The following is a 141,525-nucleotide window of genomic DNA, read 5'->3' as shown; positions in this document are numbered from 1 at the left end:
ATGCATAACTCTCTCTCCAGAGATGTATGAAGACCTTACATAATGAAGCGATAGGTTTTTATTATCTTAGAATGAGCTATTTCTATCAACATTCACAGAGGGACCTCTTACATGGATACGCCATGTTGTTTCTACAGTAGCCCTAAAGGGACAACCTGCTCTACAGAGCATGTTTCGTAAATACGTTATCTGCTTCGGCAAAGAAGCGAAAACATGAAATCTTAGTCCTATTTCAGCCTCCGTAGAACTTCGAAAGGGAGTAGTGAAGGTGGAGTGTGCCGTTGTTTGCAATTAACAACCTCACTGATAGATTCTACTTAATTTTATGCACTAGACCTTTAACACGAAGTGAGTTTACTTTTTCAAGTGTCCAGACATGTATTATCAGTAACTTTGCAACTACATGTCTACTAACCCTAATTTAACAGTCAATGCTCTAATAAGAGACTTATAGTTTGGCATAATTTCAATTAAGCTGAACCAATCACATATATAAGCAGTCTGTATCTATCTGTTTGTGTGTTTAATTAATTTATTGATTATGCATAATTGTATTGCACATAATCATTTCCATAAACATGCCCAAATAGAATCTGCATCCATAGAACTCAGCAGTAAGCTCTGCAGATTCCTGCAGAATTGAAACATCCAGCATGAAGAGTTCCAAATAGCCTGATATTTATTTTTATTTATTCAGAAATTTGGTATATCTTTCACTGGAAATCAACACAGAAAACCAAAACGTTCAAATATTCTTAAAAAGTTTCAGTAACAAAGACAGTGGTCTCAAATGAGCTTGTATGGATAAGTCTGTACATATTACACAAATGTTACACCATGCATTGCAGCATTTACCTAACCGGGAACTTTCAAGGATAATCAAAGCAAATGCATTGGCATGAAAGGTGGGGGTGTATTTATATACTCATGTACAAGCTAAAAATACAGTTACTTGTTCTTATTTTCGAAATAAAGATTTTAATTTAGACCTTTTGATTTTTTTAAATATAATAACGGACAAAGATAACCCAATTGCAGGCAGCGGGGATGAAGGGGTTAACACAAAGACTTTTATTAATAAACAACGAACAAAACAAAAACCCATGATGGACAAGACACAAGACACGGTAACAAGACACGGTAACAGGGAAACATAGGAACATAGACTGACTACACTAGACTAACAAAGACTAAATACAACATTTTAAATTTTAAAGGGGAGACTGACAGGGGATAATTAACAATTGGCAGGTGTTGGTAATGAAACACTGAAGGGAAGCTAACAAGGAAACGAGAGGGGCAGGGCCATAGATGAGACACGAGAATGCACATGGCATGCCAATATATAAACAATGCCATGTCTTTCTCACACTAAAACATGTTAGAACTGCCATGATCCTGCCACTAGATTAGAAAACCATGACCAAGGAGGCATGAGAAATAATCACTCACACTGTACCAGTAACTGTTTTACCCACAGTGTGAAATGAACAGATCTGTAGACGGAGATGTCAACAGAAAATTCTTGTGGTTGAATAATATAACATGTATCACTTTCGTGAATAAATATCATAATACTTTCTTGACCTGATATCAACAAAAACCAGCATCATGGATGAGAGGGATATTTTGCATAGATTCGCCTACTTCCCGACAGTTCTTGTTATTGGAAAGTAAAAAGAGTAAGCAAATAGTGGTACATACTTAGGTTTAACGGTCACTGAAGTGATTGTTGTAAAATCACTGAGTTTTCACATGCACAAATCCAAACATTGTTACTTTTTCTTTCATGTTTGTGTAATAATTGAAATGTTTATGTCATTCGACATTTGCTCCATCAGCATCGCTCCATTTCCATGACTCTTGGTCCTGCCTTGCCCATAACAGTTTACTATATAATTAAATCTATTATATTCTGTAGGTGAAGCATCATTGATTTTATTTATTAACACAGTGAAGTACCACTAACTCCTCCCTTTATTTATTTTTTAAAGGAGACGCATTTCAACAAACGATGTTTTGGGACACTTGTATTTATGAAAATACAGATTATATAAATTACAATTAGCTTCACATTAACTAATACATAAAACAATGTAAAAAAACTATTAGAAATGATGCAAACTTCATCATAGGGTTCATATTTTCTTATGTAAACAGTAGAATGCTGATAGTCTCACAGCAGTGTTAAAAAACAAAGATTAAAACTGGGATAAAAATGCTTGAAAATACTGAAAGGAAGTCTCTGTTTTCTGAAAGATTTAATAGGTAGCCCACTGTTTTGAAACTTTTTCATTCCAATTGACATTGTGAAGCACGTCAACGTTTCACACTAAAAATAAGAGACAGCTGTTTACACATCCAGCGAAACAGCTGAGGACACCAGAAATCACAAAAAATAGTCAATATGATGCTGGGCAAAAAAATGTAACAAGAATCTGTTTGCTATTAAGTTGTTTGTCAGTATAACAGATGTTTTTGCAGTTCTGGTCTGGAGTTAATTAGATCTTTCAAAATATATCCACATCATTACAAACAAACATATGTGAGCCATAAGACTCAGTAAAAATAAATATTTCTTTGATTTAACCCATATGAAAGAGCGAGAATAAGTCAATGCCTTTTACATTACCATTTGACACATTTGTTGGATTGCAGCAAAAAAACAGAAGTGACAGGAAAAATCAATTTATGAGATGTTCCTTTAATATAAACGATGCTATTGTAAAGCATATAAAAATTGTATGATTGGCACACCAAAGCTACAAATATTTAAAAAAAAATTATGGTAATGTTTCACGTTTTATGTGATGTTTTAAGCACACATGCTCTTCATGCTCTTCATCAGAAACGTTGTTGCAGAAACATCACACACTATTTAAAAGTCTATTTTTGTATATATCTTTGGAGCTTTGGAGTGCTGACTTAACATGTATCTTTTAGATACGTTTTTTTTTTTGTTAAGCAAGCACGTAAATTGATGTGTGTGCTTTTGCTTTGTTTTGCTATTGTAAAAAAGGTCTGTCATCGCCTATATTTCTTTGTGCTCAGAATCAGATGCTGTGGGTTTGACAGTCGTTCACTATTTGTTGATTTGGAGTCTAAGATTAAACAGGAGTTAACAGATCATGATTTAATCCTTGTGTGGCTTGAGAGCAGATTCTCAAATGTCTTTGTTTGTGGTCAAGCACTTTATGTGCATTTGGCTCACAAACACTTTCAGATGGCAATCTGATATTTTATTGTTGTCACATAAACTATTCATCGTGGGCATGACAGTTATTGTTTATTTTTCTATGATCTTCAATAAGAAGAACAAATTATACATCAGTTCACAGGTGCCCAGAAAGACTCTATCTCTCATTCAACACTTCTTCTATATGCCAGGAGGATTTTTCCACCATTAGTGTAGTTTGATCGTTTTCAGGCATGACTGTCCATCATGCTTTGAGCAGAGCAGTCAGAGTCCTGCTGGCACTAGTGGCTCATCGCCCTCAGCCACAGCAGAGGATTGATTCTTTATGCATCTCTCACAAATTGCCTACTGCTGAAAGATGTATGACACCTAAAACCAAATACTGTTAACTCACCCAAGTCGACATTAGGCACTTCTTTCCAAAGTGACTTGCAGTGCATTCACAGTGTTTCATCAGCATTGCCTGAGATTAAGCCCATGGCTTTACCATTGCGAGGACCACATGCCACCATTTAAACTCTTTGGACCATTGATTGATAATTAATATAGTTCGTCACGACAGCTGGAATATTAGATCTTGTCATAATTCTGGATTCGCAGACTGCGTTGTAATGTATGGTAATGCTTTGTTAATACCTGGCATCCAGTGACTGCATTCTTAATCATGTTCCCAACACTTTTCAAAATGTCTTATCTTAAAAATAGCTGATGTCCTGCAGTAAACAGTAATCTACTATGGCTAGAAGACATTCACCTGTCTGTAATCAAGGACTACTGGGCAAATGTTACATGATTTTATTAAAATTCATGAGGCAGGCTAACAAGATTAATATAACTCACATAGCCCCAATTCCTGTCGCAGAAGTGAATTAAACATACTCAGTTACATTAGTTAAAGGGGTCATATGGCGCGAATACGTGTTTTTCTGTGTCGCTGTTGTTATAAGTTGCCCATGCATGTATAAGACAAGTAAAATTGCAAAAATTTAAGTGTCGGAAACAAAAGATGCATTCTATCTAATTTGAATGTTCACCCAGACTTGCCTGAAACCTCTCGACTAACCACACCCCCACGAATCTATGTCAATTTGTGGTATGACTTGACTGAGACCGCCCAAATCTATACGCATGTTAGGTAGGCGCACTTGCAAATCTCATTGTATCGTCGCCGCCGCAGCCATGTCATGGAGACGCTGTGTGTTTCGTTGCGAAAAGAAAGCCTCTTTGTTTGCCCTTCCAAAAGATGACACAACTAAAAACTAATGGTTACATTTTATTTACAATACTGTTCCAGAACAGAACAATCCGGATATTCAAGTTTGTGTAGCGCTATTCACAGATGATGGCTTCATGAACCTGGGAGAGATCAAGGCCGGCTGTGCATGAAAGCTTTTGTTAAAAGGTGGGTCAATACAAACAATTACAACTTTGCTAGGACAGTCTGGCGCTTCAGATTCACAGCCTGTAAGTATATTTTCATTCAAAAATACATTTTTACGGACTTACGCGAGTTGAGTTTGTCTTATGATTGGATTGAATTTTGTTTCTTTGTGTGATCTGCAAATGCAGACACCCGCACATCTTCAAAAAGACAACATAAGTCCAAATAATCAGTAATAATGTTCCAACTTGAGGCAACAAATGTCATGTTTATAATGGGGTTTATTGTCTTTGTTGAGTCGCGACGAGACATGGCGTAACACTGGTTGATCACTGACGGCATATTTTTGTAACGTTGTATATAAAAGGTAAAACAGTTTGCTATAGTTTTTAACCATTTAACATAATTTTTTCCATATCAGATTTGGGATAGTATTGATAAGGAAAGTACCAATGAAATTTTATCACCTGTCAGTACAAATGATTTGGAACATGATGTTCCAAACATGGTAAGAGGCGTTACATTTTCGTCATACACTTGCAGTATTCGACCAATCACTACGCACTGGTTCGCTAGCCAATCATAGCACACCTCGCTTGTCACAGCGATGAGCTTTGTTAAAATTAGTTTCTGAGAGGCGGGGCAAAGAGGAGATACAAACATGCACGGTATGTGGAAAATACAACGTTTTTGAACCTTAAATCGTGTGTACACATTGCATTACATCTAAAACAAATGATAATATTAATTTTAGCCCTGTCATTTGACCCCTTTGACATTACTTAGCAAACAAAGATATGCATTACATTATCAAAAATAAACATAAAACGCCCAAACTATATTGCTCATTGTTAGTTAGTTAGCCAATGCATTAATAAATGTTAACAAGTACAACGCATTATGATTTCTAAAGTATCGCAATGTGTATGAAACCAAACTTCTCACAACAGGTGAGCCTCACCTCAAATTAAATAACATGGAAGTTATTATAGGAAGTCTGACACATTCCCAAGCCCAGGAGATATATAGTTTAGTTAATTTAATACTTTTTACACAAACAGTAATGTTTCCATGTAAGCGATGCTAGATGGTGTTACCTGTGTGGTATGTAAACCTCAGCCTATGACTTGATAATGTCGACAAGATAGATTAATTCTGCCACAAATGAGACTATAGAACCCAGCCGCATGCAGCATAACAAAAAGATCTTTAATAAATGCTAAATAAACCAACACAAAACTAGGCATACAAAAATGGCATAAAAGCTTTCAACAGGGCTATTAACAATAACAAAAAATAATCCTAAAGTGGGCAAAAGCAGAGAAAACCAAAACTCAGATAGAAAAACATGTGTGAGGACACAATAAATGCTAAATAAAACACCTCAGAGTAGCAAAATACAGTGTGGAAAAGAACAAACTTGCAAAAAGACAACAGAAAATAATCTGACAGGGAAGAAAATAAGTTAACAAGGGAGAGCAGATCAACTAATAATCAGATACATAGCTAATTAGGAAACAAGGGGCAGTTGAATATAGTACAGGGGTGCATACAGGTGAGCATACAGTGAGAAACTGAGCATACACATTCTTACTGAACACCGTAAATTGTATTCAACAACATATTCAAAACTACATGGCTTAATATAATAAAATTTAAGACACGAAGCATGTGTCCAGATGCTTTCACCAGGAAGAAAAATCTAGACCACAACAGACACAGACGGTATAGATGGTAACAGATCTTTATTACAAATAACAAGACAAAACAGGCAAAACAAAGACCCACGGTGGGGTAAAACAAGACAGGAATAAACTATAAACTTTAACAAGGACACTAACTTACTAAACTACAAAACAAACACTGGGAACAAACACTAAACTAAGACTTACTAGACACAGGGTTGATAAACAGCATACAAGGAACAATGAACAACAGGAACCAGGCAAGACTTCAACAGGAAAAAACACATTCAATGCACGAGCAACGAGACAAAGAAACATGAGGAGTCTTTATAGGGGAGGTAATTAACACTAACTATGAAACAGGAGGGTTGGGCAATGACGCGACTTGAGGAGAGTATGGAAGACCGCAAGGGTCAAAAATATCTCTCCTCACACAAAACCATCAGGCAATGCCATGGCTCCACTTGAGACAAGAATAAAACATGACATGGTAGTGGAACCATGACATAAGCCCCCCCTTTAATGAACACCTCCAGGTGTTCATCAAGGGGTCACTAACAAGACAAGACTAACTTAGACAAGGACAAAAACCAGACAGACAAGCTAAACATAACAAGAGGCATACAAGACATGATTACGAATGGATTGGGATGAGACAATAAAAACAACAAACAAGGGAGGGGGGGTGGGGGCAGACAAGAAAACATGGGAAGTCCAGAAGGGGGAGGGCTGGGTGGGGAAGTTCCAGACCTTGGGGACGCGCCAGGGCGCGGAGCCCCAGGAGGCTTGACAGGAGTAGTCCTGGGGGGAACTGTCCTAGTCCCCTGCAGGACTGTAGGGCTGGACCACGGCTGGAATGCCGGGCTGGACCAGGGTTGGAACGGCGGCTGGGCAGCCGGACTTGACGGCGGCTGGGCAGCCGGACTTGACGGCGGCTGGGCAGCCGGACTTGACGGCGGCTGGGCAGCCGGACTTGACGGCGGCTGGGCAGCCGGACTTGACGGCGGCTGGGCAGCCGGACTTGACGGCGGCTGGGCAGCCGGACTTGACGGCGGCTGGGCAGCCGGACTTGACGGCGGCTGAACAGCCGGACTTGACGGCGGCTGAACAGCCGGACTTGACGGCGGCTGAACAGCCGGACTTGACGGCGGCTGAACAGCCGGACTTGACGGCGGCTGAACAGCCGGACTTGACGGTCTCCGCTGGACCGGGCTTGGTGCCGGTGGCTGGACCGGGCTTGGTGCCGGTGGCTGGACCGGGCTTGGTGCCGGTGGCTGGACCGGGCTTGGTGCCGGTGGCTGGACCGGGCTTGACTCGGGCGGCTGGGCAGCGCTCTCTGACGGCGGCTGGGCAGCGCTCTCTGACGGCGGCTGGGCAGCGCTCTCTGACGGCGGCTGGGCAGCGCTCTCTGACGGCGGCTGGGCAGCGCTCTCTGACGGCGGCTGGGCAGCGCTCTCTGACGGCGGCTGGGCAGCGCTCTCTGACGGCGGCTGGGCACCGCTCTCTGACGGCGGCTGGGCAGCGCTCTCTGACGGCGGCTGGGCAGCGCTCTCTGACGGCGGCTGGGCAGCGCTCTCTGACGGCGGCTGGGCAGCGCTCTCTGACGGCGGCTGGGCAGCGCTCTCTGACGGCGGCTGGGCAGCGCTCTCTGACGGCGGCTGGGCAGCGACCTCTGACGGCGGCTGGGCAGCGACCTCTGACGGCGGCTGGGCAGCGACCTCTGACGGCGGCTGGGCAGCGACCTCTGGCGGCTGGGCAGCGACCTCTGGCGGCTGGGCAGCGACCTCCGGCGGCTGCTGGGCCGGGCTCGGTGCCGGACGGACCGTCACCTTCCCACAGCGCCCCCCCAAAAAATATTTGGGGTTTGACACCACCGGACTCGGGACCACAGGACTCGGGACCACAGGACTCGGGACCACAGGACTCGGGAAGGAGGTCTCCCGCGACGTCGTCCTCGAGTCTCTAGCCACCCACTTATCTCGGACTCCACCAGAAGAACCGGCGGCCATGGAGCTCGAGCCAGAGGGTACTGAGTCCCCCAGGGCAGCGGCGGCCAGGACGAGACCCTCCGCAGCGCTCGACCGTGGGGTGAAAGTCCCATGTGGAACCTCACCCCCGGGATCGCTCCGGTTGGTCACGTACCTGACCATGTCCGCAAACCCTAAGGGAGCCAGCAGCCTCTTCTCCGACGGTGTGAGGCGCCGGGTGAGGCAGCAGTTGAAGATCGTCTTCAACTCCGCCTCACCAAACTCGGTCACCTCTGCCACCGCCGAGAATGCCCTGGCGAACTCCCGGTCACCGTAACTCCCCTGGCGGAATCCAAGCAGCAAGTGGGCTTGGCGAGACCGCAAGGACGACGTCGTACCGTCCATGCTGCCTACTGGGTTCGATTTGGGCTCGTGCATTCTGTCATGAATCTCTCTCTGAGACATGGCTTAAGAACCCAAGTGCAGGCAGACACAGACGGTATAGATGGTAACAGATCTTTATTACAAATAACAAGACAAAACAGGCAAAACAAAGACCCACGGTGGGGTAAAACAAGACAGGAATAAACTATAAACTTTAACAAGGACACTAACTTACTAAACTACAAAACAAACACTGGGAACAAACACTAAACTAAGACTTACTAGACACAGGGTTGATAAACAGCATACAAGGAACAATGAACAACAGGAACCAGGCAAGACTTCAACAGGAAAAAACACATTCAATGCACGAGCAACGAGACAAAGAAACATGAGGAGTCTTTATAGGGGAGGTAATTAACACTAACTATGAAACAGGAGGGTTGGGCAATGACGCGACTTGAGGAGAGTATGGAAGACCGCAAGGGTCAAAAATATCTCTCCTCACACAAAACCATCAGGCAATGCCATGGCTCCACTTGAGACAAGAATAAAACATGACATGGTAGTGGAACCATGACAACAACGAAATCGTCTGGAATAAAAGAACATGCTCTGAGAGAAAAAGTCATGGTCATACAAGGTTATAACAGATGCATTGCATATTACAATTCAAAATAATTTATATACCAAAAGATTAATATTTTCATTTTAATAAGATTGACTTGTTGATAAAAATATTAAACCTTTAATCAAATTTTAGACGTGGGGATTGGTCGATTTTCAAAGAGACCTTACACACAGCTTCGGGGCAAAATGGCATAAACAGGCCCTTTAACATCATAAATGTTGTCATAAATGCAAGGGCATGAGAGGTGGGTCTATATTTATCTTCTTATATAATTTGTTTAAGTGCTTATGTATGACAGGTTCCTCAAAAAACTGGTTTATGAAAAGTTTTCATAAACCAAAGGCTATTCACAGACATTGTGGTTTCAAATGAGTTGGTGAATAGCAGGCAAAATTGTAAACAATGGCCATAAAGTTTTGGGGTACAAATAATACATTTTGGTGTTTGAAATTTTGAGGCTTTACTTTCTCACGTTTGTTTTCATGCTGGGTAATTATATTGCCTGAAGGATGCAGCTGGGTGCTGCCCGAGATTTCTACGCTCAGCTGGGTAGACTGAGGAGGCCCACGGTCTTTTCTGGCTCTTCAAATGAGCAGATAAGCCAAAAGTTCTCTAAACTCCCGTGCACTCTGCCCTCCAAAACTTCTGGGAATAAGATTTCCCAACAAAAATATTCTCAACACATAGCTTTGTGATGTGTAAATGCGGATGATGAATTGATAGTGGAAGATCGATGAAGAGGTTATATACAGGAAGTGAAAGCTAAGTGGCATACAACTTACATGAAATTTCACCTAACAACTATACAAACTGAATTGTTTCCTTCTTGGTTTTATTCCAAATGTTGTTCAAAAGGAATATAATGCAATATCGGTTGAGTAGGAGTTTGGATATAAATCATAAACAACATAGGAGTAGTTTTTAAAGGAATTGGGGAACTACTTTCTTTCGCCACGAATTCCAGCCCAGCATAACAGTTTAACAAACCTACTGATTCCCAACTGTCACTTATTTTAAATGTGCGGTGTTGCAGCTTGAAATAAGTTATTATTGAGAAATGACAAGCAGGACGTGCCTGTGAATTAAAGTAAGAGACCTTTAAAAGGACAACCAACCGAGAATGTGTTTATCCCAATTCTATTTTCTTAAGCGCGTGATCGAGGCTGTAATTTTTTGAAACCATGATCCTGGTGGAATATCGCATTGTTCATCAGATTTGAGAACCAGAAAGAAGTGTTGTATAACTAAAATAAAGTATTGTGCACTTCTTTGGATCCAGATAGAGCCCAATATCTATACAAATTGCACATTTCCTGTGGTACCTAGCTTTATGCTAAAGTCTTCTTTAAACCCACATTAAACATGTAAACATCAAAAACAGGGTTTATTGTTTTTATTTAAGTGACCACCCTAAAAATATAAATAATCTGCCGTACCATAATCTCTGCACATTTAACACTGTTACCGGAAAGCCGCAATGAGGAAAACACAGAAGACTACATGCAAGTAGTCCATTGATTTGCTGCTAGCACAGTAAGATTACATAATGTTATACATAAAGCTGATCTATACAATTGGTTGCCCGCTTTCACATCCACCACTGTTGTTATGGCCCCTGCGTGAGCAGAATCGCAACCATTTATGATATGTTATTGACAAAGTTCGGTGGGAGCATGTACACATAACTTACGCGGCTGGCTAGTTATGACCAATCTCACTATTCAGATGATTAACCCAGCTGGCTGATCTTCTACAAATAGACAAGACGCCTTACCTTCATTTCATTTTCTCTACATTACCGCAGCATCCCTCCTCCACCCCAACTCATCCCCATCAACCATGTTTACCACAACATAAGAGGGGGGAACGACCTGAGTCCAGGCACACACCGGACCCGGGGCTCTCTCCCCGGATAAGGGGCGGGTGCTCCGAGTTCGGAGGAGCCACAGAGCTCGGAGCACTCTCTCCGGGACAGCACGCCAAATACGCACAATATCCGTTATTATATGCAAGGCGAACTGGTGAATCTTCAGGTATGCAATTTACTGCTGATCTACTAGCGCAAAAATGAGTCTGTGTTTGTCATGATCGGTGAGGGAACAAGGACAAAGGGACCCAGGTGCAGACAGCGGGTAAGGGGTTTAACAGAAGACCTTTAATAAAAATACAAACAAAAACCAATTAGGGGGTAACACAACAAAACAGGGGAATATAATAGCATGACAAGACTGGACTAAGACTAACTACACCTAAACAAGACTAAAACTAACTTTTGACATGGACTGCAAATAACTACACAAGACTAGACTGACAAGAACTCACCAAACATATCACAATGAACCAGCAAAGGAAACAAAAAACAGGGGCATTATAAGGGGATCAAATCAAGAGGGGAACAGGTTCAGGGCATGACATAATTAACAAGCAATGATGAGGAAACGAGGGGGCAAGGAAAAAGACAAGACTGGCTAAAAGCGCATAATAAGTCATGACAACAATAATATGCCTCTCTCCACACAAAACACGAGCCTCTGAAATGATCCTGCCACTAGATCAAGTGAAACATGACATGATGGGGCAGAATCATGACAGTGTTTTTGTAATCTTTTTTCAGCATTCATTGTGTCCGAAATATATCAAATGTTATTTTATTAGGGGTTTTTAGTCTATCAATTCTTGTGATTAGTCCGGCCTATAGCATGTGCAAGCCGTGGCCTTCGGCCCCCTGAACCGAACATACTCAATTGTAGTTCAATGAAATTAGAGTTCTTGGAATTGATATGGGCAGTTACAGAATATCTGCGAATATCTCTTTGGGCACAAGTGCATAATGTACACTGTCAATAATCCCTTGAGTTACCTTGCCTCTGCCAAAATGGGAGCAACCGAGCAGCGATGGGTGGCCCAGCTTGCATGCTTTGATTATAAAATCCGATACTGGTCTGCTAGAACTAATAGGAATGCTGATGCTCCATTTCAGGGGTGTCCAAAGTTAGACCTGGAGGGCCGGTGTCCTGCAAAGTTTAGCTTCAACCGTAATCAAACACACCTGAACAGATAATCAAGGTCTCACAAAGCAGACTAGAAACTTCCAAACAGGTGTGTTGAGCCAAGTTGGAGCTAAACTTTGCAGGACTGTGGCCCTCCAGGACCGACATTGGACACCCCTGCTCTATCTCAACAGTACTTACCAGCTATTGCTACCACTCCTGTTCTAAAGTCCTAACAGCAGTCTGTGGCTGCTGTGGCTAGATATGTGTTCTCTGCAGTGGGCGGATCCTGATATTTAAGCTGTTCGGACTCTCATGAGGCAGAAGACACGCCCTGGACTGTTGGTGGGTCAAGCATTATCCACCCCTGCTTTGGCTCTGTTATGTCATCGGGATCGTCTAGTGGAGAGGGAGGGTGTCTTGCATCATCGCACCATGGTCCACCATTCGGCCTAATGGGGGTTGAAGAGGTTTTCCAAGTACTGTAGTTCTACCGGCATAGTTGAAGTGAGATGTTCTCACCCAGTTGCACCAAGACCATGGACTTCAGGGGTAGACCAGACTACCGAATTGGTCCACCAATGCTGCTTTTGGGGATGTCTACTGAAGTGATTCATGGGTGTCAAGAGAACGAGAGGTGTCACATCGCCAAGCATACGAATCCTGCTGTTCCTTGTTTCATGGGACATCTTTTGGCTTCATGACCCAGTGAGATTTCATCTGTAAACTTTATAATTCTGAAGCCTTCACATAATGTCCTGGAAAATGTGCTGGTCATGATAGACATTTTTAGCAAGTTTACGGTAGCTAAACCCAGAATCAAAATTGAGTCCCCTCTGCGCAGCTGTTGTCACCACATTTCTAGGACCTAGCTGTCCCATCAAAAGCTTTACATAACTGTAATTAAAGGCTTGCAACTGTCTTGCTTCTTGTAGTTCAATAATAGTACTAGCACAATATTTACTGCTGGTGATTTGTACAGGCATGCAAGTCTAGTGTGCAGTTCACTATTTGATGCAAGAATAAAAGCAACCATAAAAAATGTGCTGAAGGCTATCTTTTACAGTCTCAATGTATTTTTATTGCAAAATTTGACAAAATGGAAAATTCTCTTAACAAAATTATTATAAATTATTATTATATATTATTATTATAATTAGTTATAAAAGATTAAAAAAAAACTAACTTAAATATATATTAACTTTTCTTTTCAAATAAATTTACATCATCCTCTCAAAACAATGAAAACAGCTGATTTTTTTACCAAGCTGTACATATATGCCCACAAGAAAATAAAGTGGACATGGAAAATGGAATTTCCACATCAGTGTTATTATAGTGCTAAACGTTTCCCTGCACTGATTAAATGGTGATTAAATGTAGGCTAACACTAGTCTGTTGTTAGCTATCTTATTTCACTATGGACATTAAGTCAACAGGTTAATACCACTCACAGACTATAGGCTACCCACCTTTCTTGGTGAAAAACGTGGTTACAGTTTGACACCCTTTCCTTTGTCTTTCCTCTATCTCTCTTTTCTCTCTTTCCTTTTTTGAAAACCTGATTTTTATTTAACGTCACTAGGCAACATCTACTGACTGCAAATAAAACCACCGCGCTAAGGCGAACAAAACCATTTCATGCAGATACAGGGTCGGTCAATATGGATGTTTATTTTTGGTCAATGGGGATTTTTAACTTTTACTGCCAAAAACAAAGAGATCATTAATTGTATTATTATATAAATATATTACTTAATGATGATGGTTTAATAATTTAATATTTGTTTCTACCTATTTTTGGGGCCCCTGTCAGTCATGGGCCCTTGGAATTGTCCTAACTTTTTTCCCCTGTATGGCGCCCATATCTATACCTACTCGGGACCAGCTGGCCTCTACTGCGGCCCAGGTTCTGGTGACGGAGTGGTTTTGCAAGTTTGAAATGCCTGTACTAGGGTCTTAGTTTTGAGAGCAGCCTGATTCAGCAATTATGCCACATGTATGGAGTTACAAGGTCATATACAACACCCTACTATCCCACTGGCAATGGACAATGTAAGCGTTTCTAAAGGATTGTGCCTAATCTGCTATGCACTCTACCTGTTTCAAGAAAGATATTTTTGGCCTCCTGTCTTCCTCAGTTAGTTTTTTGTTGCAACACTTCTACACATTAGTCAACTGGGGTGTCCCCATACTTTCTTATGTTTGGCCAAGATCCCCAGTTAACAGTAGACTTCTTGTTGGGCAGAGTGTGAGAGTCTGAGGCTGACTGTGTTCGAGAGCATGAAGTCCGACTTCAGGTTGCATTTGAGGGTGCTAGAGAGAGATTGAACAGTACTGCCTCACATCCCAAGGACTATCATGACAAGAGGGTGAAGGAGAATCCACTGTATGAGGGTCAGCGAGTGTACTTTGGTAATGTGGAAGGAAAGAGGCATCACGAAATTAAAGATCTTTGGAGCTCTTTTGATTATCAGGTATTGTAGGCACCAAAAGAGAAAGGCGTTGTGTACACGATTGCACCTATGAATGACCTTGGGAAGATTTGACATGTTTATCTTACTATGTTGAAGGCCAAATGATGTTTTATTAACAAAGTTCGGGAGGAGCACGTGCAAATAATTAAGCAGCTGCACGGCATCAGAAATCACGCAGCTGCCCGGCATTAGCAATCACATCAATTGTCCTTCCAAACCAGAACGAGCTCTATAAATCGTGAAACCGCCTTACCTCCTTCACTCATAGATTTTTGCAGCATCCCACCTCCACCCCGACTCCTCACCATAAAAAACTATTTTCTACCCAAAAGGGGGGGAAAGCGCTCGGGGCACGGGCAAACAGAGACCAGAGCCCTCGCCCCGAACAAAGGGGAAGCGCTCCGGGGTCGGGAGAGAATGCCGACCCCGGAGCCATCTCCCCGGACAGCACGCCAAATACGCATATTAAATTCTCAGCGTATCCACGCTGCCCCCCCTTTAATTATTTGCTAAGGTGAACTCGTGAAATTGTAGTCGGTGCCCCAGAGCATTCCCCAGGGTAGTCCATCAGTGACAGTAATGCCAGCCCAGGAAGATGCTAGTGACGATTTGTGGCTTTTAGTAGACAGTCGCTCAATTGGTTCCTGTACAAGTTTGCCCCATGAGATCTTCCTCTTCTTACCTTCTGGCATTAACATAGACTCCATCTTCGTCTACAGCTATTTCAGATGTTCAGGAGTTAAGTCTGTTTTACTGCTCTGCCCAGCCGTCTAGCTCCTAGTCTACATGAGGTGAGGTAGGGCAGCATTCCAATTTATATCACCTTCCCCAGGCAGAGCAGAGGGTTACTAGACTGTTTGTTCTCTTAGGCCTGCGTCTCAGACTATTTCTGGTTTATTTAGCCCCTGGAACTAGGCCTGCATTGTTTTAATAAGTTACATCAATGCTGTCCTTAATTTCCTCACAGGGGTTAGGTTATCGTTGATAAGAAAATATGGGGTAGATTGTAGCAGTATGGGGTGGATTCTCACTTTTATTTGTTTATCCCTTATTATAGGTGGTTGATTAGGATAACAAGGCCTTGTGTATTAACTGTATATCCATGAGCAGGAAGCATTCGAATGTATGTGTTGTCATGTCCGCCCCTCTTCTGGTCTCGAGTGTGACTGTAATTCAGGTAGGTTGCTGACTTCAGGTGCAGTACCACTTGATTTAGTGTTTATAGTCTTGTTTATCTTTTCTTTGAAGTTGTAAAGTGGCCGTTCCTTTCGAGTCTCCTGGGAGTTGCGTCAAGCGCTCGATGAACGCTTGTAGGTAAGATGGCTATCACAATGCTATGTTTGTGAAAAGACGGTTATCCGAATTCTATGTTTGTGGTTTGATTTTGTTTAGTAGAATCATTGTGTTTTATTGTGTTTTTAGTGGAACATTTAGAAAGGCTTTCTAATATCCTGATGTTCATTTATCCGTGGATTTGATTAAGTATGCTTTATTTATTTATTTCATATTTATCGTGGTGAACAGAGGGTCACGCTGCTGTTTTTCAGAGTTCGGTTTATTGTCTTTCTTTGTAATGATATTATGATTGTGTTTTCATTTTGTTATTTTCGCTTTGAAATTTTTGATTGATCAGTTTGCATCGGGCCGTTTAAACTGAGTTGGTAGCTCGTCCTCTATATCCAGAACATTTCCATTACTGTTTAATCTGGGTTTATTGCCTGAGTGAGTCAGGACGCTGTACAACATTATCTACTGATGTTGTCAGTTAGTGTTTGGTTTCCTTTTTTTCTGTTTTTTTCTTATGTTGAAGGTGTGATGAATATTTGCAATGGACCCACTAATTTTTGCTCATTTTGCTCTAGTTTGAGCCTAGGCTGAGTGTGGCTAGGGGGGGGCTAGTCATTTGGGTGGAGCACACGGTTGTGAGCACCTCTTTCTATTGTTCGCTCTGCACACATGTGTGGTTGAACACGTTTTCTTTCAGCTAGTCTGCCAACTCTAAGGTTAGCGTTAGCCTTGTAGTTTTTTTGTAATAAACGTTTTGTGCAAATATATATCTCTCTCTTTGTGAAGTAGGTGATACTTTTCTTGAGTCTTCAACATCGATTGTGACTTGATTGGCCTTTGCATATGGATGTCTGGAGAAATTTTCTTTTAATCCTGTAAATTTGAATATTACTGTTATAATAAACTTGTTAGTGTCTATTTGATGATGATTATGATTCTGTTTTTTTTTTAATAAAACGTTTTTGTTCAAATGAACAACACATATCTGTCTCATCACTGTACCGCTAAACCTGTGTCCTTTTTCTGTTGTAATTCCTTGGGTACAAGTCCCAGGGGGGCCTAGTCATTATTATCTGAATTTAACCAGAAAATCTGCTCTGATCACACTGGTTTTGTTTATTTTGTTGCTTCTGCTAGAGCGCGTCAGGAGGGTTTCTTTCTCATTGTTGCCATGCTATAATTTCCTGTATAGTCTTGTGACTTTGATTGGTGTGGTCTTTCTTTGCACACTCGGTGATGTCGTGCCAGCCTGTTCCTAATGTACAGTATTGGGTGTATCTAGTTACTAAGTAATTAGTGACTGTAATTTAATTACTTTTTCCTTTAAAAATGAAAGTAAGGGATTACTCTTATTTTTTCTGTAATTTCTGTAAAGTATAACTTCAAAAATGCATGCTTTAATGTAACAGTCTCATATGTGTAATACTTAAGTCAGTTGATAGGAGTACTTCATGTAGTTTTATATTATTTTATTTGAACAAATTAAGATTTGTTTTGTTTCAATCCTTGAATCACTTAACCAATCAAGGTTGATATAAGATATAGAAAGTAATAAGTAACAAATAATTAAATACTTTTTGGAGTGATTTGTACAGTAATCTAATTACTCTACAGAATATGTTATTTGAAACTAGTAATAAATGAATTACTCAGAGTAACTTACCCAACACTGCTCATGTAGGACTGATCAGTTCCTTGTTTGATTTATTTACTTTTGTGATTTTGGGTGACTGCATTTTGTTTTCTTTGATTTATGTCCTTAATATATTCCTCTTTGGTTTTAATTGACTTCTTGGCCAAATTATATTGATCTGAATAAAAAAAATGTACAGGAACTCGGGCTTCTTGCCCTGTCCTTTAAAGTGGAACGTACATGCGTGTCCTTACTTGGGTTGTTTTCCCCTTTAGTTTGGGGTGGCGTAGTCACTACTTGTCAGTGTCGTGCTAACATAACACTTGACAAACAGAAGCTGATGTGCATATCCAGAATAATGATTTTATCATGGCAAGTGACTAAGTCAAAATCACCAAGTCACTCAGTCAAAATGACTGCTAATGGGTATTAGTGATTATTGCTATTATAACTGGCTGATCTGATCGAGTACATGAAGATATTCCTTTTTCCTTTCCGAATAAGAGCTGAAATGTGTATCTGCTTCGGCATTAATGTTCTCCCTCTTTAGTTATGTTAGATAAAGTTTCACTCCTGAGGTTATTACCACAGCAACAGGAGATGTTTCAGCTTTACACGTTTTTTAGTCCGTAAATTATGACTCACATTTATCTGGCATTAGTTGTCTGAAGAGGAGAAATAAATGAATGTCGCAGATGATAATGAATGGGACCTTTTATAGGAAGAAACAATCAACTTTTGTGATTGATAGTAAAATTGAGTATTGATTCACTGAAGTTTTTCACCAACCACTATAGAAACCTGACAACTCAAGTAACCTACTTATTAATCGTAAATGGTAAGTGGCCTGTGGCCTAGCAGTTATTGTTCCATGACAATAACCATTATTATAATGATTAATATAATATGAGGTGGTGTGTATGCTTTGCAGCATTTGTGTTGTGAACAATATTTAGATCTTCTTGTTTTCAACAGATATTTTACAATATTTAATATTTACAATTCATGTGTCAGTTTAGATACAATGATTTTATTATTTTATTTTATTTTTATTATTGTAGATTCACTTGTGTTCTTAAAAAAATGTAAAGTCATTTAGAATAAACAAAATACCAGTTAATTGGATAGTGTACTCAAAAACAATATTTACAATAAAAAACAAACCTGGACTCTTTCTATTGAATGTTGTTTGGTTACAAGAATATTACATACATACAAAATTTCCAGCTGTATCTCCAGAAAACTTAACTGTCTTGATTTATATTTTATTTTCTGAGGTTGTTTTGGCCTTCAAATCCGTGACATCAAAAGGAACAAAAGCAAGAGAGAAGATAACTCTTGTCATTATCATCCTAGCTTCAAACTCTGGTCAAATTGACTTTCTTCTCTTACAGTGTTGCAATGCCCATTAAAGTCCTGCCACTTTACTTCAACCAAACATGCCACAAGAAAATATAAAAAAAGAAAAGAGGAAATTCCCGCCTGTATTGAAAATACACACGATTTTGAGGATAACATGTTTTGTGATTTGCTTTCAAAATTAATCATACAGTAACTCATTGTTGTAGGGAAAACACATTTCCAAAAAATATTACATAAAATTTGCAAGTATTTACCCTTATTGTTTCATCAACTACTGTTCAAACCTCAATTTAACAACTTTTTAATTGTTTGTGGCCTGTAACCTATAGCAATTATTGTTCCAATACAATGACCATTATGGTTATAACTTTAAAATGAGGAAGTGTTTACAACACAAATGAATTTCAACTTGACTCAGACAATGGTTTGCTTTTCTTTTCATATTGTTTTGTTCAAAAGAACAGTTTACCCACAGTTATCATATTCTACAGAAAGCATTTGGATGCATCACAAGTCGAGTAAAAAATGTCTTAGTTTTTATCCCCATTCAGTTTTCTTGTAACGGATCATACAAAATAATAATCAATGATATGCCAAAGTAACATATTTTCTTTTTGAATGTGTTTGTTTGACCCATCCAAACCCCAATAGGAAGATATTATTTCAACTTTACTCCTGTATTTTGTCACACACTTGTTATGCACTTGTTGTCCTCTTCAAATCTCTGCATGTCCCTTGTCCTTTTTACAAATTAAAATGTCTATTTAAACTACACTGCACCTTAATCATTGATTATCATTGTGGTTAAGAAGACGTGACGAGAGCCGTGAGGCGGGGCCGGTGGCGTGATTGATAGTTTGAATCAGCTGTGCGCACACCGATATCTCATGGTGGAGATTGAGAGCATAAGAGGACGAGCGACGGGACTGTTGACGGGAGAGGACCGGGCCCGAACATGTTTGTATTTGTATTTATTGCTTTGTTCGCCGGCGGTCGGCCGTGAGGGGCAGCCGGCTGTTATTACTTTATTAAATGTTCAAATGTCTTCCGGTTCCCGTCTCCTTCCTTCCTTTTTATGAACCTCGTTACAATATTCATCTGAAAATCAATTGAAATGATGTTTCAACCCATAGGTCAAGTCAGATTCTTTTTCCATGAAAGACATTTTCCGTTATCATAGTTTACTGTATATTTTGAATCTTCAAGATGTAACTGGATTAGTTCTCCAGTCACTAAACATGTTTCCTATGTGCTTTTCTTTAAATTAAAATCTGTCATGTAATGGTCATGTATGTCTGGTTGGGTTAGGGTTCAATTCAATGGCAGTCATTTATTACTTACTTTAAATCTTGTGCTGACATCACTTTTGCTGTCTAAACAATCTTACAGTTAAATTACTTTAATTAAGGAGGACATTTTCACTATATCCCATCTGATATGTAGATCATTATCAGCAAGCCCACCTTACTTTTGTTGACACTCTTGGATGTTTTTAACAATAAAACAAATGATATTTATACGCTTCTGTCATTGTTGAATTGAATATTCATTAAATGAACCTGTACTATGTTCAGGAACTATATTAAAATTTAAAATATAATTAAATTAGACAAAAGACGGTTTTGATGGAAAAAATGACAGAGACTACATTGCATTCCAAATCCAAATGACAAAAGAATTAAAATATACACACTTCTATGAAACACTATTCATTTTTTTTATTTGGTAGCACCTTTTTTAACAGTGTTTTTACGATGGTGGGTATTTATTTGTTCATTTATTTTAGGATAACTATCCCTTTAAGTCTATATTTTACAAAAGAAGCAAACGTCTTCTCTGAGGACATGTGAAGTGTTTGTTCACACCTTCACTGACAGTATCACAAATGAGAGATGGATAGACTGTCAGGAGGAGTTGACTGCATGTTCACCTCTGACAAGCTCCCTGAGGGAAATGCCAGTGTGATTCTATCAGCTGCTTTCTTTTCATTCATCTCTCCTATCTAAAGGCCAGTAATGATGCTGTGCTCACATGGCAAGTGCCAGTGGGGGATCAGGAACATAACTTGTGCATTACTTAGGGGATGTGATCACACAGGACATGAAAGGGTGACTTTGTCTCATTCACCCCCTGATGCTTGAAAAGACTGAGAGCTTTAGAAGTCCAGCATATACCCAATGTCACTTGGAAAGTGCCAGTTACTTTACTTTGTAAGAATAACATTGCATTTCTAATGCATCCACATGCAGAGAGCTTCCAATAGGTTCTCTCAGGTTTATTACCCTGGTGCGCTTCCATGTCTGCATGACAGCTTTCCAATTTTATGCGAACCATGCATTGTTTTAAACATAACTGCCAGTGTGATGCATCCATCCTGTGCTTTTTCTGTGTTAAATTGTTCTGGGCACCAGGCGCACAAAATCAAGACAAAGGTCACTGCTGAAACAACGGGTTTGCAAAAGGTTTTACTATGTTACGCTTTCACAGAGACTACTAAGCAAATGCTGTGTTACCTATTAAATTAAGTATAATAAATCCTGCCTATTATTGTTTGATTTTGAAAACTGATCTGTTTTATGGAACAAATGTCTGGCAGTGCAAAAGAGAGACACGGATGAGTTTACAGGGTTAGACATAAATCTGGACCTAATTGAGAGATTGTAAAAGCAATAACATTGGGTTTAATAGCTAATCCACTGAGATCTTGCTGTGCACCTCTGCAGTTCACACACACTAGGTTTGCAAGTTTTATAAAGATTTTCAATGACTTTTATAATGTACTGTATTATCTAACACTCGCCCTGCCTCTAAACTTTACTCACACAATCCAATTTGTATGTTGGTAAAAGCATTATTTATATGTTTTTAACCTATCCTCTAACCCATATGACCATATGTTAGTTACTTTCGGAAATATACTGTAATCCAATATCTTACACCTTGATGTTTTGTGGGGTTTAATATGAATGTTGATTTCAAGTTCCTGACCAGTAGCTCAGATAACACAGCCTCGCATTTACAGGGCGAGAACAATTGGTAGGCAAATCGCAATGTCATATAGAAATCCTTTAAAGAATCATAAAGAAACTTTTGGTTTATGTCTACAAAGGATTAAACGGACTTGCCCCCTCCTATTTAGCTAGGGTCCTCCGGGTATATAAGCCACCAAGGTCTCTAAGGTCCTCAGATTTAGGATTACTATGCATTCCAAGGACTAAATATAAGTGAAGGGGGGATCGGGGATTTGCAGTGACAGCGCCCAAGAAATGGAATAGCATACCACTCCATATTAGACATGCTCCTACCCTTTAATCCTTTAAGAGTCGTCTGAAGATGTATCTCCTCTGTACTGCCTCTGCGAATGTAGAGGGTTGAGATCGTGTGTCTGTTTGTTTTTATGTGATATTTTTTGTGTTTTGTGGATTTCTCTCATATTTTATTGCGTAGTGTATTGTATAGCACCTTGGTAAAAAGTTCTGTTATTTAAAGAGTGCTTTATGAACGAATAAAAGTTCATAGTTTAATAAAATAAAAATTATTATTCAATTTAGAAAAAGATCAAATCAATGTTTACTCATAATGGAAACTCAAACACATTTCATTTATCAGCATGTGATGAACTGTGATTATTAATAGATGAAAGATAAAATGTGGCATGTTTGCATCATATGTTTGCCTTGGTTAAAACAATATTTTCCAAAATGTACATGTAAATTACCATATGCCAAATTAAAAAATTGTAATTAAGCAAGCAGTAATCTTAAATATATGGGTGGCATTTCCCTCAGATAAATTTATTTTATGAGACAGATAAAAACCAAAGACATTACGCACGATTTGACTAATAAGTACAAACTTTAACCAAAGTCTGTGTTCCTCTCACTCAACTGTTAAAAATGTTACTGTTAAACCTAAAGACAATATATTTAATGTGCAAAACCAATGCCTAAAGTTCGGGCTACTTAATATTAGATTAGATCACTAAATACAAAGGCAGTTATTGTAAATATAATGATCACAGACAATAGTTGTGATGTACTCTGCCTTACTGAAAGATGGCTTAAACCAATCGATTATTTCGGTCTAAACGAGTCTACTCCACCAAGCTACGGTTATATGCATGAGCCTCATCTGGTTGGTCGAGGTGGTGGCATCGCAACAATCTTTAGAGACTTTCTTACCGTAACTCTGAGAACAGTGCATAAATTTAAATCATTTGAAGTGCTTGCGTTGAACATATTTGTTCCAGCAAAAGTGAAAAAACATTGCTTTCTCTTACATTGGCTACTGTGTATTGACCCCCTGGGCCCTACACTAATTTTCTGAAAGTGTTCGCAGACTTCTCATCGGACCTATTGGTTGTCTGAGATTTTAATGTCCACTTAGATAGTGCTAACGATATGTTAGCAGAGGCGTTTAAATAGCTACTAAATACTTTTGGGTGTATAGAACCCATTATCGACAGGGTAGAACAATCAACTCAACTACTAAAGATAGTTTCGTAAAGAACTTGCCAGATCTGACTCCTCTAATAACCTAAAACACTCTTGTACAATAGGTGGCAGTATGAATCAAAAAGTTGTTTGTAATCTGCCATTAATTAAGAGAAGAAGAAGACTACAAAATATGATTGGACTGGAAGTAACATAAAGGTCCACAATACACAGGGGAAACACATACTGGATCATGACATCAGTATTGTTTTTACTTAATTGAAGAAACTTTAATAGCCTAAATTAACAAAGGCATAGTCCTGTCTTAGGCAAAGCCTTATCTATGAAGCCGGGCTTAATAAACTCATATCATTATTGTACAATGCATAACGTACAACATTGCATTGTTTATCTTGCTGTGTTGAAACTGAATGAAGTTTATTTTTTATGGACTCTGAATGACCTTGTCAAGATCAATTTGATTCAGGTGGAGAAACAAATGAAGGAAGGTTTTGTTATAGACTGAAGGTTAAGGTCCGCTTTAATTGTGAAAGAGCCAGCGCGATGTAACTAGCTAACTGTACAATGCTTGACAACTGTTTTAACACAGAAATGTAAGGTCCATTCACATGGCGCATTTAAAAATATGTGCAAAATGCTTGCGCTGCTTTTTCCCTCTTTCTGGTGGTTGGGTGTTTGCGCTCCCATGGGGTCTGCCATTACTATTGGAGCGCAATTGATCCACATCAACATTTAAATAACAAACCTGAGTAAACAATCGATGTACAGTAATGCGCATCGTGGTCACGAACAGATGGAGGTGGCCCGTTAAAAGTTTTTGCATATAGGCAAATATGGCCATCTCTGTGTAATAAACAAACTACTCAATTTGTTATATTGCTGTACTCTTTTATAAAAATGAGACAAAAAAGAAACGATAATCTGATTATCAGGTCAGGTCAATGAATGAGTCCATCAATGGTTCTCAAATCTCAGGGGGAATGTCAAGCTTGGAAGATGACATAGGTTTGGTTTAATAATTATCATAGTTGACATCGGCTCCATGTCTGTAAGAACTGGGGTCCTGCTGGCTCATGGGTGCATTCTCATCATGATGATGCTGCCGGCCCTGGTCATGTGATCTAGCACGGTCCATCCAATAGGAAAGATCAGTCTCAAGTCTCTGGAAAACATATTGGTGAAGATAAAGTGAACAAAAAATAGAATATTTTTGTGGTAGAATTGGTACAAATCACAGACACATGATAAACTACAAGAAGTAAAACAAACCTAATGAGTGGCACAAGAAGCTCATGTACTATGTAGGCTGTTTTTAAAAGCAGTTAACGTCTGTTTTTAAAAGAGGAGGTAAGATATAAAACCATTTTCGAAATTATTTTACAGTACTGCTCAATTAGAAATCTACATTAGATATCAAAGACAAAAAGACAAGGGCTAACACATGAGCGCACACACGTACATACAGTGTGTAAAATAAAGCAGCTGTGTCAGGCAGGCCACAGATGTCACTACAGTCAATGTTCGACACATCCAAAGTCAGTTGTCAGTTTATAGAAATCACTCTAGTGCAGAGCAGTAACTGCACTATAACTTTCTACAAGAGCCTAGATATCAGTCTCATTCTCTCCTCTTTATTACAGTTCAATTTAACCTTACCCACAATTACTTGAAATTGATTTGCAAATATTAATCAACTGAGCATTAGTAGAATTTTTCTAATTTTACTTATAATTTTCTTTCTTTCTTGAGGCTAGAAAAAATAATGTATAAAACACCCCTGAAAAATAACATAAAAATAATGTTTAATTATTGCAGTATTTTACAATAAAATTACATACATTCTAAGGCAATTTTGAATACAGTCAGATCATAAGATGTTGGCACTTACCTATTAAACATCGTGTTTGTTATAGGAGAGTGAGACTATGGTTTAATATCAGGAACAGTTAAAGATGACAAATTACAAAAGATGACTCCAAAAACTTAAAAAACTTCAAAGTTATTTCACTTTACAATATATTCAATATTTTTCTGCTGGAATATTACTTTTTTTAAGTAAAATAGCAATTTACTTTTACAGTACCAAAGATTATTATAATTCACCTTTCTTTAAAAAAAAGTAAATTAAATATTAATATTAATGTTATTTTACGCAAAACTTCAGAAAAGTTATTATGTAATTTATTATCCCTGACACTGATGATGTAAAACAATAAATCCGTTTACCAAACAAACAGATTTTGTGAAGAAACCTCAGTCAAAATAAATTGACAAACTGTCTTCAAATCTACAACAAGTTATTTTGGAATGAATATATTTGGAGTTTGTGATAACAAACAGCAGTTTAAAGGTGGAATTCAGTTTACTGCATTATTGAGAACTTACACCGTGTCTGCACCGGACGCGACACAACAAAAGACATTAGAAACGAATAAGAACTCATTATAAATACAATATTCTCCACACTGGATGCGTCAGGACGTGACAAACCCATTAAGAACAAGCAGGTTGTCATGTCGCATTAGTCGCGTCCTGTGTAGGTACGGTGTAAGAATATGTCAGCATATGGAAACTAATGTTGTGTATCAAGTCAATCGATCCAAAACAAAAAATCAATTCTCCCCAAACCTTATGCACAGCACAATTCGACGCGACAAGCCTTAAACTTTCAGCTTTTTCCTGAAGATACCCACATTGTAAAAAACGTTTTTAGGGACCCGTACAATAAGTAGATGTACATAGGTATAAATATGTGCAAAATGCCCCCTCTACACTGTGCAGTAGCATTGTAGACCATTTTACTTACAGCCTCATCAAAGCCCATATACATGAACTGTTGGATCCACTGCTGGACGTCAGGACGGCTTCTGTCCCACACGTTTCTCTTAGACCTGTGAAGAACTGACAGAAATTCTTTGGCCTTGGACTGAGACACTGCAATTTGTTCTGTAGTTCTGGCTTTAAGCTCCTTTACTGAAGAAAGACAATAGATAACACAATTAAAGATTATCATATTGGATAAAAGATTAGTTTTATAACTGACTTTATAAATATCTTAGGAAAGGTTAAGAAATCAGGCCCCAGGTCTGTATTAAAGTGTTTTAAGTAAAGGAGGGCAGCGCCTCTGCCCAATTATCTATCGCTGACGATGACGCACAGAGACGCTGACCTAATCTACTGCCCCAAGCTGTTGCACCTCTGTGTTAAAAATACCAATGATGCCTTTGGTTTATAAACAGTTTTACAATCTTCGCTCAGAACATATTAGCCATCTATCTCTGTGAGTCCCGGAGGTCAGAGGCTGATGGGTAGTTCTGGACAAGTGTGAAAAAATTATGGAGGGCATCAGGCTATAATTAAAGACTGTTGGTAAATTTAGCATGAATACTATGGCATGATGGGCATGGTAGGTGATTATTTTTGAGGACTGCAGGCTGGTACAATGTTCCTTTGCTTCTGGGGTAAATAAAACACAGATCGTTAACCAGACTGATCTTTATGAAAAATCACATTGATGTTGATGTTATCTCACCATCTTGTTTCCTGATGATCCTGTGAAGTCTATGCTCAGACAAGCCACCTGAACAACCAAAGAAACTGTTTAACAAGCAATGGCTCATCTTAAAGTCAGATCACTATACTGAATTATCCTTTTAGAGATACTTGATGTGTTGGTTAAAATATTCATGCTAACAACAGCAGAGCTAGTTTAATTCATGTTATTTGGTTTTTTTTTGGTTTATGCTGTTGTTTTGATATAATGTCACTGTTGATTTCAAAAAATTCAAATTGTTTCTGAGTATGCATAGTAAAATATGAATCAATTTTATAATTAAGTATGATGTTAAAAGTAGCCTTAATATAAAGTAATAGTGACCATTAGATATTGTTCAATTGACTAATATTTTTTTAAATCAATGATTGTATCTTCATGTGAGTTGATGTAAAGTTAATTAATCTAAATGTTAGTTCATGTGAATGAATGCATTAACTAATATAACCAAATGTAACCTTAAACCAAGGAACCAAAATAAAAACAATGCTCTGCAATAGATTCACATTCTCTACTTTATTGTGAAGTAAACAATTAATAAAATGAATAAAGGACACTTAAGCAATCAAGATCAATAAAATGATCATTAAGATTTAGATAGTTAAATGGTTAAATAAAATAATATTTAGAGTTAGATTCATTTGGATATCTTTACTTGACGTTTTATGGAGGGGTGAACCAATAGTTTACAAGAGTTATACATTCCCCACCTTCATTCAAAGCAATTTTTGAGATTTGAAAGGGGTAACAGCCTAAACATGGCAGAAAAACTTAAATGACATACCTGATGCCGGTGCGCAGAAACTTAGGATGCTTATGAGAAGGACAGCTTGCACACAGTGGCTAGGGAGTGACATGCTTCTGTTCTCTGGCTAGACTGTGTGTTGAGAAAGATTTGATTTGGACTGAGATGAATGACAAGGTGCTATCCCGGACTAACAAGCAAACATTCCTGCTGGAGACCAGTTGCCGCTTGTGGAGGAATGTCCTGACCCTCCTAAAACCACAGATTGTGTGATGTTTGACTGGTTTTTGCTGGTTTTCTCTCCTGTGTGTTTTGGTTACTTTTATTGGGTCGTTATGTTCAAAGGTGTTGCTTTCATTTACATTTTTTCAATTTTTTATAATCTCAGTGATCACCATTTTAGACTCTCATTAGTAGCCTGTCAAGTCGTGTAAACAACATTATTTTTTAATATCTTTCTAAGAGGAACATCCATCAAAAACAGAATGACTTGTTTCCATACATTCATGCATTTATGAAGGCACTTTTATCCAAAGCGAAACTGCATTTTGTTTTTGAGCATATGCTTTCTTTTAAATGCATGAACTTGGCATGGTTAGAACCGCGCTCCACCAAATGAGCTACAGGAACGGTGAATTATCCATACTGTCATTGCCCAGTCACAGCAAACAGGCTGTTTAAAATGTTTGAGTTTGGTAATCCTGTTTGCGCTCATTTTTATCTTTCCTGTTTTTCTAGAGGGCAAATTTCAAAGCAGAATCCGCAATGCATATTGGGAAGGAGTCTGATGTTTCTCCAAATGCAATAGACATCTTTTTCATTCTAATTCAATTTCCTGACAGCTTTGAAGTGTAGCACGCTGTGGGAAATCAGATTTGTGGCTTTTTCAGAGGGACCCAAGATATGGGTGTGCATTATCTTCCAGATTATGTATATGCTTGTGGGTTTGTAACCCAAAGTCAAACTTTGATATCAATATTAGAATTTCTTATGTTGCACAGTGCACTTATAATATATACAATTATTGGAACACGTGGAATTGCTGCAAGATTTTTTAAGTTACAGGTGCAAAATTATTATACACATATTTTTATAAATCTTCATGCACCATCATATGGTTATATACAGTCTTGTTGAGATTTTGGCCTGCAGTCAAACACAGAGGGTCTGTGTTCCAGCACGCATTTGTCCTAAGGGGGGTGACTTTGAGGTCACCTCTCTGCACCTGGACTGCATTCCCACCTTATAACAGAACACCTTCATGCTAATGGAATAATTTCTTCTGCTTCTTTACAATGCCTGTTCTTTCTTTTACCCGTGTGTAGCACACAAATGCGACACTTTTTTGTTTATTTCCTAAAATACAGAAGTACAATAACAAAGATTTTTTGTGGATAGAAGCTTTTTATTTGATTCTGAACGCTGTTGCATAATACTGTATGTTACACAACCAAAAAACATAAAAGACTCTCATAATGATTCTACCTCTTAGCTCAAATAAGATCTAGTTGAATGATAAAGACTTATTTTGTGGATAAAGCCATGAGGTATAATAAAGAGGTCTTAATAATACAGTGATTCATTTCAGGCAGCAGCCAGGCAAAATTATTCTTCTGGAGCAGGAGGATCATAACCCAGGCGGCTAGCAGAAGGAAAATGAGCCCAGAAGGTCCTAGCCAGCTCCTCAATCTTGTCATAACCACCATGAGAGCGAAGTTCTTCAATCCACCCAAAAAAGTCTGAAGATGTCAGCGCCCAGTTAGGCACTTCTCTTTTTTCTCTTGATTCAGCTGTGAGCAAAGAGAAAGAGGAGAGAAAACACAAACACAAAGAATTTGTAAACGGTATTGGAGTTTTATTCTATTCAATGCTCTGATTTGCTGCTTTTTCATTATATGCTCTAAATCATCCATTTCAAATACATTTTTGTAACACTTTACAATAAGTTTGCATTTGTTAACAATGGTTAAAGCATCACCTGACATGAACTAACAATGAACAATACTTCTACAGCATTTATTCATCTTAATTCATGTTAATTTAAGCATTTCCTAAAAAATGAATTTTGCTATTCGTCGAGTTTACTTAATTTAAACAACTTAGTTCAACAATTCTTATATTTTTTGAGACAACATGAATTTTATGTTCGGTCATCGAACTTATTCCATTCAAGTTTGGACTACATAAATGATTTGTGTTGTGTTAACACAGAATTGTTAAAACTGGCAGATTATTTGCATTTCCTAGCATGCTTTGTGTAAGACTGCATTTGGAGACTTTTTTCATTATTAAATGTTGTATACGTATTTTTCATATAAAAGAAACACTTGTGCACTTTAATGTTCATTTATCTTTGAGATTTAGAAGAGTTTGCAATATTTTTGAGCTTTGGTTACCATTGTTCAGAAGAGTGTAACCTTTGGTTAGGTAGCGGGAGGTTACATATTTAAATTTGAATGTTGGTTAAGCTGTCTTGAACTATTAACTTAATATGTTTGTTATCTTTGTTTAAATGTTAAATTTGATATCAAGTAAGAACATTTAAGTTGAGAACTTTATATTAAAAAAAAACATGTTGTAAGAGATGTGGTTGACCTGACCGAGTTACAAAGAATGTTCCACCAGGAAGGAGTTGTGAAGGAGAATGAGCAGGAAAGCGATGTACTGCCCTTATGAGAAGGCAATACAAGAAGCCGCTCGTTTTATGAACACAGGATTATTGATGGGGTTTAGGAGGGTGTGAAAGTATGCCGATGCAGATCCAGTGATAGTCCTGTAGGCAAGCATTAGAGACTTGAATCTGATACGGGCTTCAACAGGTAGCCAGTGCAGAGAGATGAAAAGGGGTGTCACATGAGCCCTTTTGAGCTGTTGGAAGACGAGGCGTGCTGCTGCGTTCTAAACCAGCTGGAGTGGTTTGATAGCCTTTGCAGTAAGACCAGCAAGGAGAGCATTGCAGAAGTCCAACCTTAAGATTACCAGGGCCTGGATAAGGAGTTGTGCGGCATGCTCAGTGAGATAGGATCTAACCTTTCTTATGTTGAATAAGGCATATTGGCATTACCGCGTTGTCTTTGCAATGTTATCATTGAAGGACAGCTGTTCATCGAATATGGTTCCTGGCTACTTTTGTAGGAGGGATTGTGATATTGCCAAGTTGGATGGTGGGACTGTGTCGCACCATGGGGTGTGCCAGAAAAAAAAAGGAGTAGTTAATTCTTGGCAGGGTTCAGCTGGAGGTGATGCTCTTTCATCCAAGATGAGATGTCTTCAAGGCAGGCTGTAATGCGAGCTGATACAGTGGCATCTTCTGGGTGAAATGTAGATCTGGGTGTCAACAGCATAACAGTGATACGAGAAGCCGTGTGCCTGTATGCTGGGTCCCAAGGATGTAGATGGAAAAAAGCAGCGGCCCAAGCACCAATCCCTGAGGGACCCCAGTGATCATGTGTTGAGCAGTGGACAGCGAGCCCATCAATGACACCCTGAAGGATCTGCCGGAGAGTTAGGCTTTGAACCAGCGGAGGGGGGTGCCTGAGCTTCATAGAGTTGACAGGGTTGCTAGCAGTTTCTGGTGTTTCTTATGTGAAACTGATTTGTAACATGATTATTATAAAAAAAATCATTTAATTAAGTTAGTTGAACAGCTTAAATCAAACTATATGACTGCATTAGTTAATACACCATAAACAAACATAAATAACTGGAATGTTGTCAGCACATATAGGAGCATATCAGTTTATTGATATCTTAAAGGAGAAATAACTTATTTTTTAACCAAAGGAAAAAAACTTCAATTTTGATTTCACTGCGGCTTTTAAAATGACATTGGTCATTGTTAGTTCATGTTAGCTAATGCATTTATTAATTTTAACAAATACAACCTTATTGTAAAGTGTTTTTAAAAAAATAAACTGTTATATATTGGTCAATTGTATAAATATTTTTGGCTATAAATGAATTTAAACTAATTTAAGAAAATAAACATTTAGCATATCAAATCAAATCAAATCAAAAGGTCTTTTTAAATGAGAAAAGAAAACATTTTAGATAAGTAACCCTAAACCTTTGACTTTAGGTAATATATATATTATATGTAGATAAATTGTAAGCAAAATAGTCATGAAACAATTATAGGAAGGATTTTAAGCTCACCCTTGCTTTCCTCTGCATCTGTAAAATAAACAAACACAGGGACATGAAAAATGAGCCCCATAGAGTTACATTTAAAAATCTACTCTTAGGTTGTAGCATCCAAACTCTGACTTTTTTGATAGAGTTAAATGCGCCTCACTATTAATGCATGTCACTTTGAATCCCAAGCAAAGATTGTCTGGTTTGCAATCAAAGCTGTAAATAATCTCAATTTTCTCTGTCTGTCCCATGCATGGGACTTAAAAACAGAAAAAGACAAAAAGCCACTCGACATTTCTTCATAACAGACTCAAAGAGTCTTTCAAAAACAGAAACCATAACATTTATTTGTTTGATTTCATTTGTTTTTTTAAGTTTAGATTTATTTGAGTGATTTCCAACTCATGTATCTAAAAAGACAAACATTTTCCCATTTGAGCTATTAAAACAAAAAAGGGATTTACTCTACAGTATATTACTAAAAGAATATTAATATATATATATATATATATATATATATATATATATATATATATATATATATATATATTAGTATGCAGGGGTGATCATTTAAAATGTATTCACAAGAGAACAATAGCTCACAGCAAACATTGTATTTACAGCAAATCTGTTTGCTCTTGAAGGTTCTTGTATCAATGCCAAGGATATCATATTATTAATTAGCTACCTTTCATCTGTTTTCCTTGCATGCAGCACCTAAATGGCGAAAGGCACACACACTCAGAGAGAAGAATAGATTTCTGCTTCTGGAAGAAATGCCATCTTTCCAGTGAGAAGAACAGTTTAGGTAATGTTTGTTCTCAATGTTCAGACAGGGTTTATTATATCAGTCAGGGATTTCCAGCTATTTTGATAAAGTCCAAATACTTTAGAAGGGAATGTCTCAAACCTGTCTGTTCTAATATTTCCCTTTTTTTTATTCTTGTTTTTGCCACAAAAAATATGTGAAATCTGAGACTTTATATAACTGCTCCAATGTTACTGTTTTTGCACACTTTAAAAAGTTAGAGGGAAATTTGATACAAAGGTCCTTAGTATGATCAAATAATTAATTTAAAATAAAATAAATTAAATTCATTTTACCAGAGTTTTTTTTAACTCACTGATTGCTTGGGTGTCAATATTTGGTTGTTTACACCTATGTAGACGTTTTTAAAGCATTTTTAAATGCTTTTTAACAGTCTACATTCCAAATTATATGGGCACAAAAAAAATGTAAATATAATGATTATTTTATGTTCTATAAAGAGTAATCCTTTCTTCATTAGTTGTGTACTGCTTCTGGTTTGTACATTTTGATTAACAGAAATCCTACAAGTATGCCAGCTTTCAAAAACTGTGCCAGTTTTTTCCCTCCTTTTCATCCATAACTCTTGAAAATATCCCTTATCTTTTAAAATGATGTCTAGACTCTCTCAACAGGGATTTAGGAAAATATAAACATATACATTCTCTGAGACTGTATATTTTAAGTTTTGATAGACCATGTTGAAGTTATCAAACATTTCACTCCATCCATTACAAAAATCTCCAGTATGCTTACCTGTGAGACAGAGGAGTCCAAGCAAAACCACACACAAGAGGAGCGTGAAACACAGTCGAGACATTGTCACCTACTGAAAGCAACAGCAACTCAATATAAAGGCCTTACAAGATTAGCGTTCATCCATTTCAAAAATTGCTCCTTTTGTATATGAAGATTCATATGTGATATTGATGTCAACAGATTGTATTAAACCAGGCACAGATGTTCAAAGAAATGAATTCAGTTTGTCAGGCTGAGATTACCTTTAGCTGCTCGTCTTGAGTCTGTCTTGTGATGTGTGTGTGCATCTGGTGTTAGTCAGCCTTGTTTAACTTTCACATGGACCATTTATGTCATACTTCTCATTCTTTTGGTCTATATACCACATTTCTTATTTGCTGTATGTTTTCACACTTTCTTACTGACCTTTAGCTGAAAGAATCCTTTGTTAAAGCAGCGGCCTTATGGTCTCTGGTAAAATTCCACACAACCTTCTTTTCACCTTTCTCTTTCTTTGAAATGTATGAAACACCACTGCAATACCACCACAGTAAGAATGTTTTTATTTGGTCATATTTGCTGTAATTGATGGTACATTTACATTTATTCATTTAGCAGACACTTTTAGAGAGCATATAATATGTTGTTAACACGCTTAACAGTACCGTTAGTTTACAAGGCCATGATAGGAGGATTAAAGCAAAGTAAGCAAAGGAGAGAATGAACAACAAAAAATATACTTTTTAAACTGACAGACAGTCTCACAGTTATTGGTTAGTCAAATAAATGCGGAACAGGTGTGTATTAACCTGTTTCTTGAAAGTTGTGAAGGATGCTGCAGTTCGGCTGGAGGCTGGTAGTACATTCCACCACATTGAAATCGAATGTACCAGATGTAATTATCTGCGGTACATACATAAAGACTGTGGCATACTTCTTTTTTTTATGTGTACTCGAGAATGCTCGCACAGCCGAATGCACTCTCTAAAACAATCTGTCAAATAGGGAACAATATACTATATTAATATAAATTCGTATTCGTTTTTTACCTGTTTTTTACATTTTGCACTGCATTAAATTACATTTAAACATTTACGGAAATTGGACAGCCTTGCAAAGTGTACTGTTTTTGACTCGGGAATTGCAAATTGCAACATATTATAATACCTCTCCAGCCTTACAGGGGTCAGGTTTTTGTCTACTACCTTGAATCGATGTTACACGGACATTGCGTTGGGCGTACTATTCTGATGACGAAATTTGCATCACGCACACTTGCGCTATCCCTTGCATACGCGTGAAAAAGGGAACTATACTTCAGCCTTAACAGAGCATAGAATTCCTCTGTATATTAAAACGCACAAAGCCAAAAAGTCATATTTTTAAACACATTGAGTTTAATGGGATACTTCACCCAAAACTTATATCATCATTTACTCATGAGTTGTTCCAAATCTTTATTCCAAAAATGTCTTTGTTCTGATGAACACAGATAAATACATTTGGAAGAATGTAGGACTTAAACAGTTCTGGGGCACTTATGACTGTAATTGTGTTTTTTCCAACGGTAGTAAATGGGGTGCAAAATCTGTTTGGTTATAAGCATTCTTCCAAATATCTTTCTCTGTGTTCATCAGAACAAGGACATTTATACAGATTTGGAACAACTCAAAGGTGAGTAAATGATGACAGAAGTTTCATCTTTGGGTGAGGTATCCCTTTAAGGATAAACCATACAAAGTCAATTTAACCTCTATGCCAGAGTGAAATTCAAACCATATGTCACATATTTATGCATCTTTCGCTGGGTGAGAGTCAGAAAAGTCTGACTGTGGAAGGCAAATTTCAGACTTCTCCATATTTCAGTTGTAAATCGGGAATTCCAGTTGCTCATTTCTGTGGCGATAATTATTTTAACACTGGATTTCAGTTGAGCGTTTGCAAGCCTCTTTGGGTCCATTATATATTGAATCTTTAAGCAAAATAATAAATAAAAAATGCACACTTTAAAAAATGATGTATTGACTTTACTTAAAATATATGTGCACCATTTATGCATAATTGTTTTAAAGTAAATTCAACTTAAGGAGATTTTAAGTAAAAATAACAAGAAAATCTTGTTGCTTTTACACAAATATTTGAGTTCACTTGACCTTCTTTACTTTATTACCAAGTGTGCTTGGACACAAAAGTAATTTGTCTTAGTGACAGAAGCTTCCAGTGCACATACAGGTTAAAAAAGTGACAAGGCACAGGTAACAAAACCTAAAAATAAATGAGAGACAATACACATTTGACAAAAACGACAATAGTCAGAACTGTATATTGTTTGTATAGATATGTACAAATTCTACTGTGTTATATACAAGTTGTGTAGGGGTATGAGGATAGCTGAATATCATATCAAAAACTTTTGTAAGGTAAATATAAGTATATGTTGTTGAGAAATTGCACATCTTTTTAATGCACAGTAGAACATTTAACTGTTCATGAGGTAGAGGGCCTGAGGGAAAATACTTTTCCTAAGTCGGGCTGTTTTGGCGTTGCTCAGTGCTCAGTCGTTGGTGTACAGGGAGAAGAGCAGTGGGGAGAGCACACATTCCTGGGGGGCACCAGTGCTGATGGTAAGGCTTCTTAATGGGAATTTACCAATTCTAACTAGCTGTTGCCTGTTTTCCGAAACTAGTGTTCCATTGACGGACAGAGTTATGAACAGAGAGCTGGGTTAGTTTGGTCTGGAGGAATGTTGGGACGATGGTGTTAAAGGCTGAGCTGAAGTCCATGAACAGGATCGTTGAATAATTCCCTGGTCTGTCCAGATGTTTTAGGGTAAAATGTAGTCCCATGTTTACAGCATTATCCACAGACCTGTTTGCTCGGAAAGGAAACTGCAGGGGGTCCAGTAACAGTAAAGGTTCTGTGATGTCTTTCAGGTAAGCCAGCACCAGTGTTTTGAATGACTTCATGGCCACAGATGTTAAGGCAATGGGTCTGTAATCATTAAGTCTTGTGATTTTGGATTTATTTGGGATGGGAAAAATGGTGGAGCGTTTGATGCAGGAATGGATTTTTCACAGCTCCAGTGATATGTTGAAGATCTGTGAAAAGTATTGTGAAGTATATTATTATAACAAATAGTATTGAAATAATTGATGAATGATTTGATATCAGTCATTGAATGATTCTCCACAGAAGCAAACAACATTTCTGATGTGTTAACCACAGAACCACTTGTGTGTGGTTTTTTGTTAAGAAACACAAAGGGTTGAAAAGGGTATGGTTACCAAAGCAAACACGAATGACCTGAATGGTGACTTCATAGAAAATTATAAATGCCAAAAAAGGGCTTATTTAAAAAAGATAAGGCGCAAGGGCTTTTCAGGCAGAAGGGCTTATGGATATTCCTCATAGCATTTTTACTCATAATATTAAGTTAATTGCAGGAAATGGATGTCAGGTTTGCTTAATTCAAACTGTAGTTTGCACAACTAAACTTTTTCCATTCACTTTATGCGTACTTTTCAACTTTTCTTGTAATTTATATTTTTGTGTTGCAAGAACAAAGGATGCTATGCAGACCTTCCGTGAGGAAAAGCCGTTTATTTAGAAAGTAAGAAATGACGTTCAAACGACACGAACAGGCAAATTGGTTTAATCATTTGTAAACATAATATCATACATGTTAATAAAAGACATATTTATAATTCATTTTTGTGTAAAATTAAACTGCCCCTCTCAAAATTATTTGCAGCATCCGGGTTACAGTGTTATTATTAGTTTTGAGCGGTTGTTATTTGAAAACTATATGAAAATAACAACACTTGAAATGTCGCGACCGACCAATCCGAATCAAGCATTCAAAGGAGCTGTGTAATAAGTTTGTTTAACAGCTATGTGGTGCTATTAACATGATGTTAACATTATATGAGTCTCCATTGGATTATTTGATCTTAAAATGTTGACAACCCCAGATGTAAACCTGTAACATGACAGCATGGCTCAGTGGCAGAATACTCCTGTGCCATCTAGTGACAATAACATGCTAGCACAAAAAGTTTTAAGAACATCTGTTTACAGCAGGATGCGTTTAGTATTTTTTCTACACAATACAGGAGGTGTCAAAACTGATCAGGGCTCAGACAAAATCCACATTTCAAATGCTAAAAACTATTCCACAGTATTTCTGCATATGACTTTCTCAATGATAAAATTGCAACTTGATAACAATTTTGTATAATGCAGCTGACTTGATCGTCCATTACAACAGCTACCATAGTAGTAACAACCAAGAATATGCTTTGATTAGTTTTTTAAGTAGATTACAAAGGGGACGCAAATATACTGTTGCTGCAATAGTATATACAGTATTTAACAGATTTTGAGATACGTTTTTAATACATGAATTAAAAATGGATGCACTGGTGACAAAGGAAATTTAAGATAATTATGATAATTACCTCCTTCAAAACTTAATTTGTGTCAGTTTCGTCATGGCAAAATCCAGCATTTTTTATTTGCTTTGATTTTAATTTGACCAATACAGCTATAGTGTGAAGTCTTTAGAAAAAGGACTTGTGTGATAAAATTCATTCCACAACTGTCACGGGTAGACACGGAGGAGGATGAAAGGAGACGCAAAAAGTATAATGAAAATGAGTCCAATACACACACAGGAGCAGCAGAACTGGGTAGACAAAACCAGGTTGACAATACAATAACCGACAAGGAACACACAGGGCTTAAATACATGAGGAAACACTCGGGGAAAGCAGAATCAGGTGCAGGACTAATTAACAATAACGAGTGACAGGTGAAAACAGTTTACCAAGCAAAACACGTGGGTAACACAGGCAGGGGACAGGCTGGAGTGCTACAGTACCCCTCCTCCACACAGGGGAGTTCCACTCTGGTGCCGGTGGCTCGGGAGGCCTGGAGGGTGCTGACCGCATCAGACGCCAGCATGGTGACAACCGTTCGGGAGGCCTGGAGGGTGACGGCCGCACTGGATGCCTTGAGGGTGCCAGCCGTTCGGGAGGCCTTGAGGGACCGGCTCGGGGACCACCGGAGGGCCGGACGGGACCGGACAGAAATTTACTTTCCGTGCTCAAACAGTTTTCCGGAACTAACCGCGGGAAACAATGACGAAATCACGTGATATTCGGCAGCAAGGTCAAAGGTTGCATACTGAACGTGACGTCAAGGCTTGGAATGCAAATGTAGCCAGGGCTCTGAGTAAATCGCTGCTACTTTCGTCCCGCGTTACATTCGTCCCCGCTCTCCCCTAACTTAGGACCTGGAGACATAAGCCATTCTCTCTCTCTCCACACTACTTTGCTACATTCCTTAACTCTAGACCAGTTGTTCTCAACTCTGGCCCGCAAGATCCATTTCCCTGCCAAGTTTTGCCCCAACTCTGATATAAAACACCTGAACAAGATAAACAGCGTCTTAAGGAATATATTGTACTCATTGTAACTGGTGTAAATTGTCCTTTAACGTATTTTCATTTTTGTATTGTTTGTTTGTGTATGTATTGTATTTTTAGTGACCTGTGACTTTCGAGCATTGGAGGCACACATTATTTTTACATCATTTTAATGTCTAGAAATAATATATTTCAATTGTATCGTGCTGTTTATTTATAATCTTTTCTGGTCTAAAAGTGTAACATAATATGTACTTTATATGTCAAACATCTAGCTTTGTTATTCTGTCCTTAGAGTGATAATTATTAATATTATATATATATACTTATACAATCTCTGTAATGATTTATTCACCATCAATTCATTCAAACCATGTTGTGGTTTCTGTAGAACACAAAATAAGATATTTTGAGTGGTTTTGTGGACGTAAAATGGAAGTCAACAAAATCATATTCTTTAAAATATATTGTGTGTTCTGCAGAGGTTACAAAAACGTTATACAGGTATTGATTGAAATGACGGTGTAGACATGAAGAACGGACAAGAATTTTCCTTTTTGAATGAACTGTTCCTTTAAAATGGGTGGTGGAGATGGAGGAGAGCCCATATTTCACAAGGTAAGTGTTTGTGTGGGGATTCAGAGAGTGGCGGGTGATTAGAGTTCAGGGCCCTCACAGCCTGGTGGGAAAAGCTGTTGAGCAGTCTGGCTGAGCGGGCTTTGATGTTCCTGAACCGTCTTCCTGATGGAAGGAGCTGGAAGAGACTGTGGGAGGGGTTGGTGGGGTTACTGTTGGTTTTTCTGGAGATTCGTGCCTGGAAAATGTTTAGGATGGAGGAGAGAGGGGCACCAATGATCCCCGAAGCTCTATTCACTGTTCGCTGAGGGTCTTGCTGTCTGCTGCACTACAGTTCCCATAACAAACAGTGATGCAGCTGGTCAGCGCGCTCTAAATGGTTCCCCTGTACAAAGTAGTGAGGATGGATGGAGGGAGACTTGCACTTTTCAGCTGGCGAAGAAAGTGTAGGGGCTGTTATGCCTTCTTGGAGAGTGACATGGTGTTGGTGGTCCAGGTGAGATCCTCTGTAATGTGCACCCCCAGGAATTAAGTGCTGCTAACTCTCTTCACAGTCGAGCTGTCAATGGTCAGTGGGGAGTGGTCAACAGAGTTTTTCCTTTGTCTTCCCCACATTTAGGTACAGGTTGTTGCTGCCACACCTTGGAGCCGAACTTAGCAGTGCAGTGGTGTTCTGTGTCAGCAGTGTGAAGAGCAGCGGGCTGAGCACACAGCCCTGTGGGCCACCTGTGTTTAGTATAGAGAAAGACAGGATATAAGAAAGTCTAGAATTCAATTACAGAGAGAGTTGTTAAGGCCAAGCAGGTTTAGTTTGTTGATGAGCTGATGTGGGATTACTGTGTTGAATGCTAAGCTGAAGTAAATGAAAAGCATTCTAACATATGAGTCTTTAGTTTCTAGTTCACTGTTAGAAAAAGAGGTACAATACAGGTCCATTTTTGTTCCCTAAGGTACAAACTTTGCATATGTACCCTTAAAGGTAGAAAAATGTATCTTTTAGGTACAATTGTGCACCTTTAAGGTACAATTGTGCACCTTCCATTGTACATTGTGTGCTTTCCGTGGTGTAAGGTACATATTTGTCCCTTACATATTTGTACCTTAATTCTTAAATGTAAAATGGCAGGAATTAGTGGATGCTGAAAATGTCATCTCTCAATATAGAAACACAAGTTTACCTATACTATCAAACTCAATAACTCAATAATTGTTAAACCAAAAGTTTTGAGATATGGGCAAAATAAATCAGAATGTTTTTTTCTTTTGTGTATGTGTGTGTGTGTGTGTGTGTGTGTGTGTGTAGTGTCCCTTTGAATCATTTTTAATCATGTTAATGAGGATTATGTAATTATTTATATTCACAAACAGTATTGAAGAATTTGATTTTCAAACCCTTTACCCTATTTATATTAGAATGAAACAGACAAATAATTGTTCTATTGAAAGGATCTAGCTATAGGCCAGAGCTCGACTCGGCGGAAGCATAAATATAGCAGCGCGGAAGGATACATGAGTGAATCGACAGTGATTCCAACTGTCAGTCTCTGTCAGTGTCGATCAAATTCGGGAGGATGGCGCTGCGACATTTATCCACGGAGGATTTAATCACGGAGCTATTTCATTTTGGGATAGAGGTCACTGAAGAGGAGTGAAGTAAATTCAAAGGTAAAGTATTTGAATTTTTAATCAGTGTTTGTGGTGTTAATTCAAAGTTGGAAGTTAACTTTTACTGTTAATGTTAACGCTGGCCAAGTTCATACTCGGTCAACATTAGCTTGCTAGACTCGACATTGACGATTGCCATTATTAACGTTAACTAGTTAGTTAAAACATTAGCAGTATTATGTCTCATATTGCCATTCCACATAATATTATTATAAGTACTATGTAAGCTACAGTTCACCATCGAGCTAACGTCAACGTTAGCTATAATACGACTGCGTCAGAGTTGGATGTGAAGCGTTTTTGCCGCCGAAAAGTATTTTGTTCTGACTTAACGTTAGCTAGCTGGACTGCGTCAGAGGAGAACGATGGATAAAAAAACGTTTTTGCCGCCCAACAGTTTTGTTCTGAAATTCTTTATTTTCTCGACAAACTGTCTTTAGACCATCTTCGTAAAACCATGTAAGACTAACGTTAAATTACAACATCAGGTTAACTGACAGAACCGACCAACGGTTAACCTCCCTTTCGAGTAGCAATAACGTTAACATTACTCACGTTAGCTTCTGTTATAAAAATAAACCGATTACTATCATTAATGGGTTTAACTTATTTCAATACTTTCCCCGCTGTCCTGGAAAAAATAATAAGATAGGCCTAACGTTACATTATATTAATATTCAGGGCTGTGTGTGAGAGAGAGAGACGCATTTCTATCGTCTCTAATGAGGTAACGTTAGCTACGCCTAAATACTTTCAATGTGTTTTTATTTGGATATTAGGGCTTCTCAAAGTCCGGACCAAACGGCAAGACCATACCTCTAGAAATTAGGGAAAATACCCAATGAATCAAACGATCAAAACTATTTTTCCCCCATTGACTTACATTAACGTTACATTATGACATAATGTGCCTTTTTAAATTGTTGTATGCTGTTACCACTATGGTTGTTAACATTGCTGTTTTTCTTTTCTCTATTGTCTAGATAATGCAGTTGATGGAGAAGCAGTGGACTATGGATTGACTGAGAGAATTGTTTCATACCTCTTTGAAGGATCGTTTAAGAAGCAAGCAAAATTCAACCGATTTGTTCAGCAGTGGAAAGAAACCGTGACACTAACCCTCGAGCCTGTCCCGGTACATTCAGAGAAGGCTACACCGGAATCAATGTTATGTCATTGTTATAACGTTAGGCCTAAGTAGAACCATGGAAAATAACTCTATATATCATAGCAATATAATATAGCTTTAAGGTTACCACTAAATAAGTTTTTCATCTGGATCTGAATTCACCCTACTCTGGTAGTTTAATGTTTAACTACATTTTCCTGATGATACTTGCACACTTTTAATGAAGTAACGTTTACTCTGCAGGACTTTAACTTGTATTGTTACTGTGTGGTTAATTTGCCAACATTTTAAGATGAAATTGTTTTATTTCATCATAGTCATGCAATCCCATCATCAGCCTTCCCAGCAGCTTTCATCATTCCTAAATTTCCCAGAGATGTTCAGACAAAGTTGGACCAAAAACCGCCATGCGAAATGGAGAGATCCGATCACAACAAAATCATAAGAACATTATATGAAACCATGGCCCTGATCAAAATGTAAGTTTTGCAACCTAACTGGATCACGGCATTTTAGTTATTAATACTATGTCTGTTGTTACATTCCTCACCTTCTTTTGCATTGCTGTTTCAGGTTTCTGACCAATGATGACTACGTGAAAGTGTGTAAGGCCCTGATTTTGAAATACCCTTTCTTAAAGGACAAAGAAGGAAATGGTTATTTTATTCCCTGTATCTATTCTCTTATATCGCTGTTTTGTTTTTGGAGTGGCAGTATGAAGTTGTCAGTTGGTCAATGAAATGCTTCTTAAAAATGTATTTAATTTTTTTAAATGTTTTTTTTATATCAGACATGACATCCTAAACATTGTGGCATTTTATTTTGGGATGTTACATTGTATGGTTGTGAGATGAATTATTATTGAATCTGTGAATTAAACTGTTTTCCATATATGGACTAAAATAAATGTCTAAAACTCAGTTAGTTGTTGTTTGCCTACATTTTCTTTCACTCCTTAAGGAATAAAAAGGAACTTTTTTGCCACCTAAAGGTACAAAATGGCTTTGTCACTGGGGCGGTACCTTAATGGGACAAAATTGTACCTTTTTCCAGAGGTACTTTATTGTACCTTTGTCTAGGGTACATTATTGATCCTCAAAGGTACAGTATTGGCCCTTAGAAGGTACAACAAGTAAGGTACAAATTTGCTCCCCTGACTCAAGGTACAATAATGTACCTTTGAGGGTACCACCCCAGTGACAAGCTTTTGTTCCTTAAAGGTACCGTTTTGTACTTTTTTTTCTGAGAGTGTTGGGGAAGAGCCAGGTGGAGGAAATTGCATTATCTGTAGAACGGTTTGGACGGTAAACAAACTTTAGCAGATCGAGTGTGTTGGGGAGGCTGGTTTCGATCTGTGTTATGTGTCACTTTTTTCACCTATCTTTATAGGGAGGCAGGCAGTAGACGCAAAGTGATGAAGTAGCTCAAAATGTGTGTGTTTTGAAGCTTAAAATCTATTTTTATCAGAAGTGCTCGAGTTCTCCCTGTAACCTTTTCAAGTCAATTGAATAAACTTGTGAAGAAAAAACAGACTGTTCTCTTACACTTTGTATCTGTGTCTCTTCTTACATTTATATAAAAAAGGCATGGCAGCATCTTAACATTACAGTAATTGGAAACTATCACTTGGGAGCATAGGAAAAGTTCTTCCCAAATGTTATTTTAAATCTGTATGACTTTTCTTTCTGAAGCAAGTTGGAACTTGTTTTTTTATTGTACAAATCTCAATACAAACATGTATGCCACAGCACAAAACCTCTCTGAAACCTCAGAGACAAACTGAAAACAAATGTAACATTGATAGTGACATGTGTAGGTGTTTTGGCAACTAGATCCAACATACTTCTGCCTTTTGTGGACGCGGTGGAACAGGTCTGGATGGTTGGAAACTTGGCAGATGTGGAAGTGATACCGCAAACAAGCCAGAACAAGACATTTAAATAAAATCTGCAATTGCAGTAAGTGGGTATTAGACTTTTAAACAGTCCATGAAGACTTGAGATGAAGACTTAAGATCATTTGAGGTTCTGTGGTAAACGGTTTAGTGATCCTATAGTCTCTCCTACAGAATGTGAAGCTCACACACTGCTGAAAGCAGCAGCCGAGGACGCAAAGGCTCAAGCTGAGAGCGCCCTCTATTGGACACTTGAGGAAGCTTCAACTGCAGAATGCTTACTGGATAAACTGTGTCCCTCTGCTTATTAAGTTTAGAACTGCATTAAAATTACCTTTAGGGTTACCATTAGCCTGTTAAAGCATTGACGCTGTCGCTAATAACTTTACAGTGACTGTAAAGTGCTGTTAACCATCCTTATTTGTGTAAAATAGATTCATTTTACCTTTCACGCAGCCTCTTTTCTCCACCACAGGTCCACAGCAGACAGGGGTATTTTGTCTTCTCTATAAGATAAATCCATAAAGATAAATCAATAAATAAAAAGACAATTTCAGATGTAAAGATGATTGAAGGCATGCATACACAAAAACTGTAACACATACTTATGTGGACTTCTGTGAATGGGAGGAAGTCGCACTCCAGACAAAATAAGCCTCTTAAAGTAGAATAAAAGTAATAAAATAGATAATATCTCTTATTGTGATCCATTTCTTCGATTAATGGAGGAAATTAAACTCGTCAAATTGTTTTAAAAACTGATCAAGCCTACTAGAGTGAGTGGTAAAGCGACGGTTGTCGTAAGGGCCGTGCCAGGTGTGCGACCCAAACCTGCCTTAATTCAAAATAAATAAATCCAAAACTAAATCCATGAAGAAATGAAAAAAAGCAAAAATAAATGAGTATTTATCCTTTTATTTCCTTATTTATATGTAATTATATTATGTATTTTCTAAAATGTCTTGGCACATCCCATTTCAAAATAACAGATCAGATGGGATGTGCCAAGACATTGTAGAAAATTTCTACCGGATAATGTTTTACGGCTATGTCCCTAATAAAGAATATGTATGCTATGTGTGGTAATCTACATACAGTTAGGGTCATAAATGACTATATGCCTTCTCTATGCAACTTCGCCACCCTCGTTTCATTTGGTCACAAATCAAGGTGTCCCTGTGGCCTCAAAGCTTCAGCACCGCCGCTCTGAGATCGATTGCTAATGTCTGAGGTGAAACACGCCCCCCTCATTAGCATACAGACAAAGAAACACATAAATAAATTAATGTAGAAATAAATGAATGTGAAAATAAATAAATGTCGATTAATTACATATATAAATTATAATTACACATAAATATGAAAATAAAATTATAAATACTTATGTATTCTTGCTTTTTTACATTTCTTCATGGATTTTTTATGTTGTATTTATTTATTTTTAATTAAAGAGCATGTTCCCCGCGATCCCATTTTTCAACCTTAAGTTAGTTTGTAATGTTGCTGTTAGAGCATAAATAATACCTACAAAATGATAAAGCTCAAAGTTCAGTACCAAGCGAGATATTGTCTTTAACAGAATTCGCCTTTCAAGAACTACAGAGAACGGCTGGATCGGACTACAGACCTCTACTCCCCGGGTACATTATGTCACTATTCCGATTGCTATAACCTCGGCCCAAAGGAATACGCCAAAATAGAATTCAGCTACACACATTCTAAGATAATCAACGGTCAAATAACAGCTTCCATGACTTTAACATCGGCTGTGAAAGCTGTTCTGTGTGATACACTGATATTGTGTGTGTGTGTGTGAGAGTGTGTGTGTGAGTGTGTGCATGTGTGTGTGTGTGTGTGTGTGTCTAAAACACTTCTATGAAACGTCCTCTGAAGTCCAGTTGCAGTCTACTTGTCAGTCTGCTTGTTAAATTATCCAACTGTGTTATTAGTGATAACAGGTCTGACCCCATTCGGTCCGTTGTCATTTCCCTCGCCATAGTAGAGAACAAACATGATCTCCGACAAAGATTGACGTTTGCTTATGCACTAGAAAACCTCCGTTACACTGCGATCAGTCTGCATGTTTTTAACTGATGACGTGAAGTTGACGCCCTTGTTACTGTTTATTGCAAAAAAGCCAAAGCGTATGAATTCACGTGCACTGAGAGGGGGACCGACCAATTACAACAGCTGGAGGAGCTGAACTCGGTTATATCGTATGGGTGGGACACCTTCTCGCACACACACACACACGCTAAGCGGGGATCCAATCACGACAGACCTGTTCAGCTTTACCAATCAGAGCGTTTCGGAAGGCCGGACTTTGAAGAAACCGGAAGAAACACAGTCGTTTCGTGAGAAGAGAGACAGCGGTGGACAATAGATTTGAAACATGTTAAATATAAAGTTTTTTTGAGACTAGAAACATGAACATCCATTGTTAAACACCCATAAAACACAATCAAAGCTTCGAAAACAGGAAAAAAATGTTTGGAATTCCATACATTAGGCCTGACCTGAAAAAATAAGTTTTGTATTTTTTATTTCTCACCCAGAAAAATAAAATGTATGTGTCTTCCTCTATTTATAATGTGGTATTTGATGTGTATTACTGGGGCTAGTTTTTAAGGGTTGAAAATCCTGACTGAGTTGAAAAGACACCACTTTCACAGACATTTTTAATAATAACATTAAGAATTTACGTTATGTATTTGGAAGACGCTTTTATCCACATTGCATTATCCTATACATTTATACTTGGGTATCTGCAATCCACTGGGATCGAACACACAACCTTGCTCTTACCCCTGAGCTACAAGTAAGATATAAAGCTGATATCTTAAAACTGGATTACACTATACCATTTTTAAAATCTGAACAGATTTAAAAAAAAAACTCATCACATACTGCAGACAGATTTTCTTTAGATTCAACTCATTTGTAATTGATTTTTGAGACATACAACAGTAAACAGTGATATACTGAGCAATGAGCAGCACACTAGATCTCAGAGTGTATTTATCACTACAAACTAAACATAACCAGAAGCAATAAAAAGACAACACGTAACCATCGCTTATGCAAAATGTTTAATTAAACAAAAGTATATAAACGTTTTGCACACCTACTATGGATGTGGAACTCATTACATTTCAACTTCTTTTCACATTTCAACATCTTTTCTCATTCCATTTAAATAAAACATGGTTTTAAATAACAATGCTCAGTCACATTCAGACATTTCGTACTTAAATAAAAGCTGTAGGTGATCAATGAATTCCTTTGTAAATGGGCAAAACCATTACGCAACTGAAACTGCAACAGTGTGTGAGGTCTATGGAGGTCTGTTGATACATATAGAAGTGAATCTGAAATGAGGTGAATATAGTTATTTTTATATAATAGATGAGCAGTCCTTTGAACGTGAGGGTGGCACATTTGGTTAAGCATTTACAAAACATTCTTATAAAAGACAGACCTCCAATTTCAACCACCAGGGTGCGACAAGTTGCAGTCTGCCGGTCACCAACTCTCTCTTTAGCAGATACTATGTACATACAGTTTCCTGCAACTTCTCAGTGTCTATATTCTTGGTATGAGCCAGCACTTGCTCTGTGAGGACTTGAGGATTGTGGTACTGAAATCGTCTGAACTATCATCTTGATATCAAGTCTAAGATCAACAAAGATGTTTCGGATAAAGATCTTTGTATGACAAATATTTATGAAGGCTGTCTTGCATTTTCAAGGCAATGAGTGAGAGAATGATCACATGGAAAAGGCGATATTCATTTTTCGTGAATGTTTATCGACCCCAGCAAAAAAACACATTACACTATTACTCCTAACACAGCACAGGAATGTTTATCCATAAATGACCTACAATGTTTGGCTTGGTAAGTCACTTCTCAAAGTCTTCTGGTTGCTGGTGCGAAATGCAGAACCATCAAGATGTTGCAGACATCACTTTGGTCGGTGTGAGGTCAAATCAGCTCTGTTCCAGTCAGGTCTGGTCCTAAGGCTCATTTCTGTGTAGAAAGTCACTGGAGGGGTTTGATAAGGTAAAGCTTCTCTCCATGTTCGCTGGTGAAGATGGGAGCTTTCTTGTAGTGCTCTAACAGTTCATCCATAGCATTAAAGCGGCGTTGACCGATACAGTAAACTCCATTCGACGACTGCACCTTGAAGTGCTTGTTCTTCCCGACTGCCTTAAGAGACACAGAGAAATCACTCGGCTAGAAAGAAAGAGAAAGAAATATTTTTAATGAACGGTCACCAACAGATGGAGCTCTAAGCATTGCTCAAAGCACTTAATGTCCCATAGAGTATTTCGGATAGACATAGCAAGTACTGTGTTTAAAGTATGACACACTGTGTTGACATCCAATTAGACCCACAGAGATTTTTAGACCCAATTACGTAAAATGGCTCTATAAATATGTCACAACAATAACTATTCACAGCCAGTGAAAGCAGTTTTAAACTGTGCCCCATTCCATAAGATCCAGATAAATAGCCAACTCACAGAAGATTCGCTGTCTCGCACGAGAAAGTCTCCCTCCACACCCCTCTCGTTCAGCGCACGCTCCCCTTGGTGCCGTGTAACGTTGCCATAGTACCAGTCCTTTCCCGCAAACTTTCCTGTGTGAGAAGGCCCCGTGTGGCTGTTCTGCTGGGAGTAGGAGCCTGCGGCCATCGATAAAGGCCCATCGTTAAGTACAACCACATAGTTTTTTGGAACCAGGCCAACCCGCCCACGACAGTTCTTACATCTCCACCATTCTGGGTCATTCTCCGGCTTCTCGAGCACCTCCATCGTCTCTCCTTTCTCAAAGTTTAGCTCCTCCTCTGAAACGGAGCTGAAAGGATAGAGTGTCTGAACCGTATGAATCACACTTGGGCCCTGACCGTTATTGAGGTCCGGCAGTGAGAGAGAAGAGAAGACTGCAGGGAAGTCTGCAGAAGTCTCCTCGACCTCATCCTCCTGCACGTAGTTGGAAGGGAACCAGCCCACATTGCCGTTATAGCTGCCCTTCCACCAGCCGTCGCTGCACTTCTCGATCACTATCAGCCGTGCGCCCTTCACCAGACTGAGTTCATCGTCCCGCTCTGCGTTGTAGGCAAACTTCACCACTGCGGGTGTATTCAAGTCGTAAATTCTTTCGGTACCTCCACCGTTAGATGAGTACTCGTCTGTGCTGGGCGTGGGAGATGCTTCCCGGGTGCTCGTCTTGCGTTTTGTTTTTCCTAGGCCTGAGGAAGACAGAGATCATAAAATATTACACACAATCATTTGATGCACACTTTTTGTGATTCTTAACGCAAAGGAATCAAACAAAAGATTACAGATATTATACTATAAAGATATTATATAGAGTAGACGGTTTCATCTTAACAACATTAAGTGCATGCGCACTTTTGTGACCCCAACTGAACTTCTAGTACACATTCACAAACAACAGAGTGACTGTAGATTATTTCTGATAACAATCAAAAGAAACCGAGAACAACTGTTACTTGGCTAAACTTGTCTCTCCAATATTTTGAATTGAGACTGTGATACCAAGCTCAACCGCTAGATGTTTCTTTAAAACCGACCGAACTACAGGACCCATTCTACAAATTGTATATTTTATTAAATGAACATACACAAATCGTTTCCATCCATCCATCCATTTTCTACCGCTTATCCGAACAACCTCGGGTCACGGGGAGCCTGCGCCTATCTCAGGAGTCATCGGGCATCAAGGCAGGATACACCCTAGATGGAGTGCCAACCCATCGCAGGGCACACACACTCACTCACTCTTTCACTCACTCACACACTCACATCCTACGGACAATTTTTCCAGAGATGCCAATCAACCTACCATGCATGTCTTTGGACCAGGGGAGGAAACCGGAGTACCCGGAGGAAACCCCCGAGGCACGGGGAGAACAAGCAAACTCCACACACACAAGTCGGAAGCGGGAATCGAACCCCCAACACACAAATCGTTTATCTAATACAATTGTTATACAGTAAAATTATAATACGAATGAATATACACATAAATTAAATATAAATATATTATTAGACACTTGCCAAACACAAACAAGAAGTGAACTGGGGGTCAGGCATCTGCGTGTCCGATCAAACAATCAGTTGTTAAAGACGATTGCCTAGGGGAGGGGTTCTGTAATGAATGTTGTGAACCTTTTCACCTGCTTAGTAGATGACCTAACCTATACTCTTTCCCCGCCATCAACATAATTTTTTGTAATTTATGAGACATAAATTTTTTTTAAAGACATAAACTTTACAGTATCTACAGAAGACCAAAAAACATTTTGCGTAACACCTTCCTTGAAGCATGTATGTATAATGCATCATAAAAGTCGTTTTAAAGAATTGTAATGCACCTTTTAATGCATTGTAATGTCTTATAAATAATTGTTATGACAGTTAATAAATTATAACACTTGGCAATTCATTGTTACACTACACATTTTAAATTGGTTATACTTCTTTCCAACTATACATAATGCATTACAACACACATTATTAAGAATTATAATGCATTTTACCATTTAATAATTCTTTATAATGCATTATACATACATGCTTCAAGGAAAGTGTTATCAAGTTTTGTGGTTTTCTAAAATGTAACTTTTTGTATTCATAAATGTGTGGAATTTATGGTACATTTAATGTCAGGTTTAATTGTTGGTTTGAAATGTTGTTTCATTGTGACCTTGGTCAGCATGTTATTGAACATTTGTTTAAAAGATATCCTAACCAATCATCCACCTAACATGGGCAGCTTCAAGTTCATGACTCAAATGTGTACAGTATAAATATGCACTTGCTTGCATGCACGTGCACATATTCAATAGTACCCAGTAAGCAGTTTCCTTCCTGTGTGCATATGATCCATGCCTTGTATGCACTTCTCTGCACCTGACTGCACACACTCCATTTTGCCACTGCCTTTCTCACCCAGTAAAAACAACATTTACACAAACAAAGCACTCCACATGGCCCATCTATGTGCACACCTGCAGAGCACACTAAATAACAATGACTTTCTTCTGAGGGAATAAATCGAATTGTTTTGTAAGTTTCGGCGACAATTTCACAGGTTGATGCACCTCATTTGTTCAATGTTAATTAAAAATACTTAATAATATATATATATATAAATTCATTAACGGGTTATTTTGTCTCAACCCTTGGCTTTGAGATAGAAGTATCCTTTTGTCCAAACAATGGACAAATTACATTATAAAGCAGGGGTTTCCAACATTCTGAGAAACAAAAGACAGCAAAAGTTGTACAAATCTAATGAACATTATTAAAGTTTCTACAGCCAATATGTTGTCTTTATAATATCACACTATTTGTTTAAACATTTACTTTGAAATACTGCTTTATACAATTATTTTTAGAAAGGGGGTCCCTCGCAAAAGATTAATCATATTTGGGCCCTTAGCATGAAAAAGTTTGAAAACATACATTTTACGCCGCTGTATTTGATACATTTTATAAATACGTGTATTCATTTCTTTAATGCTTAGAAACATAAAAAATCTAGTACTTCTTTACTTTTACTTTAGTATTTCTATTCCAAAAAATAAAGAGAAAAGGTACAGTAGAAATACTGAAGTTTTTCCACCTCTGCTAGTGTCACAGAAATGACACAAAGCCACTTCATACATTTTACAAAAGGGAAGGTAAATTATGTATCTAGCATTTCTTTTGTTAAGCCCTTATGTTTATCAGAGAATTTAAAGATAAAGATCTTATTTCTAGAAACAATCAGAGAAGGAGGAGAAAGTAAAGAGAGGAAGCAGATTTCCAAGAGACAACCACAATCTTATTGATAGAAAGCTCAAACATTTTGTCCCTCAGCCACTATTAAAACAAGAAATGAAGATCTCATGCTTCATTAAGGCAGTAATGGGTTTTATATACTGTGGCATGAGAAAGTGCTGGAACAGAAAAAAAAGAGTGGGAATTCACCAAAGAAAGCAGCTCTGGGAATTTAAGGTCAATGTTTTCCACAGAAACAGATTCTCAAGACAGCAGGATGCAGCTCTCACAGCCGGACTTCTGTCTAAAGTCAGTGCGAAACATTTCAGTGTTTTAACAGACTTGAACAGTGAAACCAAAACTATCGAATACATATTTAGACAAGTTCAGGATTAGAGTAAAAATTAGGCAAATTAAATCTACAATTCTAGTTTCACAGGCATGCAAACGCACCGTCTTATCAAGCACTCCCGGTATCAAAAGTGAGCATCTCCAGTCATTTATGGCTGTTTGGAGAAACTGAGTCATTCTCTTGTTGCTTACATGCAAAATAGCATGGCGTGGCCCAGGCACTTCTGTCATTTCATTGGCTACTGCACATTCAAACTCAACACCCGAAAGAACAACATGTTTTTCCACTTTATGCTCGCGTCACCTTGCAGACATTTTAAATCAGGCGAATGTCTTGTCAAACATAATAACACCATACCAGTTTATTTATTGGTTGCCAATCTGATTTTGAAAAACTCCTCTGACACTCACAGAACTGTTGATATAATTGCAGTGATTGATGGACTTTTAATATGACTTTATAGACCTCAACAGGGTTACACATTTATTGCCAAGTCATCAGGGAGTGTGTGTCATGTACCAGAGGTTAAAGGGTGTTTAGAGGAAGAGAGGCCAACTGTCAATCATGCAAGTCCCAGCAGAGCAAAAACCATGCCGCTTTTTCAACTCATTCTTCTTTCAACAGAAGAACATGGGTGGAAAATTAACCTTCACCTCAGGCTGTTTTCACAACATGTTGAAATTGAGATTTTAACTGTGTTGGTATTAATAAATGTGTTCTGTATTCATGTGCATGAAAACAGAGATTATACTAACCTTAATAAAAAATGAATTCAATGAATTTCCTTATCCTCATGTTTTTCCCAACCGTCTGTTGAACACAATATCCTACGAGTAATGCTGCCATTTCAATTTATTTCTATAGCCCTTTTTATCCCCTTTTATATAGCGCACACAGCTTTGCATTAAATATATATTAATATGGAAAGCAGTGACAAAAAGGAAAAAACAATAAAACAAGAAACTATGAAATATATCAAATATACAGAATACATGGCATTAATGTAAAAGCTTTAGAAAGTCTGGCTGCTCCTTTTTAAATAATACAATTGATGTTTAAATATTAATATATCAAATATTCACCACCCCTGACATCAAAAATTACATTAATGAGCAAATGTGTATTGTTCATAATTTTGTCAAGTTATTTTTGGAGTTTGGCACCACATTTACTGAACTGGTGGGAGCTGGCTAAGTAAACCATGAGGGTGAGAAACAATTTTCTAGGTACCGCAAGCATGTGTGTGTGTCAGAGTACGTAAAGCATGCTGAAATAATGAGAGTCACAGACCTACAGTTTAGGATCAATTGGCAAATAATAGTTACACCCGTAACATCATCAAAACAGCCATTAGTCCAATAGCTGGAGACAGAGTCTGCAGTATCTCACTGGGTTAAGCACAGAGAGGTCTTCAACCGCCACTCCCCCATTTCCTGTCGTTCTTGGAGATGGACTGAGTCCATGTGGAGCCTTGTGTGTCAGTAATTAAGCACCGCTTGTAATGTGTTTCATAAAGAGAGCGAGGGAGGAGAGAAAAGGGAAGCTCTAGAGAGGTCAATGCTACAGGGGGCAGAGAGCTGCGGGCGGCCCACTTATCCTGACAGAGAAAGGATGGTGCAGTGTGTTTGTGGACAACTTGTAAATAGCTGTCAGCTGGAAAGGAGAAAGATGTAGAATTTGCTCCTAATTGCTCTGCATGTCTTAGAAATTGATGATTTTGCACTCACAAAACAACCCTTTCTTTTTCTTTGTAGGGATGTATTGATGTATTCTTTCACCTTTGCATTCTACCTGCATTCCCATGAAAAGCCATACATGATCCTTATGGTATGTGTTTACTGGCATTTAGAAAGACTCTTGATAGCTCTCAAAATGCAATAGGCCTGGCATATTGAGGGTGTGTCAATATCATCAGTTTGATCTATGAATCTTTTCAATACTTTCAATTAAGTCACCGTTCTGCGTATATGGGTCAGTGACAAAACAGGGTTGACAAGATGAGGCAATCAAAAATCCTATAAAACTGCTTTTAAAAGCATGCATCAGATATTTTAAAATGTATATTTAAAAGTGTATTTATGTTTTTTTTATGTAATTACAAATAACATTTGCTCCATTTTTTATAAAAGTTAAGACTGAAGGTAAGTGAAAATGTCAAATGGTGCCAAAAGAATGAAAAGTTGCAAAGAATGTGAAATATTAAATATTTTATCCACCTGAATGGAATGTAAACATACTCATAAAAAGAAATAATTTATTAAAAAATATCACATGAAAATGGATTTTATTTAAATTATCTCAAGATATACATCTTAATGCCTTTCGCAACATTTATTTGGACATATGCTGAAAACACCTTTGTTTTCTAAATAATCTTGGACAAATGATGTAAAGATGGCAAAAATCATTTTAATACACTAAACCAGATACTTCCCTTTTATTATCCATACATTTTACTGTATATAATTATATTTTTATGAAAAACTCCAATTGACACCAACCAGTTACATCACTTGACCGTGTTGCTTCTACAGTCAAAGACCATTGTTTGTTGAATACATTAACACTGAAAATCAAGCATGATGGTCCAAAAGTTAAGCTGAAGTGGTTCTATTTTTCTCAATGCTGAAATAACATCTAATAAGGGTTAGTTCATGGTTAGAATAAAAATGTGGTCATGAATTACTAAGGCGCTATGGCCACTATTATTCGTGTCAGTATTATTATTCCGTTTAACCATGGGTGTCTATGAACCGTACATAGGAAAATGGTGAAAATTGGTACGCTGGTAGAGGTGGTACTCTTTAGTCACGTGAACAAGGATGGGGTCTCTAGCACTTACACTATAGCGCCACCAATATTTCAAACGTCTGCAACTTTTGAAGACAGTGATGTGCAAAAATTGTACTTGGCACACTTCATGTACTTGTCACGCTCATCGCATTCCATGCGTTACACTAAGACTCCGCCCATTACAGTGGCCGCCATCTTGAAAAGTACAGTAGCATGTTTTTTGGTCCTAGAAATTGTGACCGGCTGTCGTTGAAATTGATCAGACTATCTTTGTACTGAGCTGCACAGACATGACTAAAACGAATTGTGATTTTCGCCGTTGATCAAAAGTTCCGACTTCGGAAACTTTTCAAAGTTGACTCAAAAATGTATAGAAGGCTGTAACTCGGCCTATGTTCGATTCATTGATACGACACTTGTTACGTGTCAACTACACCTCAGACGGGGGTCCTTGCCAAAATGGGGAACAGCACTACCTATGGGATGCGAGATTTGAAAAATGTATATTTTTGCCTCTAACTTTTGAAATGTTTGTAAGAAAAACATGATCTCTGTGTCTACGTATTCCTCGAATCGTGCCGGATCGGGTGAGTATGATTATGTCATGATTAAACGATCGGCTCTGTTATTTTGAAATATGTCATAAATCGCAATATATTTTTAACCGTGTGACCTCTAAATTTGACACACATCACCAACTTGTAGTCCCAAGCGTACACTGGAAGTGTCAAGACAGCACCACCTAGCGTTCTTGATATATTGTTTTTTTATTACCCTTGGATGCTGCTCTGCTGAGCAAGCCAACTGAAGGGGGCACCTGATAAATTAAGAATTATTGGGTGCAAGAGGTCGCTGGTTCGAACTTATGTTGCAAATTTATACATTTCAATTTGCAAGTATGTGCACAAATAGTGCAAGTATGTCAACAAACGAAATGTAATGTCATTTTAGTAATGAAATAAATAAAGTGCAATGCATGTAGGGCAACTTAAAGCAGTTTACAATACATGTAAATACATACAAACAGAGTACAAAATGACACTCTGTCTTTTATTGTCAATTCTGACATCTGTTCATGAGATTTTACTCTTATATATTATTTTTTATTTCCCATGAACGCTGCTGTGTCAAGCATGCAAACTGAGTGGCAAACCTGATAAAGGGCACTGGTTCGATCCTTGTGTCGCACATTACAATTTGCAAGTATTTGAAACAAACAAAATCTCATTTTAGTATTGAAATAAAGTGCGGTGTATGTAGTGCAACTTAAAGTGGTTTATAATACAGGTAAATGTATTCAAACAGAAACATGTAGGAACAAAATGACATTATTTCGTTCATAATCACTTCAGACATTTGTTCCTACAATATACTGTATTTTTGCAACTTTTGCTCTTTGCTCTTGATTCAGCCCCTTCGGGATTGGCACATGTCAATGTTTGAACCTCTGAAAGCTCTCCTCAGGATGCATGCACGTCAACTGTGTGGCACACCTGATAAACCGCAAGCCTGGGGTACAAAAGTTTGCGGCTTCGAACCTAGGGTCGTGCATTTACACATTTTGATTTGCAAGTATGTGCACAAATAGTGCATATATGTAAACAAACAAAATGTAATGTGGTGAGTATGCTGGGTAAAGCGGCTCAAAGCCTGGTCTTGGCCTGGTTGTGCTGCTTGCAGCTCTTGTTCAATCTTAGTATTGTTAAGCGGAAAAGGTAAATAAACTTCAAACTTTAAAAAGTTAATAAACTTATTAAAGGTATAGTTCACCCCAAAAAAAATCTGTAACCATTCAGATTGTTCCAAACCTGTATAAATGTCTTTGTTCTGCTTAACACACCAGAAGATATATAAAAGAACATCAGATGTCATCCCCCATTGACTCGCATAATATGTATTTTCCCTACTATGGGAGTAATTGGGGGACGAGATCGGACATTCTTTCAAATTTCTTCCTATGTGTTCAGCAAAACAAAGACATTTCTACAGGTTTGGAACAATCTGAGTCTGAGTAAATGAAGTAAATTTCATTTTTGGGTGAAGTGTCCATTTAAATACTAGCCTAGCCACAAAGAAAACACAGCAAGGTTGTTGTAATTTACTAAAACTATTAAAACATGTCTGTTAATTGAAATAAAATAAAATAAAGGTCTAAATAATTAAAAAACCTTTAAATTAAACTTTGAAATGTTAACTCGGCAATAAATTGAAATAAGTTGAGTTCTAAAATTATCAACTGAACATAAATAAAAAAACTTACTGACTAAATCTAAAATCTTAAACCTGAAATAAAAATGTGTTCAACTTATATTGCAACATAAAATAAAGAACATTTCAAATGACCAAAGCACATGGCTACCAACTGGCTAAATGTTTAACTAAAATGAACATGAAAACAAAAAATATAAAAATCAAGTCCAATACAAATTAATAAATATGGCCAATATGGGTGAACTCATGAGCCCGAAGCGTTCTGCCACAAGGCTATTCCTATAATTGATGAGCAAATTTTAAAGCACTTGACACCCATCGTTACCTACACCTCACCACGGCTGACATTTTTTCCTCTCGTTTGCATAAATTTTACATTTTCCCAATACTTGCTCCAAATGCAATGCAATCCCACATTCCCCTGCACAAGCCTTTCCCTCAACTCTCATACAGAATAAATTAAAATGCCGTTTCAGCACAGCTCTGTACCAGCAGAACGTATCTTAAAACACAAATCAAATCAAGAGTCTCAGCTGCATTTCAATTTACCCATAAAACATTAATAATATTATTATTTCCTTTCATCTGTATATTATCAAAATGCCTTTAGCTTGTAAGCCCAAGCGGTTAAACAGTAATCAAATCTCTACAATAACGAAGCAAATAAAAACAAAACCACAGTGCTCGATGTTGCACCACAAGTGATTTTTGTGCCCTAACAAATAATCAGGCGCCTCTCTGAAGTCAATATGATTTCGCAAATACCAGCATTATTATTTTGTGCTGGCCAACCACAGGATAGTTGAGGCTGAAACCTCTGAACTCACACACATACATTATGCCTCGAGCCTCGCTTAATTGATCTGTTAATTTCTCTCCCATGTGTGATTAACTGCCCTGGAAACTAATTAGGTTTTGCAACAAAAGCCTTTAAATTACTGTCTCCCGCTTGCACCCCTTTAACGTTGAAGGTTCTTTTAATTGTACACCTCTGAAGGTCCTTACTGTACAGATCTCAAGTGGAAAAACATATCATTCAATAAAGGTTTATTTTAAATACGTTGAAATTTTGGAATATTATAACATTTTTGCAGACGGTTTTAGTAGGTCTCTTACCAAGTGTATCTTTGAGATTTTTCACCAGGGAGCCTTTCTTCAGACTGTTCTTGCGCTCGACGTAATTGGAAGGAACGTAGCCCATCCTGTTGGATGCATTTCGTACCCGCCACCATGTTTTGGAGTCGTCCAGGAGCCACAGACGCTCGTTTTTCCTAATGTCAAGTTCCTGGTCCTGTTGCGCCGTGTAGTCCCACTTGGCAATAACAACCGTCTCCTCCGACATCTTTCATGGAGTCTCTCTGCAATTTAAACAAAACAAGAAAAATGTGAAAAGATTTTTAACGGACAAAGTATCGCTCTGGACTCCCGTACGCCTATGTAGATTGTCTCGGATTGACTGTTGTGCTAGCTATCGTGCAGCCAGCAGCTCTTCTCCAAACAGATGTTGTCTCGCAATCCCCAGACACCAAGTAGCAGCCACAGGGCTGAATGACAGGAAGGATCAAGAGCCCTGTAGTCGAGTTTGGAGGTAAGCTTGTTTCTGTACAAACAGCCCTGAACGGCTTTCCCTTTTTGACATATACACACAACATTAAGCCTACATTTACACACTCTGCACTAACAGCATCTTTGGCCCGACACGGCTTTTAAAGCTATTCCCCTTTCCACCTTCCCATCTTAAATGCAGTGAATTATTCAACAGATACATTGAAGCAGAGAGAAAGGAAGAGGGACATTGAAGAAAAGAGCAAGAATTATCCAAGCTGGTATCTGAATGACTATAAAGAAACGAAAATTAATAAAGAAAAAGTCCAATCACTCATTTTAGAGTCGAGAGGCTAAACATGTTACATAAAAAAATAATTCCCTGAAATTATTACACAGTGCTTAAGGAAATTTGATTCTGATTAGTTAGACCCAACATTCAGAGGATTGTTGTCCTCCGATAACATCTAAACCTGATCACAAACAGCTCATCTGGGTACCTTGACTGATACTACTCATATTAAGAAGTCTAAGATCTATTGACAGAAATGTAATTTAATATACATAATATGTCTTGAGATGTGTATACCTTACATAATGAAGCGTTATGCTTTTATTACATTTGAATTAACTGTACATGCCCGGGTCCCCTTGAAATTTGCCATGTCGTTTCTACAGCATCCCTAAACGGACAAACCTCTCTACAGAGCCCTTTTGTAATACGCTAGCAAAGAACACAAAATATGACAACATTTTAGGCCCGTGTCAGCCACCATGGTGCTTTAAAAGAAAGGAGGTGTCAACGGTGGAGTGAGCCGTTGGTTGCAATCCGCAACCTCACTGCTAGATTCTGCAAAATTGATTACACTGGAACCTTAATGCATCTCTCCGCTATCTCTTTTCTAACGGCAGGTCACAAATATGTTTTGTTACAAATGAGCTATAAAAGAATTTCAATCAGTAGGTACTTTTATCCTAGCGTCTCGGAGACATTGCCACAGTTTTCTTGGATTTTTTTTTTCTCATTTCTTTCTTTTTCTTCATGTAATATAATATATGGACTTGATGATGGTGGAACCAGATCTCCATGTGGATGCTGTGACAATCCAAAATATCACTGGATTGTTACAAATAATGGCAAAAGGAATTAAAAAAAATGTTACTGACTAAATGTTACTAATATTACTGACGAATTACAGCAAAAGATGCAAAGAACTGGCTTAAAACCATTTTATTGGGATGAAAATACCAACGTGCCAAAGACTTGCACAGGGTATACACATAACTATTGACAGAAAATGGAAACAGGTTGTAAATGTTGCCAAATGACGGTATCTATATACCAAGCTTTAACAGATAAACACAAATCCTTCATGCACACCACTTCTGTAACTTGTTCTCAGAAAAATAACATAAAGGGTGCGTAATCGAAATGACCATTTTGAGCAACTTACATAATGAGCAAAAAAAAAAGTAAACAGGTTACAAAATTGCTTTATGAAGCAATTGCTAAAATGTCGCATTCAATGGCGCTGTATATGAAAGAGGCTTTACTGGGCCGTGATGGTGCTGTGACAGGGTTGCTTCCTGCCTCAGGGAAACTCAGTGTGTTGCTGTCCAATCACTCTGACAGCTGCCACACAAACACACACACATACTGGCTGAGCGCTAGTAAGCAGGGAACAGCGGATACTTCATGATACCATACACAAACACTCGTCATTTCAATGCTTCATGCCTGCCTTTCCCTTGCATCAGTGTCAGCGGGATCTCATCCATAATGCAGACGCAAAATGACATTCAACCGTTATAGTAGCAGGTTGGCCGTATCTCCGCAAATCTCCACAAATCACTGCTCTAAGGAGGTAGATACAAAACAACAGCTGACAAAAAGCAACGAAAAAGGACGACAGGTACAAACTGCTACTTCGGATCTTTGAGAGCAAACAAACACAGCAGTCCAAGACCCCGTCCAGATCTCCATGTTCCACTTTATTATTTCTCAGTGGAGTGGGAAACCAGTCGACTTGAAGATAAAGCTGTAACATCTGTCAACAACACCAGGCGATGCGATTACAATTTTATACAGGAAAGACTTCTCTATAATAAACAGGGCTCCAGCCTGCAACTAAATGGGCTTTTTGCGACCAGTTTTCTAGACAGTGCGAGCGTTTTTTTATTAGTATTCGCGCATGTGTGACCTGCCAATTTAGATTTTTTTCTAGCTGTTAAATCATATGGGAAAAGACGAGTGGATCACTAGCACACAAGTGGAGGCCAATGTGTGTGAGAAGGGGAGTGTCCGTCGCTTCGGTCACAGCTCAGCTCATCTTTGACAAGTTTACAGACACAACGTGAGCATGTTACTAAGGTTCGCTGTTTGAGGTGACCGATTTTTTTTAGCCTGAGGACGAGCGATATTCACCTATTCTGTTGGTTCAAATCAATTCAGTACTAATTTGGTCTGTTGTGTTTAGAGTTTTAACGGTCTCTTTACATGGCACTTAAAGCGTCTATGTAAGCTCTGCCCCTTTCTGATGAGCAGAACCAAACCACTGTAACCTTCAGGAAAATGCATAGACAGGAAGGATTTTACAACTATTTGAACACATTTATATTTCTGTACAAATGTAAATGCATTTAAAACTGTTCCATAGAATTCTGCAGATTTTTCCAAAATTTAAGCACAGAATTAACAAAAAAGTCTGCAGATTCCGTAGGTCCCTGTTATTGAGTAATGTGCTTGTAATTCAGTGTTATAACAATGTTACTCAACCATGGTGCGAAGCTCAATCATATCCTCTAAAATCATAATCCTGTTATGGAACATGATTATGGATCCCAAATACTCTATTTAAAAGCATAGCCAACGCGGTTAAAAATCAATCTCCATTACCACTTAAAGCACTAGTGACCGGCGAGCACAATGTTATGATAGGAAGTCGAGCCACCTTTATTGATAAAGTGCTTTATGACTTTAAGATTGTTTAAAAGACCCATTGAATGAAAGTCAAATAAAAATCTGTGTTTAAATGCTAAAATGGGATCCCCGGTGTCATGGTCCTGTCTCTTCTTGTCATGATTTTCGATTCTGGTGGCAGGATCATGACATACCCATGTGTTTTATGTGGAGAAAAGGCATGGCATTGTTTTGGTTCTATAATGGCATGCTCTCTCTCCGATGTCGCGTCTTTAATTCTCGCCCCCTCGTTTTAAACATCTCTAATCATTCGTCATGGTCTCTGGACAAATTATTTGAGACGTTTAACATGAAACTAGGGGGGCATTTGAAAAAGCAACACTTGTCCCCGCATGTCCCAATTCGGGGGATGCAACCTTCTAAGGTCGCGGCCTTAAAAACGAGGACTTGTTCTTCAAAGAACACAGCCTCAAACATCCAAGAACCAAACTGAAATGAGACATCCTACCCTGGTACTAGGATAATGGTGGTTGTGGAAGTTCTGGAATTCTGTTCATATTGTTCATTCTAAAATTTGCTTTTAGATTATCAACTCACTGCAACAGAGGCTGGATCATTTCTATCATAACATCTACATGGATGTCTTAAGTTGTAAAACTTGATGCAGAATGTTAATAGTTCATTCTTGTACTTTTAATGTAAACATTTTGTCCTGTGTAGAATTAAGGGGTACAGTTTTGAATCTTTAACAAAAAGATTATTTACAAAAGGCTTCTCAACATTTATCTCATTAATAACAAAGCAAATTTAATAACTTTTTCTTCATGTAAAATCAAAAATTACTTAAAAAAACTTTGGAATATAACCACACGTACATAATGAACTTTACTTATAACGGCAGAAACAACTTAAAAAACCTCACGTTTGACACGTTTAACACTTGCACTTAAAGCACTATAATGTTGGGGAACATTATAGTATAAAAAGATGGGGTTAGGGGTGTGTCTGTTTTGGTGATTTGAACATTAACAACGGCTATGAGAAATCGGACATCCCGCCTTTAATCTGTTAATTGTCACATATATTGTGTATATTTATTCGTATTGCATGTTTTGCATTATATAATGAAAGGAACTTGTTGTGATGGACACTTCAGAGAGTGATATTTGATGTTGGACAAATGCTGCAAAGTGATGCAGAAGAACTGATGAAATACGGTAAATGGATGATTAAATGCTTAAATGCCTAACGTTATACATGGCAGCTCCTGCACCCGCACATGTAATTTATATTTAACGTTAAACTTCTGAATTTTACACAAATGTTGAGGGCTGCGTTTTATTTGTTTACATGCACAAATATTCAAAACATCATCATTATGACAATAAACTGTTTCCATCACCTTAACGCGCATTTGATAGCATAAGATAAAATCCCATCAAATTTCTTTCATAATTCCAAGATTATCATAGCATGTCCGTTTCAATTTCATCTCTTTTATACGCCTTTTCAATACATCTAATAGTCAGATAGAAAAACCCTCCGTTTCTTCTCCCCACCCGACTAATTGCCGGATGTTCCGAGCCCCCTCTTAACGGCATCTCCGAATTTACAAATTAACAACTGAGCATGTGGTATTGGAATAGTGATAAGCTTTGATTCTCTTTCAATATTTCGTAAACATTGGAGTTTGAAAGGTGAGTGGTTATATATTAATATAAAAAATTTGCTAAAATAGTGCTAGATATATTGATACAGCCCAGGTCGGTATTGATGCCCGTTCTTCTTGTAGCTGCTAGATTTAGCCTTAACAGAATGGTGAATTAGATTTTCATTTATAACCATCATATTGAGATTGGCCACACCAAGCTTCGATAACATAAAGAACTAAAGCTATAGAGCTCCCCATATTTGGACAATAGAAGTTGATGGTTCAAGCCTTAAGATTTTACTTCCACAGTTCAAACCTCAGTTCTGAGTGCCACTAGCATGGGATCCTTAAAGGGGTGCTGCAACGATGTGTCATGCATTCTGACAAATGTGCTGTCTTCTCATGCTTAACATGGTCAACTTGTCAAAAACTAGTTTTTTTCGAACATATAAAACTGTTTTGTAACTATTTTTCTTAGTCCCTTATTGGACAATTCTCCCGGGAAAAGCAAGCAGCAGCATGGAGAGCAGGAGAAGGAGCATGCGTAGACGTCACTTTCACTTCTTATGCAGAAAAGAGAGAGAGCATATGTTCGCAAAGTTTTGGTGTTTGTTTATTCACTGCATTTGGGTGATGAATGTTATATAAACGGTGGACATAACACTGGATTTGGATATCGTTTGAAACTGAAATATGGAGCCGTCCCAGCGCTTAAAGATGCCAGACATTAACTGCATGCGGTTGGTGAAACCGATGTCTGTGTTTTGTTGACAATGTGCTTTAGTTCAGCCTACCCCTCCCCCCCCCCGTATAATTTTGGAAGTAACCGTACAGCTGTATCTATCTTTTACAAATGTGATCAAACTTAACTGTCTTCGAAGATAGGACGTATGCAATACTACTCTATAGGTACTCAAGATTTATATGAGATTGTCAGAAACCTTGTGTGGCATTTTGTGGAGATAAAGGACAGTGACTAGTCAAATGAGAAAAGGGAAAGAGGAAGGGATGAAAAGCTGTGTATTTTTGTCAACCATGGTTAATGTGTTTGTGTGTTAATTTTTCAGCATTCAGTGGATGAAGCTAAACTGCACGACTCTCTGCTCTTGTAACCGAGTTGCTGGGAAAACCTTGACCCTGAGGAGAAGAAATGACCAAGAGGGAAGAAAACAGAGGAAGGGGGAGGGGAATGAGGCCACATGGGCCAGCTGTGACACAGAGGAAGTCAGAGATGTGACCTTAAAGGGACACTTCGCAAAAATGAAAAATAATGTCCTAATCTACTCAATCCAGTATGACTAACTTCCTGTTATGGGCTCTATATATATGGTCCATTCTACAGAAATTGTGCAAACTGCTGTCCCACATTTAAACACACTTAAAAAGCATCCAAGTATTCAAATCTAAATTGTTAACAAAGATCCTTATTTTCACTATAGAAACCCACAATAATATTTAAAAAATCATTAAGCCTAATACAGAGCTTGACATAAAGCACTAACCGATGGCCCGGGGCCAGCATGGGAGATCCACAGGCCACTTTCCCGATCGGGCCAGTTCTGTATCGTTAAGGAAAACTATAATTTGAAAATGTTTAAGACTTGCCTATTTATATATTCTCAAGAAGATGCAAAAGGGGACCGGATTCGGTTCTGACGTGCGGTTTCAGATACGCGCATGGCCGGAATGCATAAAAACAGTTAAACAAGTTAGACATGCTACACAACAAAGTATCTAATATGTGCGCTGTTCCCAAACTGCAGGCAAAAGTCTTCGAGTGCAAATAATATGACAGCATTTCTTATGTATACTTTTTGAGGAAGGCTATCGAAGAATGCAAAGGAGCAAGCTCAAGAGATTTTTTTGTTCAAACCATTTTTATTCAATTACTGATATTGAATTTTAAATATTAATTACTGTGGTCACTACTAAAATATTAACCATATTAAACATTACCAACACTGCTGAAAATGTGTCTATCACGATGGAAACATGTGATATTTTGCAGGAGGTCTTAATGCACGGGGGATTTAAGCCCCAGTTTAATACTTCTGCGTTCCCCGATCTACTGGTTCAAACCGTAGATCCCAAATGGTCCAGCTGCAGTCTTTGCTCCAACTGAGAACTAAAGCCTCCTTTCCCATCCTGATTTGAAATGCAGGTGCAGATAGCCCAGCTCAGCCCCACGGCACTCTTGCACCATCAGAAAACAAAAGATGCAATGGGAAGCTAACAAATTTGATTGACACCACTGTACCATGCAGAATGCTCCGAGTGGGAAAGCACAAAGCGCTCTAAATCTGTCATTACCTCATCAACTGCAGCAGACGTGGAAAAATGTATGAATTCAACTATGACACAACTCTGTACTTGGCACTGGAGAAACAAACAGCTGTCAGGATTAAATTTTCTGTTTTTCGCCAGCCTCTTTCTGACAAAACACAACTTTTAAGGCATGTATAGTTGGGCAAAACGATTTGGCAAAAAAAATATCGGGGAATATGGGTTTATTCTAAAGTTTATATACAAAAAAGCAAAAACAAAAAGAATTCATTGAGAACAATTTAAGCAAATATTTTATTATCACTTGTTGATGATATTAATAGTATTGAGCCAAGCATGTCAGTATAAAAGTATGTGTAATTAAGTTCTCTAGTACCAAACATGTATCAAATGCAGTTGCAATAAAAATGAAGCACTGCAAATAGAAAAAATGCTTCTAAAGATAGACCCCCATACTGGGAAAGTTAAAGTTTTACTGATAACTTCTCAGTACCTCAAAAGCACAAAGACATGTAAAAGAGTTTATACATTTTCAATAATACATGAAGACAACAAGGCTTTTCCTGAATAGAAAAAATTGGGGCAACTGCCTTCATCACATTTTGAGCCGCCTCTGACTCTAACCCAAATGACGGGTGTCTTCATAAAAAACATGTGTATTCTGTCAAAAGACTGTCATTTATAACTGCAGTTGCGGCTTTACGCCGCAAAGGAGGCGCTGTTTCGTTATCAGCCCAGTGAGGCGGCAGAGTTTGAGTACAAGAGCTAATAGGAGCTGTATTAGCCGCGTATCACAGCTGTTCAGCTGAATATTGTTTGTTTTGCCTGCAAGTACGTTCAATTTCTTAAAAGGTTTCTTAAATTGACATGGCGTACATCATTGTAATGTTTTAAGCGGTGCAGTTGGCTCGTAGAATCAGTGTTTTCACATTTTGTGACTAAAACCATGCCAAAAGGTAGAGTTGCACCTTTTTCTCTAGTCAGAAGACCCGAGGTCCGTGCACGGCTCTCTGTAAAGTTGAAAGATTTCCATCTCAATGCGGCACCGTTGCATCTGGAAAAAGGTCCCCTCGTCGCTCCCTGTTTGCACGCAGGCGAAATGTGAATCGCTCAGTCCTAAACACAGCAAGTTTGCCGGTATGAATGCACATTGGATTAGAATGACACGCAAACAAATGATTATTTTGAACAGATTTGTTTAAAATGTTGATACTATTCAGTCACTAGCATATATAAAGATAAGTGAATCATTCAAAGCTCAGTGAAACACAAGAGAACGCAGAATGTGAATGAGCCTTGCTCATTTAGTACGACTGGTTAATTAAGTTGGCTTCTAAATATTGTGGGCTTAAAAGTTAGTTGAAAAGGATAAAAAGCTTTATTTGAATGATTTAGAATATTTCTGTTTGGTTGCATAAAAGTACTGTTTTATAACTATATTTTTTTTATTTTTATCTCATTTTTATGTTGGAATAAGTTAAGTGTTTGGTTTAGCTATTTAACGGTATGGTAGGCCTACAAGTGGATGTTTGTACAAGATAAGAATGGCACCACCTATGCCTCAGTTTGAGCCAGGAAAAACCTAGAGACAGACTTCTCCCATTAACTGTAAGGCAAAATGAGTATAAACAGTGGTGCTTAAACAACAAAAACAAGTCTTGACACATTGAAATCTTTACAAACAATCATATATGACGAGTTGAAAAACTGGTTTGTTGAATACTACAAAATGGAATATGAAAATAAACCCATCAACTGATTGTACAGATAGCTCTGTGCGCCTGATGACATTTATTTATAACTTTCCTGTGGCTCAGTGGTTAGACCATGCAGTAACAACACCAAGGTCACGGGTTTGATCCAAAGGGATTGCATATACTTAGAAACAAATGTATAGGATAATGCAATGTAAGTCGCTTCTGATAAAAGCATCTGCCAAATGTAAATTTATTTTGTTTGATTTGCACCTTTTGGAAAGAATCATTGTTTTGTTGTTATCAATCCCCTGTGCTGGAGGGCAATTTTATTATTTATCTGGCAAGTTGATAACACCCTCACTACGCTTCACAAACTTATAACATGCTATCTTTTAACCAGAGGGTTTACTTGCTTTGGTAAGCAATAGAGATGTTAAATTAAAGCATTCGTAATACACAGGGATTCTGCCAATCTCATATTAATCTTGAGTACCTATAGAGTATTATTGCATACGTCATGTCTTCAAAGAAAATTTAGTTTAATCACATTTATAAAAGATAGGTACAGCTGTACGATTACTCTCAAAATCATACGGCGCGCACGGGGGAGAGTGGTAGGCTGAACAAAAGCACATTGTCAACAAAACACAGACATAAGTTTCACTCACCGTATGCGGTTCATGTTTAGCATTTTTTAGCGCTGGGACGGCTCGATATATCAGTTTCAAACGATCTCCAAATCCAGCGTTATATCCACAGTTTATATAACATTCATCACCTACAGGCAATGAACAAACAAACACCTGGGGCCCGTTTCAGAAACCAGGGTAAGTGCAAACTCAGAGTAAGTCAACCCCAGAAAACGGAATACTCAGGGTTTTTGGTTTTCAGATTGCGAGGTAAGTCAAACCCGCTTCAGTCAAGCCCATTTCAGAAATCAAGGTATCTTATACTCCGAGTAAGTAACCAGAGTAACATACTCCGTGAACCTAACCTGGTTGGGAGCAGGTTTTATTCCGCAAACCCAGGGTTTGTTACAATCTCCACCCCTTTTCGAAGCGCGAGCAGTGTTGAAATTGCATACGTCATTTGTTTATTGATTCGTGTTCCTAATCGTGCTCAATTTAGTCACACAGACCTTAAAATGGCATGTCCGTTTATTCAGGAACCCGTAGATGAGGAAGCTGCATTTATTCGCAGAAAGTAACATTTATGTCGGTAGAGAATCATGAGGCACGGTTTGGATGTTTTATCTTAACTTTTAAGGCCAGTTTAAGTAGTATATTTAACATTTCCCAATCAGGCATCTTACTTGAAAGAGCATTTTATTTCTTTAAACTTTCCTGAAGGAATGATGTTATTGTATTTCATATTCAGCTGCTAAATATAATTCCCATTTTTACAGTTTCAACAAAATAAATATAAAAGGGATTGACATAAACTTGCGCATTAACACGTGAAGCAATATTCTCCCATGCCAACTCTCTTTCTTTTGCTGCTGTGTTGCTCGTTTTTCTAAATATGTGCTCATATTCACCGTACACTTGTAACAGTACATCCAATTCGATTGGCGAGAAATAAACAGAGCGCTTTTTGTCACGTGCCGCTGCCATGGTGAATCGTGCTATCTTCACTCAATTGATGATGGCTTTTCATCGCCATGGTGCACATGTGTAACCTAGGGTGAACTTACTCAGAGTGGATTGAACTAACTCAAATCAACTGGTCTGAAACTGAAAACTCAGAGTAGCGATTTTCTGAGTAAATCAACTAAGAGTTCAGATTTAAACTCGGTGTTGGTTGAACTTCCTTATTGAAACAGGCCCCTGAACTTTGCGAACATATGCTCTTTATCTCTCTCCTCCACACAACTGAAAGTGACGTCTGCACATGCTCCTTCTCCTGCCCTCCATCTCCTGATCTTGGCGTTCCGGGAGAATTGTCCAATACGGGACTAAGAAAAGTTGAACAAAACAGTTTTATATGTTTTAAAACTTTCCGAAACCTGTAAGATCGCTGGGGGAGTGTATGGAGCACAGAAATAGTACTTAAAACGCCCAACTTGTTTGTTTTTTGACATGTTAAGCATGAGAAGACAGCATGTTTAACACTGTAAAGAAGTCTGAATGCATGACACATCGTTGCAGCACCTCTTTAAGAGATGAATTCCTTTTCTATTGTTTCCTCTGAGGGTGTTAAACACAGGTTGAGTTTGGCAATGCTGTTGATGGTGTTAGATAAACAGCACTAAAATGTTTTTTTCAAAAAGAGAAAAAAACTGAATGGCACACAAGACTTACAGTTGAAAGAAAAAGTATGTGAACCCTTTGGGCTTACTTGGATTTCTTCATAAATTGGTCATAAAATGTGTTCTGATCTTCATCCAAGTCACAACAATAGAGAAACACAGTCTGCTTAAACTAATACCGCACAAACATTATACGTTTTCATGTTTTTATTGAACACAACATGTAAACATTCATAGTGCAGGGTGGAAAAAGTATGTGAACCTTTGGGTTTAATAACTGGTTGACCCTCCTTTGGCAGCAATAACCTCAACCAAACGTTTCCTATAGTTGCAGATCAGACCTGCACTGGTGTGAATCGCTCTCTTGAGGTCATGCCACAGCATCTCAATCGGGTTGAGGTCAGGACTCTGACTGGGCCACTCCAGAAGGCGTATTTTCTTCTGTTGAAGCCATTCTGTTGTTGATTTACTTCTATGCTTTGGGTCTATGTCCTGTTTCATCGTCCATCCTCTGTTAAGCTTCAGTTGGCGGACAGATGGTCTTAAGTTTTCCTGCAAAATGTCTTGAAACTTTGGAATTCATTTTTCCATCGATGACAGTAATCCGTCCAGGGCCTGAGGCAGCAAAGCAGCCCCAAACCATGATGCCCCCTCCACCTAATTTTACCGTTGGGAAGAGGTTTTGATGTTGGTGTGCTGTGCCTTTTGTTCTCCACACATAGCGTTGTGTGTTCTTTCCAAACAACTCAATTTTGGTTTCATCGGTCCACAGAATGTTTTGCCAGTAGTGCTGTGGAACATCCAGGTGCTCTTTTGCAAACTTCAAACGTGCTGCAATTTTTTTTTTGGACAGCAGTGGCTTCCTCCGTGGTGTCCTCCCATGAAGTCCATTCTTGTTTAATGTTTTCCTTATTGTAGATTTGTCAACAAAAATGTTAGCATGTGCCAGAGATTTCTGTAAGTGTTTAGCTGACACTCTAGGATTCTTCTTCACCTCATTGAGCATTCTGCGTCGTGCTCTTGCAGTCATCTTTACAGGACGACCACGCCTAGGGAGTGTAGCAACAGTGCTGAACTTTCTCCATTTGTAGACAATCTGTCTTACCGTGGACACATGGACATCAAGGCTTTTAGATATACTTTTGTAGCCCTTTCCAGCTTTATGTAAGTCAACAATTCTTGATCGTAGGTCTTCTCAGAGGTCTTTTGTGCGAGGCATGGTTCACATCAGACAACGCTTCTTCAGAACAACAAACTCAAAACTGGTGTGTGTTTTTCATTGGACAGGCCAGCTTTAATCAACACATCCAATCTCATCACATTGATTGGACCCCAGGTTGGATGACTCATGGCTCCAATTAGCTCTTGGAGAAGTCATTAGCCTAGGGTTTCACATACTTTTTCCACCCTGCACTATGAATGTTTACATGTTGTGTTCAATAAAAACATGAAAACGTATAATGTTTGTGCGCTATTAGTTTAAGCAGACTGTGTTTCTCTATTGTTGTGACTTAGATGAAGATCAGAACACATTTTATGACCAATTTATGAAGAAATCCAAGTAAGCCCAAAGGGTTCACATACTTTTTCTTTCAACTGTAAGTGAAAGGACAGAAGAATCCTTTCTATCTTTCCATTCAAGGTACTTGACTCCATACAGATGCAAAGAATAATCCTGAGGGTCTGCCAGAGGACCACTGCAATAATAAGCTTTCCATATCAGCATCTCTGTTTGAAACATAAATTGGCAGGCTGCTGATATGTATTTCCTATGTATCATTATATGGGCTTGACTTATAAATCATTATTATAAGACTATAACAGAGATTTTTGGCAAACTTGCCTAATTATTCATTTGTTGTTTTAAACCAAGAAACATATGGATTGCATCATTAATAAATATACACCATTGACAGACAAACTTACAGTACATTGTGTCTTACATCTTCAAGTCATCAGTCATAATCCAACTAAACCATACCGGCCAACAGTTAACCACTGTTATATACTAGTATAGCAAGCATGCCCTTACAAAAAACATGATTTTACAACAAATAAAGGCCGCAAAAACGTGGTTGATTTGCTATAGTTAACCCATGGACTCCAGAAATGAACTATGATTTGCTCCAGTGGCCATTAACCTACTATATAATATAGTATCGGATACTAGTAGGCAAAAACAGTCATAAATAATATGCTTGAAACAAATTATTCAAAAATAGTGAGTGACAAATACACGGATGCTCTACTGGTCTTGCTGAGATTTGTGAGTGTGCATTGGATGGACACTATTCTATCCATTCCCAAGATCCCATGGGAGCAGTGCAGCCGCGTCAATGTCAAGACTTATTAAAAGTAGAGGAAAACTGTAAGATGACCCCTTTTTTTTTGTCAAATTCAGAGATTTACTCATCGTGACAAATTTGTGCTTGATTATGACTTCAAACTGCATTATTTTCAGGCCTGTTGTTTATATATCACAGGTCAAAGTGCATCCTGGTCACATGACAATGAAAACCAGGGGGATGTGGTATGTCCAGAATGAATTTATGCTACAAAAACACATACTATATAGAGTGTACACTATATAGAACAAACCTATTGTGATTTTGGATGCAGGTTAATTCATAGCTTTACTACAAACATTATGTTTTAATTATGACGACTGTACTGAGACTATAATCTGAAACTATTTTTGTTTATTATGGTTTTACTGTTCTGCTACTGTAGTAAAATGATAATGTTTAACACATCAGATGACTACAGCGCTGAATGAGCTTTGTCACCAGGCAGGTGAAGATGATGACTTCAGTCACAGCAGAAGTGATGTGTTCGGAAAATTTCTTCACATTTGCTCACAGCTGACAGCTCATACCATTAGTTATTTTCATATCGCCCACACAGATACTGAATGAGTGGATGTAACAAAAAACCCTAATGTGCCAATGGACTGACAGCATGATTATAACGTAAGCTAAAATGATCCATCAATGGTTGACCAATTAGAAAAAATAAGCTTGTCAAACGTCCCTCTTGCAAAATGCAATAACAAAATATTATTATCTTAGTCCACTCGTCAGCACATGCACTTCACAGATGATCCTCTAGTGCAGACATTTGCGGGGTTTCTGTTACTAGTCTTTGCTGTCATGCAACCCTCGTACACTCCTACACCCTATCAAGAACCCTGCGTTAAGCAAACGAGCGGCGTCTTGTATGGCCTTCTCATAAGGGCAGTAAATCGCTTTCTCGCTCATTCTCCTTCACAACACATTCCTGGTGGAACATTCTTTCTAACTCTGTCCGGTTAACCACATCTCTCAACACATTCAAAAACTACTTAAAAATCTCTTCAGTGAATATTTGACAGACAAATGAGAAAAAAAGAAAGAAAAACACTAAGCCTCTCGCTTTCTCTCAACAGGTATTGGTCAAGATTTGCTGAAACTAGTAACTATGTATTAGCATCTATTGTATTATTGCTCCTATATGGCTTATCGCTTATTGCTCCCTGAACTTTGAGCTTTGGATAAAAGCCTCTGCCAAACTGACTACATGTAAATAAGCTTCGAACCTAATGGAAAATCCAAAATAGTGCATTAAAACCACAAGTGCATCCCATTCTAATTTCCTAATTAGAACATGTGACCCTGCTTGCGAAAACCCAGCAAAAGTCCTTCATAAAATCACCCTAAAGAAAATATAACCATATCTTCAATATTGATTGAATAATGCCACAATCTTTGTGAAATTATTGTTTGAAATGAATCTTTGATGGTTGTTATCTAATAATCAATTAGATTATGAGACTTTATCCTGGGTTTTCACAGTGTGTTTTTACAATGTTTACATGCTGATCAATAATGTTAATTCTAAATGTAGATAAAAACGTTATGGTTAATAGAATATCATAAATCTAGTCGAAAGGTTGGAGACATATAACAAACACTAAACAGACAGATACAAATGCTTAAATTTTGCTTCATTTTGTTAACTGTTGTGTGTCCATTTACCTTCTCTGCATGTCTGCACTAGTGTTGTTAAAATAAGCAAGTGTTTTCTGCTCTTCATACATAACAAATGTATTTGGCGGCGGAGAAGCAGCGCGTCGAGCGGAAAGGGTTCAAATGAAGCGCATTTGCCGCTAGATAAGATGTAAAGAGGATATAGGGGCAAAAGATCAATTACATAAATGTTCCTGAGAGCACGTGTGATGTGATTCTCCGTTGTGTAGACGCGGGGCTCAATCTAAACAACCAAAATATTCAAAAGTTTTAAATGTTTTAAATTAATATTAGGACCGCGGTCCGCCAATTCAGGATGACTGCTATAGTAAGTACATACAGTTCAATTTTATTACTCAGTACTTAAATGTATAACATGTGTAAAATAAAGTGTGACCAAACAAACTGTGACTTGACACATGCTTTAAACAAATTCTAAAGTTGTTCATAGAGGAGACCGGCAGAGAAGGAGACTTAATGTATCTAAATCTTCTATTCAACAATATTACAAGCTTTTGATTGTTAGCTTCTTTATGGACCCCCACACACACAATTTTAGCATGCATTGTCTCACTTCTGATGACAAAATGCGGTTTGCAGGCTTCCTCCTACTTTTCTGCATCCTGTTTGATCAGAAAAGAGGCTTCAATATTAAGTACGATAATAACAGAACCATTATGAAGTCATGCCGCAACTCTGAGAACTGAGAGAGGTTGCGGCTCAGTACAGATTGAATTCTGTTTTGCAGCTGAAATGTACTCACTGGCACATTGACACATACATAAAACAAGCCTTTCTGTTCCTAACGGTGAAGAGATACTGGCTGAGAAAACAAGCAAATCTGGCCTGAGGTGACTATGTAAAATATAGCATAGATGTGTACATGTCTGGCAAACCATGAAGCATGAGTCATGCAAATATGAAGCTGACCGCACATATAGATGACAAGATGTATTATCTGCGAAACGACAGCTAATTCAAATTTTATTAATTCTTAATGTGAATTAGGAAGACATCAGCTGCTTAAAAATAAGACAGGAACAGCAGGGGTGATTCAGTAGCTCTTCAAGATTATTCTCTGCTTTATTCTGGTCTGAGACTAATGGGTAAAAATAGACTAAAAGCATGCCTGGAGGGGGAATAAAGAAAAAATAAGATTATTCAGCAGTAGTCTAGAAACATCCACCAAATTTCTGAAACAATTCCTAGTCACAGTGATCTGAACACCACCCATACATTAACACTACTGTGTGTTCTTGCCTCTCTTCATTCTGTTCATAAGCAGATGGATATCAAAGTCATATTGTCCCAATATACATTTGCATATTTTGCATACTTCATTCCTCATTTTATACTGTTGAAAGTTATGTTCCAGTAGCGTTTTGATGATTTTTAGTGCACACCTTGAACTGCTATTTCCATAAATTTGTATTTAAAAAATAACCCAAGCTCTGGTTCCCTCGAAAAAAACCTTAGAAAATACCTGTAGCTGATCTTGTTAATATTAAAAGGAACCTTGAGTATAGAGAGATGTATAGCTTAGTATATTAACAATGGCATTGACTTTATAATGTGAAATTAAAATACACTGTACCTATCATAAACTTTGTAAAAAAAATCATTTGCCTTCATCATTTTTTTTTTTCAAAATCTGCGACGTCAAATGGTTGCAACCTTAACCCGTTCTCTAACGCTGCAGTGAAGCACACATTTTTTCCGTAAATGACAGTAAAATATGAGACTTAAAACATAGAATCAGATATATAATACACAGGAACAGCAGGTGACGATATGTCCTCTTGACACAAGCCAGCCTGCCTGCAATAACAGAAGAATGCGTCCAGTAAGCATCTCTTCAAGGTAAACATGCATTAAATCAGGGGTGTCAAAGTCAAATGGACGGAGGGCCAAATAAAAAATTTAGCTACAAGCCGAGGGCCGGACTGTTCGAATGTTCATTGAAAAATTTTTCAATGACGCATATAGTCTAGTGAACCTAATTGAACCTACTGAAAACCTAACAAATATATTCCAATATGATCAGATAAATAAAGCAATATTTTCTTATGGCTCTGTCAGTAATCTTTAATTTTCAACAGACACAAAAGACAAATTTCCTTTATATAAAAATCCCCATAACATGAACATTAAATGAAAGAAACCGGTATTCAAGGCACCATCAGTAGCCTATATTTTCTATTTTAGCAAAAGTGGGCTAAATTTACTTCAAAGAAAAAAACAATAATAGCAATTTTCTATCATCCACTCAACTGAAATATTTTTAAAATATAATTGGATTGAAATACAATAAAATAAAGTGCAAAAATCTATTAATCAAAAACAACACTTTGTTTAAGGAGAAGTAACATGCAGTGAAAACAAATATTAAACTTTAACTTTTAAACTTGAACTGAGTAAAAACTCTAAATATGTGATTGTACAGTAATGTTCACTTGTTTGAGGTTGAGGGTGATACTTGGTGGTGTCCCATCTTTTCCACAAGTTCATCAATGTTCGGGGTAAGGCTCTGAGCTGAGGAAATCCTCAGAATTGAGTGGAGGTGTTCAGCAGTAAGTCGACTTCTGTGTGATGTTTTGTTCAGGTTCATCAAAGAAAACAGTTGTTCACACAGGTATGTGCTGCCAAACATAGACAACGTTTGAGCAGCCTGGATGCGCAGCTGGGGCATTGTGTCGGGGAGGAAACGGGCGAACTCCGCAGCACCCACTGCCGCATATTTTGCCCTCAGTGCATCATTGCATTGGAGGTCAATCAACTCCATTTGGAGGTTTGGTGGTGAGCTTTCCACGTCAACAGCAAATGGGTTACCGAGCAGTTCCAACCTGCTTTTTTGTGCTTCAAAGTCAGCAAATCGGCGTCGAAAGTCAGCGGCAAGCATACCTATTTTATCAGCCAACTGTGCGCTCGGGAACGCACTGGTAGAGAGCTTCTCTTTCATGGTCTGGCAGCTGGGAAAGTGGCTCAAATTTTCTTTCCGCATCTGCGTCTCCCACAGAGTCAGTTTGGTTTTAAATGCCTTCACTGTACTGTACATATCAGAGATGACATGATCCCGACCCTGCAGCTGCAAGTTCATTGCATTCAGATGACTCGTAATGTCACACAGAAAAGCCATTTCACACAGAAACATTTCGTCTCGGAGTTGTGTTGTGTCTTTCCCTTTGCTGTCCAAGAACAGACAAATCTCCTCACGAAGCTCGAAACATCTTTGAAGCACCTTTCCCTGGCTTAGCCATCGCACCTCTGTGTGATAAGGCAAATCACCATGCTCCGTTTCTAACTCCGTCAGAAATGCCTTGAACTGGCGGTGATTCAAACCTTTGGCTCTGATAAAGTTAACTGTGCGCGTGATGATGCTCATTACATCAGGGCTCCAGACTAACTTTTTTCACCAGGAGCACAGTGGCCCCCAACTGAAAATTTTAGGGGCACAACCAGAAAATTTAGGGGCACATACCGTAAATCAACATGCTAACCAAATCTACTAATTTCCACTGTATTACTAATAAATACTTTAATAATAGATGCAGAAATTACAATGTTCTGTTTCAAATTCAGTGTCACATTTTATTCTGCACTTTTGAAGATGCAACAACAAGGTAAACTGACAGCACCATCGTTGTCATGACAGTACATATAGTAAACAAAATACCATACATTCAGAATAAAAAAAGTGCTTAGTAACAAAGTGCTTAGTAACCTTTCGGTCATTTCACAGTTACAATGTGACTTTTTTTCGCCACACCAACCTCTGACTCTGCATCATCATCCGATGGTGACACTGTAGACTCTGGCACTGGTACACTAGCCGCAGGTCGGATGAACGAATCAATAGTTCGCTTGCTCATAGCTCAGACACACGCACATATGTGACCCTGGACGACAAAACCAGTCTTATGGGTAAATTTTTCAAAAATGAGATTTATACACCACATGAAAGCTGACTAAATACACTTTCTATTGGTATATAGTTTGTTATGATAGGACACTATTTGGCCGAGATATAACCATTTTAAATTCTGGAATCTGAGAGTGGGAAAAATCTAAATATTGAGAAAATCGCCTATAAAGTTTTCCAGAAGTAGTCCTTAGCAACGCATATTACAAATGATGGGAAATAAATGAAACTTACACCATTGATTTACCACAGCTTAAACTGTATACACACACAATTTCATAAAAATAATTCTCCAGGAACATATAAAATTTTACACTTGAGCTGGCAACGAATCATCATTAACAGAGGCAGATCTACATGCTAAGATGATGTTTTGTTTACATTTTGTCAGAGCAAAATTGGCATAACTTTGACATAAACAACTCATGAAAACCACTACTTTGTAAAGAAGGTATTTAAGAACGTTTGTGACTAACTGACCTGAACTTTGAAGAATTTTCCCACTCAAGCGGGTTGAATTCTGAGTCCGCAGTGAACACTTTGTATTCCTTCATGGCACGGAGTCGAAGCGATCTAAACATTGATTGAATTCGTCGTCTTCCGGGGCATCCCCTTATGTCAAGCCGGTCTCTGGACATTCTGTATTATCTTCCCAATGATTTGCGAAACAATCATTTACTAGGTTCGTTAAATTATTGCTGTCATTAGTGTTTAGATTGAGCAAACACGCTTCCATCAGAATCCATGTTTTGAAGCGCGATCATGACGGATTGTGTACGCTGCGCACGTGAGACGCTATAGCAGGCCGTTGCTAAGAGGAAACAGGTTTGTTTTAACACTCTCTATTGGCTTACCCTTGTAATGACATAGAAGAGAGTAGATTAATTTGAAAGCGGAATCTCTTAACTTTACATAGATAGCAAACTTGAATGGGTAGTTTTCATAGAGCGGACAGCAGCGAGTTAAGTTTGTAGGCATGTTTCTGACCATTTTTTGTTCGCGATATTAAGGGATCGACTCACAAAAATAAAGTTTTGACATATTTAGGGTAGGAAATTTACAAAATATCTTCATGGAACATGATCTTTACTTAATATACTAACGATTTTTGACATAAAATAAAAATTGATCATTTTGACCCTAACAATGTATTTTCGTCTTTTGTCAGAAATATACCCGTGCGACTTACGACTGGTCTTGTTGTCCAGGGTCACATATCAGGTTGTGATGATATTTGTCTCCGTTTCCTTCCCACAGATGTTTACGCGCGCTCGATTATCTCTAGGCCCCTCCCCCTCCACGCATTTTAGCCACTTACAGTGGCCTTTTCCTATTCTTCTCACACGCATTGGCCGCCTCACAGACAGGCATCACTCAATGAAACGCGAGTGTGTGCTCGCGTCTCGTGAGTATGTTTGCGAGTGTGTGTGTGTGCGAGTGCGAGTGTGTGTGTGTTTGCGTGCGTGTGCGCTCGCGTCTCATTGATTATTTCATTGCTCATTTCATTGATCATTGACGTGCCCCTTCCACGTTTAATGTATAAAAAAATACGGAGGGTGGGGGAGGCAAATTTACTGGTAGCAAATGTGCGACTGGATGTAAAATTCAGTCGCACACTCTCAAATTTTGGTCGCAAAATGCGACCATTTGGTCGCAGTCTGGAGCCCTGTACATGCTCCATTTTCAAGGCTTTACCGCACAACGCTTCCTGGTGTATGATACAATGATAAGCTGTCAGCTCACCTGTCGCGTTTTCCTCTTGCATCTTTTCCCGTATCTTCGCCACCAGTCCGCTCCTGTGTCCACACATCGCAGGTGCTCCGTCGGTTGTCAAACCTACGAGTTTTTCCCAAGGCAGCTCCATCTCATTTACACATCTTGACACCTCTTCATACAAATCATGCCCCGTAGTTGTGCCATGCATAGGACGTAAAGCCAAAAACTCCTCTGTCACGCTTAGGCTGGAGTCCACTCCGCGGATGAAAATTGACAACTGGGCAATGTCAGAAATGTCGGTGCTCTCATCCACAGCCAAGGAATATGCAATGAAATCTTTTCCCTTTTTCACAAGCTGCTCTTTTAGATTGATGGACAACTGGTCTACTCTCTCGGCAATGGTGTTTCTGCTCAGACTCACATTTAAAAAGAGTTGCCTTTTTTCTGGGCAAACTTCGTCACAAACTTTAATCATGCAGTTTTTGATGAAATCCCCCTCCGTAAATGGCCGGGCTGATTTAGCGATCTCTTCTGCCAAAATAAAACTGGCCTTGACAGCAGCCTGGCCTTGTGATTTGGCTTTTTTGAACAGAGCCTGTCGAGATTTGAGGCCTCGTTTTAATTCCTCTGCTTTTTGTAGCCTTTGTTCCATGTCCATATTCTTGTTTTTGTCCGCGTGTTTCGTTTCATAATGTCGTCTCAGATTATACTCTTTCAGTACCGCCACACTTTCTCCACACAGAAGACACACAGGTTTTCCAGCTACCTCCGTGAACATATACTCCGACTCCCACCTTGTTTGAAACCCCCGGTTCTCAGTGTCCACCTTCCGTTTTGCCATTTTTGATGGGTATCTGAAAGTTAATTTTACTGTGATGCTGACGACTGCTGTGCCAATAAATATTGAAATGAAGCAGCCTACTGCTCGGTGCGTCACCGTTGCATTGTGGGAAATGTAGTATTGGTGCGTGTAAAAGATCTGCGGGCTGCCGGCTTGCTGCGGTCTGCGGGCCGGTTCTAATAATAAATCAAGATCATCCCAGGGGCCGTAAAAAACCTTCTCGCGGGCCGGATGTGGCCCGCGGGCCTTGACTCTGACATATGTGCATTAAATCATAGCTTTAAACCACCATCTTTAAGACAGTTAAGTCTATTTAAGACATCATCATCCACCATTATCGTATACTTTATACATTATGAGAATATACTGGTTAACACAATAATAAGATGCTTGCAGTTTGGTTATTTATTCTGTATTAGAGCACACGTAAATATGAGCCCCCGTCAGCTAATGCCCGAGTGAGAGAACTGGCAAATGCTTGTAGTGTTTACAACTACGAAAGCTATTACAACGTATTAAGCCATACATCTCATACCCTGGGTTACTTTTAATGGTCTCATAAATTCCTTCGGTAGCTGAAGGTGTTTTTTGCACAATTTAAGCATAGAAAACAATTGTTATGATACAGTTGATGTCAGGTTTAACTGTTGGTCTGAAATATGTGATTTAATTTTGATTTTGCCTGGAATTTCAGAAATGTCTGTTTTCCTCTATTCAAGTAGAGATAGGCGGGCTCAGATATTGCTGGTATTGAAATTACTGCCAGGAGGCATTGCAAACATGGCCGCCAAGTAGCATGAGACTTTCGTGAGATACATGAAAATCAAATCGTGTAAGAAAAACGTCCGGAGAAACCAGGGGGGGAACAGGTATATTAGACAAAAAAACAACAGGAAAATAACATTTCCATAGAGAATCACAACCAAGGTGTGAAACACTGAAATATAAGTGAATAAATGAAATCCTGTGGCCTTAACAACTGCTGCAACACAGCCAGGAAACTAATTATTCCACACATCAATTACAAGCACACTCTTCACATCGCCTGCAAATATTTGCCACCACAGTACTACTATAAAGTATTAACACCTATGTGTTTGTATCACTAATATAAAAATCTATCAAAGCAGCAACATTAAAAAAATCTGATTTTATTCAAATTCAAAAATAAAACACTATCAGCATGATAGCATCATTTTCACGGTTAAGACCCTCTAGCATTGAGCCTTTAAACTGTGAGACATCATCAAGTGAGAGAAACTGACACGCTCTTGGCCCATTTCACAGAAAGTAGTTAAGGTCATCTGACTTAATTAAGTCATTTAAAGAACCAGCAGCCTGCTATCACTTCACACCTGAGAGGGAGCAGAAAAAGACGGATGGAGAGCCAGCAAGGACGACAAGCTGTAATTTTGTTTGACAGGCTGTTTTACGGTCAAGCAGAACCTCTTTTTCCACCCCTCTCCTTCACTCTGACCTCCCCATATCTGTCAGAAAGTCCTGCTTCTCCACGCAACAGTCATATTCTGGAGCATTTCTGCACATAAAGGGACACATAAACACATGTTTCTAGGCTGAAGAGCATTCAGCTACATGCATTTAAAGAGATTGTTTAATAATAAGGCTGGTGACATCTCTACCTTTACCGAACAAAAACAAAACTAAAAGGGGATTGAAGCAAGATATCCTAACACTGTGTACATTAAATGTAACATGACAAGGCTTGTTCTTAATATGCTTGTTGTGTCGCATCGCGCCACATCCAGTGTGCTCAAAATGTACAATTAAAATAGGTTCTAATGCGTTTTATTGTCTTTTATCATGTTGAATCGCACCCAGCCACATCTGATGTAGTCACGGTGTAACACAAACCTGCGCACAGCCAGTTCTAAATACATTACATTTATTTAATAATTAATACATTTCTAGCAATACTGCACACGAAACAAATCACAGACTATTGGTTTTGTAAATTGATATACCAAATTGTTAAACCTCACTAGTAAACAAGCCTGACCAAATAATACCACAACTTGTCCTTGACTGCAGTTTCCAAAGTGTATTTCCAATATGATTACAAACACCTATCGAAAATAATTAATTTCCAAAAATGCTATAGCATTATGTGACCCACAGCTAAACATGCACGTGTTGTTTATTATTTTCCTTTGTTGTGTAATGAACAATGATAACAACACTGTGAACTAGTTGCACAAAATGTCTCAGATGCATTCATGGTCTTAAAATACATGTAACTGCAGTGTAAATAATCACTTTTAATGCAACAGGATTACAGCTCAATGAAACGCTTAAAGTTTTCAAACATTGCGCAACTGCGGAAGAGCTGAATCTGTGGTGCTTGACTTAGCCTGTTCGGCTTAAGGCAAGAGAAGTTTCATGTCTCCACCATCCACAAGCTTGACAAGCTCCAAATGCTCTACATCCACACTTGCCTGTGAACTGACGAGATCATTGTGTTACTTGGTCCATGATCTGTGCTGAAACATCTGGGTCTGTGATGGGCTCCACCATTTAACTGAGATAATATCACATTTGTTCTCATTTGCCACTTTCTGCAAGGCGTTGTGGGTTGATCACTGCTACTTCTTTTAGATATAGCCACAATTGCCAAAACAAGTATTTTGATAATGAATGGACCAACTACAACTCTAGTTTAGTTTATTACAAATCGTATCATTGGTGAGGAAAAACACAATAAAGACAAATGACTTGCTGGTTTGTTTAAACCACACAGAAATACAAATCTACCACTTCTAAATCTGCACTAAAATAGGTCTCCGGAGGTGTTTTAAAAACGCCCACAGAGTGAGATGACTTTCCTTAAAGAGATGTTACGTTTAAACTTGGTTTTGAAGATTATAAAAAGCCACAGTGTTTAACTATTAGGCAAGAGTCCCTACACTTGGCTTTATAGCACCCTCTCAGTAATAAACTGGTAAAGGAAAAGGTCATACTAGTATAACATGAAAAATTACACACTTCACCTTTACAAACCTTTCATTTAAACAGTCCGAGCAATGACATATTTTGCTGTGTCAGGCACAGTGGAATGAAGGAGGCTACGTAAACAAAGTGCACTGTCACAATTCTTCTCATGTTCCCAAACATGCCTTTACACGGTGTTATAACAGTGAGTCAGTCATTGTGTAATCTGCAATGCCAAACACATTTTTATATACACTGAAGTACACGTAGTATTAAAAATGAGCAATGATAAAAAATCAGATGAAGTGCATCATCAGTAATCTTTCCTCTCTTGTTTTGTACTATGTGGCCTTTCTATTGCAATCCTTCTGCCAAAACGGTTTTCAGAAAGGTCTTTTCTACCATTACTAGCGGGAGTCAGAGTTTTAACGTCCTGTCCATAAGACAAGGAGCCAAAACTTTTGTAATTTGTCCTCCTCCCGGTAACTTTTAACAGAGCCTATTTATAGAAACGCTTCATATTTTTCCTGGCACTAATGACAGGCTGTGCAGTGTGCACTGATGAAATATTGAGATGCTACATTTTCCCAGACTGTTAATAAAACATGCATCATCCACGCTGAGCAGCTAACTGTTCTTTTCCTGCACTGCATGGGGGAGAATATGAGACTGTAATGAGGACAGAACATATAGTTAACAGCTATTCTCTTCAAATCAAAATATGTGGAAGATGAAAAAGCTCACTAAAAGTATATCAACTTGATAAGCTTTGCAAAACAGAAATCGATACAACATTGTTTATTTTCTGTCGTCCTGTGCAGTTGTATCCCAAGTCCCACATTGTGTCAGAAGCCTCAAAAGTGTTTGTCCGATATTCATTAGCATCATCTGTGATCAATTGGAAAGGCTCAGAGATGCTATTTCACGCTCAGCAATTAAACTCTCGACAGGGAAGAGGTTCCGGGGTTCAGATTTAGGGGGAGGATGTTATTTCTGGCAGTCTTGATCCCAACAGAGAGATGAAGCATGAACATTGTGAAAGAGTGAGGCATAATTATTTTCACACACCCCCTTTACCAAAGAGCCCACTGACAATGTGTATCTATCTCTGTTAAACTGGCCAAACAAACACAGTTCTTCAGTATTTATATTGGAATACGGATGAGATCCAGCAGAGACTTAAGAGAACTTCCCATTGAGAGAGATTCTGCTAAATCTCCAACTAATTCAACTTGCCATTGAGTGAAGAGTGAGGGTTGTACAACATGATGTTACTCTAACACATGAGATATAAGAAGCACATTAAAGCGTGACTTTATGTTCGAAGGTAAGTCTCTGGAAGGGCTGACAGTGCGAGACGGGAAATCTTTGACCTATTGGACACATACTACACTTATATCCTATAATGTGACTACCGAATGTCTGATACGATTTACATTATTTACCACAAAAACAACAGAGAGCAATGAGACCGGTGTACCATGTTTCAATCACTCAAATAATAGCAATACATGACACTCGATTCAATTCTGTTTATGCACACTGCCTGCTACAGACAGAGTCTGCTCCTTTGACACAAGAGCACAGTAAAATCGGGGCTGAGTAGCATAAACTAATGTTAAAAAATGTCAATAATACAAACAAAGTAAACATTTTAAATAACAGTATCAACCAAAACCACACTAGAAAAGACTGAGGTACAATAACAACAGCGTCGCGATATTTCTCATTATGTTGTACTTGACTTGTTTATGGCATAGGCAAAATAAAAAAAACAAAAGCGTTCCGATCTGATCGTTCGCGGATATCGCGAATAAGGTTCAAGGAATCGATTCTTATTGACCTCGCTGCTATTGTACTGTCGTGGGTACACAACAGCTTGATTCGGTATTTACCAGCGTCAGTAAGAAAATATATAATCACTCAGTGACTTTAAAAGTCTTCTGTGGTTTATACGCAATTTAATGAATCTTTCGCTTTCAGCTAGACTTTTTCTAGGGATACCTCTAGTAACAGCGAAACAACGAACGCCTCCCATGATGCTGCCACACACACTCACACACCAACTTTAAGCGCTCGTCGTTTTTACCTTATAGGTTAACTCCTGGCGGATCGGGAAGAGAAGGGATGCTGAAGGAGACGGGCTCTATACCGATGAGCTCCGGTGTGAATGCATTCAGACCAAGGCGACGACGATTCCTGTTTGTCTTGCTTTTCGTTGTCCTCCCTCCTCTCTGGCAGGCCCTGTAGGAACTCCGTCGCAGCGCGCTCCCGCTGTCTCTCCTGCTCTACCCAGCGCTTGATGACGTCACCGCTGCCCCGGGCTAGCGCTATTCGTGTTTCAAACCCATCTGGAGAGTTTCTAGAATTAGATTTAATTTTGAAACGATAGAACGCATTTGTTGTCATTTATTTCCAGACAATTATGGTTATAAAGGAGAAGAAGGTGGTGAAAGTGAACCTTCTTTTATATTAAGTATGGAAACTATGAAGAAGATGGTCAAAAGTGTTTGATTAACAATCAAAAGGATTTTTTTATTCACAAATGCAAGTTGTTTTAACCCCCCCCCTGTTTGTTGTATTTAAAAATGATTTAAGACAATACATAAACACTAAGAAGAGAAAAGCTAGAGTAATATTAGATCTATTTGATAAATATAATCTTCGATGATATTTTCCCCTTTGCATGATCTATATTTATAATATGGTGTTTATTTAAAGTGTCAGTTTACCATTTTATTTTTGTCTGTTTATTTCTTGTTATTTCGATATATTTCATGTGTTGTTTTTTCTTATTCTTCTGTGCATATGCCACTTTACAATTTTTTGTTGAATGTAGATTGCATGCCATTTTGTTTTGCATCCTTAAAAGGGATATTTCAACCAAAAATGAAAATTTATTTCAAACTCAGGTTGTTCCAAAACTGTAGTGAATGATTTGTTCTGCTAAACACAAAGTAGGATATTCGGAAGAATGTCAGTCACCAAACAGATCACATTCCCTACTGACTGCCACGGTGGGGAAAATAAATACTATGGGAGTCAATGGGGGATGAGATCTGTTTGGTTACTGGCATTCTTCCAAATATCTGACTTTGTGTTTGGCAAAACAATTAAATTTAAACAGATTTGAGGGTGAGAACTCGATGACAGAATTTGTGAACTATCCCTTAAACTGCTTTTACGGACAATTATTTCAGTAAAGGGAGTGTGTGTGTGCAGCTGTCCACATCCCTGATCGGCTCAGTGAGAAACAGAGTTAAAATGCTATTGACAGAGCAGTGTCTGATGCTGGCTCATGAGGGGAACCCAAGGTCATCATAGACCTTCAATATCATCTGAAGGACAGCATACTGCTGTGCACTCACCACGACTGGCTGCTGACAGGCCGTATAACAAAATCTAGATGACAGAAAATCAATAAAAGCCTAATTGTGATTTGTAAATGTACCGGATGCAGTTGCAAAGAGGATACATTACTGTGCAGGATTGGACTAACAATGCCAAAACATATATACTGTGCATCTGTGCACATACATTGACATTTAAAGATACATTGACATTTTAAGATACATTTAGATGAGACTCAAAATGAATCTTCATGTATGCTTATTTTATTATAAAAACTCCACTTATAACAGCAAACACTGAAATATGCTGTTTGCAAAACTGTTTTTGCATGTAAATTGCATTTATACAAAGTGACTTCCTTAAGATTCTATACAGTTGAAAATGTCATAATATCACACTCTAGTTGTAATATAAAGGCAACTCATGCCACATTTTATAAAGCCGATTTTTGCAGCCGCAACATATTTTGTTATTTGGGGTAATTTATGTGAAATCTATGCACACAGTTTCAGATATAATGTCAGCGCATTGCCTTAAAACTTAGGCTAATGTGCTCCGAGATGTTCCGATAATGCATGTCCACTACAAATAGTGCAACATATTCTAATTTAAACTGACATTCGAGGTGTGACCGGCCATTATGGTACATTCAACCTCTTGAATTTGGACTGACGTCTGAACTGATTGCCCTACTAAAATCTCTGAAGCAATTTTTAATATATATCTTGGAGCATGTCTTGTGCATTACATACTATTTTTAAGCATTTGTCATAAGTTTTCTCGGTCTTATTTACATCTAGGCTACTACACTACTCTGTTAACTGTAATATATGGCAATACAATTATGGGACCATTGGACCTAGTATGCATGTTTAAGTGCTGCCCTCTAGTGTTTAAAAAGCAATCCTATGTAACATACTGTATTGTTCATGTTAAGGTAGAAAAAAGTGGTAATTTGTTTCTAATTGTTAGCCTCTTGTTATATATATATATAATACGATATATAATTGAGCTCAAATTCTCAACAATTTATTTTTAAATAAGAACAGAAACCATTTTAAAAGAGTTAAAAAAAATAACCAACAGAAGGCTACTTTATGTGCAATATCTTGGTGCTAAAAGAGTCCATGAGGTCCAGGCAGGGCTTCTCACAAAGTATTTGGAAACACAGCAAGTAGCTCTATGAAATGAGAACTGCGTATGTTAAAGTCCATTGTCAGAGTCAAGGATTAGGAGTTACATCCATGTCTCAGCTTTGGGCCAGCTCCACTTTTCTTTCTGTTTTTGGTGCTTCAATTACTTCTCCACAAATGAACTCATCCTACAACAAAAAAAAATGCATGTTTAGTCGATTTAAGTTTCAAATAATGATTTCAAATTTATTCATCCACTCACATGTTTAATTATGTGTTGCTTACTTTCTTCAACAGTACCAAAAGATTACATTTTAGAAATTTGATGGTGACTTTTTACTTAACAAGCCTTCTTTTTTTTAGGCCAAGCACAACAAATTTACAACCGAGCAATTTCACTCTTCACAAATATCAAAGTATCACCATCCTGCTCTTACCTTATCATAGATGACTTTCACTACTAGTGAGCAGCTGGGACAGGTTGCCACTTCTTCACCGTTTTCAAGATCCTCCTAAAAAAACACACCTTACCTTATTAAACATATATCGCCTGAACTAAGAGATAATTAAAAGTTTGCCCCAAATTGTAACATGTATGGTTTCTCTGGGTGTGTGTATAGCAAGTCTATGAGTAAATGTATTCATTCGTTCATTCATTTAAACCAGAACACCATAAGGGGGGAAATAAGCGATTGTAGATATTCCATGATTGAAATAAAGTTGATTATTTGATACTATCCTAACGTTATTCGTTGGTCTGAGTAACTTATTAAGTTTTGAGTGTCCAGTATTGCTTGCTTGATCACTTACCTTCGTTATGGCGAATCTGTCCCCACATGGACAGGGGAAATAATACGTCTCTGTTTCTTCGTCATATTCAAAATCTTCAATTTCAACTTCGTCGTGAAATACCGACATGTGTTATCTATTTAATTTGTTCGAATACTAAACCTACAGCAAGCCGCTGATTCAACATGCGCCTCTCGTGACGACGATGTCGCAGAAATGTGACGTCATCAAACAACACTAGATGGTCACATTTTATCCACCAGAGGGAGACATATTCATATCCTTTGATTTTACTTTATTTCGCGCATTCTTACAGTACTTGTGTTACAGTAACACAATACAGTCAGCATATACAAGCATTTCTGAAAAATCTGAAAAAAGGTTGATTATGAAAAGCTAAATTAATTGAATTATGGCCCTGTGATAGGAGGTCAGCTTTGCAATAAAGCAGTGAATTGTCACTGCTAGACATTCAAGGGTCAACGAGGCATATTACTGGAAAGTGAACGTGTTAAGGAACAGCTTGCCAACTTCAACAAAATAAAATAAGAGATAATCTAATTTCTTTATAAGAAAGGGACAGTAAGGGACACTCCAACAAAAATGTGTAAGCAAGGTGGCACATCCAACACAACTTAACAATTTTTTTTATTGAAATGTGTTGTCACAAGTGTTTGTCTTTGATTACAAGGTACCTAATTACTGTAAATCTGAATTTTTACTCTTCATTTCATAGTCATTCCTAATGTTAGTTATTTGCATTAGCTTAAACTATCTAAAAAAACATTACATTCAAAATCTAAATTTAAATTTGTTAAATGAGTTTGAAATACATTCGATTTTTACTTATTGCTATTGACTTTTTATTCATTAATAATTAATAAGAAGTTTAATGCTTTCAATTGTTACAGGTAATGGTTAATTTAGATTCATCAAAATTAGAATTTTGAATTCAATGTTTTTGTAATGCATGTAAAATTACTTAAAAATTAAGAGTAATCCACGTAGTTACTTTTACATATAGTAATGAGGTACTTAGTAATAAGACAGCAATAGTGATAACACACTTCAATAAAACTTTAGTTTTTAGTTTACTTGTGCGCGATGTGCCACCATGCTTGGACATTTGCACTATCAAGAATGCTTTCAATTGATGCCTTGATCGGTATCCATGGTAACAAGCAAAGATTTGATTAGTGTTTCTAGTGAGAGCACATTTCCACATCCTAGTTGTTGTGTGATTTACTATTTATTGACTCTTTGTGTTTACAATAAATACATGTTATATTTCTGGTGAATTACTTGCCTGGCCTTTTCCTCGTTAGTTTTTCTGCCTTTCTGCAAATTTATTTAGCCTGCATTTATTGGATCTGTTGTAAATGTTTGCATTGTTCGCATTACATTCACATCATGAGCTCAATTTTCAAGTGCTCTCCATCATGACTCATCACTCACCAGTGCAGCACTCAGGCTGGTTTGGAGACCCTTCCACAAAACTGTGTCTGATATAACTGTGGCAACCCTGTGCATCACATCAGAAACTGCCTAAAGACACAGGTAACACTGTACATAGGCTTTCTACACTGTGGAATCTCTCAATCTCTCTATTTCATTCACACGCACGTCCTGACTGTGTGAATGAGAAATGATTATGAGAAATGATTCACATCATTTCTCATAACTTCATTGAAGCTATATGCAGCATAGTACTACACTAACTTAAAAGACATGATGGTTTGGATTGGAATTAGTAACGGACGTTCAACTGTTATGCTGGGCTCAGATTTGTGCCGGAAGAACGTAGTTCCCCATTTCATTTACAAACAGGAGTGTGTTTCTGATTTATCTACTCACTCGTCGTATGATAGTTCTCTAAATCATCGGCTGTGATTGCTTTCAGGCTCTGGCCTCATCACATCCTTTTACCCATTTTAAAATGCTAAAAAATGATAATTATTGCAATTATTTAAACAGAATTTGACGCACATATATGCGGGATAAAAAGTGAATTTAGTGGGGGTTTTTTATCTAGATCATCTATATTGATTCGAAAGTATTGGAAAAATCTATTAGTATGTCCCAAATCATAATATGTTGAAATGAGTATCCAAAAAGTTCCCGTATGAAATGCAAGATGCATAATTATAGGCTACTTGAGACTCAGGGTGCATCAGTGTCACCCTGTCTGTTTCCCTGTCTTCTTACTACCCGGATTTAAAAAAAAATTTTTATCTCATTATTAATTTACCCTTGTGTAATTTCCTACTTGTATACATTCCTTTGTTATGATGAAAACAGAGAATGGTAATTGGAAGAATGTTAGCAATTTTCAAATCTGGGACATCCTTGAGTACCATAATAGCATACCAGATCTACCAGAACTATTTGTTTTCCTAAATTCCTCAAAATATCTAATTTTGTGTTCAACAAGTTCATACATTGTCAAAGTGGATGATGTCCCAGAACGGAAAATTGCTAACAATCTTCCAAATATCTTTCTTTGTGTTTAACAGAACAAAGAAATGTACAAGGTTGAAACAACTTAAGGGTAAATAAATGATGATAGAATTTGTATTTTTGGGTGAACTGTCCCTTTAAGGTTACGATGCTTTTGGGAAAGTTGTACTGTTGTAAGGAATTGAATTATTTAAAATTAGATTTTGTGATAACAAGGTTTTTGACATTTTATGTTGATTGACATCATCATCATGACATTACTGACAAAAACCTCAAAGACAAGCATTCTTTTTACAATGCAAATGTGGTTAATAGGTCAAATTTAATCAGTCAATCCAAAGACCAACAGTGTCCCACACATAACTAAGAGAGGACAAATGTCTCTGTTTGAGTCAGCTAGACATTCTAAAAATCTAAAACATACACCTAACCATACCCTTCAAATACTATTTGTAACTGCAAACATTTTGTTTTGTTTTGACATGTCATTTGAGTGAAGTATTCCATCCTCCAACTTCATCTTTTACTCCCAAAAAACAAAGCTTATCATTGTGTAAGTTCAGAAATTTGTTTTTCTGTTTTTATTAGAACGGGGTATTCTAACTCTAAAATACATAAAAGTGACAAGCTGTTCACAGAGTTTTGTTCGGTATAGTTCAGTTTTTATAATGCATTCAATGAACCTACACTTTTAAAATAAAGTTGCTTAAAAGGTTCTTCACAGCGATGCCATAGAAGAACCATGGTTCAAAAATGATTTTTGGTTCAAAGAACAATCTGTTTCTTACCTTTTTATGATCAAAAGAACCTTTGATCGCCTCAATGAACCTTTTGGGTGTTTTCGGTCCTACATGGAACCATTTAGATAAAAAATGTTCTTCTATGGCATCGTAAAGCCCCTTTTTTTTATAAGTGCATAGTACAGTGATGTAGGTTTATACAGCATATGTATAGCAGTATCTACAAATATACAACAAAAAATATATACCAATACTAAATTAACAGATAATTGTAATTAGAGACAATTGATAATCATTCTGTGGCAGCAAGGGGAGAAAAGGATGACTAGACTGCATGAGATCCTCCAAAGATCTTTATTTATCAAGGTGCTAAATGTGATAATGTTCTGCATCTGGGGTATAAATGTTTAGAAATCTCACAGCTTCTGTGCACTGCACACATGATGCTATTGGTGAAAAGAGCTTAAAAGACAATCTGATACAGATATTGCATAGTGTCAGCAGGTATTTCTTTGTGTGTTATGACTTGAGAGAGCTTTGAACGTTTGGCTAAAGATGCACAGTATTAGAATAAATCTTTATTATAAACTCAATATTAAAGATTCAAGGTTATTTTCACAGAATGTTCTTTACATTCAGAATGATTGGATGTACATGTTGGATGATTTTATGTAGAAAACAATAAATCACAAAAAAATGACTTTAGCTTGTAGACAAAGTCACATATACAGTATGTACAGTATATGAAGTCTAACTGTTGTTATTATAAAAAAAATATCCAAAATCTGTTGATCAAAATGTGTATACATTTCTTTGTTCTGATCAAGACAGATATTTGGAGGAATGTCAGTAACCAAACAGACCTCATCCCTATTGACTTTCATAGTAGGAAAATAAATATTAAAAGGTAGTCAATGGGGAATGAGATCTGCCTGGTTACTGACATTCTTCCAATATCTTCCTTTGTGTTTAGCAGAACAAGGAAATTGTTGCAATTGGGTGAATAATGATGACATTATTGACATTTTTTGGGTGAACTATCCCTTTAATGGGTTTTGTATTTTGTTGTATTTCCTCAAACAGCAAAGATTTCATGCTTGCATGTGCTCTGGATAATAATTGCAAATCAGTAGTAAATACAGATACTTGTGTTGTCTTAGACATCTCAGTGGCAAACAGTAGCAGGTCTGATCCACATATAATTAAATATAAACAGCCAGAACAGCAGGGAACTGGTTAATATCATTTTCTGAAGAGAGTTAAAGTCTTTGGACATTCGTGTAGTTAATGGACAGAACATGGTGTTCTTTAAATTACACAATGGGTCAAAGGATCTCAAGTTAAGGGCCACAAAACACATACAATGTACAAAAGACAAACAATAGTCAAACTTCATTTTAAAAGGAATGCACAGAAATCTGTGTTTGCTTTCCATATGCCACATTCTTAATTTCATCTGTCCGGAGACTACAGATGAAACATTGCTTCTGCTTATTCTGGTCCATATACATTAATGTTCATTAATGTACAATGGCCTTGTTAACTAAATAAACAAATAAAATCTTAACAGAATTAATCTAATCTAAACTGAACTCAAAAGAAAAATGGTTAAACACAGACAAATATAATTGGACAAATGATTAAAATGTCTTCATTGTGTTACACAATATTTTTTCCTAAAATGGTGGTCATAGTAGGTCTGTCGGTTGCTATCATTTTTCCAAAAATCTTTTTTGCGATCAACCAAACAAAGACATTTAGGCAAGTTTGGAACAACTGGGTGAGTAATTCATGATAGAATTTTAATTTTTGGGTGAAATATCCCTTTAAGACTTTTAAAATGCAGCGAGGGGTGTGGATGTGGCTACTGGACACTGGGGGCTCTACAGGGGGCTCATTTCATGCGTCAGAGACCTCTTGTACATGCTGTCTCTGATGAGCAGTGATTTTGTGTTCCAAACTAAATACAAAGTCTTTGGGTTGCTTTAACAACAGAACTCACATAAAGGTACAATGAGGTCGGTAAAATAATATATGTATACAATAAAAAAACTGATCCAAAATAACATATTTTGTTTAAATGATGAAAATAGGGAGGTTTGTTGGTACATACAACAATTGCAGCCGATAGAGACCTCAAAATGCAGCAAACCTATAGAGACCTCAAAAGAATAAAGATTTTCCCAAAGATGCTTCACATGACACATGTGACATTCCTACGCATTAGGTTAGTGTGTTGGAGGGTCGAGCAAAATTCAGAATTTGCAACGCTTCCCTTTAATCTATTGGAATGTAAATGAAATTACTACAACACAAGATCCAATGTACGTTGTTCACCAAAACACACTTGATCTTGACTTGGATCTGCTCCATGTTGTTCTAGGAAAATTTTCCTAGGCATTCTAGGAAAATCCCTGTGTAGTGTTCATCTGCTAACATAATAAAGTAAAGCATGTGATTCACAAAACAATTTCATAATTTCACTGATCTGTTGGGTAATCAATTATTTTTGGAATTTACATCAAAGAACGGCGTGCACAAAGTGAAATGATACATCTAAGCCAGGTCAATACATTTGACTTATAATGTACTGAAGGCAAAATAGCAGACAACTATAAAGGTACATCAGAGCCTGATATTAACACATTTTTTTAGAGACTGTATCTGTCCGACAGGTGAGATCTGCCAGCTCTGGGTGATTTACAGAGCGATGGTCCAAGAGGATCACAGATGACCTTCTCTGCCAGCCATTATCTCTTGTCAGAAAGCTTAAGATGTACCTCTCATACTGTAATCTATTGTTTCTAGATTTATCGAAGGCCTTATCACCAGGCAGAAAGGCTTGCACTTTCTGGACCGCATATGTTTATTGATAAGCCTTAAATGGACATGTGGTGGAATGGTGGTACCCATAGTTCACATAATTCTTGTGTTGAAATAAATTGAAATTAGCTGGGATTTTTTGCTTCAGTCCAGAGCTGTTCCATCAAACTCCGGAATGAATATTCTCTGATCGCTTCATGACATTGGGTTATATTTGGATCTTGGCTGATAGGCTGGTGTGTCTGAAAGGTTCATATGAGCATTGTTGAGAGTTCAACCATGCATTAATACAAATTTCAACCATTTACAGTAAATGACATTAATTGAACCATACATTGCATTAATTCAAATGCTTGCTTATTTGAAGCAAGATTGTTACTTGACATAAACGGCAAAGCAGCATTTGTCTGTTGTGAGAACAGTGATTGTGTGTAAAAAACATCTCTGTCTGAATGCATGAAGTGTGCCTAAAGAAATGTATACTACATGTACACGACACTGAGGTGTAATCAGCTGTAAATTTATTGTCATGGTACTGAATTGCTAATTCTGAGACACAAAGCACAATCTGACTGGGGGAAATAATGTGTTAATTGATAACATACATGACGTTTTGGACTCTAGCTATAGCTGTAAGCAAAATGAAACTGACAGTTGACAGTGACATGAAGTAACAGGCGTTGAGCTTCACGGTCCCATCAGAAGGCATCACCTACTGTGAAAAAGGCTTTTTTGAGTCCCTATCTATTCCTCCACTCTATCACTTAGCAACCTGTGATATTGTGTCCACAGTCTGTAACTAAGATTCAGGTGTTGAGGTGGTGGGAACTATGAGTAAGGCAGAGACCTTTTTTGAGTTGGAGAGTTTTTGTGAGTGCTACATTGTGTAAACAAGATCCATTGTTCACTGAGAGTGATTTGAGAGGTACATTAAACTTTATCTTCTGTTGGGCATTTTTTCAAAACAAGTTTTATAAGTGCTCAATTTTCAACCTTTTCATGTTAAACACTAAATAAATCAAGTAACCGAATGACTAATGGATAAGAATCTGAAAAATGATCTTCCAAACTGTTTCCTCCAATTAAATTATTGTCCAGTCCATGTATATGGTATATGTTGTGGTATAATTTCATTGCTGTTTATTCTGAACTTGGTTGAGAAGTTTACTTGTTGTAGATTCTGGCTCTTTTACTCAGAATTAATGATAGTTAAGCATTTAATGATGTAGTTGAATCATTATGTTGTTGAATTGTTGCATTTGTTCAAGAGCATAGCTACTCAGTATTTATAGCGTCTGATAAAGTGTTGGACACTCATCTCAATCCCCCCACTGCCCCATCCAAAAGTTATCCAATAAAGAGGAGCGCCTACAGCTCACTTTCAGGAAACACAGTCCAGACAGTTCAAAGAAGCACACCGCTAAAGAGCACAGGCAAGTGAACATCGAAATTCTTCTTTTCTCTTATTGTCTTGTCTATTTTCTTTTCTTATATGATCTTATCTCTTCTGGAGTTTTTTCATCTTTTCATCAAAGCTTCCATTTTAGCTTTACGTAGCTTTCTCTAAATTATTATAGATTTTTTTCTTTATAATAAGATGCTGACTTTTAAACTGAAGAATATTGAATGTAAGTATACAGTATCTAATGGAATAAACGTGTTTGCAGTCTTCGACGAGCAGACCAATATCTAATATTAATATTATCATATTTTTCCAATGTAAAAGTACTTAGATTCATAAAGTTATCCAAAGCAACTCTTGATGCGTATAGACTATACATTTCATCAGTATGTGCATTCCTTGGTATTCAAATCCTTACAATTTTAGGTATGTTAATGTATGTTTGGTAAAACAACTGCTTGAAAATGTCTCACATAACTTGTAGTTGCTGTCTATTTTGCTGGCTTAGTGTTGTTTATTTGTTAAAGCATTTTGAAAAGGAATTACATTACAGATGCTAACGCTTAAACACCAGCATGCTGGTATCACAAAGGATGTGTTCAACACTTTTATGGGAGCATTCAGTGGTTTGTTGTAGTTTGTTGGATCAATCTAAACCCCTCATGGCATTTTGTAGATCAGTGTGAATTAGCATTTAGAATGTTGGTGTTTGGTGTTGCGTTTGTTGATTCGAAGTGTGCACATCAGGTCTGGTATGAAAAATGGTGTTGTTGGTTTTTGGACAACGCAGCTTGTCTGAGACATATTTTCCAGCACCTGTCCTGAAATGTCCCACAGACACCCTCTTGTTATCTTTAATGAGCTTCATGTTTCATGATATCACGTCTGGTTTAATTGGGCATGATTGGGTGGATTGACCTTTAGTATAAAAGGACCTTGTGCTTAGACCTCCATCTGTTACATACCATGCTAATTCTCTGTAAGTGTGTAGATGTCTAAGACTAAAGGAATATATTTCTTTCCGGATAGTAAGGGACACACATGGGACAGCTGGAATCTCTCTTGATCTTGTGCCCAGTATTAGTGCCAGCCCGTAAGACCTAGGTCAGATCAAAGAAGTTGCTCAGAAGCAACAGTGTGTGCTCTGACAATTGTTCACGGCATAGATTTAGTGGACTCTTTTACATCTCTGTGGGAGACTGTTTTAACACAGGCATCTATGAGATCATGCTTTCTTTTTAGTCACTAGGATGAATATTCAAAGCGCTGTGATATTTTTTTAATGCTAATCAATACGAATCTTCAACAAAGTTAAAAAAGAAAGATACATTTTCAAATGGTAAGAGACTATCTGTGAAATTAGACCACAGGATTGGTGTGGAGATTATGGCGTTGTGTTCACAAACTCCGGTCTGGACACAGTTCTGAAGGATAACAGAGAAATATTAGCAGAGCTTTACTGAGGTAGACAGAACAGCTGGACTAATACACTGGCATGCCTTCCTCTCTTTCTTTAGAAAGTGTGTGTCATAGTTAGACTTTATCTAGCAGAACAGGTATTATAGGCCTACTGGGTTATGTGCTCATCAGCTTCATGCCAAAAAAGTCTCCAAATGTATTTTCGACTATCAACAACCCTGGATGTTTGCAACATTTAAAGCAATTAAAGCATAAAAACAATTTTATCTTTCAGGCACACAAAGCCCAAGATGGCAGACCGCTATGACTGCCACTATTGCAAGGAGTCTCTGTTTGGAAAGAAGTATGTTCTGCGTGATGAAAATCCATATTGTGTGAAGTGCTATGAAAGCCTTTATTCCAACACATGCGAGGAGTGCAAGAAACCCATCGGCTGCAACAGCAGAGTAAGTTTTAAAAAAACACAACCAATGACTCCTCTGGCAGATTAGTTTAAAACCGAAACTGATTGGATTTGAGCGTCTAGATCAAGAAGGTCTTAGCACGGACTAACTGCTAAAATGTCATTTTTATATAGTAACACTGCACAATGATCTGGGGCTTTGTGTGACCCCCCAGAAAGCCATGAGGTCACATGGAGAGTGGAAGGGGAGAATAACGGCCAGCTCATTTTGGCTGAATGCATCAGGAAATTATTGCTGGGGTGTGAGCCAAACCCAAACAAAGAAAGCAGATTAGCTTTTGTGGAATTACCAGCACCCCATGACCCTGGTGATGGCTAATAATCCTTTACTGTCATTTCAAGGACAAAACAAACCCTGTGTAACTTCAAACTTACACTTAAGAGGTACACTAAAGCATTTATAAAAGATACAGGCCATTTAATTATTAGTTTACATATAATTATTATTTATATAAAGGTATGCAAAGTAGGCTGTATAGATAAAACTGTAAATATTGATAAATCTTGGTATTAAATAAAAATATTTTCTAGGCAGGACATCAAGAATTCCATTACACTCCAAACCCTTAGCAACCCCCTAGCTCCCATCCATATCATTGTGACAATGAGTTTTCCATAGGAGCAATTCCATGCAAATTTCAACCTTAAGACAAAAAAGTTTTAACCCAGGGTTTTCACCATACTCATATGTCAGATGTTAATAGTTGGTGGTTTAAATATCCTCTCTTAAAGTTTTTAATGCATAGTTTTCCATATGTGAGTGAATTGTCAAACCTTTCATGGAATTCTCACATCCGTAACAGTCCAAATTCCTTATTTCTTTTTGTTTGTCCCATATTAATTCACAGAAATCTTACAAAGTATGTTATCTCCCTTTTTGGTCATTGTATTGTTCTGATGTCCTTACTCTATCATCAGGGGTTTAGTAAAATATGAACATATTGTTCAATATATTGGTAATAAATACATTCTCTAAGAATTTTTGAATGAAAATGTCACATCCATAGTGCTGGGATTGCCTGTATGCAAGTATCACCCAGAAAATACAGTAAATGTGGGGGTTGATATATCGGGTCAATGGCAATACACTAAAGTTTACTAATACACGATGGTGTGGAGCAGACTTTGTGCTCCTATTATTACTGTGTCACATTACATGGTCATTAGTCCTGGTGAGGAGGCTAGAAGACAAGCCTGGAGTGGGCCACATCTGTGTGTCACGTCCTTGGCCCAGTTAGCCGCCTCCCCCCTTTAGAAGCAGCCAATCAGGATGACCTCAAAACACCTTGGGCCAGCACACACGCTGTCTTTCCTTCCAAATTGGTGGATAATTAAAACGCTGTGTCATACACTTATCCTGAGGCTATGTGTGCTCGCAGCGCACGACAATTTCACTAACACACTTCAAATGGCAGATCGTGCCGTGATTGGGAGAACGACCTGCTGTGAAACTGACATTGAATAAGCCACCAGCTGTTCAAAGACTTGAAAAAATGACCCCAAAAGACCACCGAGGCCAAGCACTTTTCTTCCTTAACCCAAGATTAATGCATGTGAGGCTCAAAGTTTCAATACTTCAATGTGTTTTTCTCCATCCAGGATCTGTCTTACAAGGATCGTCACTGGCATGATGAATGCTTTCACTGCTTCAAATGTCCCCGTTCTCTGGTGGACAAACCATTTTCAACCAAGGATGATCAGCTACTGTGCACGGAGTGTTACTCGAATGAGTATTCCTCGAAATGCTATGAGTGCAAGAAGACTGTTATACCAGGTGAGGAAACAATAGTTTGCCCATCGTGACATTCACACTTGTTCTTGAAAACATTTAACTTTGGAAACTGAATGCTGTGTACTAAAAGCATAAGATTTGTTGTCGATCTGATTCACCCTTTCTATTAGGCTCAAGAAAGATGGAGCATAAGGGGAACAGCTGGCATGAGACCTGCTTTACCTGCCAGCGCTGCCAGCAACCCATTGGTACGAAAAGCTTCATTCCTAAGGAAAACACTAACTACTGCGTCCCTTGCTATGAAAAGCAGTTTGCACTGCAGTGTGTGAATTGCAAGAAGGTAAGATTACGTCACCATTACACAGCGTATTAAAGATGTTTCATTTACATTTAACCTGTACATTATGAAAATGATTCTTAGTGATTTATAAATGTATACAATTAACAATCTATTTTAATATAATCTATATTAAATATATATTTACATACTGTGGATGACAGAGAATGTGTGCTGCTGTAGTTTTATTGTGTTTACTTTTCACCCAAGTGCTGTACCAAAATATAATGAAGACTGACATAATTATATTACATAAATATTTTAAGTAATGTGTTATGTATGCTTTTTTTAAATAAACACAAACCAAACCTGAGATAGAGCTCTTGCAATGACTCCTGTTCTTGTTTAGCCAATCACCACTGGGGGCGTGACCTACCATGACCAGCCGTGGCATAAGGACTGTTTCCTGTGCACTGGCTGTAAGCAGCAGTTGTCTGGCCAGCGTTTTACCTCTCGTGATGACTTTGCCTACTGCCTCAACTGTTTCTGCAACCTGTATGCAAAGAAGTGTGCTGCCTGCACAACCCCTATTAGTGGTATGACTCATCAGCCTCCATATTTACATCTTATTTTTTGAAGGTTCTTGTTAAGTTGTAGCCTGTGAAGTTGAATAAAACAACAAATGATTTTGTACTTTTGATAAATAAATAAAATCCACTCGTAGGGTAAAATGTATAATTGATCTGCAACAAAGGGAATTGCAATTCTTTACAATATGGTACAACATTGACTTACTCTTTACATTCTGGGTGGGACTAATACTTTTACTGACCAATAAAAAAATGAGACGGGGGCATTTGTGTCAGCATTCATCAGCATTTGTCAATGTAAATCCACTAGGTACATACGTCGACAGAAAAAACCTTAAAAAATAAACGAGTTACCAAAAGAGAATCCAACTGGAGCAGCTAACATTTCACAGAGACTGGGTGCTAACATTCAAACATAGAGCAAATAACTAAGGGCTTAAATACACTGAAGGGAAACGAGGCACAGGCGCAAACAATAACTGAAAACAAAGGATTAGACAAAAGCACAATGGGGGCCTCTAATGGCCAAAACTGAAAAAAAACCCGGCCGTTTGTTAGTGTTTGATGCCACTGGTGAAAAAAATTAGAATATGCCAGATTTAAACTGTGTATGAGAGAAAAAAGTGAAATCTAGTGGCACAGAAATTACACACTTCACCTGTACATTTTTCTTCTTTACCTTTTAGCAAATAATAACCTATATTTCACATTAAAATATTTCTATAGTGGTCAGCCATCTTGCTTTCTATCGCCCCTCTCTACAGGCTTAGGAGGTAGCAAATACATCTCCTTTGAAGAGAGACAGTGGCACAACGACTGCTTTAACTGCAAGAAATGCTCGATGTCCCTGGTGGGTCGTGGGTTCCTGACTGAGAGAGATGAAATTCTGTGCCCTGACTGTGGCAAAGATATCTGATCACACAACGCATTTCCAAACCTTTAACTCTTCTATCAAAGTTCCAGCTTTTATATTTGTTTAATGAAGAGTTTCTATACATAATCAGTTTTAAAGGGGCTTTCTGTGCATGCCAAGGTCTATTATCATAAAACTGTGTCATATTAAGTCTGAAAAAAAAGTTTTTTGAACTTTGAACAACTTAATAACGAGTTAGTTCATTGTGAATGTAAAATCAAAAGATTTACCTATTAAAAATGTTTCTTGTTTATCTTTTTCGTGCTAATATTTGTTTTGAATAAATTGTATTTGTCATTTATTGATATCGTAAACATGTATTTTCTTATATGCATCAGATGTTCTGTAGCCATAGCAAATTCCAATGCTTGTTTCATTATGGAGCTCTAATACCTTTATTGCTCTCAAATACACCAGGGCAATATGTTTATAAGAAAATTCCATTTCAAAGAGCACAAATGCAGATACATAAATAAAATAATATGCCATAGTAAAAACAATGTATTTACAGTAGATCTGTCTTCAACATATGATGCTGGTTCTCCAAAGCCATGATGGTTGGCAGCTGCAGAGTGTAATATACCCCTGACACCGGGGTATATTATATATTAAGTATATACTGTATACAGAGTAGCCATTTTTATCACATCTATGATCCAATATGAATCCAATAAGCCTGGAATGGCCAGACATGAAGTTTGATGGCGAGTGTTTGCGGGGTTGTGGGACACGGGCTGACATACGCTGGTGGAATGCCGCCTTCCGCTGGTAAATACAGAGTTGTTGGTATAAATCTAGTTGAAGGAGTAAATTTGCTCAATTTGTGAGGAGATAAAAATAGTGGTCTCGCTATCACAGCAAGATTGGGTTGGGAGCGCATAGTGTGTGAGCAGGCCCATAACCTGCAGCATTTGCACCGTGTCCAGCACCCTGACGTGAACGGAGGACTGGGGAGCACAGGATCTTCGGGGGTGGTCCGGACAATTCCAGATTTATCTCCTCCTCAGGTTTTTCACCCCACAGGTATTGGGGGTCGTTGCAGGATCGAGCATCAACTTGGGACTGGGACTTTGCATCCTGGGAAGACTGCCATGCTTAGCCGGATGGGAGTGCCTGAGATTAGGTGGCTTGGGACCTAGAGCTGTGATGTCCAGCGTCTTTGGGAGGAAATAGGGCATGGCATGTGACAACTCCTATTCCTCTGTGAAGTGCTTAGTGAAAAAAACCCCCGAACAGGCCAGCCAGGGAGATGGGAGAATTAAGGAGGGCCACCCAATCAGCGTCTATGATGTTCATCAGATTCAACCACAGATGCCGTTCTTGCACCACTAGAATGGCCATGGCACGTCCGACTGCTTGGGCGGTGATCTTCGTGGCGCTTAGAACCAGATCTGTTGAGCTGTGCAGCTCACGGAATACACCGGGTCGGGTCCAGTTTCGTCCATGTCACGGAGAAGCTTCGCCTGGATGACTTGGAGTACTGCCATCACGTGTAGGTCAGAAGCAGCTTGGCCGATGGCAGCATAAGACTTTGTCACCAAGGCAGCACGGCTTGGTAGGGTGGCTGGGTCTCGCTTCCCAGTCACTGGCTGAGGACGGGCAGAGGTGAGTGGCCACATATTCCTCTAGAGGCAGGAGCTTCGTAAAGCCCCGATCGTCAACGTGGAGGGACAGTGCTGTGGGCACAAGTGGAGCGGGGAATGCACCATGTTCTGGTGTGTTCCTGGTGGACGTCTGGGAAGAAGGGAGCGGGTCTCCGGCGGGGAGGCTAATGACGGCGCCCCGACTGCAGAAACCACTTATGTTCCGTCTCGACCGAGAGGACCAATCAATGCCGAGATCCGCAACCGCTCTGGTGAGGATTCAGAGTCAGAGCGAGGATGGTTGTCACTGGATTCCTCAGGGAAGATGCTCGCAGTGAGGGCAGCGTACACCTGTGAGAGCGTTCTCTGCATTGGGCTCGGACTCATATAGGCGAGCAGTGCCGCCAAGGGTATAACTCTGGTTTGAGAAGTGGGGGGACACAAAATGGGGGACAATGTTTTTGATTTGAATCCCATTTCCTGCATGTACATACGTTTAGGCAGTATGGTGATACAAAATCCATGAAATAATGGATGTTCTGCATTGAGGTGAGCGAAGTGTGGATGGAGAGTAGAAAGTCATTTTCTCCATAACACTATCACAAACTCAAAATACCTATGTTTTGCATCGTTTTTGATTGTTTAAATTGATTAAACCACAGAGCGTTTTTATTGTGTAGCATGTTTATGAAGGGGGGAAATCTGAGTATTGACTGATAAACGGACGGAAAAGGGGCTTGTTAACCTGAATCTGCGGTCGGGAGGGGACGAGCCGGATGACTTTCTAAAACGCTTTTGGGTTTAATGTACCTAAACAGCCCACATTTCTGTCATGCCTTGTCATAATCACCAGCTGCTGTTAAAAGAACGAGTCCGATTGTCCATTATAAGATAACAGCTTAACATAGCCTACCGAAACTACTACTTAGCAGCTAGACATTATCATTAATTTCAATATGGATATTCTCTTAAACAAACACGTTCATTTGCTTCAGAAGAGCCACGTCGTGCCGAACTTTGATCGATGGATGCACTTTTTGGAGCTTCAAAAAATTGACTGAAATATCCCTTGAAATCCATGTACAGTTCCATTGGTTGGCCTTGAGTTTAGCCCATGGCTCCCTCTTGTGGATAAAATTTAACTCATGTTTAATAATAAAATGAATAAACATTTAAAATACATTTAAAACGGACTAGTTGCTTTAAACATGCAAATAGGTTGAAATTGGATTTGTTTACATGTAAGATGTAACGAAGAGGCTCCAACCCTTTCAGACCCATCAGGTATAATCTCAGACAAGACTCAAGACCCAGTAAAATGTTAAAAAAATAAAATGTATTTTACTTTTCATTATATTAAAATAACGAGATTAATTGCTAACGTTCTTTTCATCACCGCAACAGCCACGTGACCGCACGACCCACCACCTCATCCCACCCACTGTGCGTCTACAACGCATAAAATATATTTCATTGAAGAATTTGTAAATTATTATGATACATGATTCAAAAATCTATATAGTTCTTTACATTTCAGTTTATTCCAGAATTATCTTTCCACAAATGCCAAAACGCTAGATGCCGCCCTCATCACGTGACCGGATGCATTTCGGTGGAGAAACAGGAAGCGCTATCGCCGAGACATGGGGAGAGGATGGAGGTGGAGTGGTGCGCTTGAATGAAACGGGAAGGCCGTGAAACCATTGCCACCTCTCAAATCAGGACCATACAGACCGCGGCTGGGGTATGACATCCACCCGGATCTATGACACACCGCTCGCCTGCACTCTGCATGCCGCAGCACAAGCGCATTCAAACACATAGCATGTGTCGTAAAGCCTAGAGACCTGCCTGCTTATACAGATTTTTACGCACCGTTTAGCTACGCTCACTTTTGAAATCGCCTATAATTGCCAAAGCAATGACGACAGCTCTAGTGGGTTTTGACGCAACCATAGTCTCCCGTAATCGAAGCACTTGATCTGAATTATTCCTGACTGTCATATGAGAGCTCATGTAGGGCTGTAATGCATGTGAAAGCAATAGCTGGGTTGATGCAGCTAGTTATAGTTATGGTTATGCCAAAATTGCCTTTTTTGCATGTCTCATAGAAAAAATGGCCCTGGTGTAAGCATATTATCTCTAAATCCAGTGTTTATCCTCTCATACTGATTTTTAAGTTGAACTGTGTTTGTCCTTGTCTCTTTTGCTATAGATGTGGGCGGCACCATGAGTGTGAAAGCTTTCGAGCTTGTTCCCGCCGTGGAGCGGGAACAGGTGATGGGCGACAAGGTGCGAATTAACATTGAATGCATTGAATGCTGTGGTAAACACCTGTATTTGGGCACCAACGACTGCTTCATACATCACTTCCTACTAGAGGAGCACACAACAGCCAAGGGCATGCCGGCATACAACGCCCAGAAGCTCCTACATAAATTCCTTGGCTTAAAAAAGCCGGTGTTGGAGCTGAAAGCTGCCTCTGCTTTAGAACGTCTCATTGTTCTTTGTGATTCAACCATCACTGTTGTGGACATGGTTACCCTTGAACCTGTGCCCACTGGAGGAAATAAACTGAAAGGTGTGACTGCGTTTTGTATTAATGAGAACCCGGTGACGGGAGACCCGTTCTGCGTAGAAATAGCGGTGGTGTCAGCACGCAAACGGGCTGTCCAGATCTGTTTGGTCTATGAGGACCGGTTACAAGTGTTAAAGGAAGTAGCCACACCGGAGCAGCCCTGCGCCCTGAGCCTGGATGGGTACTTTATCTGCCTGGCCCTGTCCACACAGTATATGATTCTGAACTACAGCACGGCAGCATCTCAGGATCTTTTTCCGTACGACTGTGAAGAAAGGAAACCTATCGTTAAAAGGATCGGCCGGGAAGAGTTTCTACTGGCTGCCCCCGGGGGTCTCGGTAAGTTAAATGACCCAAAACAGGACAGATAAGTGCATGTGCCTATATTTTTAATGCATCCAGATTTGCCCTGACATAACGTTTTTTATTGTTTATTTATAGAAATCCAAATTATGTAAAACTTTTTATTTAAGGATTTCCAGGAAATATTTGCCATCATAAAGCAGACAATAAAATATGTGACCCCTTATGTAGATAAAAATAATACGATTATTTTCTAGGTCTAAATTCTCAGAGACGCTGGATTACAAATTTGTCTATTTTCTTAAAGGAGGTGCCTGATATAACCCTGGGGAGTCAATGTGACGAATCATTTTTACTTTAACTATGTCTATTATTTGTTTGTTTGTTTACGGCTTCTATTATAGCTTCAGCCACATCCCACCTGAGATGTTCTTTTTGTCTCTGACTGTCGTCATGGTGATTATTTAGCATGAGTCATGCTGGTCTCTGTATCTTCATCTCTCAGGGATGTTTGCTAACGCGGAGGGCATATCTCAGCGCGCACCGGTGAGCTGGTCAGAGAACGTGATCGCAGCATCTGTGTGCTTTCCATATGTGGTTGCGCTGGACGAAGGTTTTGTGACTGTTCACAGCATGTTGGACCAGCAGCTCAAACAGACGCTCCCTTTCAGAGATGGACACCTACTGCAAGATTTTGAAGGTTAGAGTCACCCTAACACTTTGTTCGCTTCAAAGAACCTTTTGTGTTGAAGACCTTTGTCAGAGGAGATTTGTCATCAAGCTATAAAAGGACAGTTGCTTTTAATATGTCATTTGTTTAGCTGACAGAACACCAAAAACACTAACATTCAAAAGTTTAGCACCACAGGTAATGAATAAAAATATCTATGACATATTATTACTTATGAGCCATTCCGTGTCAAATCAACCATATTTAGAATATTTCCTGGCTCGACATCTGATATGGGTTTTAGAATGAAGTGTGGCAAAACTGACTCTATAGCGCCACCTACAAAATTTAAACGAAGCAGGTCTTCGTGCTGTGTGTGCCAGTTGTGGTTGACAACACACACATATAACATATAACGCATGTCCTGGCCACTTTCTTCATTTTTGTCACCATTTGCATAAAATGCATCAAGGATTGCTCAAATTAACAGATTTTACCAACAGATTTACAAATCTCTGTGTAAATAAAAATTATGACATTTTTTCATGTCATTTTACCCCCTCTAATATGGCTCCACATTTCTGATGAAAATTGACATTTTTACCTCCTGTCACAAATGAATCGATGACTTAATAACTATTAATCAGTGGCATTTAATATTTTGGCTTTCATTAATTTTGTAAAAAAAAACAGGGCCGTGGACCTCGGGTTAAGTTGACACGGAATGACCTTTATACAATTTTTGTGGAAAGATTAAATTGGCTAATTGTAAATATTTTTAAGGTCCTACTTTGGTTTATGGAGTGTCCAATAACAAGTTTATGTAGGTAGAAGGTGTAAAAACGCTATTATTTCGTAATAATAGGCAGTTATTCTTACATTACTTCTTGACTGACTCTCAAACGATCTGTTCTTAGATTCATCTCTTTAATTCCCTCTTTTCCGCTACCCTAGTCTGATGTGATTGGCCAGATGGTCTAGCCTGCAGTGATTGGTTTAGCGCGAATGAGGTTTACGAGCTTCAATGTTCGGGGCAGAAGAATGAAGTTTTCGCGGGCTGTCCTACGCAAAATGTAGGCGCGGACTATATGTAGATACGAAAAGCCGAGGTGGTTCGCGAATTGGACAAGTGACGACTGGTTTGCGTGATTCAGTCTCGACTCCCTTTTTTCCAAGCCAATAACTTTGTTATTCATTCCCCTTCGGATTTACAACTTGGCAGACTGCTTACTTTCAAACACGGCAACATTACATACTGCATGAAATGTAATTTTCATGGACTCATGTTATGTACTCTTTAAGGAAATATTGTCTGTATGGTCCAAATATATTCCAAATATGTTTGTATATTATAATATTCCAAATATTCACAAGCCTAAACCACTCCCCTAGAGAATTGTCAGTCTTAATGATTGGTTCTTTTTACTAGAAGGTGGTACCTAACTGTAGCTTCTGCGATGACTGTTGCAGTTTTTGGTTAAACTTTTATTTTCATAGTAGTCTTTGACATTCTGCTAGTGCTAACTAAAAGTTAATTTTTAGTTGACTTGAACTGAACTGTAACTACTGTACAACTAACCCTCAAGAGAGTATTTATAGACTGTTAAGGTTGGTAGGATAACTTCTTGATAGTGAGTAGATGTCTATTGGGGAATCTTTAAAGGAAAGTGTCAGCTGATATTAAGGAGACAGTTTATGGCTGTAAGTTAACAAGTTGCAGTTTGGAAAAAGTTGGAAAGTGGACTATATAAATAAAGCCAGTATTCCTCATTCATAGTTTAGATGTGGCTTCTTGTTAATATATAGCCTTGTGTTTATATTTCTCCTAAGAGAATTTTTGAAACCACACTTTCACCTCATGCAATAATTTTATTAAAAACTGTTATCTGGAGCCGTGTGGAATGTCACAGATATAGGCATTTGTATATCTGTCTTAGTTGGTATTCCATTTAATGCTGGTGCTGCAGTCTAGTGTTTACAAGTATTGATTTCTGTGAAGTGCTGAGTTAAATTTCCCTACAAAGCAGCAAAGACATTTTGTCCTGTCAAGTCTTGCTTGATTGAGTCTTGGCTTGAATTAGGAGGTGGTGAAGCAGATTTATTCATGTTTAATAAAGCAAGTCAAGTAGAGAAGGCAATTTACTCGGGATAACACAAAGTAATGTTTTATGACAGGCTTAGATCAGGTCTGTCGCTGATCAGTTTTTAGCTGTCTAATCGTGTGTGGAGTCATCAGGTTCAGCCTTCAGACTTCATAAATTCTCATTTATTTTGGGAATGTGGCTTATGTAATGAGTTTAATGTTTTCTGTATTACTATGTTGAAGTTACTGTGTTTACGTGTACACACCCTGTTGAAAAAACAGCATATGTTGTCTTGTTATGTTTTGATGCTGGTTTAAGCGGGTCATGTCCTGGTCCATATCTGGTTTGAGCTGGTCAAACCAGTATCAAAACATATCTAACCCAGCGTATGCTGTTTTTTTCTACAGGGCATATATTTATATCTAATTTCCTTTTTATTTATGTTCCAATTATCTATTTTGTTTCCTTTTTAATGCTTATTTGTGTTTCTTACACAAACAGCAACACTGCTGCATCCCGCAATCCACTTTAAATGTCTTTATCTTTTGAATAAAACCGTGTCACTTACCTTCTACGTGTTCACACTAACCGCAAATTAAGCATTTTGCTTAAGTAAACATAAAATGTCAATGTAAAGATGCGAACAGATGCTAACTTGTAATAATCGCAACATCCGCACAAGTTGAAAAATTCCAACTCTAGCGAGAAATTTGCGTGATGAGATCTGTTTGAGGAGTCCAAGTAAGTGGAGACACTCCCAAGTGTGTGATGTTTTTCGCGTCACCCACATGACAATGACTAAATTTTACCGCAAGTAATAAAGATCATGGAACGTGATTGTTTGCGTTTTGTGTGAATACAAGCATTATGTTCCAATTATGTTTTAATTCTCTGTCTTTATTTTATTCGTGAATCAGGTAAGATGGTGTTGGCCTCTACAAAGGCAGTGTATATACTGGTTCCTCTCCCTCTGGATCGTCAGATCCAAGACCTGTTGGTGAGCCATCGAGTCGAGGAGGCCCTGACTCTTACAGAGGCCGCGCAGAGAAACATTCCCAAGGAAAAGTATCAGGTACCTTAAACCGTTCTAACAAGGGCAAAAAAATGTGAGAAAAATTGGGGCAAATGTTTTATTGACATTTTTGTCTCTTTTTTTTTTGTTTTAGATTTTGTACAAAAGAATTCTCCAGCAAGCAGGATTCATCCAATTTGGCCAGCTTAAATTTTTAGAAGCAAAAGAACATTTTAGGTGATGTGCACAATTTTGTCAAGTAATTAACACTGTTAAGTGTCACTTGGGCCCAGATGTTTCAAAGGGTGATCGAATTGAGTTAATTAACTTCATTGTTAATCGCTGCCTCTCCCTTGACGCACATGACCCTAATAGCTGTATGCAAATCTGGATAGAGAACAGAAACTAATGGCTGTCAAAAATGTCGTAAATCTACAGTTTTCCATTCTATATGTTTTAAAGCTCCTAGAGATGAGCGGATAATCTAAAATGTCACCCGCATCCGCTGCTTCAAATAAATTATCCACCCGCCACCCGCATAATTTTCTCTGCTATAGATATCCGCACCCGACCCGGACCCGATCGTCTTTTAAATTACTCATTAAATTTTCTAGCACTGTCTTTGTCTTTAAATTAGTGGTGGGCATAGATTAATTTTTTTAATCTAGATTAATCTAGATTAATTCCAAAATTAATCTAGATTAATCTAGATTAAAATGGCTCATTTGAATTCTGCCGAAGGCATTCAGAATATGTGTGCTACCCAAATAATGACTAAAAGTAAGTCTTTGAGAACGGGTTTCTCAAGCCAGGTGGCGCATTAGACCAGGGGCTCATCTCCTGTTTCCAAAATGCATCACAAACTGCTTGAGAAAGCTGTTCTACTATGATAATTGGTGATGAAAATTAAATTATGTTCAATAAGATGAACTTGTGTTTACTTCCGCATTAGCTAAGGGATGATTTCCGTTTAGGTGGTACTTGAGACTGGAAGAGCTCCTACAGTACATTTACATTTAGTCATTTAGCAGATCTCAATACAAAGTTACTGGTTTCAACTAAAGCTAGACCAGTACCTATTGAGAGAAAGTGTTTTTTTTAAACCAATTCCGCATTGCACAAGGTGCAAACAACCTTAGTCTTGTCGATGTTTCTATTGGGAAGATTCTTAAAAATGAATATTCCCTGAAGCAAACCCGGCGGCTTCATAGCTGCATCCATGTTAGCACGTCACGTTTGATGCGGTAATTTCACAGTAACGTTATGTTGTGATCAGACCAAACGCGAATGGCGTGTCAAGCGCGGGTGATTTATGTGTTAATGCAAAGAGGCGATAGACCTACTTGCTGCGCGAATCGCGCGAATGAAGCCCTGGTTATGAGATGATGAGCCGGCTTCTGCTTCCGCGAATGACGCGAGTTGAAAAATATCGTTCTCGCCGCGTACAGTGCAGTTAAGCTGGTATACATCCGCGCTAAAATATCAAGGTGAAAGTCATCATAGCTTGCGTAGTATAGTCCCAGCTGCCAACCCAACTTTGAGAATAGATTAACGGCGACATTTTTTTTAACGCGCGATAATAGTCTCACTGCGTTAACGGCGTTAACGCCGTTAACGGCCCACCACTACTTTAAATACTTAAATCTAATATTTTGATTTAGCACACACATGATGTACCATATTAGAAGTACCAGTCTTATGGCTTTCATATACATACAATGCCTCACAGTCGTTACATATTACATACCCAGTGCTTGATTCTTGCTTGTTAAAACGCTCCCACACGGTACTTTTCTTTCCTACCTTTTGTTTTGTTTTTAATTCTCCCTTTTTAAATTTCTCTCGGATCTGTTTTTTAAAATTACTGCAAATTAGCGCCTGATGAAAAATGCATTGAAAACACATTTGTATTTTTAGAGAAATGTTGTTAATATTGTATATGATATCATCCACCCGCGACCCACCCGCAATTAATCCGAATGTATTTTTTTATTATCCGACCCGCGATTCATCCGCAGCGCCTGCGGATTTAACCGCCATCCGTGCATCACTAAAAGCTCCAGTCTGTTAGTTTCTGAAAAAATCCGTATTTGAACCAGTACATAAAAATGTACTTTCAAAGGGAAATTGTAAATATAATGATAAATAATAATAAATGAGTGTTCATTACTCTAGAACAGTAAAATGCAGTTTTTTGTCCTCAAAAGTTGAAATTCAAATGGAGAGACAAATTCATGGTGTTGGTGTTATGAAAAAATAATTTGGTAAATATTGTGTCAATCTCAGGAAAGGACAGCTGGACGTTCGAGAACTGATCTCCCTGTATCCTCTTCTCCTGCCCGCCTCTTCCACTTTCACGCGGAGTCATCCTCCGCTTCACGAATTCGCCGATCTAAACCACCTAACGCAGGGTGACAAGGAGAAAGTTCAGCGCTTCAAACGCTTCCTCATCAGCTATTTGCACGAGGTGCGCAGCGTCGAAAGTGCTAACGGTTTCCGAGAAGATGTGGACACGGCGCTGTTGAAACTCTATGCAGAGACAGGTCATGACAGTCTACTGGACTTGTTGGCCTCGGACAACGCTTGCCTTCTGACAGACTGCGCCCCCTGGCTGGAGAAACATCTCAAGTGGGTATTCGCTTTTATTTGTCTTTAACTAGCCGTTCGAAGAGAGATTCCATCCTGGTTTGATCTTGAAATGCTCTTGTAGAGCTCCAGCAAACACTCCAAGATAAAACGCACAAGGGCTTGTTCAATATCAAATGTTGTTGATATGTCTGTTTAATCATGATGTATTGGTCAGTTGCCATGGCAGCACATGTTTTATAGCATTATGAAGTAGATGCCAATGTTTACTTTAGTCTTTTTATATCTTAACTATGTTCCCCTCCATTCAGGTATTTTGCTCTTGGGCTTCTGTATCACTACAATGGCCAAGATTCTGCTGCTTTACAGGTGCAATATGTTTTTTAATGAATGTACTATTTTATCTTTGGTTCTGGTTATGATTTCCAAAAATGGTTATGCTACTTTCGCTTGCTGTGATATGTACAGGAAGTGACATCAACACTGCAAAAATGAACCTCTAAGCATAGATATATATATAACTATATACCTCTCCCAAATGTTCCAGGTACCTAGATGTGTCTTAGAACGGTCCACTTTCATCACTCACGGTTTGCTAGAAAGCCCCAACAGTAACAGTGGCTGTGAAAACCACAGGGATTTTAAATTCCTTTTTTTGTTGTCATGTGTTAGTGTAGCAGATATAATGTTTGAGTTTACAACCAGTAAATATGTTTTCATAATCATACACAGTCAGCTTGCTCTGGACCGGCTTGCATCGTCCCAATATGGCGGACGACCTACGTATAACGGCCCATAGAAACAGATGCTAAAACATCTAGTTATTTATATCTATGCTTCTAAGTATTTCTGTCTTATTTTCTAATAAAAATATGTAAAAAAAATAATCTTAATTCTATGGATACTTTTACAACACCAGTCAGAAGTATTTGCTAATTTAATCATTTACTTATTCATATTTTCCCACAATTAAGAATAATACTAGAATACTAGAATAATTTAGAATAAAACAAAGGGAAGTAGTTGCAACTATACAGAATTACCTTGCAACTAAAACAGTTTTTCATATTTTAGCAACTTAAGCGTAGTCACATTTTGCCTATACTATGCATTAATGTTTTCTTGCCATTTTATCAAGCAGCTCGAGGTCTCACACCGAGAAGCTTTTTTAACAATATTAAAGGAGATTCCATCTTTTGAGCTCTTATTGGCTCCTTTTTCTTCATTATTCAGTCAAAGTCATTCATTTAAAAAACATTTATTATTCAATAAAACTTTTTTTTGGGAAAATCAAGTTTTTTTCCACGAAACCAATTTTATACATTTAAGTACCTTGTGCGTTTTTTTTTTTTAAGAGTATCAGAAACACTTCACTGAAGTGTTATAAAAACCTTTTAACCGCCATTTCTCTTGACAAGGAAAGTGACCCAAGACATTTAGTCTGGCTTTATAAACGAAGATATAAGAATCAAATAAGATTGTTTAAAACAAGCTAAAAGCTGAAAACTTTTAAAAACGGGTCTCAAAGTACAAGTTTCTGAAAATGGCACCGTTTTTGTCTCAGTGTGAACTGCAAGATGGAACTTTCTGAAAATGATGACGTCACGCACATGTTCAGTCGCTCGAGCATACCCAAAACAATATGCCGGTGCTGCTGCACATATGTATTATGTTTCTCCAGCAAAAACATTTTGAAAATGCAAAAGAAAAACTTTAATAAAAAAAAAAAAAATTGTGTAAATGTACTCTTAAAGTCCCTGTTATTGTTAAATTACAATTCTTATTTTTTTCATGAAATATTGCAGCGTTTATAGTAATTAGGTGATCAATGTGGGTCATTTTACTTTTAAAATTCATGTAGCCTCATAATCTTCAGTTAAAATCTGGAAATGCACTTCCGCCCTGAAATGACTATCCATCTCAAATTATAAAAATTAGACAGCTTGGCCAGAGCATCCGTTAACTCCTCCCCTTCAACTGTCAGTCTGCTGCCAGTTTCATTTCAAAATCAATGCAACAGCTGTTTTCACACAACCAATCAATTCGCAGTGAAAAACGCAAGACACAGCCACTAATTTTCTCCTTTTAAATGTGTCCGAATACTGAGGTAAAAATGATCGCAACTTTCATTTCATGGGGACTTTAAATGTACAAGCGGTCTTTAACCAAAATGTTATTCTAATAAATAACCTCACAATTGGAAAGACTTTCAGGTACTTGATAACTGATGGCAATTTTCTGTGGTGCTGTTTTAGATGTGGGTTAAGATTGTCAAGGGGGATCTCCAGGACTCAACTCGACCAGATCTCTTTGAGTATGTCGTAGACTTTCTTAGTTTCTGTTCTAACCTTGACCTTGTGTGGCGGCATGCAGATTGGGCACTACAGAGAGATCAGAAGGTTTGTGTTTTATCCTCATCCTAATGAATGCATGACCCAGTGTTCCAAGCCACACAACTCATGTCTATCTGTTGTGTCTTTCACAGATTGGTGTCCAGATCTTCACCAAAAGGCCTGACTCTGAAGGGAAGAGGGGGCATTTAAATCCAGATGATGTGATTGGGTATTTGCAGAAGCACAATAAAGCCCTTGTGCTTTACCTGGAACACCTGGTATTAGAGAAGAGATTGAAGGTAAGAACAAGTTGCAATGGTATTTTCTTCCGAAATGGGACATATCTGAGTGAAACTGCTTTTGATATAAGAAAAGAAATCAAATCTAAAAATTAAAATGATAATAAAAATCTTTAGAAATTGGAAGTTTGGCCATTGGAAATTCATTATTGCCCCAACCCTTATATGAGGGAACATGAATAAAAAAATGATCTGCAGTGAGAAGTCGTTTAAAATAAACACTGTAATATGCTACGGAAAATATAAATTTTCAGCTTGTTGTGTGTCATTGATATTACAGAAAGAGAAGTATCACACCCATCTGGCTGTGCTGTATGCAGACAGAGTGCTCGGGCTGATCTCGAGACCAACCGTCACCGAGGAACAATTGTCCGCTGCCCGCCAGAAACTACAACACTTACTAAAGGAGTCCAGTCTGTACAGAGTACAGTTATTATTAAGTGGGTACCTAGTCTGTAAACCAAAGTCTTGTTAAGCATACACATTGCCCGAATGATTACAGTATAAATTATTTTGCAGATAAACTTCAGGACTGCGAGCTGTTACTACCTGAGCGCGCTACACTACATGGAAAGTTGGAGGAACATGATAAAGCCTTGCACATTCTGGTGCACCAGCTGAAAGACTCGCCTGCAGCTGAGGAATACTGCTCCTGGGCATCTGTAAATCAGGACCAGGCGTACCGTCAGAACCTTTTCCACCAACTCCTGAGTGTTTATCTGGACCCAGATGTACCGGGAGGACCACAAACCATAGCTGCTGTAGACTTGCTTAACCGGCACGCTAACGTTTTTGATGCGGTGCGGGTGTTGGACCTCCTCCCGGAGGAGTGGTCTTTACCACTGCTCCGCCCTTTTCTTTGCGGGGCACTGAGGTCCAGCGTGCACGCAGGGTGCACTTCCCGGGTTGCAGTAGGGCTGGCCCGTGCAGAAAACCTCCAGCTTAAGCATGACAGGGTGAGTTTTACTAAGTTTGGGTTTTTAAACCTCAAAATGCTTTTGTTTTCTAGAGAAGTGTCACAATCATCCATTATTCTTATTTCCCGTTTCACGCAGCTGAAGTATCGAGGTGGGCCAATATTAGTGTCTGAAAAGAAGGGATGCAAGCTGTGCCACAATACCTTTAGTGAGCCAGACTGTGCCTGCTTGCCCGGCGGAACACCTGTTCATATTCACTGTGTCACCAAAAAAGCCCTGGTCATACCTGTAGAGCGGCAGCAAGAGAATGCCCACCACAGCAACCACACATGAAGCCGAAGGGTACTGACGGGCGCTCAACAAGCGCTGGTTTTGGACCCGTATCACACAAATGTTGCAAGAGGGCCGAGCACATAAGGGCTCCTGTCTGGAACTTGCGTAAGAGGATGACCAGATGACCTTTATTTCTCTGTGTGTGTCAGGCAGTGAATGAGTGTGTGTCCGTGTGTGTGTGCATGCATGTGTTGAAAAACGATTTATTCTATCGGCCGCCTGTGTGTATTCACAACACTGACAATGAGTGATGAAGCATTTTAATGAACATCAAACTAAACGTTTATCATTCAGAAAAACTTGCATCGTTTGTTAGCATTTTCCTCATTGCCTTACGGTGGCTGGTTTAGTGGCTTTGTTGACATTTTTGAAATGTTTTTATATGGGCATACATGCATTGTAAACACTGTACAACGCAAAAACACTTGACAGTTAATGCAGCCTCGGGCAGATAAAGTGGTATCTAGGGTAACAATATAACTATGGTTTGTGTACGGCTAGCATGGTTGAGGTAAAAATAACATCTCTTCTAACAACCAGATTTATAAAAAATGGTTAGGCGTTTTTATCAAAAACCAAAGTTTCTCGCTCTGGACTCGGAAATTGAACGGTTATAGCTTTACCTGATTGCTTGCGTCTTTTGTCATGGTCTGTTTAATATTTTGTGGGAGAAATGAAATGTATTTTTTCTTAATTATGAATATGATTGTTATCATAAAATACATTTCATCAATTTAGTCGCAGAGATTTACTGAGATATAAAAATAACGATTTTCCACAATGTTCCATGCTTAAAATCTGGTTTTGCTTTTCAAAGTTACATCACAGTCTTATATAAATATTCTTCAATCAAAGTGTGTAAAACTGAAAATGACTAAGTAAAATACTCCTTGACTAAGCCAGAGGGTTGATTTGACTCCATATAAAAGTTTCACTTTTATAGTCCTAAAGGAACTCTTCACCCAAAAAGGACACTTTCCTCCAGTCTTCATTTACTCATGCTCAAGTTGTTCCAAACCTGTTAACATTTCTTTATTCTAATAAACAGAGAGAAAGATATGTGGAAAGCTTGTAACTAAAACGTTCTTGGCCACCATTGACTACCATAGTAGGATGTTTTTAATAAATGTCTTTGTACTGTTGAACACAAAAGAAGATATTTTGAAGAACGTAGGAAAGCAAACAGTTCTGGGGCACATTTTAATACCATCGTTATTTTTCCTACCATGCAGCCAATGGTGGCAAAGAACTGTTGGGTTTCAAGCATTCTTTCAAATATCTCTGTGTTCATCAGAACATAAAATGTATACAGATTTGGAACAACTCAAGGGTGAGTAAATGACAGAATTATTATTGGGGTGAACTGTCCCATTAAATAATCTGTAAACTGTAAACCATGTTGTATTCAAGCAAACAAATTGATCTCTGACGGAGGCTTTGCTGTTCATACATGTGTAACAGCTAAATTTACCAATTCCTTCCATCCAATTGTCTACAGAGACTAGTTTTTTTTTCCAGTTTAAGTGTAAATGGAAATTCTCTACATTGCTATATCTCTTTATAGCCTCTGACATATTTTATATATGCACATAGATAACAACTGTTAATGATACTATTAATATGCTTTGTAAATCAATGCCAGTGTGGGTGGAATGTACAGATTGTAAAGACGTCCATTTTAATAAACAAAACTGCTTACATCGTTTCAGCTCTATATTATGTTGTATGAGAACATGAAACAGTAACATCATTTGAAAACCGTAAAAGTGTGTCAATATGGGTAGTTTACGAATCCTTCCAGAAGCCTTATAGAGAGCCACTCATTAAAACAACATTTTTTTTTAGTTCATGCACACATAGCAAAATTCATCAATTTTAAGGGAAAGTCCATTCAACAATGAAAATTCTGTCACATTCTCAAGTTTTTCCAAACCTGTGTACATTTCTTTGTTCTGTTGATCACAAAGACAGATATTTGGATACATATAAGAAACTGAGAATTCTAGGGCACCAGTGACTACCATAGTAGGAAAAAAAATCATTCATTTGAACACAAAATTAAACATTTTGAAGAATTCTGAGGCACCTTTGACTATCACTTATTTTAATCAACCCAGAAATCTCATTCTTCAATATGTCTTTGTATTTAACAGAACAGAAATTGTTCAGGTTTGAAACAACTTGAGGGTGAGTAATTCATGACAGATTTTTTATGTGAAGGAACCTTTACCTATTTGAAATTGACATTTTTTAAGTTTATTTCATTTATTAATATACAGTTTCGGAAATATTTGAAGGCCTCTTGTGGTGAGGAAAGAGATATCAAGTAAGCTTGGAAAATGGCTCATTATTAACTGAAAAAAAGCTAGAAAATTGACATTTATTGAAAGATGTTGACAAATCTTTTAATACATCATAAATAGACACAATACACAGAGAATAGTTTCCTATAGCCATATTTGTATATCACCTCATGGCTGGTTTATGTCTGTTTAGCGGGATATGATCATCACAACCAGTGTGTGACAATGAGAGAGAGGAAAGTTCCACAATCCCAGTCATGTTGGCCTGTAGGGCTGCTTTTGATCATCGCTTTTTCCAGGTGAATTTCTTCCGTGCTCCTACCTGGCCTGGCTTTTTTCTTTCCTTGATTCTGGGGTCAGCGGTCAGCAGGCCAGCTATTCATAAAAAAACAATTTCAGTTTATAATGTGTGTATTAGGTGTAACTCATTTTGTTACATTTACAATTTATGGTTATGCTATAAAAATGGTGACTGCTGCATATTTTGGTTTTCTGCTACAAAACAGGCTACCAACAAAAATCTGTGATCTGATTTAATTCTTATCTGAATATCCACATTGTAAATAAAAAAATATCATTTCTGATATTCATGTCACAATAGTGCTATTGGCTTCCATCACTTACCTTGCCTCATTTTTTCCACCTCTCCCTCCGACACAAAGCTAAGCAGGGCCCGTGAGATGGCCAATCTCAGAGCTCCGCCCTGAGACGAGTGACCGCTCCCCTCCACGCTGCCCTCAATGTCAAACCTGCCCAGCATGTCCACAAAGTGCAGAGGAAACATCAGCTGCTCCCTGAAAGATAAAAAAGTTTAAAATATTAAGGTGTATACGGAAAATGTGAACAGCACAAAAGACATGCAACTTCCTGGAGAGAATTACAAACACGTTTCTCTCCACTGGACTATTCAAGCTTTCAACACTTGAATGAATGAATGACACTCTTGCAAATCCCTCATTGAAGACTACAGCAACAAATTTAGACAAAGTGATAATCTTACACTTTGAGAGGACACTGTTGAGGATCCGACGCAAAATCGTGCATTAGCCTGACTGCATATGCGTTCATGGGGGCGACCCACAATGCTGACAATCCCCTTCTGCTCCAATTAGGCTTGTGTGAAGCGGACAGAGCGATAAGGGGCATCAGTCGGCCGCACGGTGACAGCGGCAACTCCCTGACTCACTCATCTGTGTAATTAACTTTTTAAACATGCGCCGCACACCTTATCCGCATAAATGCTGGCTATGAACATTTTTGGTTTTGGAAGGTTGGAGTTTCATTTGTGGCATACTAACTGCAGAAGACCAATAATAGTCATGCAAAGCTCTTGCTGAAAGGATCCGTTTTCTCACAAAGATGTGATGAGCAAAGTAGCTAGTGACACCCACACACGCACCTGTCCTGTAGTAAAGAAAAGTATTGGAGGTAGTTCCTGCCGTTGATTGTGATGTTTCCAGAGCCGCTATCCCTGAGGGTGATGCTAGCTTTGGCTGACTTCCTTCTGCCTGTGGGAAAGAGAGTTTAGTGAATGGGTAAAGAAAAACATTAAAGGATAAAATGACTAAAAGGGGCTAACTGACAGTGAAGACTAGGGCTGAATAATGCAAAATATTTCCCCAATCAGATCTCACTGGAAGGAAACAAAGATATAATAGCCCACCAAAAATGAAAATTATCAATTATTTTTTCAACCTTTCAAACTAAAATAAACTAAATAAATATATATATAAAAAAATGCAATAATAATAAAAAATGATAGAAAGCACATAACAAAGAGTTCAAATTACCAACAAAACTGAAAAAATATATAATATTTGTTTCCAAATTGTATAACGTTTGACGTTAAGATTTTAAATTCTCCTCTTTTTAACATTTTGTTAAGAAAATTTTTCATTTTTGGAATAAGACTAATAATTAATCATTCAATTCCACAAATGCCATGTTTTGGGGAAACTAAACACTTCTCCATAGTTTAATAAAAAAAAAATGAATCACAGTCTATGTGTATGACTATTTTCTCTAGTACCATCTGCAACGCTGAAAGCAATTCCCTGTGAGTCATACTGTAGCGGAGCGATCTCCTGTTTACTGGACTGAACCTCCAGTTGTCTGCGGAACTTCTGTACAAACTCCTCTTCCAGAGAGCCGTAGGGCATAGACAACAGTCTCTCCATCAGCTGAATAAACCGCATGTACTGCACAAAAAAACGCATTTACTTTACAACAACACCCTCTTGTGTTCATACTGAATAACACAAGTTACAGGTTCATCACTGTTGCCTGTTTAATATATTTTGTTCTTACATCTTGATCTGAAATATTCTCAACCAGAAGCTCCTCCATTTCCTCTTTCACCAGCCACCTGCTTCCAAATAGCGAACTGAGAAAAAAACCAAATGGATAAAAACATAAACGGACAGAAACCATTAAAATGTTCACTCAACTCAATCAGTTATCTTACAATAAGTTTTAAAAACCTCACATTTGTTTGCTATCTGATGTGAAGAGGCCTTTATTTCTCATCTTGTCTTGGTGTCGCTCTATTGCCAAAATCTTCTCGTACACATCCTATGAACAGCAGGAAAGTGAAACAGAAATATCTTGAACATGGTCCTTTTGACTAATATGTCTATGAATACATTTAAAAGCAAAGTATTCTTCACAGATATTCAAGAATCCCTCAAAAGAAAAGATGCCGTGAAGCAAGAGCAGGGATTTAAAAATCCCCCAGACTCACACGTAAACGCATGCACGCACACAGACACACACACACAGGGGAGTCTCCATTATAAAGCAGATTCCATCTTTCTCTTTTCAGCTCTGACTGAAATAAATTGGGTGTGTGTGTGGAGGGAAAATTGAATTGGGGAGCACTTGGGCCTTAACCCCCCACACTCTCTCTCACAAACACATAAACACACACAAACCTCTAAGCCCTGCTTCCTAATACACACACTCTTCCAAAAGGAGAACCTGCCATGCGGAGCAGGATGGCATCCTCGGGCACACTTGTCTAAATTGGCATCACGCCCATGAGTGCCCGTCAGGCGTGGCAGCGTTGGAGAGCAGCAGAGCAGAGGTCTGACGCGGGACCCGGCACCGCCATGCAGCTCACGTCTGTGCCTTGCTCGCGCCCATGAGAGAATTCATTTCCCCCTCAATTATCCCACAGCTGTTTGTTTAATTCGGTCCTGATAGAGTGCGTATAATCCACCAGCACTCGCCAAAAAAGCAAACATCGGGCAAAAACCAATTTTCAGCACAAAAAAGGAGGAGTAATAGAAAAGAAAGGGGGGAGGAAGAGAAAAGTGGGGGAATGCGTGTTACACGTTCGTGATCACGGCGCCATAACGAATCCAGAGAAATTCAAATGCCTTCAGGAGGGGAGCGAGGTTCCTTGATCGGAGGTTGGAAGAGAGCTTTTAATATGAACTGTGAGTGTAGCCTTTTGGTTGGCCGGGGCTTCTTGTAGTCAAACAAATCACGATTAAATTGTGCAGCCTTGCTCCTCGTTAGGATTTTTGTAGAAGGTTAAGGTTCCGTTGAAAATACAATATGATGAATACAGCATTTAGAATCAAAGCTAAAAGAGCTTCAGTTGAGGAAGGAATAGCAAGCACTACCAATGATGTGCATCTATGCTTGACTGTGTTTTTTGTTAATGATGAGCAGGAGGGAGCGATTTATTTCTAACAGTTGCTCGATGTAGAACGTGTCATAAGGATGTCTGTGGAGCTTCTTATTAAAAGAGGTGAAACTTTTGGGGTAAGCAGGTACCATCCGAATTGCCATACTAATAATTCAATTCAGAATGAGCCCAAGTTTGACACATTAAGTTAAAATATAAAAAGGGCATATCATCCCTTACACATTAAAATGGGCAGAAAAGGTACATTTTTAGTCAAAACCTGAAATATACATTCTCAGAGAATGTATTTATCACCAATAGATGAAATCATACTTTTTATATTTCACTAACGATGATAGAGTCCCGACATAAAAAAGTCACACAATTTCTGATTTAAAAGAGGGAAAAATGATCATGTTATGGAAGTGACAAAGGAGGACCCATGTTTTTGAAAGACAACATAGTTGCCATAGGCTATTACGAACCAGAAGCAATAATACTCAACAAATAGAACAGGGATGGCTCTTAACTAAATAATTATTTTACTCACATTTTCATGTGCTCATTAATGAGGAATATGGACATTTATGGATGTGACAATCCACTTCATTGACTGTGGAAAACTATGCCTTAAAAACGTTAAGAGAGACTTCACATGGGTATTAAAACCACTAAATATTGGTATCTGAATTATCAATTTGGTGAAAATATTTAGGTAAAACTTAATTTTCCATTTTAAGGTTGACAATTGCACGGAATAACCCACGTATATTATATAAAATGTAATATATGGTATATATAATTATATATAAGTATATGACTGTTTATCAATAATGGCTATGCGATATGCAATATACCATCATAACCAAGTAAATAAAACATTAATATGGTACTATACTCATTTAAGGTATAGTTCACCCCAAAATAAGAATTCATTCATCATTTGCTCACCCTCATATCAATTCAAACCTATATTACTTACTTTCTTCTGTAGAACACAAAAGATATTTTGAAGAACGTTGGTAACCAAACAACATTGTCCCCTATTGAGGGAGACATTTCTGAACCACTGAGACGTATCTAGAAATATGCAGGTTTTGATTGACAAGAGGGTAAATAAATGTTGACAGAATTTTTAAATTTGCTTGAACTATCCCTTTACATAGCAGGCTTAAAAAATAATATTTAATTTGCAACCGTATATAACAGGAGCCCCTGCGCCTGCCCCTCTCTCTCAAATACCCTCTGCTGTAAATGCATTGTTATATATTATGAACATACTCGTACAGACTAGAAGTGCTAGATTAATGTCCATATTTTTCTTCTTTGTGTCAGTAAGAAAGTGTATTTTTGTTTTGCTTTCCCTCATTCTAGAAAAATCTTCCTCTCTGCAGGAATGGGACTTGTACATTATTTTCTGCACGCTGCAGGGTTTCTGGGCACGGAGCACCTCCGTGCGAATTGGGGCTGGATGAGGGAGCCGGTGCGCGGCGGCAGATTTGACATACCTATTTAAATTAGCAGCAGGGGTCTCAGCTACTGCAGGGCAAAGGGGAGGACGAGGGGCTTGGGCAAACCGAGGACAATGGCACATTAGTCAACTCGCACACAAACTCTTTACTGATACTACAGAGACGTCTTAGCCCAAGGTCAAGTCCAGAGATGAATGGTTAGAGAAGGGAAAAAGGCTAAAAACAAACAAACATTGAAAAAGAATTGGCATCGGAGACAAAGATATGGTTAAGGCAAGAGGCTCACCATCCCAGATAATTCCCAAAGACTGATCCAAACACAAAATCAAACAGAGAACTGCATATGTGTGCATGCATTCACAATTTTCCACACACACATAAGCACACAGCTCCCCCATCACCCCTCACTCAACCCAGGCCATTTTTAGGGGATCAGAGACCCAAGTCCCAGCCCCTCCCTTCAACCCGCAAACCTTATTCTGTGCCCCTCCCACTAACCCACTTCTCTGTTTTGTGCCCCCACCTACACCTTTGTCTGTGCCACTCCCTTCATCCATTGACCACACAAAGCAAAACCTCTCCCTAACTCACCTCAAAACCATCTAACAGCTACTATTTGAAAACCATATTGAACAACTTTACTCTGATCCTGCATGATGACTTTTGGCAACAAATCAAAAAGCAACTGACAACATCCTGAGGAGCGTAGACTCACATGCATGAGAGAGTAGTAAGACTGTTTCCCTGTGTAGAACAGAAAGTGGAAAGGACGTCTATCTGCATCCCACTGGACAGCTAAAAAAAAGAGAAAACAGCATCAGTAATGATCATCATAAGCTATTGACATGCTTATAGTTTGAGTCAAAACAGAATCAGCACAGAGAGGTAGTACTCTACCTGTCTGTTTTGGGAATATTTGGTCTGGATGCTAAAACAGAAACAAAGGGATCAATTGTGCATCAATTATTATAAAGTGGGACGAATACGGTTCGGCCGGACCAAATCTTACCTTCATGATAGGCCTTGCTCGCTTCTCAAACAGTCCAGAGGGGAAGAGATATGCAATGCTCTTCTATAGAAAAAAACAAAACAAAAAAACAATTTTACACATGATGTTTTAATGACTTCATGGCTTTTCACATAATGTGCATCCTTTGGCAATTTCAAGCACCTTCATTCTTACATACAATCTTAAACCGGGTCCCTACATTATGATTTTTATTCTGATCGTTGCTTGTCAGACAGTACAAACATCCCATCTTAAAGTCAAGTCACACTTTAGTAAACAGAACATATATTTAATGTTTCCCCAACTAAGTCTGTCTGTGACCCCCTTTCTTATCCTGACAAAACACAAAATAACTGCAGGTTATTTAAGGGTGGATAAAATGATGCTTTGACCCGGTCAGAACTGGCAATCTTCTTTGCCTTTGGGTTTTTGACCCTGTTTTTTTTTTTCGGAAAAGAACAGAGAGAATGAAGGCAAAAGGTGAGGCGATGGCAGATGCACTCCAAGAGAACAGACATCCATGTATTGGGCCATCCAAGCCAGCGGGTGAGATAATGTGAGAGAGATAAAGAGAAACAAAAAGAAGAGCAGACAGAATGGTGCAGGATGCTTGACAGATGAAGGCAGCACCTGTTCATACCTTGAAAAGCAATATGGCCCAAGTCCCTCAGGGAGGTTTAGCCTCGTCATGGTGTTCTAGAAACCTCTGCAGCCTGAGCTTCACACAGCCCCAATCTGGGATAACAAACTTCCTACACACTCTCCCTTAACTTCACTGAATATTTTGAGCTGTCTGACCACTCGCTTTATGCGCGCTGATAACTGGAGCATCAAAACCAAGTGTACGACCTTCCTATGTGACAAGGACATATCTGTTAATAAATACAATCTGGCTGATACAGTTAAAAACGGTGGAGGTTGACCAAATCTGACATCCCATCCATTTTCATTACACAGGTTTTGGAAGTATTTTATTCGGTCTTCCTTGATGTCGACCTGTGCTTGACATGGTTTCTTGCATCATGAAGTCAATTTAATACCTAATACCCTCTTTATGACCCTTACAGGCTTTCTTATGGGAAAAGCACAGGCATAAACTCTGTCCTGTAAAGTTTAACTTAAGAATTACTTTAAGAATACTCTTAAAAATTACAAGCCAGTGTGTTGGAGAAGTTTTCCACTTTGACTTTACAGAAAAGTGGCCGACAGAACTGCTGTTTGAAACCTATGATTTAAAGGGATTTATAAGAAGAGTTCAGCCAAAAATGAAAATGATTTTATTATTTATTTGGCCTCAAGCTGATCTAAACCTGCATTACTTTCTTTGTTCTACAGAACACAAAATAAGATGTTTTGAAGAATGTTGGTAAGCAAACAATTTGGGACCCCGTTGACTTGAATGAAGTAAATAATCTCATTTTTTACGACGCTGATATGACCATTTAACGCATTGATGCATAAAAGCAAATAATCCATTATAGAAAAATGCATTCAAATATATCATCTATGGGAAACGTTGCTGTTTTTTTTTGTAATTAAAATACTCTTGTTGTCTAAAGAAGTTATATTGTCTTGTAAATAAGTGCTTGTGCGTCAAAACAATGAGAAAGAGCTGTACCAGTAAAAGTGTGATTCTCAAAGAAAGTGATGGGATAAAAAAAAGTATAAAATGTTTGTTAATAATACATTACAATTGGATGAAAAGATGCATCGAATCATGACCTTCTGAATCGTAATCGAAATGATCTGATGATTCGCAGATCTAGAATGCACACAACCACTAAAACATCTCAAAACATTATTTTGTGGTCCACAGAACAAAGAGTCGTTTACAATTTAACATGAGGCAGAATAAATGATAGGATTTTCATTTTTGGGTGAACTGTCCCTTCAAATATTGGTTCACCTAGGAATAAAACTTGTTTATTTTGGAAATGTTTTAGGAATGTTTCAATATATAGAATAGTGGCTCAATAACGTCTGGCCAAAAATGAAATTTCTGTCATCATCTGATCACTCATATTATTTTCCATAATATTTTCAGACAAAAGATGTTTTTCAGAATACCCAAGCTGCTAATTTCCGAGAAATGAAAAGAAATGGTAATGTATACCGCCAAAAGACGCAGAAACAAATGAACAACAAATTACTTGCACTATTTTCCTAGACTTTTATACTTCCAAGATAAATATAAAGTGAAAAACGAGTAAAAATGTACGTTTTCCCCTAAAAAAAACAATGACACGCATCGGAGGTGCCATGTTATAACGAGCAAAGTATATGAGAATCTTCCTGGTGACTTTAACCATCATCTTAGTTGGGACTTTAACAATGATGATTTCAGAATGACACCTTCTGCATTTGTTTTATTAAACATCTTGTGAATACGGTAGGTGCTTTGCGTCAAGAAAATTAGAGGTAGTCTACGTGATGCAATAAAGTCACAATTTTGCTTTCCAAAAAACATCTTAACAGTTCAAACAAAGTTGGAATCGTCAAAAACTCAGCAAATTTCTTCCCAAATCCTGTTCACTCTCCAACGCAATAGCTCTGTGAAGTTCAGAGCCCACCTGATGGGTGCAAACACAAGTGTGTGTGCAAGCAGACGAGAGACAGCGGGAGAAGGCAGGTGAGGCTTGCAGTCTTTATTAATTACTTCCTCCTGGCAGCTCTTGCTGTGCAGCTGTTTCACACCTTCAGCGCATTCACGGGAACGTCATGTCGGCTGAAGCGCTTGGCAGACAAGCTGGTGCCAGCTCAGGCACAGACGCCCCATCTTGTACTTGCCCTGTGCCCTGCAGTCGCAGCCATTTTCCACCCCTTACCCACCGATCAGCTGGCAGAGGGACGGTACGTGTCAACTCCTCTTAGCCACACTTCCTCTGAGGACTCAATTCATTAATGGTGACAGAGATCTGGGAATCACGCTAAGAATCGAGAAATTGGACCAAATGAGTGGAATAAATCAATTATGGACGTTTCTCAGTCTGGGAGAGAAAGAGATACCAAACACAAGTACTGAACAGTTTGATCTGCCAACTCATAAACAAGTGAACGGGTCTCACAGTCTCCTCTCTGAACAGGTTATACACACATTTGAGCAAATGTCAGTTTGTAGTTGATTAACAGGCAGAAAAAGTTTTAAGACTCTTCCAGGCATAGAAAACACAAATTCAGAAAGATACGTTTTTATGACTCTTGATTGTTATTGTCAGAAAACTGCCACATTCAGCTTGGACACTTTCCTTTAAGATCACCAAGTATTTGATTTAACAGCATTAAGGTTTCTAGTTGTTTTATCGTCATATGGTTACCAAATCCTTACTTTTTTCTTTTCTCATTCTAAAAATGTTGCGAGATCCAAGATCAGCCAGACACAGAATACATCTTAACTACAGCACAATGATCTGATGAGCTTTCCTTTGCAGCTCTTTAACTTCATAGTGTTAACTAAACTATCAGCAATAAGCCCAAAGCATGATGGCCACATACATATCCAAACGGAATGATTCAACACAAACCATGAAATTCAAAAAAACATTAAACTACTGAAAAAATTCTTAACCTGTAACCAGCTCACACAGCCAACCAAAGTAACAAATTACAACATGCACATGTTGATAAGTGATAAACGGAAGGAGTCAACCGCAGGCCTGTATTCACAAAAAAATGTTTTTAAAAATCAGCGTTCCTTCTTAAAAAATATTTAAAAGTACTCTACTCTACTCTACTCTACTCTACTCTACTCTACTCTACTCTACTCTACTCTACTCTACTCTACTCTACTCTACTGTCAAACAACTGGATCAGTTGCGGACCTAGGATGGCCTGAAAGATCCTCCTCACAATCTATGAATCTGTTGATTATCCATTTAATTAATGGATCAGACATTTCCTGTATTTTATAGCAAGAAAGTTGTTTCATAATGCATTTACACAACAGACAGATGCTTATATCAAAAAACCTACAGAACATTTAGGATAAACGCTGAGTATGCACATTTCCTCAACGAAAAGAAACATATAAACAAGTACTATAACAAGCAGCAATAATATAAAAATATTGTCACCAAAAAGAAAATTAAAGTATTGAAATCAATGCTGATTTTACTTTACATCTTTATTTCACTCCACCATCTCGTCAAGTAGTGAGGTAACTTACATCAATATCCTCCTGTGTGAATGTTTCTGGGTCTTCCCCCATCATGTTGGCCAGGTGACGTTTGCCAATCTCAAACTCCTCCACCTGCTTCTTGATAAACTCTTCTGTGTATTTCTTTGGGCCTGCAGCTGCCAAGTTCTTTCTCCACACAGAAGCAGACACACAAATCTGTCTGACGGGCAGCTAAAATAAAGAGAAAAGGAAGCTGATTAAGAAGGTGTCTTAAACCTCTAATAAAAGAAATTCACGGTAACAATCGTTTACATTTGCATTTCTAAAACGGAATAATGTGCGATCTGAATTAGTTGCTTTGCTTGACAGTGATGGCAAACCATCTTAATATACGAAATAATAATAAAACAAGTGCCATTCTAACAATTCCCAAAGCACGACAGATATACAGTCCGCTAAATGATGTCAATTTACGAGTTATATACATGCTATAAGAATTCAATTGTTACGTGAGAATTGTATTATTACACAAGGACACGATACTCTATGCAGCATCACTAAAAGTCACGAGTAACTAAACGCAGAGACCGATCCGAGGTGCCGATGATCATATAGAAGAAAGCGCCGTTTTTACCCGCAGACATGTTCTTGATAAGGACACACATAAGCCTTTTTTGCAAGTCTCATAATTCCATAAGAGCGACCTCACGCCTCTGCTACAGGAGGCAGCCATGTTTGCTCGTTGTTGAGTACGCTGCTCAGCTCGCACAGGAAGTGATGAGTGTGTCACATCCGGCAAGAAGCGCGGCAAGGTCAGTTCAGTGTGTGAAGATTTGTAACTACAAGAACATTGTGAAATAATGAAATAATGTGAAATGTTTCTGCACAAATGAAGATGTGATTTTTTTATAATGTTACAGTATACATTTTGGAATTATGTCATGATTCATACCATCAACATTCTCTTTTCGTTTTTTTAATTACGGATTTCTAAAAAATCAATCTCCTTCACACTATGTAAGAGCAAATCAGATGGAGAGGGCAGAGCCACAGGCTAACATTTATTCTAGAGAATGTATGTGAGTTTGGTTTTTAATGAATGCTGGGTCTTCACTCATGATGGAGTTGGAGTGAGAGTTTACTTACATTAATCAAAGTGAAGGGGCACACGCTCCTGGTTAGCGCCAGTCAATGCTCTGGCGAGGTAATGTGGCGCAATGATGAACTACATTTGTGCTCTGGTTTAGCCACAAGCGTTTGCGAAGAAAAATAGATTCGACCCCTGGTCTCCAATTCACCATGGGGGTTAGTGCAGCTTCTCATAAATCACATGCTAACTCTGGCCAAACTCAGAACTTACATGTCTGATGAACAGCATAAGACTAGACAATATTATTGTTTACTTAATAATCACAATAATGATTTTTTACTGGAAATAATAACATAGTAATCTTTTATTAGATATGGCCGTGTCAAGAACATATTGCAAAGGTGTAAAGTTTTAAAATAACATGCAGTTGTACAGTAAGTAAAAAATGTTAAAGCAATAACAACATTATATTAAAAACAAAATGTGGCAGTTTTGTACTGTATGTGGATTTAGAGTTAGTGTCATCTGAATTCTTAACAGGGGTTGGCGTCATCTTTTTTTGCTGGATCCACACTAGAGCTGGCCTAATCTTACAATAAAACAAATAGAGAATAGGGTTGTCACAATTATTAAATAATCGTCGCATTGCATTATTGACGTAATCGCAATCAGATAACCGCATTATTGTGTATCTTGAGAAAGCAATGGTGATCTGCAGTATCTTCTGCATTTTACATCCACCGTCCTTGACCTGCACTCACAGTTACATTCAAATGACATTTCTCCATCAGTTGTATTGGCTTTGCATTTTTTGTGTTGATTTGTTTTGTTTCCAGACTTGCTGCATTAACACACCTAGACACTCTAGTGCTCAAGACAGTCTTCTCTGTTAATGCCTCTCTAATATTAGTTATTTACAACATTTTCACATTTATAAAGTATATATTTTCTTCATTGAATAAATTCATTATCATTAATAGTTATATTGTCAAAGCCTTAAAACAATTATTTGCCCCAATCGCAATTATTTAATAAACAATTAATTGTGACAGCTCTAATAGAGAATCACTGGCGAAGCTGCTGTTTGTGAAAATTTTAAGCAAGAGATAATCACCTGCATTTGATCCAGTACAACTGGAGTACTACATTTTTTTTTACATTTCTATTCATCTCGGACAAACAAAGTTTGAGTGCTTAATTCTCTTTAAAGGGATAGTTCCCATAAGAAAACCCTTTTTTTCCATGTTGGTTGCTTTTCATCAAACACAAGAGCAGACATCGGTAAGTGCTTTATTTTCAAGTATTAAAGTAGAGCTGTAAAACAATTAATCATGATTAATCGCTTCCAGAATAAAAGTTTGCTTTACATAACATATGTCAATGTGCATAATTATAATTTTTAAACACAAAAACATACATATACATGTAAAGATGTTTAGGAAATATTTAGATGCATTTATTTATATTTAACAGTAGTTGAAATTCTATATAAATGTTTATTATTATTTTTTATTCTAAGATCTAAGTGTTTTCAACTGTTACTTAAAAACAACATGGATAGAAGTGTGAAAATAGAGCACTATAAACTTCAAAGAAGCAGTTCACGTTCACGTTCAAATTGAAAATTCTGTTATTATTTATGTTCCCACTTGTCATTTCAAACCTCTATGGCTTTCTTTTTCTTCTTCTTAACATAAAAGAAGATTTTCTGAAAAATGTTGGTAACAGAAAACCATTGGTTCCCATTGAATTGGTTTTGTGTCCATACAGTAAAAGTCAATGAGGACCAACGGACCTTGGTTTTCAAAATATATTTTTTGTGTTTTGTAGAAAAAAGAAAATCACACAAAATGACAACAGGGTCAGTTAATTATTACAGAATTTTCATTTTGAAGGTGAACTGTTCCTTTAAGTACTCTTATAGAAGTGCACTGACTGTAATTCAATAAAGTGTATTTTAGTGGACACATTTTTTACCTGGGATCAGGAGTGCCTGACACATCCTGAAAAGAGCAGCTTCAGGCTCATTGATCATCCCCTGGTGGCTGGTTGCAGTACAGGTCATAAACCCTGTCCTCACATGTAAATAAATGGGACAGGAGCCAAACTATAAAGTCAATTACAGATGTTTTTGTTATTTTGGTCAGTTTTTATTACAATGATGTCCAAGTGTTTGTTTTTTTATATGTAAGATGTTATAAAAATGGGGTGTGGTAACATGATTTCTTAGTTTACGATTGAGTCATCAGGGAATATGGGCGGGACCTTGAAACCACCGTCACTAATGCGTAGACTTTGGTGCCCCTATCGATTCCTTCTGCACATGCCAAGGCTCCAAACTGACATTTTTGTGTAACATGTCAGCGCCCATCGTCGGACGTTTTACGCTCAATTCCTTACAATGGAAGGAACCGGCGTCACGCTGTCCATCTTTTATACAGTCTATGCCTGGGATATTATGTCAGTAACAATTTCTTCTGTGTCACTGAAGAACCAAAGTCATACTGTATTGGTTTGGAAAAATTTGAAGGTGAACAAGTGATGAAAGAATTTTCATTATTGGGTGGACTAACCTTTTAACTGTACAGTGCGTGATGTCATTATTATTATTTTTGCCATACTCATGTGAAGATGGTTTTGCTGTCTTTTAAAAGATTAAGAAATGTCCACCTTTCTTCCAGGAATTTTGTGGCTGCCATCCAAAAAGAAGGTTCCTTGAAAGGCATACAAAGCTGTGTGGTTTTAGAGAACGAGAGAGGAATGACAAATTCCATAGGCTGAAATATCATAATGGTGCCTTCTCGAGAAATATTGATTTACCCTTGAGGAAAAAACGGTTGGTTTCATGGCGTAAAAGGGCGAGAAGGAGAGGATAAAGGGGAGAGAGATGGGACTGGATTCTCTAAGCTTTTGTGGCAGTGCAGGATGTTGGTTTATTTCAGTCATAATTTCCATCACGCTTTGCAGTTATTTTCTAATATACTTACTGGCTCGTGATGGGATAAGCACATCTCACAGCACGTGTCGTTTTCACCTTAAAGCTTTTACACTGCTTAGAGCGGCCATTGTGGCTGACACAATCAGTCATAGAAGCAGTCTGCATAAAACGGTTTTTCCCCTGGAATTTTGCACACAGTATCTTATTCCATTCATCAGGGATTTATGTGAACACAGCTGACTGGTTACAAACAGCACAGGCTCTCTGCTAAGACTTGGTCTAATGATTTTGTTTACCTGGGGCCAGCGCCAAAATAAATGGCAACTATCCAGATGTTTTAAAATTGGCTTATTTCCCGATAGGAAGTAATGCTTCAAAAAAACTACAAATATGTTCTTGGCATAATGTGATGAAAAGTAGCTATTTTAATAGGAGTGAGTATAAGAGGCTGTCATTTATCACACCATCATATATATCACAAAAGAAGATATTTTGGAGAAAGTTGGTCATTGAACAGCACTGTACCCCGTTCACTTCTATTACATGGACACATAACCAATGCAAGTGAATGGGGTCCAGTTAACAACATTTAAAAATTTCTTCTTTTCTGCTCTGAGGAGGAAAGAAAGTCATACAGGTTTGAAATTACAAATGGGTGAGTAAATGATTACAGGATTAATCTTTTGGGTGAACTATCCCTTTCAAAAGCAACAACATAAAGGCAACGGCAACTGTAAGCTTTTGAAGCCCAAACTGAATTTCTGGTACACATCTGCGAAGAATAGTGTCTCTGTAGATTATTTCTGAAAACAAGCAAAATAAATAAAAACTAAATAACAATAGCTAGCAAGGTAAAAGTTTGTCTAGCCAATATTACTGTATTTTGGGTGACCGTTAGAAGAACTGTTACTTGGCTAAATATATTAATCCAACAAAGTTACACAACCCATTCAACAAATTATTTGAAAAAAATAACATTCAATAAAGTCCAACACATTGTTTATTAAATATAATGATTATGGAGTAAATATAAATAGATTCAAATATAAATAGCAAATATATTATTATCCACTAGCCAGACTGATAAACAATCACAGATCGGACGTTAAAGGGGAACCGACGGTTCCATCGAACACACACGCTTGCCCCAAAGTTAAAGGGGAGCTCTGTATTACTCACTTTCAAAGCGCAGGATGTTAGTTGCATTGCTGTCTATGGGCAGGACTCAGAAAGCACGCAAACCTCATCAAAACCATCTTAATTTGTGTTGCGAAGATTAACGGATGTCCAAGGCTTGCCGAATTATTTGAGGGTGAGTAATTCATGGCAGAAACCGTCTATGGAAGTCTTGATTATAAACTGCAATTCAATGTGATTTTCTGTTATCATTTATTCACCCTCATTTTGTTCAAAACCTTCATATAACTCATTCTGGGGAAAACAGAGAAGATATTTTGAGAAATGTCTCAATGGTTTTAAGATCATAAAATGGAAATCACTGGTGTCCATCCAATGTTGTTTGGTTAACAACATACTTCAGAATATCTTCTTTTGTGTTCTGCAGAGGAAAAAAGTTGAGGATGAGTAAATGATAAAAACATTTTCATTTTGGGTGAACTTATATGAAGGAACAACACCAGTAAATCGAATAAGAAAGTAGTTTGTCAACGCAGTGAGAGTCATTGATTGATACTTAGACACAACAGCTTGGAGGGAGTGAGTGCGGCAAAAAATTGAAAGGAAAACACCAGACTTCTCTTTTCCCCCTTGAACACGCACTTGTGCATTAGCGTAAATGCGTGAGTATCCGCGTGTGTTTCTTTGTCGCGGGTGCGAGTGCTCCTATCGTGCCCCTAGGACATGGAACCCACCCCGTGCCCCTACCCCGCATGTATTAGCACCTGTGCTGATTGGCTCCTTATCTGTATGCGGAAGAAGAGGTATAGAGGCAGTGATTGGAAAAGGCAGCTGGAGGATATGAGTGAGGCCCAAATAGTGTCCTCTCTTTAGAAACACAGGCAGAATCCAGGAGAGCTGTAATCCACACAAAACACGCGTGGCCCAGGGACCTTAACACACATACACAATCAACCAAGCCTACATAATAAGTATGACATAACACACCACAAATAACTCTGGCAGAGTTTGCACTTAGAAAATCACAATTTTATTCACATTGTTTTTTACTTACAGGCTTATTTAGAAAATGGACTTTTAATGCAAACAGTCCTTTCTAATGCTAAATCGCACAGCATTGTTGTAACACAATGCATCCGTGGAGAATGCTTATCCAGATTTCATATCTGCTCTCCGACAGCCACGGAAATCATCTGGCTGATTATCAAAGAGCCGCGCATGGAGTGGCCTTTAATTGATAGCAAAAGCTCTTTAATACATAGAGACGTTTTGCTGAGGAGCGGAGAGAAGCTGAACTGCCAGTGATTACCTGCTGGAATCAGGCCTCATCAATATCAGCCTAATTACAAAGCACTTCTGGCAGTGCGTGAAACAAATCGACCGCCGCGGCAGATTGGGCCGTGGCCACGGACGTCCACAGATATTAGGGCTTTTAGCGATGGGCCTGTGGGGGGCTACCTGAGTATTGCTCCCCACACACTGCTGATAAGGAAGAATGGAGCGATTTAGATCAGTGAAGTGCTTTGCCTGCGCCAGCTTTGCTAATGCCTCTTTCACAGGCTTGCATGGTCACATGGCTACTGCCAGACCTTCCTCTGATTCCCTGCTTATTTCTATCAGATTTTCTATCTGATCTCATGTTGTACACCTCAGTTCTTCGACACGATACTTGCTACATGGGCAGTAAGGATAGATCAGAATACAGATCTGTCAGGATTGTGTGATGCGTATGTGTGTTTCTTCCTGGGATACGCTTCCTGCGCGGGTCTCCGTCTCCTTCACTCTCAGATGGAACCACTTTGTAGGCCCATTCAACATCCCCCCTGCCCCCCATCGTACAGCAGTGCGGCTGTATTGGGTTTCCAAGCCTGAGACAAGTTGAAGGGTTCCTTCCCTCCTTCCCATGGATAAAAAGACTTGTCTCTTTTACCCTCCCTCATCGTCTTTTTTCCCCCAGGTAAGCGTCTGAGGTGGGGTCCCGGTGGCGACTGCAGGAAGGAAGCCATTACCACGCAGTGTGGAGAGAAGGGTCGTGGGATGCAGCTGCCCGCCACTGGGGAGGAAGAGGTTCGAGACCCCAGACAGGACGGAGGTAATACGACCCTCTGGAGAAGCTGAGACTAACCTTAGAAAAACTTCCTACTGCTTCATCTCATGAACATTTCCTCTTAATGGACCTGCCCTCCAAAGCCCCCCCCCCCATTTCTCCTGTGCCTTTAACTCCGTTGGGTTTCAGAGTTGCACACATTCCCAGCACGTACCCCAACAACGCATTTTGGGGTCGATTTTACTGTAACAGAGCCTTTTGCTCTTTAAATGATCTTTGTTCTTAAAATCACAAAGTCCTTTTTTAATAAATCCTTTAATCGGACATCCAGAGGTTTTAGTAGGTGCTTCATATAATAATAAACAAAGTTTCAGCAACTTCACGATATCAGTGAACAATCTCTGCGTCCCAATCAGACATAAAGAGCCTAAATAAGAGCGGGATAATAAGAACCGAATCTCAAAACATTTCCCCCCACTGATGAGAAGACACCAGTTCTCCGGCTACCGCTGGGCTACCCAACATCTGCACAGGCAATTTAAACCCACTGTAGACCGCAAAGGTTAAACCACTAAAATCTAATATTTGCCTGGAGGGGGTCATGGCACTGCAATTACAAGGTACAATCGGTAGAGCTAATCAGCTCGCCCGGCTTGCAGGGGGCCGTGGTAGGCGAATGGGCCCGTGATCAGAGTCTCTGTCCTCTTACTGCTCTGTTTACTTATTAAACTCCATCTTGTGTTCAAGGAGCCGCACGGCCACCCTGCACGGGGGGCACATTTAGCTCCAAACACGCTCGGAGACCGGCACACTTCACAAGAATTCACGTTAATCAGTAGTTTTGTTCTTTGGTCTGTGAGAGGAAGGGAGAAATCTGGCAGTCATTAACATATGTAATGCTGTCCACGTAAGACAGTCTAGCGATGATGTAGAAAATGAGTTCGGTATGTTTCTGTTGGTGAACAAAGTTGTGTATTCTTTGATGAAGCGATATCCTCTTTGAAAAACCAAAGAATGGATTAGAGTATAATGCGTTATGATTGTCTAGTCTACACCCCTTTTGAACGAGGCTTGGGGAACAATTACGGGTAATTAAATATGTGCCAGTACAGAAAAAAGATAATTATGTCCTTTGTGTATTACACCAATTAATTACTATTATTTCTGGGAGTAATGCCTTTAATGACTTGAGAATCTGCACATACCACAGTTGCGAGTGCACTATAGATGTCCAAGTTTGCTTTTTCAGCTTTCAAGATGTGTTTCTGAGAGTTAAGGTGTTGTGTCTTAAGGTTAAACGCCACAAAACAAAACCTCAGCGAGTGAGCGTGCACTCACTGGCCGTTTGCCCAACAGTGAGTTGCATCTCTGTCGTCTGAGGGTGGTGAATGAGTGACCAGGTGTTAATTCTCCCACACCTGATGTTGTCCTGAGGCTGCTGTGTAGACCACCTTTGTTTCTCAAGAATTCCAGATTTACGTCTTTTCTTGAGACTGCATGAAAAAGGGAGACAATCAACTTTTTTAATCAATCTATCAACAAAAGATTTTCCACTGTAACAGTTGAATGTCTGTCTTCTGAGGGTGGTGAATGAGTGACCAGGTGTTAACTCTCCCACACCTGATGTTGTCCTGAACGCTGCTGTGTAGACCACCTTTGTTTCTCAAGAATTCCAGATTTACATCTTTTCTTGAGACTGCATGAAAAAGGGAGACAATCTGTCAACAAAAGATTTTCCACTGTGTCACTGATCTCAGTTTAAGCAAAATAGCTGTTGCATATATTCACAGTAATCTATTTATTGGCTTTGGGCACTTATACCTAACTTGGATATGTGGCTCCAATTATTAGTAATCTATTAAACCCTGGAGCCTATAAATGGTTACATTGCAACCCTTTGAGCTAAAGACGGCTCAGATGCTCTATGCTCTAAATCCCTACATGGTTAATGAAACATTGAACCCAACAGCCCCTTCACCTGAACCTCTTCCCCCTTTCCGGGGCCTCTGTGGATACTGTAATTCCATCTTCCTTTTTGTCCAAGTGCCACGAATACATCACGTAATCAATGGATGTATAGAAAAGCACATGTCTATACAAACCAAGGGATGATGTCTGGATGGCTATGTGTGCGTGTGTTTCGGGACGGTGGGTGTCATCCGGGCCGCTGCTCCTCCTGGGCTAAGCACTATTGACAAATCCATCAGGGAGGTGATGCATCAGCTCCCTACAAGTCCGCTCCGAGCAGCCAAAGCTCTGACATGCTGTCACCTTGGTAACTGCTACTGAAGTGAATGGCCTGCTGGGATAGCTGACCTCTGTTGGCGGACCGCCATGACGCAGAGGCAGGCGTGTGGCTGGAGATGTCACCAGACCCCAGAGGAACAGAACTCCACACACACCCACCCGTGGCCATCGATCCCCAAACATCTCTGCTACCATCCATCGTGATACAAGGCTAAATTTATTCCTCTCAAACAAGAGCGCGGCAACTTAACATTTGTGGTCAGACGGGGCATGTGGAAACCATGGATTTGAGTGATTAATGGAACTCCAATATCCCTGTGTCTGTGATGCACAACCCTGAGATCCTCAAATAAGGACACTCGAATTCAGATTAATATAAAGTTAAATTGTGTCATTGAGAAACATCTTTTTACTGAAAACAGTGAAGCAACAACACTCTGTTTGATTACTACCTCTAATATTAGCAAACCATGGAGTTGATTCAGAATTCTTATGATGTGTTCTTACCTGCTGCTGATTTCTGAGTTTCAATAACAGCAGTATACAGTGCAACATCATAGAATATTTCTATTTTTCTTATGGTCATACAAACAGATTTTTGTCAAATTTGTAATTTGGAGTATTATTGTAGTATAAAGTAAAATCTAGTTTATAATTCTGACTGTATGTGGGATATATTTACACAATTTTCTTAGTTCAACCACAAATATAGGCTTTGGTCAGGGTGTGCATTAAATTTTGACATTACTTGTTCATGTACCAAAACACCCAAGTATTATTTGCGTCAGCCATTTTCTTCAAATGTTTAAATTGCCCAATCTTGCTAATTTATGTAAAGAGCATTGCTCTTTTTGAGTCTGAAAATCATTTGAAAAAACCGTGGTGAGCATTTATATGAGAAGATTAATGTGAGAAATAAAAACAAGAAAATGTTTTTCTCATTCGTTAGTAAAAAAGGGATTAACATTTGATTTGGTTAGGTGGCGCAGATGAAGTGTACAAGTGTGTCAGTATTCAAAATATGTGAGCCAGCAAACCACTCTAACCTCTTCCACACTTTGCAACGAATGCTTATGTATAAGCCTACACACAAAACGGCAGATGGCGCTGTTGGGCCATGGATGTGTTAAAGCATAGAATAGTATAGGTAATGTGCTTTAAAACATGCTAGGATGAAGTGAATTTACAAAGAAAAAGAAGGGGTTTCCTCTGTTTGCCAGTAGTCAACCCACAAAAAAATGTCTTAAAATGATGGACACTTATTTGCATTAATAACAACACTGGGATTTACGTGTCTTATTTTAAAGACTATTTTGAGAGAAGAAATACGCCTAGTGTATAATTATCAAAGCTAATGCGTACTGTTTTTACATATATTTAATTATACATTGTTAATATTAATAATAATGCTAATTGTTGTTAATATAATTATTATAATTATAATTAGTTTATAATTAGAAGTTAAAATTGTAGGCTACGGTTTTACTCAAAAAGGGAGAACCCTATAGCCGAGTACAAAACCAAATAAATTAAAAGAAACAAAAAAGTATGTAACAAACTTCTGATATACGTGCAAATAAACAAGTGTCTCCGAAGTAAAAGGCCTACGCTCGTAGTTTAACTAAAAACAAATGTTAAGAAATAATGGAGTTCCATTTAAAAAATAGATAATACTTGTAGCGTTTACGTACTATTGGCCATAATATAAACTATTTATAATAAATTATATCATACAAACTGTATGTTTAACCGATTATATATTTAAAAATAATTTCATCCTGTTAAAAGACGTGCAGGAACTGTTTTAAGGCTTATTTAGATCAATTAAATACACTCTTGTCATTTCCCTCACCTGTCCGGCTTCTTGATCTTCTCATTGTATAGAAAGGAAACCCCACGCGTAACGTCACTCTGCATACATATTTCATGAAGTTCCATTCTCGCGCTCGAGAGCAGCGGAGGGCACGCTCTGCCCTGCACACGCTGTATACCGCATGGGCAAATGATCCTGGGCGATCGGTTTCACCACTAGTCCGCATGGCTCCCATAGAATTTTTGAATGATGATATGGTTATTATTATTTTTAAATATTGTATTTGTGTTGCGAACCTAATTTATAGATTCCATTCCTTTTTGAGCGCTCTATGCCAATCGCACTCAGCACATATACGAACTCATTAGACACCACCAGGGACCCAAGTGACAGCAGCGAAGTCTGCACAATTCTCTGTCTAACAGTCAGGGATCTCAACAAGGCACAATGATGAAAATTGCTACTATTATCATGGGGAAACGTTGTTTCTAAACTTGTATAGGGTAAAACTACTGATATAAAAATAAATATAGAATTTATCGAATACTCACAAGTAAATGTATGGTTGGTCTATATGTTGTAATTTAACCGTAGGACAGGCCAAGTGTGACTTTTGTATCCCTTTAACGTGTCTGGTTATTGTTTCACATGACTTCAGGAGGCATTTGATGGAAATGTAATCTCTGGTTTGCAGAGGGGGTAGCACCTGCGCCCGCTGAACATGAACGGCGTTTACGGTGTATCTCCAGAGGGAGAGAGTGACTGGGTGTGACTGGTCCTTCAGACAGCACAACTGGGGCCTTTTCTTATGACACGCCAAGCCTGTCAACGAGTTTATGTAGTGGCAGAGTTTTCCATTTTACAGGTTAACCCGAATATTTAGACAAATACAGAAATTATAACTTGCTTATAAATAAGCGTACTGTTATGTATTATTACCATTACTACAATTATTATCATTAAATAAAATTCTTCTGGACAAACCTATTAAAATACTTTTCACGGGACAAAACTATTTAACAGTAATGACGTTCTCCTAACTTTTCCTCGTCCATGACGCTGTGGTGCAAAACACTTTTGCTTTTAACCACGTTGTAGCCTTAATAGTTTAAATAAGACAAATTAAACAACCTAGGCTGATTGTTGAGCAGTAGCCTGTGTTTAATTATATATTTAATATAACTGTAAATAAAACGAATACATTTTGGCAAGAATACGAAATACTGGAATTTCTCATTTGAACAATCTGAATATAAATATACAATAATTTCTAATGCCTATTACGAAAACAATGACAACACACCATGGATTAACATTGGGGTCTGGAACAGGTCTTCCCGCTGAGAAATGTCCCATGTAGGAGCATTACGCATGAACACAGCACGAGGGGTTAAGATACAAAAAGAACCATAAGAAACGCAAATAGTCTGGCCCTTTTTGTAATTTGCAAATATAATATAAACAAATTAGCCTACTTCTCAAAGCCTTTGCGATTACACGACTATTATCTCATTTGAACATATTTTGACAATTGTTTGTTTCAATTAAGGTCATGTTCTTTCTGTAGTTTATGTGATGTTTTGGGGATTTGATACCACATCGTAAACTGTTTTGATCGCACTTAACTTTTCTGAGTTACTTGGTGAGTGTCTGCTTTCTGTTCAAGGTGTTGATTGTTTCTGTTCAAAGTCAAGCATTATTTTTTAGCATATAGCATATTAATGTCCCCAAATAAATTTACATTTATAAATATTCTAAACATTCTATCATTCTATAATTTTATGATGCAAACGTAGCTGATTTGCCTTTACGACGTCACCCCTCTATTACCATAATCATTCTTTGGTAGCCTATACTAATTTTTGTTTATGTCGTGGTTGGTGCAAATGTTTTTTTGATGTGGCGG

At 38.3% G+C, this 141,525-nt stretch overlaps 8 protein-coding genes and 1 long non-coding RNA gene across 10 annotated transcripts; 3 read left to right on the top strand and 6 right to left on the bottom strand.

The window, feature by feature from the left end:
* Positions 1–24,459: 24,459 nt before the first annotated feature.
* On the bottom strand, positions 24,460–27,857 carry ecrg4b (ECRG4 augurin precursor b). The gene is made up of 4 exons (XM_056751258.1): positions 27,785–27,857; positions 26,980–27,027; positions 26,254–26,420; positions 24,460–24,609 (listed from the first exon to the last, which is right to left on the bottom strand). Exons 1-4 carry the CDS (start codon positions 27,855–27,857, stop codon positions 24,460–24,462), a joined length of 438 nt encoding a protein of 145 aa, XP_056607236.1.
* Positions 27,858–29,350: 1,493 nt separating this feature from the next.
* On the bottom strand, positions 29,351–33,507 carry otos2 (otospiralin 2). Its single transcript, XM_056751077.1, has 3 exons — positions 33,444–33,507; positions 31,901–31,918; positions 29,351–29,535 (listed from the first exon to the last, which is right to left on the bottom strand). Exons 1-3 carry the CDS (start codon positions 33,505–33,507, stop codon positions 29,351–29,353), a joined length of 267 nt encoding a protein of 88 aa, XP_056607055.1.
* A 7,450-nt stretch (positions 33,508–40,957) lies between these two features.
* On the top strand, positions 40,958–43,140 carry LOC130425045 (uncharacterized). Its single transcript, XR_008907024.1, has 4 exons — positions 40,958–41,091; positions 42,075–42,226; positions 42,538–42,699; positions 42,794–43,140. It is a non-coding gene; the product is annotated as an uncharacterized LOC130425045 (long non-coding RNA).
* Positions 43,141–47,186: 4,046 nt separating this feature from the next.
* Positions 47,187–85,312, bottom strand: nck2b (NCK adaptor protein 2b). The gene is made up of 4 exons (XM_056751113.1): positions 85,121–85,312; positions 58,378–58,619; positions 48,639–49,366; positions 47,187–48,348 (listed from the first exon to the last, which is right to left on the bottom strand). Exons 2-4 carry the CDS (start codon positions 58,601–58,603, stop codon positions 48,154–48,156), a joined length of 1,149 nt encoding a protein of 382 aa, XP_056607091.1. The 5' UTR covers positions 58,604–58,619; positions 85,121–85,312; the 3' UTR covers positions 47,187–48,153.
* Positions 75,500–80,342, bottom strand: LOC130425064 (general transcription factor II-I repeat domain-containing protein 2-like). Its single transcript, XM_056751115.1, has 2 exons — positions 79,201–80,342; positions 75,500–77,012 (listed from the first exon to the last, which is right to left on the bottom strand). Exons 1-2 carry the CDS (start codon positions 80,083–80,085, stop codon positions 76,059–76,061), a joined length of 1,839 nt encoding a protein of 612 aa, XP_056607093.1. The 5' UTR covers positions 80,086–80,342; the 3' UTR covers positions 75,500–76,058.
* Positions 85,313–87,395: 2,083 nt separating the features above from the next.
* On the bottom strand, positions 87,396–88,503 carry dph3 (diphthamide biosynthesis 3). Its single transcript, XM_056750873.1, has 3 exons — positions 88,326–88,503; positions 87,953–88,027; positions 87,396–87,703 (listed from the first exon to the last, which is right to left on the bottom strand). The coding sequence occupies exons 1-3, from the start codon at positions 88,431–88,433 to the stop codon at positions 87,632–87,634; spliced, it is 255 nt and encodes an 84-aa protein (XP_056606851.1). The 5' UTR covers positions 88,434–88,503; the 3' UTR covers positions 87,396–87,631.
* Positions 88,504–95,665: 7,162 nt separating this feature from the next.
* On the top strand, positions 95,666–101,371 carry fhl2b (four and a half LIM domains 2b). Of its 2 annotated transcripts, none has more exons than XM_056751587.1 (6): positions 95,666–95,757; positions 97,420–97,591; positions 99,208–99,382; positions 99,511–99,680; positions 100,027–100,213; positions 100,972–101,371. In XM_056751587.1, the coding sequence occupies exons 2-6, from the start codon at positions 97,436–97,438 to the stop codon at positions 101,121–101,123; spliced, it is 840 nt and encodes a 279-aa protein (XP_056607565.1). In that variant the 5' UTR covers positions 95,666–95,757; positions 97,420–97,435; the 3' UTR covers positions 101,124–101,371. The 2 variants fall into 2 exon arrangements, with proteins under 2 accessions (XP_056607565.1, XP_056607564.1); XM_056751586.1 differs by lacking the exon at positions 95,666–95,757 and adding an exon at positions 95,771–95,952.
* A 2,936-nt stretch (positions 101,372–104,307) lies between these two features.
* On the top strand, positions 104,308–117,517 carry tgfbrap1 (transforming growth factor, beta receptor associated protein 1). Its single transcript, XM_056750151.1, has 12 exons — positions 104,308–104,447; positions 104,919–105,620; positions 106,090–106,284; positions 109,256–109,410; positions 109,505–109,587; positions 111,637–111,978; positions 112,248–112,305; positions 114,192–114,335; positions 114,422–114,568; positions 114,849–115,008; positions 115,088–115,524; positions 115,624–117,517. Exons 2-12 carry the CDS (start codon positions 104,933–104,935, stop codon positions 115,816–115,818), a joined length of 2,604 nt encoding a protein of 867 aa, XP_056606129.1. The 5' UTR covers positions 104,308–104,447; positions 104,919–104,932; the 3' UTR covers positions 115,819–117,517.
* A 667-nt stretch (positions 117,518–118,184) lies between these two features.
* Positions 118,185–129,102, bottom strand: mrps9 (mitochondrial ribosomal protein S9). Its single transcript, XM_056750153.1, has 11 exons — positions 128,982–129,102; positions 128,396–128,578; positions 124,234–124,296; positions 124,122–124,152; positions 123,940–124,019; positions 120,607–120,692; positions 120,429–120,504; positions 120,151–120,319; positions 119,521–119,629; positions 118,746–118,915; positions 118,185–118,496 (listed from the first exon to the last, which is right to left on the bottom strand). The coding sequence occupies exons 1-11, from the start codon at positions 129,078–129,080 to the stop codon at positions 118,405–118,407; spliced, it is 1,158 nt and encodes a 385-aa protein (XP_056606131.1). The 5' UTR covers positions 129,081–129,102; the 3' UTR covers positions 118,185–118,404.
* Positions 129,103–141,525: the final 12,423 nt, after the last annotated feature.

The sequence above is a fragment of the Triplophysa dalaica genome, chromosome 6 (assembly GCF_015846415.1).
Source record: "Triplophysa dalaica isolate WHDGS20190420 chromosome 6, ASM1584641v1, whole genome shotgun sequence".
In the NCBI taxonomy this organism is placed as follows: domain Eukaryota; kingdom Metazoa; phylum Chordata; class Actinopteri; order Cypriniformes; family Nemacheilidae; genus Triplophysa; species Triplophysa dalaica.
The sequence above is the reverse complement of the archived record's forward strand: the minus strand, read 5'-3'. Positions and strand labels throughout refer to the sequence as shown.

Excerpts from the sequence above, each read along its gene's own strand:
- ecrg4b (XM_056751258.1), bottom strand. The coding sequence starts at position 27,857 with ATGTCACTCCCTAGCCACTGTGTGCAAGCTGTCCTTCTCATAAGCATC. Across the intron at positions 27,028-27,784 it reads TTTCTGCGCACCGGCATCAG|GTGGCTTGTCTGAGCATAGA; the intron begins GTATGTCATTTA and ends TTGGTTGTTCAG. Across the intron at positions 26,421-26,979 it reads GATCATCAGGAAACAAGATG|TAAAGGAGCTTAAAGCCAGA; the intron begins GTGAGATAACAT and ends GTCTTTCTTCAG.
- otos2 (XM_056751077.1), bottom strand. The coding sequence starts at position 33,507 with ATGTCTCGACTGTGTTTCACGCTCCTCTTGTGTGTGGTTTTGCTTGGA.
- nck2b (XM_056751113.1), bottom strand. The coding sequence starts at position 58,603 with ATGTCGGAGGAGACGGTTGTTATTGCCAAGTGGGACTACACGGCGCAA. Across the intron at positions 49,367-58,377 it reads AAATCTCAAAGATACACTTG|GCCTAGGAAAAACAAAACGC; the intron begins GTAAGAGACCTA and ends TGTCTTCCTCAG. Across the intron at positions 48,349-48,638 it reads TGCGAGACAGCGAATCTTCT|CCGAGTGATTTCTCTGTGTC; the intron begins GTGAGTTGGCTA and ends CTTTCTTTCTAG.
- LOC130425064 (XM_056751115.1), bottom strand. The coding sequence starts at position 80,085 with ATGGCAAAACGGAAGGTGGACACTGAGAACCGGGGGTTTCAAACAAGG. Across the intron at positions 77,013-79,200 it reads AAGCCTTGAAAATGGAGCAT|TTAGTCTGGAGCCCTGATGT; the intron begins GTACAGGGCTCC and ends TGGTGAAAAAAG.
- dph3 (XM_056750873.1), bottom strand. The coding sequence starts at position 88,433 with ATGTCGGTATTTCACGACGAAGTTGAAATTGAAGATTTTGAATATGAC. Across the intron at positions 88,028-88,325 it reads ACAGATTCGCCATAACGAAG|GAGGATCTTGAAAACGGTGA; the intron begins GTAAGTGATCAA and ends GTGTTTTTTTAG. Across the intron at positions 87,704-87,952 it reads TGAAAGTCATCTATGATAAG|GATGAGTTCATTTGTGGAGA; the intron begins GTAAGAGCAGGA and ends TTTTTGTTGTAG.
- fhl2b (XM_056751586.1), top strand. Across the intron at positions 97,592-99,207 it reads CCATCGGCTGCAACAGCAGA|GATCTGTCTTACAAGGATCG; the intron begins GTAAGTTTTAAA and ends TTCTCCATCCAG. Across the intron at positions 99,383-99,510 it reads CAAGAAGACTGTTATACCAG|GCTCAAGAAAGATGGAGCAT; the intron begins GTGAGGAAACAA and ends CCTTTCTATTAG.
- tgfbrap1 (XM_056750151.1), top strand. The coding sequence starts at position 104,933 with ATGAGTGTGAAAGCTTTCGAGCTTGTTCCCGCCGTGGAGCGGGAACAG. Across the intron at positions 105,621-106,089 it reads GGCTGCCCCCGGGGGTCTCG|GGATGTTTGCTAACGCGGAG; the intron begins GTAAGTTAAATG and ends TTCATCTCTCAG. Across the intron at positions 115,009-115,087 it reads CAGAGTACAGTTATTATTAA|ATAAACTTCAGGACTGCGAG; the intron begins GTGGGTACCTAG and ends ATTATTTTGCAG.
- mrps9 (XM_056750153.1), bottom strand. The coding sequence starts at position 129,080 with ATGGCTGCCTCCTGTAGCAGAGGCGTGAGGTCGCTCTTATGGAATTAT. Across the intron at positions 124,297-128,395 it reads TCACACAGGAGGATATTGAT|AAGAGCATTGCATATCTCTT; the intron begins GTAAGTTACCTC and ends TTTTTTCTATAG. Across the intron at positions 124,020-124,121 it reads AATATTCCCAAAACAGACAG|CTGTCCAGTGGGATGCAGAT; the intron begins GTAGAGTACTAC and ends TCTTTTTTTTAG.